The 107,119-nt window shown below is 43.8% G+C and overlaps 2 protein-coding genes and 1 long non-coding RNA gene across 7 annotated transcripts; 2 read left to right on the top strand and 1 right to left on the bottom strand.

The window, feature by feature from the left end:
* The first annotated feature begins 1,074 nt into the window (after positions 1-1,074).
* On the top strand, positions 1,075-52,793 carry LOC123996350. Its single transcript, XR_006831963.1, has 5 exons — positions 1,075-2,154; positions 3,540-3,582; positions 15,543-15,657; positions 34,128-35,486; positions 52,258-52,793. It is a non-coding gene; the product is annotated as an uncharacterized LOC123996350 (long non-coding RNA).
* A 19,742-nt stretch (positions 52,794-72,535) lies between these two features.
* Positions 72,536-89,403, bottom strand: LOC123997111 (mitochondrial coenzyme A transporter SLC25A42-like). Of its 2 annotated transcripts, none has more exons than XM_046301169.1 (8): positions 88,896-89,403; positions 88,368-88,502; positions 85,915-86,014; positions 85,762-85,787; positions 81,734-81,900; positions 78,197-78,313; positions 73,292-73,443; positions 72,536-73,179 (listed from the first exon to the last, which is right to left on the bottom strand). In XM_046301169.1, exons 2-8 carry the CDS (start codon positions 88,446-88,448, stop codon positions 72,854-72,856), a joined length of 969 nt encoding a protein of 322 aa, XP_046157125.1. In that variant the 5' UTR covers positions 88,449-88,502; positions 88,896-89,403; the 3' UTR covers positions 72,536-72,853. The 2 variants fall into 2 exon arrangements, with proteins under 2 accessions (XP_046157125.1, XP_046157124.1); XM_046301168.1 differs by having other exon boundaries at positions 88,907-89,395.
* Positions 88,958-100,121, top strand: LOC123997110 (MAU2 chromatid cohesion factor homolog). 4 transcript variants are annotated; one of them, XM_046301165.1, is made up of 19 exons: positions 88,958-89,632; positions 89,933-89,950; positions 90,132-90,197; positions 90,324-90,419; positions 90,543-90,637; positions 90,796-90,823; positions 90,991-91,146; positions 91,324-91,470; positions 91,606-91,696; positions 91,802-91,905; positions 92,090-92,167; positions 92,298-92,372; positions 92,483-92,566; positions 92,647-92,696; positions 92,881-92,958; positions 93,073-93,184; positions 98,471-98,561; positions 98,680-98,807; positions 98,962-100,121. In XM_046301165.1, the coding sequence occupies exons 1-19, from the start codon at positions 89,399-89,401 to the stop codon at positions 99,034-99,036; spliced, it is 1,806 nt and encodes a 601-aa protein (XP_046157121.1). In that variant the 5' UTR covers positions 88,958-89,398; the 3' UTR covers positions 99,037-100,121. The 4 variants fall into 4 exon arrangements, with proteins under 4 accessions (XP_046157121.1, XP_046157120.1, XP_046157123.1 ...); XM_046301164.1 differs by having other exon boundaries at positions 90,132-90,203; XM_046301167.1 differs by having other exon boundaries at positions 88,960-89,632; positions 92,298-92,363.
* The last annotated feature ends 6,998 nt before the right edge of the window (positions 100,122-107,119 follow it).

The following is a 107,119-nucleotide window of genomic DNA, read 5'->3' as shown; positions in this document are numbered from 1 at the left end:
GTAAAAAGACAGTCAATCAAACGAAACGCTTTGATATGAATTTTTATATGATCTAAATAAATTCATGCTAAACATTATTACCATGGCCTAATTGATCAATGTGATGCCTATTATATTCAGATATTCAACAGACGTAAACTAAGAGGAATTTCAGAACCACAATAGGATGTAGTCTTCGTACATCAATTGAAATCATGATCAATGCCATGATCAAATATGAGGAGGAAAGCTGATCAACTTGTTGCACACACACACACACACACACACACACACACACACACACACACACACACACACACACACACACACACACACACACACACACACACACACACACACACACACACACACACACACACACACACACAACTGAAAAAATAACATGTGTATAAGCCTATCATAGTTTGTATTGTAAATACATGTAGTAGCACATTAAGTGAAACAGATATCTCGCTCTCAAAATGTATTACATTTACAGTTTAGCAGACGCTCTGATCCAGAGCGACTTACAGTAGTGAGTTACATACATCTTCGCGTGTTTTCGTACTGGCCCCCCGTGGGAATCGAACTCACAACCTTGGCGTTGCAAGTGCTATGCTCTTCCAACTAAGACACGTTATTTGCCAAAATATCAACCATAGCTATACACTAAAATGCACAAAACGTCGTTTTTGCTAATAACCTACTGAAACCTCTCACGATCCCATTGAATCGTCTAAGGAGGGTAAAGATCCCGGTTCCTGACGTAAGCACGTATTCACTCACGTAGTGAAATACGAGGCGCTTGGAATTGCACGTATCTTTCAACTCAACGCGGAATCCACCTGCAATCAGGCTATCCGTCGTGTTTTCGAATGAAGTACCTGTTCATTTGTTACAAGCGTTAACTCTGTGGTCGCATGAGAAAACACTATTCAACAGCACACGGTTGTGCGCGGTCTGAGGATGGAGACGTAGCCACCGAGACCCACGTAAGGCAACGTGACCCAGAACCTATACAGAACCCAGAGGAAATCATCCTTTCTCATAGTGGTCCTCGACAAGAGGAGGCTGTAGTCAGTGCTTCGCTCATTTGCTCGGCTGAAACGGTGTCTTATCCACCTCTAATAATTGCGCTTGCATGTTCCTTGTTATTTCTGAACGGGACTAAAGGCTTGGCGCGTATTCACTCTCTCTCGTTTTGACTCAGTGACTAGGCAGGCAGTTGACGCAAGTGTTACTTCAAGCAACAAGGCGCAGCACGGGGACCCGAGGTTGCAGTGACGGGTCCCTCTCCGCTGATGCGATGGTGCCGAAGTGTAGGCCAGCAATTTTTAGAACTGTGCCATCCAAGCCTTTCTGCGAGGATTGCAAGAGAGTCGACTTAAAATAATGTGGAGTTGGATGATGGAGTTGTAATTGTAGCCAATGTTGAGTGGGAAAAAAGGAAACATTTGATGGGTAAAAGTTCAGATTCACTTGGAGGTGTAGCTGGCTGGCATTTGGGTGTATTGCGTCTTGGCGAGTGATGGGAAAAGGCTTTCAAGCATTCTATTTCTCTGCTCATGGATCTAACTCGTGTTGGATCCCTTCTATAGATCTCTCTACTTCTGCTTCCACACTAGCCTACATATATCTCTGTCTATCTCTGTCTCTTGTCTAGCGAGTGATTCAGAAAAAGATTATGGGCGTAACTAAAAAGGGTAAAGGAGAATTCACACAGATTTGGAACAATAGACATCAATTCACAATGGACAATGAATAGAGGAACAGAACTGTTTGGGTTTCTGGACACGTCCACGCCAGGCGGGCTCGTGACGAGGCCAACGACATGTGGTGCGGGACTGACTGGCAGTCTGGACACTTGCACAAATTAGAGAGTCGTTTGGCCAGTTTTCTTGTCTCAGGCCACTCAAGCAAAAGTAGACTAATGCCAGTGTTTGTAGTAAACTGCTCCGGATTGGATTGACTCAGTACATACCTTTGGTCTCTTTCAAAGTGTATCTATGCAAGATAGCCCCGGGTTTATTTCTCGCTGGCTCAGTTCAAACTCGTATAGCTGTAGCAAACTCTACACTGCTGCTGCAGAACTCGAGTTTTTATATCATCAAAAATTCTATAGCCTAACTGAAATTCAATGTGGACATCAGTAACGCCTATTTTATTGGATTTACGGTATGTAAGTATGCATGACAATTATTATTATAGCAACGGGTGTCAAGCCTACTTGAGTTGGTTATAAGATCTTAAAAAACTTCAATTTTGGTGGTAGTTTGGAATTGCTTAGGTAGGCCTACTGCTTTTTATTTTTTATTGTTTTATTGTTCTACTTATTACAAACGTAGTCTATAATAATAATATTTGTCCTAATAGCGGAATAACATCATTATAATCCACTTGCATTTATTGTTAGTTTAAAAAAATAATTTATTGAAGTGGTTTGAAATGATAAAGCCTATATATTTTTATTTCCATTGAAAAGTAAGAAAACATTAGCAGTATGTCGGCGTTAATATGTCATGTCTTAACGGAATCGTCCATTGTGCAGTCCGCGGAGTAATGATGGGGTGAACCGAGTGGCCCCAGCGCTGGCGTTTAAAGCAAACAGTTGTGCGATTGTTAGGAGAGCCTGGGAAAATGTTCTGGGGTCTGGGAGGTGGAGTGTCTTGACGCCAGACCCTCTTGTTAAGAAGACTTCTGTGCTCCCAGACACCATTGTCATGCTAATGAGCGCCAGCACGTTGTTGAACTTGATGTTGACTTTCTTTGGGGCTCCATTTTTCTCGGTCACTTGTTTGTGGGAAAATCTTCTCTGGAGCTACAGTGTGAAATGAATTAATCAGCCTTTGCAGCGGACAACAATAGAGCCAAGAGAATCTTGGCAACACACAAAATAATTGTATTATTTTAGATAAACTTTATTTTTCCAAGCCTCAAGAGAACCGAGAAAATACTATCTATAGATATTCTCGGTTTATATTTTTTTTATGACATTGTGACCAGTTGAAATAGGATTCAGCTTACATTTTTTGTTATGTGATGGTAGGCCTATATTATTTCTCTTAGTCGAGCTGCCTGGATTTGTTTTTTTTTCTGATCTTTATTGGTGGATCAAAAAGCTTAATTGCGTTATAAATGGGCAAAGGTTTTGCAATTGAGTGGTAGCACGTTTGCGCGTGTGTGTACTCTCTCCTCTCCCCTCTCTCTCCCTTCACCCACTGGGTAAAGGGATGCATGTTACTGTCATTTTCATATCCAAAGCCCGAAAATATTTATTAGTAGACTAAGCATGTACAATGCTGTCAATTTTCCATCACAAAATAGTTGTGCTCTTTTCGTTTAAAATCAGCTGCTGAAATAGGCCTACCTATATGTCATCTTCGGTGCATTTTGGACTGTGCACCATCTGAATAGATTTTGTTCTGATATTAACAATGTTTTCTTGCATAAGTACACCTGTTTATGTGTTATATATATATATATAGGAAAGTTAGGAAGGTATATATATATATACATATATATATATAGTTGACATTGTATTTTATGCATATATTCAACAGGCAACAGGTGCTGAAATCTGAGAGAGACGTTCATACAAGCAAGGTAAATTATTTCTATGCAATTTCTTTGCGGTAAATGTGTCCGTTTTAAACTAGTAGGCTACCATGGCTTTAGCTGTGATCTGTAGCGTGCATTGATTTCAGAAGAATAGAAGAGACATAAGTCATGTTGGATTTTCTGCACCTATGGTAAATGGTAATATTGCCATTGGCCATAGCTATACCACTTATCTTATTTTATCGATGTGGGGTGAAAGTTAAAGGGTGTGAATAATGTTAAGTAAATTATTATTTTGTTCTCAATATAGGCTACCGTATGGCATAAAGACAGTTGTAGGCCATGCCTTTTGGTAGCCTAATCAGTTCATGTTAGGCTACAAATCCTTGTGAAGCAATGCGAGTATTGGTATATACAACTTTGCAAAGTCCCAATCTATCTCTAGACCTGTGTTAGCATTGTATACACGACAACGATGTATGGGGTGGATTTATACGATAGTGGACTATTCGTACATTCAAGTCAAAGCAGCTATCAGCAACAGCAGCCTACAAGTAACAGAGGCGGATTCGTTTGAGGGCCTATAGACGCTTTCATTCTAACGGCTGATTTGATAGTTTCTATAGCGAGCCCATCAAAGCCATATTATTATGTTATAACTACATTTGAATTATTGTTAGGAGGAGCCGGTTAATAAATGATAAAAAGACATCGGAAATGGGCTACTTTGCCCTGACCAATGAGCAATATGAATAGTACACAATATTATAGCTATTTACATTGTACATTTACAGATGTTATCATAACATTATTGATTTAACAATATGGTGTAGAATACTATTAATCATTGTAAAATGTATGCCGCCTTTATCAACTTAGCCTAGGCTACCTCTATTATTTAGGCCTACTATGTGGAGATGACATAGACATTAGTCAAATAATAGTTCAAAGGTAAGGCACTGACGAAAATATGTTCCTCTATAAATGTATAGGCTACCAGAAACCTGCGTCCAGCCATACAGTATAGGCTATGCCATGTGGACAGTGCACCTATCATGGAAGCCTATAAAATAGGACATGACGCAGGAAGGGGGCGTGCCTGGTCCTATGATGGTCCATAATGAATTCACCTAAGGCTGAATTATGAGGTGGTTTTGCACCAAGGAAAGAGGAGGGCCTGGAAGTATTCAAAAACACTACTTAAAAAATATACTGTTAACTGTGCCCAGATATAGGCCTTACAGACCGTCACCTGTACAAAGTTAGGAAGGTAAGACAAAAACTAAGAGGAAATATGAATCTATTGTCATAATGCTAATTTATACTATATCTGACATTTACAGGTGCAAATGTTGCTTTATACTGGTTTAGAATGCCTAAATCAGGCCCCATGCATAAATGACCGTCTCAAAACATTTCAAGAAAACAAATTTGTCAATTTCTCAGCTATGGGCTACCGAATCCCGGAGCCGACTAGGTGAAAAATCTTCCGGTGTGTCCTTGAGCAAGGCACTTAACCTTATTTGCTCTTCGTCTGCTAAATTATGTAAATGTAGTCTCCCATTGGCCATAAGTTCACCTATAATGTCAGGTATTGAGGTTTACATGTTACTCAAATGAAATATGATTGTTGTTGTAGAAAAGTAATTTATAGGCCCGTCATCACTGCTGAACATGCTTCGATCTACTTGCTTATCTCTTCAACAAAATCAAAGTCTTCAACGATCTCATCTATAGCTGGGTTGCCTTGTTTCTTTGGTTAATATTGTACATATATTGATTGCAGTCCCAGAACAGCAAAACATCTACCCCTACACAAATCCAATTTAACCAGACCGCTAAATAATCATAGGCCAAGAGCGCGAGCTCTCATTGGCTAGCTCAGCACCTGTCATTCATTTTCATCTGTGCCGTGGTAGATTAACAGAATAAATAGATGTCCTGAATATTCGCTTTGTATGAGGAGACGCGGCAAGGTCTAGGGCGGGCTGTGCCCAGCTCTTGTTAACGGGGAATTGGTCTTCTGATACATTAGTGATAAGGGTTTATATGCTACTGTAGCCCGTAATGACCATGCACAAAATACAATATTTTTTTGTTTGACAGAGATCTCAGTACCAATTTCTACTGTAAATTATTAACCTTGTGTGTGGTGTTTTTTATAGGTAATAATGCAGTAACTTCAGTTAATTTCACACCATGCATTACATGTAAAGGTCTTTTATATATTTATTGATGTTTTTGTGAATATTTAAATTATTAACTGTCATCTTGAAGTTCTCCATAGTAGCCTAGATTGCTAACTGTTTCCAATGGCTATCAAAAAACATTAGGGCTTATTATGACGACTGGAGAAATATGCTATATTTTGACCTATGAGAAAATATTTTGGCTAATAACACATCCTTGTGAAAAATCCAAGAATTGTACCCTAAATCATGTTAAAGGCTATTACTTGAAATGCCTATATGATACGTTGACTCTAATGATCTTTTAACCTTCCAATTATGAAACGAAGATAAATGATTAAGTATGGATTGATGACAGTGGTTATATCCCTTGGAAGAAAACATTGTTATAACTTTGTCATAGTTTCTGTAAAAATCAACTAGCCTAATAAGTTTATATTATAATAATCATAATATTGGCAAACCAAGTCATTTCTTCCATTGTTGGTGACCCTATAATATTGAAATGATAGATTTCTGAAAACAGTTCATTTGACGTTAGTACAAAGTAGCTTCAAAGCCTATATATTCGTAACAGCATATGAATCATTCTCACCCGTGTATAAAATATAATTCAAGTTTGGGTGTTATTGAAGGAGTAGCCAAGAAGGCTACATTATAGATCATATACCTTTTCGAATGGGTGAAAAAACGAATCGAATTTTGGTTTGTGTAAGAGTAATGCATAAGGCTTTGTAACGAACTGTACGTGATGAAATTTCACACAACAGTCACATTGTCATACTGTACTGTAGTTTTAGGCTATACATAACTAGGTACGGTCTGTGTTTTCATTACGGTCATGCATGAGACGGTTTCGAGGTTTGAAATTCAAGTTAATGTGTAGGCCTAATATCAATAGTGGGTATTTGGCCTATACGCTGAGGGGTAGCCTCAAAATATGAAAACCGATTGATACTTTTTAAATACGCGCTATTATTCACATGAATGAAACATGGTTGTAGGCCTACAGTAGAGTCAGACATGTGCCATGTATGAGAGACTCGTTATAATGCTTTGTAATTTTGATTCAGTGAAATGGTTCATTCCATTGTCTGGTCTCGGTTTTACATTTCGCATGTGGGAGATTCCATTTTCTCGTGAAGAATAGGGGATGTCTCAGCAGAATCAAACATCGTCCATTGGTTGCCTCTAGCCTACTGTTTTAGTATTGCACTTTCACGTCATTGATACACCAATATTTATTTCATAACTTTAAGGTGTGTGTGTGTGTGTGTGTGTGTGTGTGTGTGTGTGTGTGTGTGTGTGTGTGTGTGTGTGTGTGTGTGTGTGTGTGTGTGTGTGTGTGTGTGTGTGTGTGTGTGTGTGTGTGTGTGTGTGTGTGTGTGTGTGTGTGTGTGTGGAGACTGTCATTTGTGTGTTGTAGATATTAACATCTAGTTATGTACACGCTCAGTTAGGCCTACTATAAAATGATCCCTCACAAACGAAATTACAGACTTCTCAAAATGTATCAATGTCTAATTGGTTTAGTTTATTCTTCGCCATGTCCTTAAATTCATGAGTTGAGGAATTCAGATAAAAACACTATTTCATATAACTAGCCTACCATTTTGACTGCAATGATAGGAATGATAGTATGAATACAGCAATTTCTTTTCACTGATTTAAGAGCAAACTGTGTTTGAGGATTTATATAAAGCACATAATCATTAGGCTAAAAGAGCAGTAACTGGACTAGTGATTAGGTTATTATTCAAAAGAGAATTTATGTTAATTTGGCACCAAATACTCCAAAGTTGGTCAAATTATGTTTCACATGATCAAATAACGATGATGAATGATTAAGAAACGATTCATCTTTTCAATCTTTATTACACTTATTAAACCGTTGTTTTATCGGGTCTATGTCTTCAACTCTGTAACATGTTGCAATACAATGCACATTACATGCTTTCTGGTGAGCATAGCCTAACTCCAGCAACATATATATATATATATGCTACTGATTTCCTATTCATATTCAACAAGAATGGGTGTGTCAAAGAAGTATGGTGACCTCCACAGTGGGAAGTGTCATATAGGCCTAGAATGTTATTGAATGGCAACTCGTTGTCAATGGCTTTTCATGATAATCTGAGATTGGAGTGACTGGCCTGTTCCTACCTCGAATAATCAGATGAAAGTAAGATTGCGTGTTGACCTCGATCAGATAGGCCTAAGTATTCTCTCCCTGCATTGTACAATAATGGCATTGGCGTTTTATATGACAAAATGAGCTACATACTGGCCTAGTTTATAAGATTCATATTTGTTGTTGTTGTTGTTGTTGAGGGGAATTAAGTTTTGTGCATTATGATATCCAATGTTCTTTTGATAGTGGAATGGATTTTAAGCCGGCTTTATTCAGTGAGCTGCAATACATCAAAAGAGAGAGTAGTTCTTTTTTTCACTGATGTCTATGCACTGAGAACCAGAGAGGGAGGCTCTGGTGTTATGCTATTTTGGAATCTGAGGCTATTGCAGAGCGCTTGGTCACGGCCGTGTTCACCACAGTGTCCCAGGGTTTCTCAACCATGAGTGTCAATAAGCATACCTAATGCTGGTGACATCACATTTCTATTGGCCGTGTGACCCCCCGTGGCCTGTGAGAGTTTCTCCCAGCCCCAGCCAAGCTCCCGGTGCCTCTGACCATGACAGTTGCGTCTCTTTCTCCTCTCCTGGTTTTGTGGTGAATTTCTCAATAACGTGTTATGACCGGTGTACTTCCATAGTGCTCCCGGAGACGGTGTGCGTACAAGCTTTGTTTGATGAATGTACCGGAAATGTATGGAACATCTTTTGAGCATTTGTGGATCCGTGGCTCTCACTCTACTGACAGAATGGCTTCGTATCAGGAGTTGAATGGGAATTCAGAATTTGCTTGTTTGCCTATGTGAGCCATCATGGAATGTTTATGCAGGCCTCTATATAGCCTTTAGTGTGCCATTTGATTACTAAAGATGAATCCCTACAACAGAGGGTTGTAATCATTATTTGAATGTGAGTATTACATTTAAAAAAAAATAATGCATGTGCCTTGTTTATTAGCCTATATTGTTGTGGTGTCAGACGTGGCCTTGTGTTCTTAAACGAATCATCAGCAAGACAGTGTTGGAAATGAAGGACAGTCTGTACAGTATAAAGACTCGTGGATGCTATGTGTAGAAATCAATAGACATTTGCTCTTTCATCATATAGAACAAAGTACTTCTATTAGTCGGTGGATACTTTCAGATATTATCAAGACGTTTCCATTTATTTATTTGAATTTGATTGAATCCAGGGCCAATGCCTGAATATAGTCTACTATTCATGTCCTCTTTTCCATTTAATTCAATATCCATTCAAGATCAAATTGTCAAGAGCATGTGCTTTTAATGCAGTTCATTTAAAGGGGAACTGAAGCTGCTCTCTGTCAAGTATGTTGTTGACATTTACTTGTAGTCCTTACAGCAAGCTGCAGCTCATGCTTTCATAGTTTGCCATGTTAGATCCTTTTCTCTAGTCATTTACTCAACATGGAAGCTAGTCTATGGTATGAACTGGTCGATTGGAGCTGGCATTTAAAACGACTGTGGTTGTTTGGGTTGCATTGTGATATTTAAGGGATAATGTAGAAGCCTTTCTGGCCTTTACCTATCCATGACGTTTCTGTTGCAGACTTGGTACTGTTGATATGGTCCGTGTTGATATGGCTTGGCATTTGTGAGTTCAAAGTTAAGCCTTTGCTGTGTGAAGGACTTGTAGGCGGGGCTATACTGTACTAGGCCTAGATGATTAAGAACAACTAATTGAATTTGGGATGGTAGTTTCGGGAGCATGTGCATGTAGGGAAGCATGGCTTTTTCTCTGATGACGGCTAGTTTATGCATGATGATATTGTGTACAATGTCCACCACGCTCATTTCAGCCTATTCAAAACATTGTAATATTACAGTCATAAATAATAAATTCGGGTATACATAAGCAAGCTCTTGAAACCGGGCCTTATAGCGTAACCTATTACATTCGCACGCACGCATGCAAGTGTGTGTGTGCGCGTGTGCGTGTGCGTGCGTGCGACAGAGCGTGTTTGATAGCGAGAGCTCGCGTCTGCATACAAGCGAATGTAATGGCTCCATGTGACCACAACAGAAGCACTGAAGCAGCATCGGGCACGCGGCGGTCCCTTTAAGAGACGTGGGTTAGTTTCTCTCTTTGGTTATCTAGCTGTATGAGTTTATGTGATATCATAAAGCTAGAGAACCGAATGTATAAACTAATTCTGCAGACTTCAGGAACCACCAATGGAGCGAAGCGAATCTGGACCGGGGGATGTCGGAGAAAGGCACCGAGCCCTGGAACTAAAAGCAGGCTGTGCCCGCTGAAAGCACCGGAAAACGCCGCTGTTCCACGGGGGGTAAAGATGTAATAAATGTTGCCTCAAATCGGATTAATAGCCTGGAATGGCATTCCCAGGAAATGTATGGGGAGACATTGGACAGAATCGCATAATCGTTTCTATCGGAGATGAGGGGTGGTCGCGACAGTGGTACCCGGAATCTATATATGCGGATACTGTTGCCTAATGATGATTAATTGAAGTGATTTTGCATGATGTGTACTTAATTAATTATGTAATTGGGGTTCGGTGTATGACCCGGGGGTGAGAAGAAACGGTAAAAGAGAACAGTTTCAACCGATTGGTCCTGTCTAGTGAGTCACGTGCCCTGCTGAGCAGTAGACTATAACAATCGGAATATAACAATCGGACCTAATGCACATATGGCTGGCCTGTAGCTACAGTATGTTGGCAAGCAGCTGTGCCTCTCAGATCAGAGAGCAATCGGACTGCATGCCCTTTTTATTTTCTGTCTTAAAGTTGATGATAAGGGGCCACAGTGGAATGCCTAGACATATTAAAGAGTTGCTTTTAATTTCAACCCACAGGAATGAGGTCACTGAGGCAGTGTTGCTGCTGCATTGCTGTTGGATTAGGCTGGTTTGCATCTTGCCAAACATTGTCATCGCCAGCATTATTCTGTATAGTCTAATAACTGGTAGGCCTATGTTCATTTGGGCTGAAGGAACAATGTGAAGATGTTTGTACCATCATAACCGTGGCCTTGTGTATGATGCTCTCATTAGAAAAGGCTCTCAGACCCTCAGAGGAGAAAACAAAATGTCAGTTTTCTGTGTGCCCTGCTTCCAGAGATAACATCTAGCCCTCCATGTAGCCTACAGATGGGTACAGACAAGGAAACATGCATTCTTCTACACATTATGATGACGCTGACCCATAAGTAGGTCTACTAAAACCAAGATGCAGGGCGGTCCAATCCGAATGTTCTAGGAAGTGTGGTGAGGAAGGGCGGCACATAAACATGTGTTAATATGACCGTATAAAGGTAAAGCAACCTTTATCATTGGGTAACTCACTGTACTTTGAGTTGTGTGTCTTTTGCTTTGGCAATATACTGTTTACAGGCTGGTTACTGTCACTGACAGCTGTTGATCTGATTAAGGATGGCCATAACAGTGAGGCTTGCATGGCAGTAAATACACAGAGGAATGTGTATAATTGACAGGTAGTTTGTGAGTGCTCTCCGGACTCCCAACGTTGACCGCTGAGTGAATCGGAGGTGATTGTGAGTGCCAGATAATGCCGCCAAGGCCAGGGTTGGCTGGGTGGTGAGAGATGAGCCGATTGCAGGGCGTATTTATGTCAACCTCTTTTGGATGGACAAGTGTCCGTCATCGATCTCACTGATGCTCCAGTCCAGTCCCATGCACTCCCTGGTCGTGAGAAGGGATTTACATTGGCCTGTTGAATTTGTAACAAGCTAGCTACCTTGGCTGCCGTTCATTCACTCCTAGTCGCCGTGTACAGGGGTGGAGAGGAGAGGAGGGAGACTGCACCACAGTAGAGGGTTATAGCTAGGCCTACCTGCCTGGCCCATCCTGTTGCAGTAAACCCAGGGCTTGGCCCAGTGGTTATAGCTGGGGAGTAACCTAGGATACTCCAGGCTCTTTTACAGGCCTTTGTTTATTAGGCTGTGGGTTGTTCATTGAGCATGTAGGCCCAGATTTGAATGATATTTTCTACATGGAACACTTCAAGTTGAACTCTGACATGTGGCTGTGTGATACAGGTTACTCTTGTGTTCACTATGTTTAGCTCTAGGATACTGATTTATGGATTTTGCTGCTTTGGTATGTTCGTTGTGCACTGTTTCAGGTATGAGCAAAGTCACCCAAAATATAGGCAATGTAAGCTCTGGTCTATTTTTTGAAATTGCAGGCTGATGGGACATCATGCCAATTTGGGCGGTTTAAATTCAGTTATTCTTTGTCTGTAATATTACACATTTGAAAATAGCTCACTATTTACACATTACCAATGGTACTAAGATAAACCGTCTATTCCAGTGTCTATTCGTTTATGATAAATCATTCAGCGGCATACCTCTCTGGACGCAACCCAACTCATGTACGTTGAATCGCCTCTACATTTAATACCATATTTACATCTTATCAGTTTAATGCGGCTTCCTTCCTGGTTCCAGCCCAGACACCTTAGTAGTCTGTGATTTAAGGCCTAAACAACCCACACCGCACCACCCACAGACAAATCATAGTGGAATTCATGTAGTGCTGAGGCCTAATAAATGAGGGATCTAGGCAGGGCTCCTTTGAGATTGAAATGCAGTGTGTGGTGTGCCTGAGAGCATGGCTAGAGGTTTCCCCACATGAATATGTGTCTGTATGGTCTTGTATGTCTGAGTGGCTGCCACCAGGGCCCCCAGCAGATGGAGGCTTGTCTCTGTCTCGGCACCTGGCATAAAGCAGCCGAGATGAAATCTAGATGAAAATACATTTGTACTCCCCTAAATCCATGCTGCATTTGATTACACTGGAGAAACAAAGAGATATGAGAGTAGATGAGAGGGTTCCAGACACATAGCTGGAGACCAATCAGAAAGGAGGGGGAAGATGGTTGTGTATACATGAGGTGTATTTCTAACCTCTGTTGTAGATGAGGAATTTGTCTATTAGCCTACGTTTGATATGCAGCCTTACAGGACACTGATAACACAATGCATTTGGTGGGGCCACGTCCAGTATCTTGCTGTGTGTTTACCTTTTGCAGATATGATGACTCTCTGAATGTATGCTCCGCCGGCTTTTATTCTCTTATTGTTTGGCGTGTTTGAACATTGTTTTAGGTTTTACATTAGGATGTAAAGCCATGTCGCCATCTTGACAAAACAGACCTATACAGTAGATACTATCAGTAGGTCTATAGTGTCATCATACATGATACTATACTGGACTCTTTAGCTGGTGAGGGTGGGTGGATGGTGGATGTTCAAGGGTTTGTGGATGTACCCATAGTGCTTAATTGTTTGCATAACAATGTCCGGATCATAGTTCTGTGTAGCAAATAAATCCTATATTGTTCTGGTTTATTCTCTCCCCATGGTATACAAAAAGGATCCAATGTGCATATTCAATATACCAATGGTTGAATTGTTTTTAAACACTACCTATTGTCTGTAATCACCAACTCCCCGATGAGCTGTCAGAGGATGAATGTAAGCAAAAACTCAGTAAAATTGTCTAATAACTGAATTCCCTGAAATGAGTCCATTATATTTTGTTTATCCTCAAACCCTCGTACTGTAAGTTTACTCATAGGAAGTAATTTTTTGTTTTGTTTTAATTATTAATTATTATCATTATTATACCCCTTTTTAATTGTCTGCATTGCTGATTGACATCAGCCACAGGTTCACATTGGTGCCATCATGAATTTACAAAGTCGATGTTTGTTTTTATTTTCACCTCAAGAAGCAAGCAAATGACCTATTACTTTTCTCTATGAACTTATGAATTCAGAGTTTGGTAGCTTAGCAACAGCCTCTGACCCATGCAACAAAATGGAACAAATGAAAGGCTGATATGCTGTTCCACTGGCAATGCTAAGGACGGTGCCACATTTTTTGAAAGCTGGATGCATTGTTATCTTTCAGCATTTTATGTTGGATTAACAATAGGAACTAACAGTGTGTGTCTCTGTGCATAGCTTGTGTGTGCGGACCTTGTGTCGAATGGAAAGGTTGAAGATGACCATTTTTTTTAAATATCTATGACAGGGCCAACTTGAAAGCCTAGTGCCTCAACTCAAATGCAAATTGTCACGAGGCCCTTAAACCATGTTTCACACATTACATAGACCTGCTACTACATTTTATTTTACTGTATAAAATCGAAAAGGTTATTAGAATATTTTTACTAGTATGGAACAATTGATGTCACTTCGGCCAATTTTAGGCCTGGGTTATCACGAAAACGTGTAGAACACCTGACCTGCAGTAGCATGCAACAATATAAGACTATAACATGCATCTTTCTGAATAAACAAGAACCTGTAAATGTAAGCATCCATTTTAGTATGCCTATCGAAATTGAATGTGTTGTGTGTTGCACAGTGTGGGCGAGCGTGCTCTCGACATAATTAAACGTGTGACTGTGATGGGGGTGAAGTAGCCTAAAGTTTGAAACACGCGGGTCAGCTTGAATTCAATATTAAAGCTGCACAAACTCCTCGTTTTGTTGCATCAGTTCTCAGAGTTTAATTGATCATGGCTAGTTTGAAGGGAATACTTTTTCTATTGGCTATTGAGAAGTATCCTGGTATCCATTATCTGATAAAGAACACACTGAATATGCCTGTAATACCGTTTAAATTGGATGTTGCTTAGTGTTCAAATGTTGTGGATTACTTTTTAAATTTCCCCAAATATTCTGTTGTTCTGAGAAAATAGTTTATAATTCACTCAAGCAAATAGCCAATATTTCAGCATTATTCTCATTAAATCTTGTTTTGCTTGTTATACTTTCAACGCTATTTCCATCTCTGTCGAAGATGTGGCATTTCTTGTTTCCTCCATTACAATATTGCGGTAGCCTACATTATGGTTCGATTGTAATGTTTTAACTTGAAACGTCGATGTGCATATAGGACGGTATATATTTTTGCGACAGATAAACCAAGTTACCATTGTTTCCATGAAATGTAGGACTACATCGAACGGATACTTTCGTTGTTACCTAACCATAGCATATGCATTTGGTTACTTGATGTAGCCTACATTTGATTTTGTCTAATATTTCAGAGGCTGTAAGTGTAAAGGGTCCAACAAGTGAATAATTGTGTCTTGGTCTGTAGTGGAAGACAATCTTATAATTTCACATACATCTCAGTAGGCGACTTGTTCTCTAAACGTTCAATATGTTTTATTATTTTGTTCTGAGAATAATGTACACATTATTATTATTATTACATTAACAAATAGTATATTACATTTTATAATAACTAGGTTGCATTATACCAACGCAGTGGAGATAATTACTGGTCCTGTATGTACAATTGAGGCTATATTGACGTGGAAAAATCTGTAATTAAACATTATTTATTCAAGATGTCTTCTATAGCTACTCATGGAGTCCATGTTCAAGAGCTAGGTCATCTGATGACTGAAAGCTCAGTGTCATTAAGTCATTTATTGTTTTGTAGTGTGTGTGTGTGTGTGTGTGTGTGTGTGTGGCATCAGAGACATTATATTATACGTGTGTAATCCCTAAGGTCTCTCTCCAGTACTGCTAAACAATATACACCTTATTCAGACACCTCAAGACCTGAAAACATGCCTGCTGTGTCATACAAAAACAACTACTGCAGAAATTCGACTACATGCATCACCATCTCAATGGAATTTTCTGTGTTTGCAGGATGCAGGACCTTGGACAGATATACCATCTTCTGAAGCCAGAAAAACAAAAATACGCAGAGAAATAAATGAGTGAGAGAGATCAGTAGCTGTGTGGGCCTGGACAAGGAGAACAGGTGAGAGTCCTAATAGTAGCCACAATGCTATCTTAGCATGCATAATGAGTTTTATTTGTATTTTTTGAGGGGGAGGGGGGTGAAAAGTTTATATTCTGAAGAGGCCTTGTACTTCTCATTCATGTGGGAACATTTCACACTGTCAGAAAATGTCTCTTAGAAACAATAACAACAATTGTACTAGTCTTAACAAATACTGTATGGACACATGAAAAAAAATAGTATGTAGGATTTGGAAAATTACCAAATTGTAATGCTAGCAGAGTTAAAACACACCAGACCTTATGCTTCTTAGACCTAGTGAGGCAGAAGATGTTGAAGACTGTACAGCTAACTCCTGACATAAATTCAATTGTTTAAGTTAGGCCAGAGTCTGAGGTCGATCTCAGCTCAGAAACTTCACAATAAAAGAGACATCTTGATTTTTGTTGTCTGATTACAGATTAATTTAGTTTTGGATAACTTTTGTTTGGCCATCATCAATTTCCCATGATTTTAGTCATATTAACAATATTTACACTGCCTTCAGAAAATATTCACAACCCTTTAATTGTTAATTTTTTTTGTCAACGCTCTACACAAAATACTGTGTAATGGCCTCCCGGGTGGCGCAGTGGTTAAGGGCGCTGTACTGCAGTGCCAGCTGTGCCGTCAGAGTCCCTGGGTTCGCGCCCAGGCTCTGTCGGTCCGTGGGGCGACGCACAATTGGCCTAGCGTCACCCGGGTTAGGGAGGGCTTGGTCGGTAGGGGTGTCCTTGTCTCATCGCGCACCAGCGACTCCTGTGGTGGGCTGGGCGCAGTGTGCGCTAGCCAAGGTGGCCAGGTGCACAGTGTTTCCTCTGGCGCATTGGTGCGGCTAGCTTCCGGGTTGGATGCGCACTGTGTTAAGAAGCAGTGCGGCTTGGTTGGGTTGTGTATCGGAGGACGCATGACTTTCAACCTTCGTCTTTCCCGAGCCCGTACAGGAGTTGCAGTGATGAGACAAGATAGTAGCTAATACAAAAATTGGATACCACGAAATTGGGTATAAAGTATAATATTTGTAAAACATTAATGAATTATAAAACACTATATCTTGATTAGATGAGTATTCAAGTCCCTGAGTTGTTAGAATACATGTTAGAATCACCTTTGACGGTGTTTACAGCTGTCTTTCTGGGTAAGACTTTAAGAGCTTTCCACACCTGGATTGTGCAACATTTGCCCATTGTCCTTTTCAAAATTCTTGTTGATCATTGCTAAACAACCATTTTCAGGTCTTGCCATATATTTTCAAGCAGACTTAAGTCAAAACTGTAACTCGGCCACTCAGGAAAATTCACTGTCTTCTCGGTAAGCAACTCCAGTGTAGATTTGATCTTGTGTTTTAGTTTATTGACCTGCTGAAAGGTGAAATCATCTCCTAGTATTACTTTAGTGCCTTGTTACTAACAGGATGCATGTCTTGGAATATTTTTATTATGTACAGGCTTCTTTCTTTTCACTCTGTCAATTAGGTTAATATTGTGGAGTAACTACAATGTTGTTGATCCATCCTCAGTTTTCTCCTGTCACAGCCACTAAACTATAACTGTTTTAAAGTTACCATTGACCTCATGGTGAAATCCCAGAGTGGTTTCCTTCCTCTCCGGCAACTGAGTTAGGAAGGACGCCTGTATCTCTGTAATGACTGGATGTATTGATACACCATCCAAAGTGTCATTAATAACTTCACCACGCTCAAAGGGATAATGGATGTCTGTTTTTTTAAATTACCAATCTACCAGTAGGTGCCCTTCTTTGTGAGGCATTGGAAAATCTCCTTGGTCTTTGTGGTTGAATCTGTGTTTGAAATTCACTTCTTGACTGTGGGACCTTACAGAAAATTGTATAGGTGGGGTACAGAGATGAATGAGTCATTCAAAAATCATGTTAAACACTATTATTGCACAAATAGTTAGTCCATGCAACTTATTTTCTGACTTGTTAAGCACTTTTTTTAAACTCCTGAACATATTTAGACTTGCTAAGGTGTTGAATACTTATTGACTCAAGACATTTCATTTTTTCTTCATTTTTTCTTCATTTATTAACATTTCTAAAATATAATTCTACTTGGGGTAGTGTGTGAATTTTTGAATTCAGGCTGTAACATGACAAAATGTGGAAAAAGTCAAGTGGTGTGAATACTTTCTGAAAACACTGTATGCCAGGCCCTCATCCATTTAGCCCTGGCAACTTTGTGAGTGTGGTTTTTTACACTCTCATTCCTCCACCCTCTCTCACTTTTACCCCTTCTTTAAAATGTCTCATCCAATTTGTTTGATTCTTGAGTTTTGGCAGATGAGGCGTAGGGTGGCCTGGTTGTGTAATCTATATTTTAATTCCTTTGTCCATGCTCCTTATCCCTTTAAGATACTTGGGGGACCTTGGCAGAGTGTGTGTGCAAGGTGTGCTCATGTGGAAAAGGCTGCGAGTGTGGCTAAGTCCCTCACCCCTGTAATTCCCCCACTGCCCCCCCTCCCTCCTCCCCTCAGCCCAAGCCATGCCTCCTCCTAAAACCCTCTCCCTAACCCACTTCTGCCCCCCCTCTCCCAAACACACACACCCCCTCTCCCTCTCTCTGTCCCTAACAGCACAATCTCAAGTCAGAGTTCAATGGCACTTATTTTATTCCTTCTTTCTTTCTTTCTTTCTTTCTTTCTTTCTTTCTTTCTTTCTTTCTTTCTTTCTTTCTTTCTTTCTTTTCTTTCTTTCTCTCTCTCTCTCTCTCTCTCTCTCTCTCTCTCTCTCTCTCTCTCTCTCTCTCTCTCTCTCTCTCTCTCTCTCTCTCTCTCTCTCTCTCTCTCTCTCTCTCTCTCTCTCTCTCTCTCTCTCTCTCTGTTTTTACTCTGGTGAGTTTTTTTTTGCAAGACGGGGGTTCAGTCACCTCCCTCCCTATGTGAACTTTAGCAGCAATTCTCCAGGCACACATGCATTGTGAAACACAGATTGAAAAAGAAATGAGTACTTTTCCTCTCTCCCACGCTGGGCTCAGCCTCTGTGAGTAGCGTTGGAGTCGCTCCAGGATGGGATGGAGTAGTGTGTATGTTTTTCCACTGTGATTGTAAAAGTCATGAGATGTTTCATTGGTGAAAACGAAAGTAATCAATTCCCTCAGCAGACCTCTGTGAGGCTTTTTGTGTGGTGGTATTTAATATTCAGTATCATATTAGACAACACTTAATTATTTTACACTTTACGTAGAGACATGGCTGCTCAGCTGTCATATACACGTATAATTGCTAATATCTTGACTTGAAGTGATAGTCCTTGTGAGGCACAATTTGTTAGAGGAAAATATGTTGACCTTTGCCCTTGAAATGTACTACAAAGATTATATTTTATACTACGCTCCATGCACCAGTGGATGGATAGAAATAGGACCAGCTACTTATGTGAGTCACTCTATATACTTTCCCCCTGTTCACTTCCTAGTTTTGAGTGATAGCCCTGAGATTTGCCACAGCATGCTAACAGCTAACAGGTCAGTAAATGGCAGGGAGCCACTGAGCACAGCTAACCCTCCTGGAGAGAACAGAGTAGACAGAGGCAGGAGAGATGGAGCTCGTCCACAGAGAAGTAAAGTTCTTCATCAGAGGAAAGAGAAATGCGTTTTTCCTCCAGGCCCTAGTCCCATTCTATGACATGGGTCTGGGTTCTATATCAGCATTGCCCATAGAAAGACTTGCATTTTAGAATCAGACACAGAAGATCAGAGGAACGTTTTCAGAGCCTGTGGGCTACCATCCATACTATCCGACCACCTCTCAACCTCGCTCCGCTGCCGCAACTCAATGGAACTGCCCGTGTCATAGCATATGGAGTCAATATCATATTTGCAAAATAGATAGATCGATGAAGACCTGCTTTGGTTTAAAAGATGCTCGGGGGCTAAAAGCGCGGGCAAAACTTCAGTACATTTGAAGTAGAGACAATGTGCATTGATATAGCTACAATTAGCTAGCTAGCGTACAGCCATGTAAGTACACGTGCACATCACTCTACTTGCCTTATATAGCCTTTACGGCACATGTCTCCATATGTGTCTTTGTTACAATTGTACGTAGGAAGAGGAGTAGGCCAAGGATTTGTGATTTTACACATAGCAGCGTTTCCACACCCAACCACTCTCTCTTATGTTTATGGATAAGCTCCAGGAGGGAAGCGGTAATCCTCTCATTTACAGTGCCTCAGATCCAGCGAACCATATCTCCTCTTTCAGCCCCCCTCTCCTCCTCTCCATCCCTCCACCCCCAACCCAATTCAGCCATGCTCTACAACGTCATGGCATGTTGGACAGAGGAGATGGAGTCCTTTCTGGTTCTGTGGAACAAGCCCTTCTCACTCAGAGCACTTATTTTACTTCCTCAACACGGTTAGACCATCAGCAGGTATAGAGACAGTCTGATATGCCCACCAGCAATCTCTAACTGCAACCTGAAATAGTACTCACATGTTGTTAACCTGGAATGCCACAATTACACTATTTAAGATAAAGTAGTTTGTCCTATTTTGTTCCTGTTATTCAGACGTACATTCATGATGGTATCCAAAACAAATATTGCATGGTGTTATGGGTAGAAGGAGATTGAGCTGAGTTTTAGCACTAGCAGCTAATCTCAAATACCCATGGTTCTCAAAGTTAACATCCGCTTGAAAGCCCACTGTTTGCAGAAGATGTTCCCAAGCTTTACATATTTGTTGCATAAACTGCTCTGCTGGGCTGTTCTTAAAAGTTGATTTAAATTATACCCTCCACATTATACGGCTTGATAGGAAATAAATCTCTTCAAATGAATTCAGTGAATGGAGTGAAGTGAGGGCGGGGTAGCAGGCGACTATATGGGGAGTAGTGGCGTATGTTAACATAAATTAAAGTCTGTCTGCAGCAGGGTTGGCTGCTGCTGAGGGAGGGAGAGAGTGAGGGAGAATGGGAGAGAGAGAGAGAGTTCTGTTCTCTTCAAAGAAAATGATGGCTAATGACAGTAAGGAGAAGTATCAAAACTGAGTGGCTGGCGGTGGGTGTGGATGTGAAGAGCCGGGCAGGGTCAAGGAGCTCTAGCTTTCCCAGTGGCTGAGGGAGATGTAGAAGATTGTTTTTTCTCTCTCTCTCAGCTGGAAAACGGCATGCTCTACACGCCGAGTAGGCCTCTGGCAGCATTTCTATACAAACCGTGGGGCTGAATGGTGAGGTGCATTTATTAAGGGGGGTTTAGGAAGAGGGGGAGCCTGCTGCCTATTCTCTGAAAAGGCAGCAGGCTGCGGACTGAATAGGAAAGGGGTGGGGGTGGGGGGGGGGGGCGCAGGGTGTCCAGGCCTCCATTGGTTCAATGCAACGGCCAGAGCATCTGTGAAAAGAGGTCTCCCCTTTTTCCCACGCCCAGTGCATCGCAAAACATTGGCTCAGGCAGCCAGGGTCAAGTCACATTGCTAATATATACACTGGGCCTGTGTACTTATACAATGCATACACACAGCTCATTTAGTTTATGTGTGCACACAGAGCAGATACACACTCGTACGCACACACACAGACACCAGCAGACAGAGAAGGGGGGTACAGAGTGCACCCTGACACTAATTTCTATCACATTGGAGCCATTGTCTAGTTCTAGACCAACAGTCTTAGATTCTCCAAATTAACAAGCTGTCTGTGAGTAGACACACAGACGCATACAGCCCTGAAATAGGACACACCAAGACACCTGCTCTCCTCATCGTCCGATGACCATCAATTGGTCAATACGTTAGAAGTGAGAGATGCAATTCGTATCGGATATGAAACAAAAAAATGAAGACACTTTTGCTCAGTTTCTTCATAACTTTTGATAAGAATCATCTGTTGTTATTTTTCTGTTCAGCACTAAACCTCACCAAAACTGTTTTTTTATCCTCTGTAGTCTTGACAGACTGGCATCCTCTCCTACCACCACTGAATCATTCTCTGATTCCTAATCTGTTTTGCTCCTATTTCTTTAGCTCTCACATTTATGTCTCAACCTCTATATAAACTATAATCATATTCTGGGGGATGTAAATGCTTTGTGCCCCCCCCCCCCCCCTCCCCGCCAGATGCCCTGTATTGTGTTGTCCAGGGTGCTGAGGCGACCCCCTGCCTGCCTCTCGGTTGTGATGTCACCCTGTCTGTCAAGGCCTTGGCAGGAACTTGACTGTGGGAAGGAAAAGGGCTCAGATTGGGCTGGGGGCCTAGGGAGGCTGGGGGGTTGAGGGGTGCATGTGTCTAGCGGCTAGCCCTGGAGTGGAGTAGAGACTCAGACAGACAGTCCAGCCCTGGTCTAAGGGGTGAAAGACTGCTGCAGCCCTTTAGACAATGGAAAGAGAGGGGGCGATGGGGAAACACACATAGCAACTCTCCTAGAAAGTGGAATTTAAATTAGACTGCTGATCTATGTCCCCAATAACCTAGGCTAGTTGTGTTACTCACAGACTCACTGATCACCAAGCACGGATATTGAATGGTGTGAGCAACTGAAAAAAAGACCACCTCTTTCCTGTGTTATAATAAAGGCCTGTATTGTGTTAAGAGCACATTTAGTGAAGTCAGTTTCTTGACTAGACTAGTTAAACAAATAGCTGTAATTGAATGGTATGAAAATCAATGTTGCGCAGATCAGATTGTAAAGTGGTCTGATTTGACTGTTTTCAAGGTATATACTGACTCCTATCATTTTCTAAAATCTCCGTCCTCCAACATTAAACAATGACCACAGCTATGTTGTTTTGCCTTATTGTCCCTTTAGTAGCAGTGTGCCAGTAGACTCCCTAGTGTCAGTCAATCCGCTCCCCCCTCCACCCTGTTTACCCTCTTTTTTTATTCCACATGTCCCCTGATTGCTGAGACAACAGGCCGCTATTGTCCCTGTAAACAACCAGAGGGACACAGACACCAGTCCTGACGACCCTCTCCCAGCCCCTTTTCCTCTCACTCAAATGGTGCTGGAGAGGAACAGGACATAGGAGGGACTCACGTAATTAGCTGGACGAGAAAATGCATTGTGGCAATTACCCAGCACAAAGAGGCAGGAACGTATAGCCTGTTCATTTGGCGAGAGGCGGCAGGACTCAGCCAGGAGTGCAGTTTCCTGTTGCCTGGGCTCCCCCGGCCTTTTATGTGCAGAGAGAAGCAGCAACAATGGAGCCAGAGATGTACTCCACTGTAGAACCACTTCCAGTCCTTTCAGAGAAGGGACACTGCATTCTAGCCTCTTATTGGTTGAAACGCATGTCGAACTGAAGCCTAAAAGCATGGGGCTGCGAATAAGGTTTCCTGTGGTAACTCACGCATCTGATATCCTGGTCATTCATTTTCCCTACAGTGTTATTTCACTGCAGATTTGGACTGGCAGGAACAGGTACAGTAATACATGTTCTAGGATTCTTCTCCCCCCCGTCACTCCATCACTTCATGTGGTGCTCCTGGACCTGCTATTTCTATTTCTACTGCCTCTGAGTGGGTTGGTCAGCTGATTGGTGGGTTGGCTGTCTGGCTGTGATTGCATGGTGCTTGTATAGAGGGTATCTACTCTCTACCGATAAGAGCATCCTCCTCTTTTTCTGGAGTGCCCAGGGGTGATTTCTTTCGTGAAGTCAGATAAGATCCTGGCGACCACCTCTTCCTTTTTTTAGAAGAGTTCCTTAACTTTGATAAATGAAGTGAGGGGAGAGCAGGGAAAAGTTGTGGAGAGCGAGAGAGGAGCTCCCCGGTCCGCTCGCTCTCAGGATCAATAACGGTCGGAGAGCTGCTGAGCACTCCTGTCTGGCAGCCCTACCACTGGGGATGTAGGGAGGAGGGGGGGGGGGGCTCCCTCCACTGCGGCCGGCAGAGAAAAAGAGGGTAGGAGAGAGAGAAGGAACCCACACCCACCCATCCTCTCCTGCCTGCCTGTGTGCCTGCTAGCAGCACACACACCTGAGGTCTCTTTCTGTGGAGCCACAAGGTTACAGCGTGTCGATACAAACGCGTGCACCCCTCTGACAAATGGGATTTGGCATGTTCAATCAACTGGGCTGCCAAATCCCTGTTAAGTGTTGCAGAGCCATATCTGTCTGTGCCCTTGTTGTGCTATGTTACCTGGATTCCTTAACTGTCCCCTAAATATCCTCTATAAAAGTACCCCCTAATGGAATTATCTGGTGCATTTGTCATTGGATTTGAATGGGCGGGTGTGCGTTGGCATAATGAGAGGACTTTGATTTTGAAGTGCATGAAGAAAGGCCTTCGGCTCACACACTTTACCTCCAGTACCTTCAGGGTCATCCTCACCTAGCTCACCATTCCCCTCTTTTCTCTCTCTACTCCTTTATTTGTCCTCTTGTTCTTTGAGCCACTGGTCTCTCTCACCCTTCGCTCCTCTTTTCCCTCCTGCTGTCCCTCACACCTGATCCTTTCATCTACTCCTCCCTAATCTCCGACTAAAACCCCTCCATCCTCTCCTCCCCTTTCCCCTCTCTGTTACCCTCTACCCCTCGTTAAGTATCACCCCATGCTGCTCATCCCTCTCTCTCATTCTCTCTCCTCCGTTCTTATCCTCCTTCTCTCCCTTTCCTCCTCTCTCTCTCTCTCTCTCTCTCTCTCTCTCTCTCTCTCTCTCTCTCTCTCTCTCTCTCTCTCTCTCTCTCTCTCTCTCTCTCTCTCTCTCTCTCTCTCTCTCTCTCTCTCTCTCTGTGTTTAATTGAGTCAGTGAGCAGTTGACTGCCCCCGTCATTGGTGGGGAGCGGGTTGACCCAGCCCTCCCAGGAGGGGAGACATTGTCTGGGCTGTCCCGCCGGTGTAATCCCCTCCACCGGGACAAAGACCTGGTCCCCCTTCACCACTGAAGGGCATTGGCCCCCCTAACAAGAGCCCAACTCTGCAATGCCCGGCCTGGCCCAACACCTCCTCATCAAACCCCCTGGCCCCCAGACCAGGCCTGGGTTTAGACTCTGGTCAAAAGTAGTGCTCTATTTGAGATCCCCAGCCACAAATAACACCCTGAGAGTGGTCTCTGTCTCATCAAAGGCCTGTTTATCTACTCACTGACTGAGATACCCATGGAGGTGGCATTGTACATTGTGTGGCTGCGTTTGGATGTAAGTTCCAGGCACTAGTGATGGTGGAATAAGGAGCTTTCCAGGGATTATCCTTTAGGCTCAAGCATATATTAATGTTTGAAATATCAACATAAAAAAAAACATTATTTCAAGAATTTACTAATCATGTGAGCTTGTGTCACAAGTAGTATTAGTAATAGCAGTTCTGTAGTAATGAGGAAGAAACATTTATACATGTTCACCTTCATTTTGATGTAGGCTGTGCATAGGTATGTAAATACACACACATGTACATTTACACAGTTCATCTGAGATACTTAGCTCTTAAGCTCTTGCGGAACAGCCCCCACTCCCTGCTAGCCTTCCACGATCCCCTGTTCATCTCTCTCTCTCTCTCTCTCTCTCTCTCTCTCTCTCTCTCTCTCTCTCTCTCACACACACACACACACACACACACACACACACACACACACACACACACACACACACACACACACACACACACACACACACACACACACACACACACACACACACACACACACACACACACACACACACACACACACACACACACACACACACACACACACACACACACACACACACACACACACACACACTCAGGGAGAGAGGAGGCAAGGTTGCCATGGGAACCACTGGTCAGAGTTTACCAGAGGGGAAACAAACAAAGTACTGTTCATAAAAGCTGGATATATATAGTGTGCAGATATCTAATGTGTGTGTCCGCATGCGCGTTACGATCCATGTCCCTTTTTATAGTGACATCACTTCTACCACACATTCACACACTGCCATCCTTCGTGATTCCATCTCTTGGAATTCTGAGGTTTTGAATCAAAGGTTGATTTTTGATCTTTCCGATTGACCTCATATAAATGCATTGTCATTGCTATTTGAATCCTCAGTGATTTAGTTACTCAAACACAATGGTCTCTTCAAAAAACATGAGCATTGACAGAAAGATGTGTCATATGCACATGACATATCTCATCATTCACTCCTGAGCCTCTTCCGCTTTCACGCTCATATTCTGTGTGTGTGTGTGTGTGTTATCATAGCGAGGCTAGCAAAGTGTGTATCTGTTCCATGTTTCTTTAAACGGGATCTCCTAGTCACAGCGCTCTCTCTGCCATGCCCACTGTGCTGCTATCACACTCTCATACACACCTGTCACTGTCACTCCTGTCACTGTCGTCTCCTGTCACTATCACCTGTCACTATCACTCCTCTCCACTCTCTTGGTATTGTCTCAGTTCTGGGTTCATATAGTAGCCGTGGATTGGGGAGGAAACGTTGGGTATCTACTGAGCTGGAGGAAAGTATGTCTCGCGGTAGTTGGACATTTGGACATCGTCACCTCAGCCCTGTGTCAAAACACGCGGCAACCGCTGCAGCTACATTTCACCTCTCTCTCTCTATCTCTCTCTCACTCCCTCTCTCTCTATCCTCTTCTTTCTCTCTCTCACTCCCTCTCTCTCTATCCTCTTCTTTCTCTCACTCCCTCTCTCTCTATCCTCTTCTTTCTCTCTCTCACTCCCTCTCTCTCTATCCTCTTCTCTCTCTCACTCCCTCTCTCTCTATCCTCTTCTTTCTTTCTCTCACTCCCTCTCTCTCTATCCTCTTCTTTCTCTCTCTCACTCCCCCTCTCTCTATCCTCTTCTCTCTCTCACTCCCTCTCTCTCTATCCTCTTCTTTCTTTCTCTCACTCCCTCTCTCTCTATCCTCTTCTTTCTCTCTCTCACTCCCTCTCTCTCTATCCTCTTCTTTCTCTCACTCCCTCTCTCTCTATCCTCTTCTTTCTCTCTCTCACTCCCTCTCTCTCTATCCTCTTCTCTCTCTCACTCCCTCTCTCTCTATCCTCTTCTTTCTTTCTCTCACTCCCTCTCTCTCTATCCTCTTCTTTCTCTCTCTCACTCCCCCTCTCTCTATCCTCTTCTCTCTCTCACTCCCTCTCTCTCTATCCTCTTCTTTCTTTCTCTCACTCCCTCTCTCTCTATCCTCTTCTTTCTCTCTCTCACTCCCTCTCTCTCTATCCTCTTCTTTCTCTCACTCCCTCTCTCTCTATCCTCTTCTTTCTCTCTCTCACTCCCTCTCTCTCTATCCTCTTCTCTCTCTCACTCCCTCTCTCTCTATCCTCTTCTTTCTTTCTCTCACTCCCTCTCTCTCTATCCTCTTCTTTCTCTCTCTCACTCCCTCTCTCTCTATCCTCTTCTTTCTTTCTCTCACTCCCTCTCTCTCTATCCTCTTCTTTCTTTCTCTCACTCCCTCTCTCTCTATCCTCTTCTTTCTTTCTCTCACTCCCTCTCTCTCTATCCTCTTCTTTCTTTCTCTCACTCCCTCTCTCTCTATCCTCTTCTTTCTCTCTCTCACTCCCTCTCTCTCTATCCTCTTCTTTCTCTCACTCCCTCTCTCTCTATCCTCTTCTTTCTCTCTCTCACTCCCTCTCTCTCTATCCTCTTCTCTCTCTCACTCCCTCTCTCTCTATCCTCTTCTTTCTTTCTCTCACTCCCTCTCTCTCTATCCTCTTCTTTCTCTCTCTCACTCCCTCTCTCTCTATCCTCTTCTTTCTCTCACTCCCTCTCTCTCTATCCTCTTCTTTCTTTCTCTCACTCCCTCTCTCTCTATCCTCTTCTTTCTTTCTGTCACTCCCTCTCTCTCTATTCTCTTCTTTCTTTCTCTCACTCCCTCTCTCTCTATCCTCTTCTTTCTTTCTCTCACTCCCTCTCTCTCTATCCTCTTCTTTCTCTCACTCCCTCTCTCTCTATCCTCTTCTTTCTCTCACTCCCTCTCTCTCTATCCTCTTCTTTCTCTCTCTCTCTCACTCCCTCTCTCTCTATCCTCTTCTTTCTCTCACTCCCTCTCTCTCTATCCTCTTCTTTCTTTCTCTCACTCCCTCTCTCTCTATCCTCTTCTTTCTTTCTGTCACTCCCTCTCTCTCTATTCTCTTCTTTCTTTCTCTCACTCCCTCTCTCTCTATCCTCTTCTTTCTTTCTCTCACTCCCTCTCTCTCTATCCTCTTCTATCTTTCTCTCACTCCCTCTCTCTCTATCCTCTTCTTTCTTTCTCTCACTCCCTCTCTCTCTATCCTCTTCTTTCTTTCTCTCACTCCCTCTCTCTCTATCCTCTTCTTTCTCTCACTCCCTCTCTCTCTATCCTCTTCTATCTTTCTCTCACTCCCTCTCTCTCTATCCTCTTCTTTCTTTCTCTCACTCCCTCTCTCTCTATCCTCTTCTTTCTTTCTCTCACTCCCTCTCTCTCTATCCTCTTCTTTCTTTCTCTCACTCCCTCTCTCTCTATCCTCTTCTTTCTCTCACTCCCTCTCTCTCTATCCTCTTCTATCTTTCTCTCACTCCCTCTCTCTCTATCCTCTTCTTTCTCTCACTCACTCTCTCTCTATCCTCTTCTTTCTCTCACTCCCTCTCTCTCTATCCTCTTCTATCTTTCTCTCACTCCCTCTCTCTCTATCCTCTTCTTTCTCTCACTCCCTCTCTCTCTATCCTCTTCTTTCTCTCACTCCCTCTCTCTCTATCCTCTTCTTTCTTTCTCTCACTCCCTCTCTCTCTATCCTCTTCTTTCTCTCACTCCCTCTCTCTCTATCCTCTTCTTTCTCTCACTCCCTCTCTCTCTATCCTCTTCTTTCTTTCTCTCACTCCCTCTCTCTCTATCCTCTTCTTTCTTTCTCTCACTCCCTCTCTCTCTATCCTCTTCTTTCTTTCTCTCACTCTCTATCCTCTTCTTTCTTTCTCTCACTCCCTCTCTCTCTATCCTCTTCTTTCTCTCACTCCTTCTCTCTCTATCCTCTTCTTTCTTTCTCTCACTCACTCCCTCTCTCTCTATCCTCTTCTTTCTTTTTCTCACTCCCTCTCTCTCTATCCTCTTCTTTCTTTCTCTCACTCCCTCTCTCTCTATCCTCTTCTTTCTTTCTCTCACTCCCTCTCTCTCTATTCTCTTCTATCTTTCTCTCACTCCCTCTCTCTCTATCCTCTTCTTTCTTTCTCTCACTCCCTCTCTCTCTATCCCCTTCTTTCTTTCTCTCACTCCCTCTCTCTCTATCCCCTTCTTTCTCTCACTCCCTCTCTCTCTATCCTCTTCTTTCTTTCTCTCACTCCCGCTCTCTCTATCCCCTTCTTTCTCTCTCTCACTCCCTCTCTCTCTATCCCCTTCTTTCTTTCTCTCACTCCCTCTCTCTCTATCCTCTTCTTTCTTTCTCTCACTCCCTCTCTCTCTATCCCCTTCTTTCTCTCTCTCACTCCCTCTCTCTCTATCCCCTTCTTTCTTTCTCTCACTCCCTCTCTCTCTATCCTCTTCTTTCTTTCTCTCACTCCCTCTCTCTCTATCCTCTTCTTTCTTTCTCTCACTCCCTCTCTCTCTATCCCCTTCTTTCTCTCACTCCCTCTCTCTCTATCCCCTTCTTTCTCTCTCTCACTCCCTCTCTCTCTATCCCCTTCTTTCTTTCTCTCACTCCCTCTCTCTCTATCCTCTTCTTTCTTTCTCTCACTCCCTCTCTCTCTATCCTCTTCTTTCTTTCTCTCACTCCCTCTCTCTCTATCCCCTTCTTTCTTTCTCTCACTCCCTCTCTCTCTATCCTCTTCTTTCTTTCTCTCACTCCCTCTCTCTCTATCCTCTTCTTTCTTTCTCTCACTCCCTCTCTCTATCCCCTTCTTTCTCTCTCTCACTCCCTCTCTCTCTATCCCCTTCTTTCTCTCACTCCCTCTCTCTCTATTCCCTTCTTTCTCTCACTCCCTCTCTCTCTATTCCCTTCTTTCTCTCACTCCCTCTTTCTCTACCCCCTTCTTTCTCTCTCTCACTCCCTCTCTCTCTATCCCCTTCTTTCTCTCACTCCATCTCTCTCTACCCCCTTCTTAGTCTCACTCCTTCTCTCTCTATCCACTTCTTTCTCTCACTCCCTCTCTCTCTATCCCCTTCTTTCTTTCTCTCACTCCCTCTCTCTCTATCCTCTTCTTTCTTTCTCTCACTCCCTCTCTCTCTATCCTCTTCTTTCTTTCTCTCACTCCCTCTCTCTCTATCCCCTTCTTTCTCTCACTCCCTCTCTCTCTATCCCCTTCTTTCTCTCTCTCACTCCCTCTCTCTCTATCCCCTTCTTTCTTTCTCTCACTCCCTCTCTCTCTATCCTCTTATTTCTTTCTCTCACTCCCTCTCTCTCTATCCTCTTCTTTCTTTCTCTCACTCCCTCTCTCTCTATCCCCTTCTTTCTTTCTCTCACTCCCTCTCTCTCTATCCTCTTCTTTCTTTCTCTCACTCCCTCTCTCTCTATCCTCTTCTTTCTTTCTCTCACTCCCTCTCTCTATCCCCTTCTTTCTCTCTCTCACTCCCTCTCTCTCTATCCCCTTCTTTCTCTCACTCCCTCTCTCTCTATTCCCTTCTTTCTCTCACTCCCTCTCTCTCTATCCCCTTCTTTCTCTCACTCCCTCTTTCTCTACCCCCTTCTTTCTCTCTCTCACTCCCTCTCTCTCTATCCCCTTCTTTCTCTCACTCCATCTCTCTCTACCCCCTTCTTAGTCTCACTCCTTCTCTCTCTATCCACTTCTTTCTCTCACTCCCTCTCTCTCTACCCCCTTCTTAGTCTCACTCCCTCTCTCTCTATCCCCTTCTTTCTTTCTCTCACTCCCTCTCTCTCTATCCTCTTCTTTCTTTCTCTCACTCCCTCTCTCTCTATCCTCTTCTTTCTTTCTCTCACTCCCTCTCTCTCTATCCCCTTCTTTCTCTCACTCCCTCTCTCTCTATCCCCTTCTTTCTCTCTCTCACTCCCTCTCTCTCTATCCCCTTCTTTCTTTCTCTCACTCCCTCTCTCTCTATCCTCTTCTTTCTTTCTCTCACTCCCTCTCTCTCTATCCTCTTCTTTCTTTCTCTCACTCCCTCTCTCTCTATCCCCTTCTTTCTTTCTCTCACTCCCTCTCTCTCTATCCTCTTCTTTCTTTCTCTCACTACCTCTCTCTCTATCCTCTTCTTTCTTTCTCTCACTCCCTCTCTCTATCCCCTTCTTTCTCTCTCTCACTCCCTCTCTCTCTATCCCCTTCTTTCTCTCACTCCCTCTCTCTCTATTCCCTTCTTTCTCTCACTCCCTCTCTCTCTATCCCCTTCTTTCTCTCACTCCCTCTTTCTCTACCCCCTTCTTTCTCTCTCTCACTCCCTCTCTCTCTATCCCCTTCTTTCTCTCACTCCATCTCTCTCTACCCCCTTCTTAGTCTCACTCCTTCTCTCTCTATCCACTTCTTTCTCTCACTCCCTCTCTCTCTACCCCCTTCTTAGTCTCACTCCCTCTCTCTCTATCCCCTTCTTTCTCTCACTCCCTCTCTCTACCCCCTTCTTTCTCTCTCTCACTCCCTCTCTCTCTATCCCCTTCTTTCTCTCACTCCATCTCTCTCTACCCCCTTCTTAGTCTCACTCCTTCTCTCTCTATCCACTTCTTTCTCTCACTCCCTCTCTCTCTACCCCCTTCTTAGTCTCACTCCCTCTCTCTCTACCCCCTTCTTTCTCTCACTCCCTCTCTCTCTATCCCCTTATTTCTCTCACTCCCTCTCTCTCTACCCCCTTCTTTCTCACACTCCCTCTCTCTCATTCGGTCTCCCTCTACCAAGGCAAGGCGGTAACAAAATGTGTCTAAACACTATAGCGATATGCAAACCACATGTCAAAGCCCCCTTTCTTAGGAAAAAGCGTCATGCCTTCATCGCTATGTTCCTTCTGTTTCCCCACCCCCTTCTTTCCACGGGTCTTTAGTTCTGCACTTGGCTGCTTCAATAATATTTATAGCATGATTTCTAAACACAAGTCCAATGCCATGGGGCGAAAGCTCCCCCTGTACCCCCCCCATTCCCCATGTACCCCTCCCCTCTGCCTCTGCCCTCTCCTTCAGAGCTGACAGATAGACAAACGCCCTGTTCTTTCTTTCTTTGCCTCTCAAGCCTCCCTCCATCCATCCTGCCGGCCCGGCACAATGCGTCCGCTTCATCCCGCGGCCGGGGGAATGCAGCCCTGAACTAACAATATCACCAAGGCTGTCTGAATGTCGGGGAGCCCCATTGTGTCCTGGCAGAGGGGAGTTAACACCCATGTCTGAGCCCTATGAATAGTATTATTGTGTCTGAGACATGCACCTCTCCCCCGGTCTCCCCCTATTCGTACCCCTAACACACCCCCTCTTCTTGTCCCAACAGCTCAGTCCCCTCTATGTCCCCCTTTCTCTCCCCTCAACGGCCAACTCCCAACTTCCAAATGCCCAGCGAGTCTCCAAAAGTGCATTTCTTTATTTTCTCAGTGTGGAATTAAGCCTGTGGACTTTAAAAATAAATATTTTTTTTGTCACAGTAGAGGTGGGGTGAGGAGGAGAGAGGAGGCCTGTAGGTTGTGTCGTGGTAGTGGTGTGATGGAGGTATGGGGTGGAGGGGGTTCGGTTTGACCATGGTCTTTCACAGTTGCAGGACACAATGGAGCCGAGAGTCCATAAAGAAATGTTCCTTACTGCCATTAACATAATAAGAGGGCACTGAAACCATTTGAATAATTTTAGACAATACAAAAACCACATGTTTTTTTAACAAAGTTTAGAATGACACTGGCAAACACCCTCACATTCTTCCACATTCAATATGTGCCAAATAGCTAAGGCTGTGAAGCAAAGTTTTCCTGTCTCTATTGCACAGTTTTTGTTATTTGGGGGGGCAATATCAAAATACCCCAAACTTGGTGGACCTTTGTGGTTGGGGATATAGTGTAGGTTGTTATTGGTAAAGACTGTATTTTGTTGAGGATCATTTTCATGAATTCCACCAGCGCTATGGTGATTTTTATAATAGGCCCAAATGCTGTCACTGGCTACTGTGTGGAGGGGCATCATCAGCCAAATGCTGTCACTGACTAGTGTGTGGAGGGGCATCATCAGCCAAATGCTGTTACTGGCTACTGTGTGGAGAGGCATCATCAGCCAAATGCTGTCACTGGCTACTGTGTGGAGAGGCATCATCAGCCAAATGCTGTCACTGGCTACTGTGTGGAGAGGCATCATCAGCCAAATGCTGTCACTGGCTACTGTGTGGAGGGGCATCATCAGCCAAATGCTGTCACTGGCTACTGTGTGGAGAGGCATCATCAGCCAAATGCTGTCACTGGCTACTGTGTGGAGAGGCATCATCAGCCAAATGCTGTCACTGGCTACTGTGTGGAGAGGCATCATCAGCCAAATGCTGTCACTGGCTACTGTGTGGAGAGGCATCATCAGCCAAATGCTGTCACTGGCTACTGTGTGGAGAGGCATCATCAGCCAAATGCTGTCACTGGCTACTGTGTGGAGAGGCATCATCAGCCAAATGCTGTCACTGACTACTGTGTGGAGAGGCATCATCAGCCAAATGCTGTCACTGACTACTGTGTGGAGAGGCATCATCAGCCAAATGCTGTCACTGACTAGTGTGTGGAGGGGCATCATCAGCCAAATGCTGTCACTGACTACTGTGTGGAGAGGCATCATCAGCCAAATGCTGTCACTGACTAGTGTGTGGAGGGGCATCATCAGCCAAATGCTGTCACTGACTACTGTGTGGAGAGGCATCATCAGCCAAATGCTGTCACTGACTACTGTGTGGAGGGGCATCATCAGCCAAATGCTGTCACTGGCTGCTGTGTGGAGAGGCATCATCAGCCAAATGCTGTCACTGACTACTGTGTGGAGGGGCATCATCAGCCAAATGCTGTCACTGACTACTGTGTGGAGGGGCATCATCAGCCAAATGCTGTCACTGGCTAGTGTGTGGAGGGGCATCATCAGCCAAATGCTGTCACTGGCTGCTGTGTGGAGGGGCATCATCAGCTAAATGCTGTCACTGGCTACTGTGTGGAGAGGCATCATCAGCCAAATGCTGTCACTGGCTGCTGTGTGGAGGGGCATCATCAGCCAAATGCTGTCACTGGCTGCTGTGTGGAGGGGCATCATCAGCTAAATGCTGTCACTGGCTGCTGTGTGGAGGGGCATCATCAGCCAAATGCTGTCACTGGCTGCTGTGTGGAGGGGCATCATCAGCTAAATGCTGTCACTGGCTACTGTGTGGAGAGGCATCATCAGCCAAATGCTGTCACTGGCTACTGTGTGGAGGGAAAGGGGAAATCGTCAGAGTAATAGCTCAGAGTACACTTGGCAGGCAGTTTCTTCCTGCCTGACACACTTAACTCAACATTCTCCCATTTCAGCTTTTCTTTACTCAGGGGGTGATGAAGTTCACATCACAAACTGAGAGGATGCCAAACCTCCCCCCGACCTCCCTGATCAAAGCACAGGATTGACATCTGTATACTGTGGGCAAAATGCTGCAAGTTAAGCTCAACTCTTTCTCTTTCTCCCTGTCTCTTGTTGTTTGCAGGAGGAGGAGGAGAAACAGAGAGAAAAATAGGAAGAGAACGAGAGGATAGGATTGATGCCTGTTTGGAAGCAGTGAATGATGAACCAGGGAGCATGTGAACCCAGCTGTCGATGGCCATGGGCTCTCTGGCTCCTCTCTTCCCGTGGCCCTCTGCTCCGTGCCGGGTTCTCAGGGAGCCGGCTGGGGCCAGCCAGGCAGCGGCAGAGTGGGCAGGCGAGCCGAGGCAAGGGGAGGCGAGGCAGGCTCTCATCCCCGCTAGCAAGATGCTCATCAGAAAAGCGGAGCAGCAAATCAATATGGAGGAGAGAGGCTAGCAGAGTTCGCCCATCACTGCCCCCGGCCCTAGAGCCCAGGGACCCGGCGCTGCCAGCTCTCGCTCTCCTCCTCCTCTAGTAGCAGGACCAGAACCAGCCACTGTATGGAGCACATCAGTCAGATCCTAACCCTCAACCACCCGCTTTCTCTCTATCTGTGTGTGTGTAAGCATGTCTGTATGTGTGGTTCCGCCGTAGGGGCTTTCCTGGTCCAAGACCATTTGATAAAACTTTGCCAGCGAGAAAGAGAGAGAATAAAAAACGGACGTCAAAGGACTTTTTTTCCCCGCTGATTACTCATTCTTACTCATTCCACCTGACTGTTTGAGCGAGAGTTCTTATATTGAATTGAACAGGGCTCTCTCGTCAGTCCCCCTCCAAGCATGTACTGTACAGTCACCATGCTCTACACATCTGATGAACCAGGATAAAAGGACAATTTGAACTTTTTTCTCTCGTCTGCAGATTCAGAGAAAATATTTTTTCGCCTCCAGTTTTCTTCCTCACCCCTCAGGTTACTATCAGAGGAGGTGGCAGAGGTTATTGATCTGTATGGAGATGGAAGAGGTGCTGGTTTTGATACAGTACAGTTCACTGTCTGATGGTTATATAGTAGTGCCTGATAACCCATTCACTGTACAGCGGAACTATATTCAGGAGTGAACGAGTCCTGAGTGAGAGATGAAAAGGACGTTGAGCATATAGTGCCTGGACAGTGGCCTGAACAGTGGGCCTGATCACTGGCCTGAACAGTATCCACTATTTCATGTGACTTTTCTCCTCCATATTTGAACAATTCTCCTCTCCCCACAAGGAGCTTTGAAAAGACCTTCTATACAAGAAGCCCTATCTTTAGATACATAGAAATAGGAAACATTTGATTAAATAAGAATGACTTTAAGTGCTTTTTTTTTGTTGGATAAGAAAGGGATTGAAAACTTCTGGGCTGGAGAGGACAAAGGGGGCAGAGATAGTTTGGACCTGAAACAGGAACACCTTTACACAGAGAGATCTACAAACAACACAATGTTGCAGACTTCACTTGGTAAGCAGGCCTCCAGCTTCGCTGTTCAGTTGTTTCAGCCTTTTACACAGACGTGACAAAGTCATGTGACAATTGCTGGGTGTATCCTCAAATGGTGTGTGAAATGTGTGAGGACTATTCATCGTCTTAAACAAATAAAACCGTCAAAGACAGGCCACAGTTAAGCAATAATACATGAGAGGCCTACCCCGGACAATTGTGCGCCACCCTATGGTCCCAATCACAGCCGGTTGTGGTTCAGCCAGGAATCCAACCAGGGTGTCTGTAGTGACGCCTCTAGCACTGAGGTGCAGTGCCTTAGACCGCTGCGCCACTCGGGAGCCCTGTAAAGTATTGACTGCCCTGTACCCAAGCGTTGGTTGAACATTGTAGCATACAGAAATGGTTGCTATGGAGGTTCTGTCTTCCACCCTTGCTAGCTAGCCAACCACACAGCTAACACAATCACTTCAGACTGAAGCTGGAAAGACCGAAAACTAGCTGCATTTCATTTAGTTTGACCTGTTTTTGTATTGACATTTCTTTGTATATATCCATGAAATGATGCTGATTCGTGATTTCGACTTGCTGAGAAAAGATGCGGAAATACGTTCATTACTATGGGACAGAGTAGATATCTCATTTAAAATATTACAACAATGTTGCAAATCCTGAGATAATGTCTAGATGCTTTTTACAGTGGAGATCAAGTTTTATAAATTGCATGGCTGGGCAGATGAGACAGTGGATCTGTAAAAGTAGTAGTCGGAGTAGTAGTGTGTTGCTAGGTAACAACATAAATGTTGGAACTTTTTATGTTGTCAAGTATATCATGGGCAGGATAGGCTCTAGCAATGGGAATTCCAAACCACCCGTTGTATAATCGCTATTGAGTAATATACAGTATACACAGCAATGTAGCACAGACAATTCTCTTTTATTTTTGCTGCTTACCTTCAGCAAACATAATGCCCTAGGGTGTGATAATGCTGTAATTGAATTGTGGAGTAGTTGCATGGCTTACAGATTAGTATTAAGAGTCCCACGTCAATCTGCTGGCACAGAGAGACAGGCTCCACGCTGTGTCTCAGCCTGGCAACGCCGTGCCGCGCACCTACAAAATGGCTGCCGTTGTCTGCCAGCTGTCTGCTCAGCCAAGATGGCGACTGTGGACTGCTTTTAACGCCCGCCATCTGCTTAACGGGTATGAAATGGCCCTAATTGCATTTGCATACGCTTGAGTCTTAACCCCCTCGTACTTGTTCTCCTAAATAACTAACACAGAGTGTTCAGAGAAACAACGCAAGCCGCTGCTTTAATGAAGGCGCTCAGGAGAATTACAAAACAAATGTCGCTGGTTGGTTGAGCTTCCACTCTTTGTTTCTCTTTCACCCCATCTTTCTTTATGCAAGGCCTTGATAACGTTACTGTTGCTGGTTTTGGTATGAGTGAAATATGGTGTGGCAGTCGGCGTCTGTCTGTCTGTCTGTCTGTCTGTCTGTCTGTCTGTCTGTCTGTCTGTCTGTCTGTCTGTCTGTCTGTCTGTCTGTCTGTCTGTCTGTCTGTCTGTCTGTCTGTCTGTCTGTCTGTCTGTCTGTCTGTCTGTCTGTCTGTCTGTCTGTCTGTCTGTCTGTCTGTCTGTCTGTCTGTCTGCACATTGTGCCATATGTGACATTGGTGACTGGCTGCCGTTAGGTAGCCTCCTAACATACTGTTAAATCCCCACTGTAAAGGCAATAAGAGGAGGGGAGTACACGCCCGGCCGGCCCATCTCCACCACATAATGGCCTCATTAGCATGCACAGCACTCCCCGCTATAGGGCCTGGTGCGCTGCTGCACCGTGGGACCCAGCAGTGTACGCCCTTCACACCGCGCTCAGCATGCAGCACTGTGTTCCCCCGCACAATGCTGCCGCTTCATACTCCTTTTATTATGCCTTGTCAAAGCACTGGGGATCAGGGGTATCAGGAGGGAAACAGCGGGCGGCACGCTAAACGTGGATGAGGCAATATATTTGTGCTTTTTGGTCTTAAAGTGGTGTTAGTCGGGATGGATGTACTGTTGCCCTGGTGTTTTACACTGGACGGTTGCACTGTTACAATCTCAGCCTTTCACAGACATTTTCACCTGTCAAAGCTAATTACTGCACTGAGTCCTCTGTGAATGATCTGTGTCCTGGAAATATGCTATCATCTGCTCTAAAGCCCTTTGATGTGTTTCTCTGTGTGTGTGTGTGTGTGTGTGTGTGTGTGTGTGTGTGTGTGTGTGTGTGTGTGTGTGTGTGTGTGTGTGTGTGTGTGTGTGTGTGTGTGTGTGTGTGTGTGTGTGTGTGTGTGTGTGTGTGTGTGTGTGTGTGTGTGCGCTCAGCAGCAGCCCCACACACACACCACAGCCCACACACACACACACACACACACACACACACACACACACACACACACACACACACACACACACACACACACACACACACACACACACACACACACACACACACACACACACACACACAGGCTCGTCTCCATGGGGGAACCACGACACGGAACTGAAGCCAAAGTAATCAAATCATTTTTACTCTCGCTCTCATAACTCACAGCAATTGAATCACTCCAGAAAACACTGGTTAGCATTCGGCCATTTCACGACCATTTCACGATCAGACCACAATGCAGTGTATGAGAGTGAAATATGTTTGACAATCCAGAGTGAGGGCAGAGAGGATCCATTGTTGTACATAATCATATAGAATAACACTAGATACTGTACACTACTATACTGTACAACTAAGGCAAGCAAGATGGATGATGCAATTCATTATGTGAAATCCCAGAAAATTCATGTTCATTAACATTTCCCATGTCATTGTGGCAGCACCTTGAAAATGTATTGTGTTGTTTTCCTCTGACGTGTTTTGAGGGTTTGTCGCCTAGTTGTCATATTACAGTTAATAAAGGACGTAGTACCCATCAAGGGAGAGTGACTTGTGCACTGGCAGTGTATTAAATATGGATGACACCATAGGGATAAGAAGCTAGCCTCGCTAGGATATATGCACGTTTACTTATTCAAAGCAGTCTCATCCCTCTATCTCCCTCTTTATCAGGTCGGTTTAATCAAGCTGCCTGTCTAATCAGCTCAGACTCTGTGGGGAGGAGAGCGCTTAGTGGTTAACTTAGCTTTGCCCAGGCTAGTTAGAAAGCTCAAACGCTAGCCCGACACCCAGGCTACTGTATCCCATCTCCTTTGTGGGTAAAATGGCAGCCAGGTTAATGGTGTTCTGAGCAGCTGAGACGGCAGGCTATGGGGGTGGGGGTCTGACAGGAGGGGGTAGGATTTGTTTGGGGTGGGTGGTGTCAGGATTGGGGGACAGTAGGTCCTTAAAGAGGGGAGTAAAGAGAGAGAATAGTGTGTCTGGGTCAGTGGGTGTGTGCTGGTCCCTCATTTGCATATTGAGAACAGCTGGGGAGCCCATATGTTTTCAGCAGCGCCAGACAAAAATGACATTCAGACATACACGCAAGCCCACCAAACCCCAAGGCATAGACCCCCTCTCAACACACACACACACACAAATCAACTGCCATTTGGGATTGCATCTGGACATTCACGCTCTTACTTGAAAACACAAAAACACCCGTACCCCCTAGCTCTGCCCCCCCCCAAAAGAGAAAGCTTTTATGGTAATGATGCCCATAGCCATGTGTGTAAGTACACCACTGCAATTATGCATAATTCAGCACAAAGAGAGGAGGGGCGGAGGCTGGGTACAGTACATCTTGCTAGAGCTGGAGCTGGTGCAGGCAGTACAAGGAGAAGGGAGGCTGGGTACAGTACGTCCTGCAAGAGCTGGAGCTGGTACAGACAGGAGGGAGGGAGGATACAGTTTGTGTGGGTGAGGGGTGGGGGGTTCAAGTTTTATTAGTTATATGGGATACACATGGTATACACCGTCCAACGAAATGCTTACTTGCAGGTTCCTTCTCAACAATGCAGTGTGTGTGTGTGTGCAGACCGTTAGTTGGCAAAGTTGAAGGAGCACACACCTCTATCATTACACATACAGACATTAACCCCCTCCATTCCTTACCATCCTTACAGATAGGAGGGCAGACCACACACACACACACACACACACACACACACACACACACACACACACACACACACACACACACACACACACACACACACACACACACACACACACACACACACACACACACACACACACACACACACACACACACACACACACACACACACACACACACACACACACACTCTCTTTCACTTCTTATTTGGCATGGTAATTCTAACCCAAAAGGAGGTTGGCAGCTCAAGCTGTAGATGTTTTATTTAATCAAATTGAGTGAGGTGGTATAATACTAGTTTTGTATCTTGGTGCTGCTAATTCCCAGAATAAGCATACATTAAATACAGAAATGTCTACCCATACATTTGTAAAAAAAATATGTATTTTTTTAATAGCTAGAAATAGTGGTGATTGGATGTATTCATTTCAATCAGCATATCAGGCAGAAGAAGTATGAAGACATTTAGCTGATTGAAGCATACTGTCACTTCAAACATAAACCATATACAATATCTATAGGACAAACCGTTCTAGCCACAGAACCAGAGTCATTCTCTTTCTATGCTTCTAGAATGGTATTCCTAGTTGTAGTTATTGTGTAGGATTTGTACTGTAGACCATTTCACTGGTAGGGCTAGTGGTGGTGGTGTTAGTGGGCACATGCTTCATTTGTGTCCATGCAGCCTCGTCTCATGAAGCTTCCCTCACTGTGAATACCCGTTGCTTTTATTTGCTTAGATATTGATTGAATGTGTTCCACCCACAGAAGTAATAGTTGCTGAAAGCATTTATAGCCGTTGTTCAATTCTCCTAGACCTTCTTAGCATTTTTTTTGTACATTGCCCTACTTTCTAATTCAAATGAAAAATAATTCATTTGCATGGATTCTGTGTTTAGTTCTTTTCAAACATCAATGACGAAATGGGATAAATAGGATGTTTTCTTTTCATGCTTTCATCCCAGGCATTTGGAAAGACACATCTGTGCTGATTTGCAATAGGTTTTCATTTATATTTTTAAAAAAAGCAGAAATAAAAGCATACATTCAATGGGTTGTTACTTGTAAGTTATCAAGGTTATTTTCATTTATTTTATTACCATTATTATTATATTATTAAAAAGCTGCTATGAAATGTAGGATTTACTTGTGATTTATTTTCCCCTTTTGAGACCTACTGAATATCTTAATTTTTATTACTATATTATTGACAATTCTAGTTCTAGTGTATGTTTATTCTAAGCCTGTATCCTCATGATAATAATCTGATATTTTGGAGTGTTTTGTGATCATGTACCTGAGGGAGCTATTGTATCATTGAGCTGGCACATTTATTAACCTCAAACAAATTGGCCTGCATTTGTAATTGTGGAGACCAGTCCTCAGCCATTAGTGAAGGACTAGGAGCACTTCCGTGAGAACAGTCTCTTAATCAGTATCATTGTAGACATCACTCCTCAGGCATCAGAGAAACTAGTGAACAACTTCCAAGAGTTGCTTTAGTAACACAGCACTGCTTCAACGCTCCGGTACGGAGAGCTGGCTGGCTTCTGATTACAGGGAGCAGAGGGAAAACAGGCAGGCATTTATCCAAGTCACTGATTATGTCATTTCAAAGGGCCCAAACACTCAGCCACACAGACAGCTCTGAGGGCAGAATTATGAAGCAGTGAGGAGTGGAATGTGTGTGTGGGGGGGGGGGGGGGGGGGTTATGAGAGGGAAATTAAAATGGAGTGCTCTATGTGTGATTAAACTGGTGGCTTGGCTGGCAGAGGCCAAGCTCAAGTACAGGCCTGCGATTTGGACCATAATGAAAATGTGAGGGGCTGAGGCGGTGTTCTCAACCCCGCAACACAACACACACTGATCAGCACCAAACATACACACACCACAGCTTAACACACACCGATCAGCACCAAACATACACACACCACAGCTTAACACACACCGATCAGCACCAAACATACACACACCACAGCTTAACACACACCGATCAGCACCAAACATACACACACCACAGCTTAACACACACCGATCAGCACCAAACATACACACACCACAGCTTAACACACACCGATCAGCACCAAACATACACACACCACAGCTTAACACACACCGATCAGCACCAAACATACACACACCACAGCTTAACACACACCGATCAGCACCAAACATACACACACCACAGCTTAACACACACCGATCAGCACCAAACATACACACACCACAGCTTAACACACACCGATCAGCACCAAACATACACACACCACAGCTTAACACACACCGATCAGCACCAAACATACACACACCACAGCTTAACACACGCAGATCAGCACCAAACATGCACACACACCACAGCTTAACACATGCAGATCAGCACAAAACATACACACACCACAGCTTAACACACACCGATCAGCACCAAACATACACACACCACAGCTTAACACACACCGATCAGCACCAAACATACACACACCACAGCTTAACACACTCAGCACCAAACATACACACACCACAGCTTAACACACACCGATCAGCACCAAACATACACACACCACAGCTTAACACACGCAGATCAGCACCAAACATGCACACACACCACAGCTTAACACATGCAGATCAGCACAAAACATACACACACCACAGCTTAACACACGCAGATCAGCACCAAACACACCTTACAGCCCAACACGTTGCTTAACCTTTTACTGCAGTGGGTTAAATCAGGGTCATACAGAGTGTTTCTCTGTAGTCTTAAACCAATCTGCTTTGAAACAAAAGTATACACCTCACACACATGGTTACGTTCTTAAAAGAAAGAAGACACCTGTACCATGTCAGATATAGAGTTGAAATGTGTTCAATGTTGAGCTTTCATCCCAATATTACACTTTATATACATTACAGAAGACTGAAGTATAACAAAACCATTTGACATAGAAACAATGGATTTTTGGCAGGTTTTTTGAAACAATGTTTATTAATGATGAAATTATGAAAAATATGAATAACATTCCACCCATGAGGCCACTAGGTCATTTGACTGCAGGAAAGGGCCACCACGAAACACTAGCCAGCATCCGTAGAACACACAAAGCTCAACTCAACAAACAGTATCCACAGACTTCCCTCTCTATACTCTTTCGAAGAAAGGGGGACGTTGAGAGGAGTGCATTGTGGAGAAAGAGAATGAGCTGAAATAACTGGTACTTCTGGTACTTCTGGTGGTGTGATGGGAGGGTGAAACCTAAAGCCAAGGAGAAGAATAGTGTGAAAGAAAGGATATTTTATTTTTGCTGGTAAATAGAAAGAACCTGTTTGATGATTTTTCTGAAACGTATAGAGCCACTACACCTCCAAACTCTCGGAGGCAGCAGAGATGGTGGTCACCAAGAGACTCAGCCTACTGACGGCCAGTCACGATGCGCCACATCAATATTATATTTGACCATTTAGGCTCGGAGCAACCCAAAAAAGGGGGATGATAACCAAGCGTGGGAACGGGGTGAAAATGGGGATGGTAAATCCAGTCAGGCAAATGGCTAGACTGCCCAGCTGCACTGACTTCCATTCAGGAGCAGGTGAAGAAAGACCCTAAGGGTCAAGGTCAGAGGAGGGATGTCGTCTGCTGTGCAGACTGGCCTGTTTGGTGGCTGCATCAAATGTGTTTGCTTATTTTATAAGCTGCTACTTATTGCCTCCCGGGGACCACCTCCCCCAGACCTCCACCTCCCCCAGTCTGGTAGAGACAGAGACAGAGCATGTCCCTTTTGGCTTGCCGTCTCGGTGTACGTGGCTGGTCCACAATCAAACTGAGGTTGTCTACAGATTAGGATGCGGCTGTTTTAGTCGGTATCACTGCATTAGCAGACACACACTGATGTCGGTTAGCATATGATAATTGATTCTGAAAATAGGTGGTATTGTGAAAATAATTTTGATTCAGTTGTATGGATCTATTTTGGGGACCTTTTCTTCTTTTTGTAATGATCCTTAATGACCACATACTTACTGTATTGTGCCATGTTGGTAAGACAATCTGCGTTTAATGTCACTTTGAAATTTGAGAAATTACATTTGAAGCAGTATATCAATGAGAAAGGGTTAAATAATAAATAGCATTTAATGGAAATGTTCAGATACCCTTCATTGCATAATGGTGCACGAGGTGTGCAGCACCGTGCATACACACAGTATAGTATCACTACCCTGCAACAGTATAAACAATTATATCCCTTTAAGAGGAGGGACTTTATCTCATGAGATGTTTGTCAGAGAAAGTGGTTGACGGGGAACTGAAGACACGAGTGCCTAGCCACCCTGTGGTAGATACCATTATTCACATAGGCTTCTGCTTTATTAGCCGGACTGAAAGAGAGCCACTTCTCACCCATCACTTCATCAATAGACCTGTCCCCCTGTTCTTTCCTCTGGAGGAACCGTACCCCCTCCTCTCCTCCCCCATCCTCTCCCTCCCTCCTCTCCTCCCCATCCTCTCCCCCCCTCCTCTCCTCCCCTATCCTTTCCTCCTCTCCCCGGCCCTAATCGCCTCAACTCACGCTGAAATCAAGCTTAGTAACGGCACGTTTGTCAGCCCCTCTCTCGCCCCCCACCATGCAAAGCTCCCTTTCTCCCGTCATTCTCTCACCTTGGTCTGCCACCCACCCTCCCACTGCTTAAATCCCTATCAGCATGTCAACAAAATGTCTGCTCAGCTGGGGTTGACACACACACAGTCTCACACATTGAGCTTCGTCCCTGCTGAACCCTTTCTCTCCTCACTCTCTCCTCGTCCCCCCTCTCTCTCTCAAGTCCTTCTTATCCAGCATGGCAAGTTGTGCTGTATACCAAAACAGAAGATGCAACCCGTTTGTTGTTTGCATGTTTTCTTGTATGGTAAATGCTTAGCAGAACTATTAGTGAATAATATTGCTTTACGTTGATGTCCTGAGGTGAGTTGGGTAAAGTTCAGTGTCCAATTTGCTGATTCTAATAGAGACTTATTTTCCTTGCCAAGTATATTTAATCCATTCTACAAACATACTTACCCATTTAATTGCTGGGGAAAATATGTATACCTTGGAATGAAGTAGATTTGAACATAAGATTACTACATCACAATAAATGGTTGTTTGACATCATGATACGTTGGTAATATGCTACTAGTTTTTTCCGTTTACTCCAGTGGAGGCTGGTGGGAGGAGCTATTGGAGGACGGGCTCATTGTAATAGCTGGAATGGACTCTATGGAATGGCATGGAAACCACGTTGGACTCCGTTCCATTTATTCCATTCCAGCCATTGCAATGAGCCTGTCCTCCTATATCTACTCCCACCAACCTCCACTGATTTACTCCTATAGGCCCCTCTTGTATTGGCATTGGTTCAGGTCACAAGGATGTATATTCAGTCATATCAGCTAACATGAAGTTGCTGCTGCTTCTTGTTGTTATTCTTGAGGTAGCAGCCATTTTTGTCTGGCAAAGCTAGATGGCTGCCTATATTTATTTATCAACGATGCGAGAGATAAAGCAGTTGTGTCTCGTCAGATGTGTGTGCATGTATATATATACTGCTCAAAAAAATTAAGGGAACACTTAAACAACACAATGTAATTCCAAGTCAATCACACTTCTGTGAAATCAAACTGTCCACTTAGGAAGCAACACTGATTGACAATAAATTGCACATGCTGTTGTGCAAATGGGATAGACAACAGGTGGAAATTATAGGCAATTAGCAAGACACCCCCAATAAAGGAGTGGTTCTGCAGGTGGTGACCACAGACCACTTCTCAGTTCCTATGCTTCCTGGCTGATGTTTTGGTCACTTTTGAATGCTGGCGGTGCTTTCACTCTAGTGGTAGCATGAGACGGACATTACAACCCACACAAGTGGCTCAGGTAGTGCAGCTCATCCATGATGGCACATCAATGCGAGCTGTGGCAAGAAGGTTTGCCTTGTCTGTCAGCGTAGTGTCCAGAGCATGGAGGCGCTACCAGGAGACAGGCCAGTACATCAGGAGACATGGAGGAGGCCGTAGGAGGGCAACAACCCAGCAGCAGGACCGCTACCTCCGCCTTTGTGCAAGGAGGAGCAGGAGGAGCACTACCAGAGCCCTGCAAAATGACCTCCAGCAGGTCACAAATGTGCATGTGTCTGCTCAAACGGTCAGAAACAGACTCCATGAGGGTGGTATGAGGGCCTGACGTCCACAGGTGGGGGTTGTGCTTACAGCCCAACACCGTGCAGGACGTTTGGCATTTGCCAGAGAACACCAAGATTGGCAAATTCGCCACTGGCGCCCTGTGCTCTTCACAGATGAAAGCAGGTTCACACTGAGCACATGTGACAGACGTGATAGAGTCTAGAGACGCTGTGGAGAACGTTCTGCTGCCTGCAACATCCTCCAGCAACTATGTAAAGAAAAAAGTATTTAATAAGAATATTTAATTCATTCAGATCTAGGATGTGTTATTTTAGTGTTCCCTTTATTTTTTTTGAGCAGTGTATATATATATATATAACTTTTAGGTGATGGATAGTGTGTGAGTTCTTCAGGGCTTATGCTGTATGCTGACGAAGGTCTGATTGTGTCTGTGGGTACATGTGTGTTCATATTGACGCGTGTTCCTTGTCCAATGTTGTCCCTCAGTTTATCTATCCCAGCTGGTGTCATCCTCGCAGGCAGTAAAAGTGTCTTTGTTCAGTCTGTGTCTCTGTACTATCGTGTCTCTGAGCTGTGCTTGCCTGTGCCCCAGTCTCCCCCATCTGCCACTGATGTCATTAGCGAAGAGGGAACATGGGCACATTGGGAGCCCGGCTTATTTGACAATCCCCAGCAACTGCCTCCTCTTCCTCACTGCAATATAAAGCCTGCATCCTCGCCTCACCTTTTTTTTCTATTTCAATCATTGTGATTTTTTGCACGAGGACTTGGATGCTGCATTCTCAGCAGTGGCCAGCCTCTGCCAACGTAGCACAATCTCTATGTAAATGTATTCAGATTAATGTGTTGCCCAAAGACCATCAGCTCGGCTGGCTGCATGGACCAGGCTGAGGCTGGGAGGAAGGTGTTTCCACACTAGGCTAAAGCTGGCTGGGCTTGTGTTAGATTGCTGTTAATGCTAGCGGCTATGAGGTGGACCCCTGCCAAAAAGGCATAGAAACCCCTGTTAAACACTATGTTTATATTGGACTGTGATTTGCAAATGGGCCTTTGGCGTAGCAACCCTGTGTCACTCTGCTTTTTCATCAGGCACACAGCAGACAGCTACAGATAAAATCAGGGGGTCCTCACTCGGCGAGCATAGGGAGACGAGGAGAGGGAGAGGAGGGAGGCGTGAGCATTTACATGTTTGTGGGGGCTCCTCTCTAGAGTGCAGTTTGGTATTCATATTGAGATATTCCTGAGTGCATCAACACATCTCACATACAGTACACATACACTTTCCCTCTCTGCTATTCTTGCTGTTCTCCCCATCATCTCTACCGTTGTGAACTTCACTGTGAGCCAGTTCATTGTTATTCATTTCACTGTTATCCTGGCTGCCCTGTGAGACTGACTAAGACTCCGTTCAGCAGCCGTATTGTATAGGAGACAGGTCTGTTGTTTCCACTGAAGGATGACATACTGCAGGGTGATACTGGTGTTCCTATAGTGTCTGCTGTACTGTAGGAGTTCCACAGTCCTGAGAGGACATGAGCCAGTGCTGACTGTATCACAGACAGTCACTGTGACTGATGCTTGGCGAATGTCTTGGGTTTGATAACACAGATACTGTAAACCTCATCCCCACGGTAATCAGAGGATCATTGTTGTATATATTTTGGTTACCTTTATTTTCACAGGGAGTCCCATTGAGACCAAGGTCTCTATCACAAGGGAGCCCTGCATACGATATATTAAAAATTGAAAATTACAAATATATTCAAGAAAAACAACCACGTGACCTAAGAACCAGTACTATACGATGTGGCTGCTGGGGGATTTGAAATGATTTCTATTATGTTCAATAAGTAGATGTGGGAAAAATGGACATCCTAAAGTTGTACTATGAGGCAGTCCACTGAGAGTAGTTTGTTTTTAATCGTGGTTAAGAGAATAATCTTAACATATTTTATACTTTCTTTCTAACTTTCTCGCTTACAACTCTACTTTCTTTTTTCACGCTCCTCTTTTGCCTCTTCCCCCCCCACTCTCCCTCTGACACTTTCTCCCTATGGCTGCGGGGACATGGGCTGAAGTTTGCTTTGCTGAGTCCATAAAGAGGCATTTAAAAAGCTGTGTTAAGAGAGGAACAATGGTTAAATGAGCCCCCCTCGGTGAGGGGCTGGTTCCCATGGGGACTCAGCATGGTGCTCTATTGGCCCAGCTCTCCCTGGCCCCCATTCACCACTCAGTCATGGTCCCTTATGGCGGAGGGAAAATCACACGATTCATGCGAAGTGTGATCCAATGACATGTATTTTTAATGAGGGCTTACGTCTTTGTTGGGATGGACTGGACGGACACACTACTCCAGGTTTCTCCAGGTTTCACCAGGTTTCTGTCAGTCAGGCCTGCCCAAACTCTCTCTCTCTACCCGTCTTGCTTCACTCTCTTGTTCACTCTCTCTATATTTCCTCTCTCCTCCCAGGCTCTCTGTGGCCTACCCGGACCAGAGACAAAGCTCCCACAGCCCAGGAGCAGCCTCACTATAGCCTCAGTGAAAGGCTTTATGTTGCTCCTCTAAACCCACTGCTGGTAGTTACCATGATGATGTCATCAGACAACAGCCCTTTCTGCTGCTACAACAGTTTTAACAATGAAAATATTGATATGCATGATTTAAAAAAAGTAAGATTTGATCTAAATTGAATGTTGATACTTGAGGGATGGAATACATTTACCAATCAACATTTTGAAATGAGACAACTTAAACTACATGACTAAAAGTATGTGGACACCTGCTCGTCGAACATCTCATTCCAAAGTCATGGTCATTAATATGGAGTTTGTCCCCCCTTTGCTGCTATAACAGCCTCCACTCTTCTGGAAAGGCTTTTCACTAGATGTTGGAACATTTCTGCTGGGACTTTCTTCCATTCAGTTACAAGAGCATTAGTGAGGTGGGCACTGATGTTGGGGGATTAGGCCTGGCTCGCAGTCGGTGTTCCAATTCATCCCAAAGGTGTTCGATAGGGTTCAGGTCAGGGCTCTGTGCAGGCCAGTCAAGTTCTTCCACACCGATCTCAACAAACATTTCTGTATGGACCTCGCTTTGTGAACTGGGGCATTTTCATGCTGAAACAGGGAAGGGCCTTACCCAAACTGCTGCCACAAATTTGGAAGCATAGAATCGTCTAGAACATCATTGTTCGCTGTAGCGTTAAGATTTCCCTTCACTGGAACCAACCCGAACCATGACAAACAGCACCAGGCCATTATTTCTCCTCCACCAAACTTTACACTTGGCACTATGCATTCAGGCAGGTAGCCGTCGGACTGCCAGGTGCTGAAGCGTGATTCATCTCTCCAGAGAACACATTTCCACTGCTCCAGAGTCCAATGGCGGCGAACTTTACACCACTCCAGCCAATGCTTGGCATTGCGCATGGTGATCTAAGGCTTGTGTGTGACTGCTCTGCCATGGAAACCCATTTCATGATGCTTCCGATGAACAGTTCTTGTGCTGACGTTGCTTCCATAGGCAGTTTGGAACTTGGTAGTGAACGTTGCAACCGAGGACAGAGGATTTTTACACGTTACACGCTTCAGCACTCAGCGGTCCCGGTCTGTGAGCTTGTGTGACCTACCACTTCGCGGCTGAGCTGTTGTTGCTCCTAGACGTTTCCACTTCACAATAACAGCACTTACAGTTGGCTCGGGACAGCTATGGCAGGGCATAAATTTGACCAACTGACTTGTTGGAAATGTGGCATCCTATGACGGTGTCACGTTGAAAATCTTATACACTTGTCAGCAATTGGTATGTCTGAAATATCAGAATCCACTCATTTGAAGGGGTGTCCACATACTTTTGCATATATAGTGTGTATAATATTGGTGTACTGTAGAGTATATCAGAGTATATTCCAGTCTCATTTTCAGTTTTTTTTTTTTTTTTTTGTAAGACCCTACATTTTCCTTCAGAGGCATCCCACCATGTATCACACTTACGTGGACATTTCACATGTCATATGCTGTGTGTACATCTGGAGCAATATGTCAGCCCTATCTGTGTGGCATGTCCATGGCTGAGAACAGTCGTTAAACTGTCTGACCACATCACCACACTCAACCATCATCTAGCCCTCGTCCACACTGCAACAACCAGGCTCACACCACAGGCCCAAGGCCAACAGCCCAGCTGCACTCACACACATCCAGCATATGCCACTCTCTCCATCTGCAGAGCCTTTTTCACTGAGCCGGCTGTCTTTTTCTCAATGCACCCTTCTTCTCACGCGAGCCTCGCAACTAGCTTGTATTCATGGCTGTTGTGGGGATGCAGAATTAGTATGCAACAGAGCAGACAGGCCTTCTGTTCTAATGGGGCAGAGCAGAGCAGCAGTCTAACGGGGGGGTTGAACAATACGTTCCCCCCTCCAGCCACTCAAACCCCGGCCTGTCCCAAACCTTAATGGGACATCAGACAGACAGGCTGCACTGAGCATGGAGCCCAGCAAGCCCCCCCATCCAGCTCTTCAGCCCTGGCCTGTCCCAAACCTTAATGGGACATCAGATAGACAGGCTGCATTGAGCATAGAGCCGAGCAAGCACCCCCCCCCTTCTCCTTCTCCCTCTCCCATCTCCCCCAAAATACACCTCCACCCCAACCCCTTCTAGCTCCATAGATGCACCCTTAGCCTCAGCCACCACCCAGGGCTATTGAGGGGGTCCTAGACCCCCTCCACCCCTCAGCCAAACTATGCATAAATTAGGCTGGTGTCTCCGTGCAGTCAGCAGGTTGGGGTGCGCCACACCGGCTGTCTCCCAAGCTGGTCCCTCCAACACCCCCACACTGCCTCTCCTCCCTCCCCTGCCTCCCCTGCCTCCCTGTCTCTTCCTTCTCCCTCTCTCCCCTACCCCCACACCCCTCCCTCCCCTGTTTCTTCCTTCTCCCTCTCTCCCTACCCCCACACCCCTGCCTCCCTCCTCCCTCCCCTGCCTGCCTCCCTGTCTCTTCCTTCTCCCTCTCTCCCCTACCCCCACACCCCTGCCCCTGTCTCTTCCTTCTCCCTCTCTCCCCTACCCCCACACCCCTGCCTCCCCTGTCTCTTCCTTCTCCCTCTCTCCCCTACCCCCACACCCCTGCCTCCCCTGTCTCTTCCTTCTCCCTCTCTCCCCTACCCCCACACCCCTGCCTCCCCTGTATCTTCCTTCTCCCTCTCTCCCCTACCCCCACACCCCTGCCTCCCCTGTCTCTTCCTTCTCCCTCTCTCCCCTACCCCCACACCCCTGCCTCCCCTGTCTCTTCCTTCTCCCTCTCTCCCCTACCCCCACACCCCTGCCCCCTGTCTCTTCCTTCTCCCTCTCTCCCCTACCCCCACACCCCTGCCTCCCCTGCCACATATTTCCTCCCATGTCACCCCTGCCCCTATCTCCCCTTCCTCCCCACCCCCAGTGTCTCCTCTATAGCCTCCACTGTATAATACCCTGATAAATCAGCCAGGCCTTCTGCTCCACCAGACCAGACCAGCTAGGTTATTGTTGACGTCTGTCTGGGATCTAGGATCTCCTGGTTGGGCTTTAATCACCGGCAGAGCCTCTTCTCCTCTCCAGACCCCCACAGATGTTCTGCTAATAAAATGACTTTTTGTGGTATTAACACCATAGGACTATTTTGGGTTGAGCTCAGCTCAGTTCCGTGTAAGTGCCTTGAGCGTTTACTCGTTACGGGGAACGTATTGGTTATTTTATAAAGATGCTCCGACAGGGTCTGGTGAGTTTGTGATATGATGTCCTGTATCTGTTTGGTCCTCTGGTCTCTTTTTGTAATTAGACTGAAAAACTCTTTTTATACTGAAACTAGATATCTGGCAGTATGTTTCAATGATGTTACATCAGCGTTACATCAGATAATTTATACCAAAGGTTAAGAGCCCAAATAGAACCCCCACATGCAGTCTCGTCACAGAGAAGAATGATAATTAGATGACTGTCCCAGACTCAGCATCCTCCCTCCATCCTCCTATGCAGCGTAAGCTATCGTGACATCAGTTTATGACCATGCAGGGACCAATGTCTAAGACGAGTGTGTGTGTGTGTGTTTGGGAGCAGGGATTTGGGTCATTGTGTTTGTGTTTGTGTCTGGATCCTATTCCCAGAGGTAATATTGGTCTGGGGGGGGGGGGGGGGCTCCCCCTATAGGCTGCAGGCGCTGGGGGTCAGCTGGTGTGCCCAGACAGGCCCTACTCTGACCCCCTGACTGTCTGCAAGCTCAGGGGTCACCCTCAACGCTGATACAGACGGCAAATAAACACACAGACACACATCCCCCCCAACCGGTAGTAGACAACAACACAGCGTGGCTGGGGAGGGAAGGAGACAGAGATACACCACACAAGACAGCGCCATCTAGGGCTAGGCTGACACTGCACGCGTGTACATGATCTAAGGTCAGATAGTGCTTCCTCATCTTTAACCTGTCAGACCTTGTAAATCCTTTCATTGTCCTAATCAGCCTTTTCTGTTGTCTTGTGTCTTCTCAGATGCTGAGGTTACAATGGAGATGCAGTGGAAGCATCAAGCATCATGTCCCGTGCAGACCAAACCAGACACACAGAGAATTAAAGCCGTTCACTGTAATAAAGGTCAATACAAATACCCCACCACAGTCAAGAGGATTCAGTTCTCCAATCTACTGATTATCACCAAGTGTTTGTGTGGTCAGGTAAGTAGGAGTCTTAACAAGGGAAAGGGACTTTTATAAGTGGTGGTTGAAAAGTAATACATTTTTTTGAATAGTTTCATTAGGTCTTAATGAAAGATTTTGAAACCAATTTTAAGGGGATATTGGTTGAGATCCCAAGGGATCCTTTGCCCGTTTCTATTTCAGAGTAAAGCTTTTAAATGTAAAATCCTTGATTTGCTCAAGTCTTTATATGTGTTTGCACTGCAGCTTCATTCTCTTACCTACAATTTTCATATCATTGATCGCAATAACTATTTTTTATGTAAAAAATTAAAGACTGCTGCATGTTTTCAGTGTCTTGTGGTAAAAAATACAAATAAAGTGAACGTAATTGAAAAAATAAAAGCTGCCTCAGTAGTTTTATTTTTGTTTTTCCATTTAAATTAATCAAATGAAATTGACCATACACTGCATACACTATTGTAGGTACCGATGTAGGATTTTAATTTGAGACAGTTTGCTACAGCAAGAAAATAATGCTGCAGCAACAGGAAATTATTATGTGGATTATAATTGAACACAACATTTTTGTAGGGGTTGATACGTGTGATGTTAGGTCAAATCAAAGTGGAAACTACAAACTTTAGAAGCAGTGCAGGAAAATTCTCATCAACAAAAGAGTGATCAAATTAAGATCTTACATCGGTATACAATATGAACATGGGTAATTTCACACAGGAGGTCCAACATTTGCAACAGCTATTCAGATCATCTCAGAGTTATCCTGAAGGACCAGAAATGAGAAAGTTAAACCAAGTGGCCAATGTCTTTGGTGCCAATTAGGTCCCTGTTTATGAGAGCAAAGGGGGTGTGGAAGGAAGCTGCTGGAGCGGAAGAAGGAGCTACACACAGGCCTTGTTTTTTGGTGATCACGCCTCCTATTGTTTTCCCACAACAGCCGGTTCATGCGATGCCCCAAAACCCCCAGTGCGCTTCAGTGCTCTGGCTGAAATGGGCTCTCTGTTCCCTGCACTGGGCTGCCCGCCTAGCCCCTGCCTTGCCCTGACTGGTAATGACCTGAAATTAGGGCCAAGCCAGGAGGGGAGGCCCTGGGCCCAGGCCTGAAAGAAAGGAGGAGATTATCCCATTCTGCCCGGCCAGTCAGCAGTGGTTGTATTGACCAGGGCCCACCCAGGGAGAGTCCAGTGAGCTGTGAGATGGCCTGATATACATGCTTATTGAGCTGGACAGATTCCCTCACTCTCACCAGGGATAAACCCAACCGTACAAGACACTTTCGTAAACACTGCTCTGGAGATTATAGGAGTGACCCCCCTCCCTGGGTGGAAACACACACAATCTGGGCAGACCTTACCCTATCCTCTGTCCAGACTACCATTGGGAGTTTGGCCAGGCTTCTCAATGTCGCTGTCCTGAGAGCCGAAAAGGGGTCATCAGGCCAAACGTGAAAAACACTCGGAAAGTATTTAGACCTCTTGCCTTTTTCCAAATGGTTTTACGTTACAGCCTTATTCTAAAATAGGTCAAATTAATGTTTTTCCTCGTCAATCTACTTGAGCTCAGGTCCATCCTGTTTCCATTGATCATCCTTGTTTCTACAACTTGGTAAATTCAACTGATTGGACATGATTTGGAAAGGCACACACTTGTCTATATAAGGTCCCACAGTTAGCCAGTGCATGTCAGAGCAAAAACCAATCCGTGAGGTCAAAGGAATTGTCCATAGAGCTCTGAGACAGGATTGTGTGGAGGCACAGATCTGGGGAAAGGTGCCAAAAAATGTCTGAAGGTCCCCAAGAACACAGGGACGTCCATCATTCTTAAATGGAAGACGTTTGGAACCATGAAGACTCTTCTTAGAGCTGGCTGCCCGGCAAAACTGAGCAATCGGGGGAGAAGGGCCTTGGTCAGGAAGGTGACCAAGAACTGATGACCACTCTGACAGAGCTCCAAAGTTCCTCTGTGGAGATGGTTGTCCTTCTGGAAGGTTCTCCCATCTCTGCAGCACTCCACCAATCAGGCTTTATAGTAGAGTGGCCAGACGGAAGTCACTCCTCAGTAAAAGGCACATGACAGCACGCTTGGAGTTTGCCAAAAGGCACCAAAAGGACTCTCAGACCATGAGAAACAAGATTCTCTGGATGCCAAGCGTCACGTCTGGCGGAAACCTTTTTTATTTTTTATTTCACCTTTATTTAACCAGGGAGACCAGCTGAGAACAAGTTCTCATTTACAACTGCGACCTGGCCAAGATAAAGCAAAGCAGTGCGACAAAAACAACACAGTTACACATGGGATAAACAAACGTACAGTCAATAACACAATAGAAAAATCTGTATACAGTGTGTGCAAATGAAATAAGGAGGTAAGGCAATAAATAGGCCAATAGTGGCGAGGTAATTACGATTTAGCAATTAACACTGGAGTGATATGTGTGCAGATGTGGATGTGCAAGTAGAAATACTGTTGTGCAAAAGAGCAGAAAAATAAAAACAAATATGGGGATGAGGTAGGTAGTTGGTTGGATGGGCTATTTACAGATGGGCTGTGTACAGCTGCAGCGATCTGACTGAGCTGCTCTGACAGCTGACGCTTAAAGTTAGTGAGGGAGATGTGTGTCCAACTTCAGTGATTTTTGCAATTGGTTCCAGTCATTGGCAGCAGAGAACTGGAAGGAAAGGGAGCCAAAGAGGTGTTGGCTATGGGGGTGACCAGTGAAATATACCTTCTGGAACACGTGCTACGGGTGGGTGTTGCTATGGTGACCAGTGAGCTGAGCTAAGGCAGAACTTTACCTAGCAAAGACTTATAGATGACCTGGAGCCAGTGGGTTTGGCGACGAATATGTAGCGAGGACCAGCCAACGAGAGCATACAGGTCGCAGTGGTGGGTAGTCTATAGGGCTTTGGTGACAAAATGGGATGGCACTGTGATAGACTGCATCCAATTTGGTGAGTAGAGTGTTGGAGGCTATTTTGTAAATGACATTGGCCAAGTCAAGGATCGGTAGGATAATCAGTTTTACGAGGGTATGTTTGGCAGCATGAGTGAAGGATGTTTTGTTGCGAAATAGGAAGCCGATTCTAGACTTAAATTTGGATTGGAGATGCTTAATGTGAGTCTGGAAGGAGAGTTTACAGTCTAGCTAGACACCTAGGTACTTATAGTTGTCTACATATTCTAAGTCAGAACCGTCCAGAGTAGTGATGCTAGTCGGGCGGGCGGGTGCGCCAGCGATCGGTTGAAGAGCATGCATTTCGTTTAACTAGCACTTAAGAGCAGTTGGAGGCCACGGAAGGAGTGTTGTATGGTGTTGAAGCTCGTTTGGAGGTTTGTTAAAACAGTGTCCAGAGAAGGGCCAGATGTATACAGAAAAGTGTCGTCTGCGTAGAGGTGGATCAAGGATTTCACCCGCAGCATGAGCGACATCATTGATATATACAGAAAAAAGAGTCGGCCCGAGATTTGAACCCTGTGGCACCCCCATAGAGACCGCCAGTGGTCCAGACAACAGGCCCTCTGAGTTGACACACTGAACTCTATCTTAGAAGTAGTTAGTGAACCAGAGAAACCAAGGCTGCTGAGTCTGCCGATAAGAATACGGTGATTGACAGAGTCGAAAGCCTTGGCCAGGTCAATGAAGATGGCTGCACAGTACTGTCTTTTATCTATGGTGGTTATGATATCGTTTAGGCACAACCTGGCACAATCCTTACGGTGAAGCATGGTGGTGGCAGCATCATGCTGTGGGGATGTTTTTCAGCGGCAAGGACTGGGAGACTAGTCATGATTGAGGGAAAGATGAATGGAGCAAAGTACAGAGAGATCCTTGATGAAAACTTGCTCCAGAGCGCTTAGGACCTCAGACTGGGCAACTGTTCACCTTCCAACAGGACAACGACCCTAAGCACACAGCCAAGACAACACAGGAGTGCCTTTAGGACACATCTCTGAATGTCCTTGAGTGGCTCAGCCAGAACCCAGACTTGAACCTGATCTAACATCTCTGGAGAGACCTGAACATTTCTGTGCATCGACGATCCTTATCCAACCTGACAGAGCTTGAGAGGATCTGCAGAGAAGAATGGGAGAAGCTCCCCAAATACAGGTGTGCCAATTTTGTAGTGCCATACCCAAGAGGACTCAAGGCTGTAATCGCTGCCAAAGATGCGTCAACAAAGTACTGAGGAAAGGGTCTGAATACCGTTTTATAAATGTGTATTCAATTTGCAAACTTTTCTAAAAGAATGTTTTTGCTTTGTCAGTATGGGGTATTGTGTGTTGGGGCTCTGCACCTAATACTATTTAATCAATTTTAGAATAAGGCCGTAACGTAACAAAATGTGGAAATAGTCAAAGGGTCTGAATACTTTCCGAATGCACTGTTTTGGCATTTGCTGTATCACGTCACATGGTGAGGGAATAAAACTCAACCCTAGTTCAACACTATCCACTACAGTTCTGAGGTCTCTTGGCAACAGGTTTTATTTCCCATCTAGTGATAAAGTTGATGTTGGCAAACTTTAAGGGGAATCGGCTATTTTATTGAAGTATATTGAAGTATATATTCTGACTATGGTTGTAGAAAACCTATAGGCCTGTTTGTTTATTGTAAGGGATGGCAGGTTGCCTAGCAGTTAAGAGCGTTGGACCAGTAAATGGCTTAAATGTATTTCATATGTTCAGTTATATTCAGATGAACGGTACATTTCAGTGACGCCACAGTTACAATAAACACTCCAGAGGTTTTTGCCATGCAAAGTCTGCAAATGACTTATACCACAAAGACCGAACGTTGATGTCTGTCCCTGGAATACAATTGCTGTATGTTTGAATTGTTTTAACATTTATTGTGAGTCACATCTCCCTAATGTGGAAAAATCTAAATTCCATAATTCTCTATTTTTTCTATGAATTTAACCTACCTGGACCGCAAAATGTGCGACCAGACAACCCCTGTGAACAAAATCTCCTCAACCAAATATTGTATTCTATTTGAATGAATATCCCCATTATTTCCCCATTTACTATGGTGTATCATATGCACTGATCCTATAGCTGCTACTGACACAAGAATGACATTCTATGACAGCAATCAGTTCCTCCCTGCAAGAAAGTAAAAGTACAGTCCTATAGACTCTAATCAAAGGGATAGAGGTCGGCCATTGTCCTTTAATTGAGGCACTGTCGGTCAGTTAGTAGTGGTAGTTTGTTTGTATGCAAAGTGTGGTGCCTAACAACCCCAAACATTACTGACACAAAGGACCTTTACAATGACAGAGCAGTATACAATGCATGCCTATGTCATTCATTACCAGTTACAGCAAATAAAAGAGTCAAAAGAATAACACAGGGAATTTTATTTAACAATTTCCTTTAACATAATACTTTTTTAGAAGATCCTATCAATGATTAGATTAAATATTATTCAACATGAACGGCAATTCCTCTTTTTTATTGGAATAATGTATGCTATATTCAGAGTATTAAAAGGAATAATGTATGCTATATTCAGAGTATTAAAAGGAATAATGTATGCTATATTCAGAGTATTAAAAGGAATAATGTATGCTATATTCAGAGTATTAAAAGGAATAATGTATGCTATATTCAGAGTATTAAAAGGAATAATGTATGCTATATTCAGAGTATTAAAAGGAATAATGTATGCTATATTCAGAGTATTAAAAGGAATAATGTATGCTATATTCAGAGTATTAAAAGGAATAATGTATGCTATATTCAGAGTATTAAAAGGAATAATGTATGCTATATTCAGAGTATTAAAAGGAATAATGTATGCTATATTCAGAGTATTAAAAGGAATAATGTATGCTATATTCAGAGTATTAAAAGGAATAATGTATGCTATATTCAGAGTATTAAAAGGAATAATGTATGCTATATTCAGAGTATTAAAAGGAATAATGTATGCTATATTCAGAGTATTAAAAGGAATAATGTATGCTATATTCAGAGTATTAAAAGGAATAATGTATGCTATATTCAGAGTATTAAAAGGAATAATGTATGCTATATTCAGAGTATTAAAAGGAATAATGTATGCTATATTCAGAGTATTAAAAAAAGGAATAATGTATGCTATATTCAGAGTATTAAAAGGAATAATGTATGCTATATTCAGAGTATTAAAAGGAATAATTATGCTATATTCAGAGTATTAAAAGGAATAATGTATGCTATATTCAGAGTATTAAAAGGAATAATGTATGCTATATTCAGAGTATTAAAAGGAATAATGTATGCTATATTCAGAGTATTAAAAGGAATAATGTATGCTATATTCAGAGTATTAAAAGGAATAATGTATGCTATATTCAGAGTATTAAAAGGAATAATGTATGCTATATTCAGAGTATTAAAAGGAATAATGTATGCTATATTCAGAGTATTAAAAGGAATAATGTATGCTATATTCAGAGTATTAAAAGGAATAATGTATGCTATATTCAGAGTATTAAAAGGAATAATGTATGCTATATTCAGAGTATTAAAAGGAATAATGTATGCTATATTCAGAGTATTAAAAGGAATAATGTATGCTATATTCAGAGTATTAAAAGGAATAATGTATGCTATATTCAGAATTAAAAGGAATAATGTATGCTATATTCAGAATTAAAAGGAATAATGTATGCTATATTCAGAGTATTAAAAGGAATAATGTATGCTATATTCAGAGTATTAAAAGGAATAATGTATGCTATATTCAGAGTATTAAAAGGAATAATGTATGCTATATTCAGAGTATTAAAAGGAATAATGTATGCTATATTCAGAGTATTAAAAGGAATAATGTATGCTATATTCAGAGTATTAAAAGGAATAATGTATGCTATATTCAGAGTATTAAAAGGAATAATGTATGCTATATTCAGAGTATTAAAAGGAATAATGTATGCTATATTCAGAGTATTAAAAGGAATAATGTATGCTATATTCAGAGTATTAAAAGGAATAATGTATGCTATATTCAGAGTATTAAAAGGAATAATGTATGCTATATTCAGAGTATTAAAAGGAATAATGTATGCTATATTCAGAGTATTAAAAGGAATAATGTATGCTATATTCAGAGTATTAAAAGGAATAATGTATGCTATATTCAGAATAATGTATTAAAAGGAATAATGTATGCTATATTCAGAGTATTAAAGAGTATTAAAAGGAATAATGTATGCTATATTCAGAGTATTAAAAGGAATAATGTATGCTATATTCAGAGTATTAAAAGGAATAATGTATGCTATATTCAGAGTATTAAAAGGAATAATGTATGCTATATTCAGAGTATTAAAAGGAATAATGTATGCTATATTCAGAGTATTAAAAGGAATAATGTATGCTATATTCAGAGTATTAAAAGGAATAATGTATGCTATATTCAGAGTATTAAAAGGAATAATGTATGCTATATTCAGAGTATTAAAAGGAATAATGTATGCTATATTCAGAGTATTAAAAGGAATAATGTATGCTATATTCAGAGTATTAAAAGGAATAATGTATGCTATATTCAGAGTATTAAAAGGAATAATGTATGCTATATTCAGAGTATTAAAAGGAATAATGTATGCTATATTCAGAGTATTAAAAGGAATAATGTATGCTATATTCAGAGTATTAAAAGGAATAATGTATGCTATATTCAGAGTATTAAAAGGAATAATGTATGCTATATTCAGACTATTGGAGGGAAAGGGAGGCTAAATGCTCAGGTACAGAAGATTCCTTTAATTTTGACTGATAAATATACTATTAAATATTTTCAAACTGTATATTCATGAAGTTTATGAGTAGGAAATGCATCACATCTAAATGTATGTCATAATGCTCCTCAAATACAAATGTGTATATCTCAGAAAAGCAAATGAACAGTTTCCAATTGCCACATGTTGTTGCCTTAGATATGGGTCATGCCATGTTTCCTGTGTATTTCTGTTTGGATAATAAGTGCTAATTTTGAGCCTCCATTTTCTTTGTACACCTGCCTCTGATTGGTTGAATTAGCTCACATGCCTGATCTCTGTACATGTATAATAAAGCAACATGTTTTTTGGCAGGATCCCTTTAAAACTGTATGAATATAAATATGGAATAATGAATTAACCAGAGGAATTAAAGAATAATCAAATTACAAAATGACATTGTAAGGAAACAGATCATTCTCTCTACTGTAACAATCAATGTCAGTTATCAATTACTAACACCACAACATGTACTTCATCTATTTCAAAGTAGTTTTTTTTTGTGTGTGTGTGTGGGGGGGGGTGATGTATAATTTTCAAGTTGAACTGACACATTATACAACCATGTAGCTGTTTAAGCCATGAGATGTTGGCATAATAGCCACAGTGTATTGTGGTTTCACAGATAAAATGACACTGTCATGTTTATAATTACAGAATAGAGGAGAGGCCCTGGTTCTTTAGGGGACGTTATCCCATTCTGCCCTGCCAGGGTATTTTTATTTATGTGTTTAGTTTTTAGTGCACTGAGAATCAAAATAGTTTTTTGGCCTTCCCAATAGGAGAACCGTTTTTGGTTCCAGGTAGAAGAACCCTTTGGGTTCCATGTAAAACCATATATAGAAAGGGTTCTACACAGAACCCAGAAGTGTTCTTCAAATGGTTCTGTGGACAGCCAAGGAACCCTTTTTGGTTCTAGATGGCAACTTTTGAGTGCAGGATATGTGCTCCTCATGTGAATACATGCTCACAGAAAAGTGATTTCCTTCCCTACAAAATGTCCCATGTTTACGACAAGCAGACTGGCATCTGTACAAACCTTTGTATTCTTATTAAAACTGCTATTTAAAAAAAAAACACCACACAATGGACTCGTTATGGATCAAAATGAAGTGCCTCACACAGTAATTGTGTATATATTTATTAACACCACGTATACTAAACATATTGAGTTGAATATACCTTCCTAATATTTAGTTGCACCCCCTAGTTTGACCTCAGAACAGGCTCAATTCGTCAGGGCATGGGCTCCACAGTTGTCAAAAGCCTTCCACAGGGATGCTGGCCCATTTTGACTCTAATTTCTCCCACAGTTGTGTCAAGTTGGCTGGTGGACCATTCTTGATACACACAGGAAACTGTTGAGCATGAAAATCCCAGCAGGGTTGTAGTTCTTGACACACACCGGTGTGCCTGGCATCTACTACCATACCTCGTTCAAAAGCACTTACATGTTTTGTCTTGTCTCTTGGCGGAGGGAACACAACACCCTGCTACAACTCAACTCCCCATGGAGTGAAAAAGGTACGTGGTCGGAGGAAAGGACGAGGGGCAGAGAAAAATACAGTTTACAGGGAATGTATTATTCCTTAACACGGTAAGGTGGGGAAAAGGGGCTGGATGGAACCAAAGCAAAAATAAAAAAAGATAGAGTCCTCTCTCCTACCTTCCCTGCATACCAACTCATTCCCTAATCTTTTATCACCTCCTGGTGTACTAACCAAAATACATGGGGTGGTCCACCCAAGTCTTACCTAGTGTACATAGACAGAGTAAATACTATGGGTTATGTATACCCGCAGGCCTCTTGCCTAAACACTCAAGGTGATTCCCCCCCCCCCCAGAACAATTAAAACAGTTTTTAAATTAAAGTGAACAATTTCAATAATCAAAACCACGAAGTCCTATTGGCATACACATACTTCAGAAACAGCAGCTACAAAACACTTTCAACAAAACTTTCACTGACCAATAACTAACACAGGATATCAAAGAAGCTCTCTCCTCCTGACCAAGAAAACACTGGCTTTTATCCAGCTGTAGAAGGAGTTCGTAATTGAAGACAGCTGTTTCCCCTGACGAGAGAGAGGGTTCAGAGCTCCAATCATCGATGGGGCCGACCAATCAGCTGCTTGAGGAATCCATAATTCCATTTCCTGAAATACGCACACACATACAAACCCACACCAACACAGAAACTGGGGAACGTAACACTTGCCCATTCACCCTCTGAATGGCACACATACACAATCCATGTCTCAATTGTCTCAAGGCGTAAAAATCCTTCTTTAACCTTCTTTATCTACACTGTTTGAAGTGGATTTAACAAGTGATATCAAAAAGGATAATAGCTTTCACCTGGATTCACCTAGTCAGTCTGTAATGGAACGTGCCAGGGTTCATAATGTTTTGTAGGGTCAGTAATGTTCAAGGTGCTACTGTACAGGGCCATAGAGGTAAGGTGTGCAACTCACTGCCAGCTTCAGGGTAAATTGCACTGATATCAATTTGTGGTTATATGCAAGAAAATCTGTCTATTTTGTTACCAGACCAGGACACAGCTTTTCATCGAAAACAATTCTGTTCCTTCCTTCATGTTTTTATAGTACAAGTTAATTTACTGAATACATTTTATCGCTCATGATTTTGAAAATGTTTAAATTCTTACAATCCCAAATCTTATATTGTGAAGTTGTACTGAATACATTTCATTTCCTGTGCTGTTATTTCTATTTTCATGGGGGGTAATTCTGTGTACTAGCTACTGTATCTATGGGACTGCTCTGAGTTCAGGGGTCACCTCCCTAACTCTATGGACTTGTTGGCCCAGACAACTAATGAAAAGAACAAGCTCAGCCCAGAGGCTGCAAGGAGGTGCAAGTGGGGTGCAGGAGACGGACAAGAGGGGCTCGAGGAGTGTGAAGTTGGGGATGGGGGTGTGTTCAGGAAAGTCTGAGAACTTGGAGGCGCAGTTTGTCATGCTAACCATGAAGCTATTGAATGTGGACGCAGGGAGCAGAAGGTTCACAGGACCCTGGCTTTTCTCATGCAAAGTCTGTCCGACGAACCGACCATCCCCCTTGGAAAATACATGGCTGTTTAAAATGAGCCCTGTCTTAATGCAGTAGGCAGTTCAGAGCCCCACACATTGCTGAAGAGTCCGCCTCTGTCTATACTCTGTGTCCACGGCATGTCAACAGAGACACAGGGGTATGTGGGGAAACAATGGTGCAACAGCATTTCATAGTAGAGTAGAGTCTGGAGGGGAGAGTGACTGAAAGGAGAGAGGGAGAGAGACTGGGAGGGGAGGGAGAGAGACTGGAAGGGGAGGGAGAGAGACTGGGAGGGGAGGGAGAGAGACTGGGAGGGAAGGGAGAGAGACTGGCAGGGAAGGGAGAGAGACTGGGATGGGGGGGGGAGAGAGACTGGAAGGGGAGGGAGAGAGACTGGCAGGGAAAGGAGAGACTGGGAGGGAAGGGAGAGAGACTGGCAGGGAAGGGAGAGAGACTGGCAGGGAAAGGAGAGACTGGGGGAAGGGAGAGAGACTGGCAGGGAAGGGAGGAGGGAAGTGAGATCAGATGCAAAGCTACGCCATCAACAGCAAATGTACGAGTGGGAATGAATGCATTTCAACTCACTCTGTTTCCTTTACGCCACCGCCACACAGCTAAAGCATGTGTTGAACTTTTCATTCCCTAGCCATGCATCCCAACATCTTTTCTTATCGTTTCCTTTACGCCACCGCCACACAGCTAAAGCATGTGTTGAACTTTTCATTCCCTAGCCATGCATCCCAACATCTTTTCTTATCGTTTCCTTTTCCCCTCCTTTTTGAAAAGGCAGTGACATGAAGTTAACCTCAACTCCTGCAGTAGCCTCAATGATCTGAACGTCATGAAATTGTTGCATTTTATTGTGATACAATAAAAGCTTTATTTTCTTTCCCACCATGTATTTATTTATCTCATGCACAATACTGAATTAAAAACGGGACTTTACATTTTTTTACGCAATCAGAAATATGGAGGGAAAAAACACAGGTGTTTTCCTCATTACTCTGAGTGTTCAAAACCTTCAAAACCTCAAACCTAATATTGGTTTGCTTTTCCCATCAGAACAGCCTCAATTCATCGGCCCTAGACTCTACAAGATGTGGAAAGCGTTCCATAGAGATGCCTGCCCATTTTGACTCCAATGCTTCCCACAGTTGTGTCAAGTTGACCGGATGTTCTTTGGGTGGTGGACCATTCTTGATACACAACCAGCAGCGTTACAGTTCTTGACACACTCAAACCAGTGCGCCTGGCACCTACTATCGTAGCCCGTTCAAAGGCACTTAAATCTTTTGTCTTGCCCATTCACCCTCTGAACGGCACACATACACAATCCATGTCTCAATTGTCTCAAGGCTTAAAAATAGTTCCTTAACCTGTCTCCTCCCTTTCATCTACCCGGACTGAAGTGGATTTAACAAGTGACATCAATAAGGGATCATAGCTTTCATCTGGATTCACCTGGTCAGTCTGTGTCATGGAAAGAGCAGGTGTTCCTAATGTTTTGTACACTCAGTGATGGTTTTCCATTGGTGGAGTGTCATTGAAGTGCATGGAGCAGCTGCAGTCTCCTCTCTGCTTTCTGTTTTCTCTTCTCATTCTTAAGGCTCTGTGGAGCTGCAACTCATTTGCTCTTAGTCCAGTGGATGTCAGGATTAAACAGATGTATTTACATGTTAAATGTTTTCTATGGAGAAAATGTCATTTATATTAAACATTCAAATTCAAGAACTACATGTATTTTCATTAGTATTCACACTCTTACTTCCACTAAGGGCTTCAAGTTTAAGTTGGAATTTGGAATAGGAGCCCTATTGAAGTGTGTGTGTGTGTGTGTGTTTGCGTTTGCGTGTGTTTGCGTGTGTGTGCATGTGCGCGTGACAGAGGGAGATGAGAGAAAAAGGGAGAGAAAGAGAGAGAGAGAAATAAAAATGTAGAGTGAGTGGGGGTATATAACTAGATTTATGTGTGCTTAGTTCTAGACCAGTGAGGGAGTTTCCATTTGTGAGCGTGACCCCTCCCCTGCACTTGGAACAGCAGTATGGAGGCTGTATTTGATTGAGTGAAGCTCAGTGCAGCCTGAACACTCCCTCTAATGGAAGTATTGAGCCCAGCAGCTCCGTAATGCAGTGACCTCAGTGCTTTTACAACGCTGCCAGCCGATAAGTGGCAATATGCTGTATCTTATAGAATTAACAAGACTGAGGTAGGGAGAGTGGACTGGGGCTGAGGTGGGGGAGGCGACATCTTATAGCACTTGAGAATATCGCCTGTATGAATGAAGGGATTTATCCCACATTCTTGACTGAGACTTTATTGTCTTGTGCATTTTGATTTGATATTTTTTCTCACTGTTCTTCTTGATGTTTTAGAGTTTTTTTCTGGCTTCCTTTACAAGGCTATTTATGTTCCCCATAATGTTTTTCAAGGCGTTTTTAATGCGGTGGAATGTATGAAAGCTACTGTAGGAGTGGCCGTTGCTTTTGAACCTGACAGTGGCTGGCTATCAAAGTGACTGCACAGGGTTTTACCCAGCATGCCTTTGCAGTGCCACAGGGTTGACTGTCTCCACTGATGGGCAGCCATATTCGACCCATCTACTGAGCCTCTACGCTCTGGTTATAGGCTCAAAGTTAACAATACGCCGTTTCACATTGCTCCATTTTGCATTGTATCCCTTACATGTCTATACCTGGTAATGTAGCATGTGTCAAAATCCGACTGCATTTTCAAGGGAGCGCAGTGGACCCAATGCACCCTCATCCGGAAAGGCACCTACAGCCGTTGTATTATTCTGTGGGAAACGATATTAACCAGACATGTTTCCTCTGTCTTGACACATTCAAATCAGATGCATTTCCAAGCAGCTTTTATTCCTGCATACCTCCCAGTATAACCTCCTCACCTCTCCCACACAGCCATGGGATATGAGGGGAGAGGGAACCGGGGTGCGGATGTGTGAACCGTCATTGTTTGCTGCCTGCGTTCCAGGGCTGGATAGCAAATTATTCATGCATGATTTGAATAAATGCAAATTTGTCTGTCTCCTTTCTGGCACAGTTACAGGTACCTATGGCAACCGCGCCTCCACCAAGCACCCCTGTCCCCGCCCCACTCTCACAATCCCAGGCCCCCTCCGCCCATTTTATTGCCTGGTTCTATTGTTTAGATTGTGGCGATACCAGGGTGGCTGCTCACTGTAGGGTGGCAAGGTATCCCAGAATTCACAGCCAAGGTCAAGGGCAGAAGGAGGGAGGCAGGGAGGCAGAGAGGTAGGGAGGCAGAGAGGTAGGAATGCAGAGAGGCAGGGAGGGATAGAGACAGGGTCCTCTCACCAGCCAAGCGGTCTGTCAGTCAGTCTGTCAGGCTGCAGCAGACACCCAGGTTTACACCCACTGGTGTATATCATTAACTGGAGGGGGGTGAGGTGGCGCCATCGCTCCACATTGGCCACAGTATCATCTCAACCATACTTTGAGGATTACAGCACATGCGCAGTCCATTTAGTGGACCGACTGAGGCAATACCACTCCTCTCATCTTTTGAAACCCGTGGCCAAAGCACACTGAAGCAAATGCATTTGCTGAATAAAAGATTCCGAGATAACGCAGAAGGTGAAGGTATACATTTTCTGGCTGGAATTTGCCTGGTAATTTAAGGGACTACTACAATTGTTGTTTTAAATGTAGTTTAAAAAAATATATTTCTAAAATGAATTGAGATATCTGCAATGGTTATCTGTGCTTGTGAGGCAGGTATGCCCTTAAGTGCAGCGTCAGTTCAGTTCAGCTCTGACATCGTGACACCTCACAGGTTGACTTATAATTGCTAAGCTTTGGTAAAAAGCTTTAGGGAATAAAAACATTTATATCAAAGAAAGAACTCAAGGTTGAAAGTCTCTATGAAATGATGCATGAGTCGGCTGAACTGCAGTTTTTCTGTGTAACTACAAAGACTGGAATGGGTTTGAGCCCAATTACGATGTTCTAAAATAATTAAAATAGAATGTATCTTTTGAAGACGTGTAAGATATTTTCATGATATTTATTCAGCCACTGTGGTCCATTGCCATAGTGATATCAAGAGCTTGGGACTATAAGGTTCTATCTGCAAAAAGACGATTCTCAGACAATTGGCTTGAAAGTACAGAACACTCAACAGTTTAAAAGGGGTCAGCAATTTTCTTTATCTTGTGTTCTTTTGAACTTATCAACATGAATTGGGGGTATTTAGAGTACTATAAAGGTAAAGAACATTGAACAGAAAAAGTCTGTGTCAATAACTTAAATGTTGCCAAAAATGCTTTATAGAACCTCATAGTCCCAATCTCTCTTTTTTTACTCCGCTGCAGTTTTGCATTGTAAATGTACTTTTAATCCATATATTTGCATATTTCAAGACGTGGCATATGAGGGTGGGACTGGACCATACCCAATGGACTGGGCCATACTTTTCCCATCAATCATTTTGAAAAACACTTTGAGGTAAAAACTGTAACTCAATTGATTCTTCATCGTTAAGACAGTGGATGAATCAAATGCACTATTATTTAAATATTGAACAAATTTGGGCTACAGAGAGAAACATAATAGTGTCATTTGAGGCCATATGGCATTGTGCTACAAGCACTGGAAAGGTCCAGGGGATGAAGGATGAGTGGGAGTGTGGTTGCGAGACATATGTGATGTGTATTGTTGGGGTAGGAACAGGTGGGTCTGAGCAGGTGTGATGTCATTGATGTTCGAGTCTGTTTATTGTCTTTTGTTTATGTATGTTATGTTGTTAGAAAATACAATTTTACAACAAAAAATTTAAAAAGATTTGCACTGCACACTGGTGGGTGTAGAAACGTGTATAAAGGTCTAATGTTAGTAATGACAATGATCCTACTAAAACCCCACAGTGACCAGTGTGAAGGTCAAATTCAGGGCAGGCAGGCAGGTTGTGATCGGAGACTGAACTAACTATCGACTGCCATCTAGTGATACTTTACTTCAACCTACTGCCTATGGCTCCAATGCCACAATCAGAGGTCAAGTCAACATATAACGAACAATGGTACTTTCTAATGATTTTCTAATGAAAAACTACAATTACTTTAATATTATTTTCCATTTGGGCAGTTATTTCAGGTCAACAAATTATGACTTGACTTCCAGTCTACCAGATAATAAAATGTCTCGGGGTTCTGCACATACCGTGTACCGTTTCAGCCACAGCTTTCAGTTTGCTGAACACTTGGCTCCACCTTGTGGACAAATTGAGATATTGTTTTGTGTTACGAAAATACGTATATTTCATGCACGGTAGTGATTAAATCAAATCAAGTTTTATTAGTCAAACGTGCCGAATACAACAGGTGTAGTAGTACTACCTTACAGTGCTCACTTACAAGCACAGTCGATCGCGCGCCGGACCTCGGGCTAGAAGGACGAAGGTTCGAGACCTGCTCCTTGCCTGTTTCATTACAATATTAATAAGAATAAGAAATAAAAGGAACAAGTAATTAAAGAGCAGCAGTAAAATAACAATAGCGAGACTATAAACAGGGGGTACAGGTACAGAGTCAATGTGCGGGGGCACCGATTAGTTGTACTTGAGGTAAAATGTATATGTAGGTAGATGCATAGATAATAACAGAGAGTAGCAGCGGCGTAAAAGAGGGGATGTGGGGGCAATGCAAATAGTCTGGGTAATCCATTTGATTGGATGTTCAGGAGTCTTATTGGCTTGGGGGTAGAAGTTAAGCCTCTTGGACCTAGACTTGGCACTCCGGTGCGGCACTAAGGTGGCTGGTGTCTTTGACCATTTTCAGGGCCTTCCTCTGAGACATCCTGGTATAGAGGTCCTGGATGGCAGGAAGCTTGGCCCCAGGGATGTACTGGGCTGTACGTGCTTAGTGCCTTGCGGTCGGAGGCCGAGCAGTTGCCGTACCAGGCAGTGATGCAACCAGTCGGGATGCTCTCGAAGGTGCAGTTATAGAACCTTTTGAGGATCTGAGGACCCATGCCAAATCTTTTTAGTTTCCTGAAGGGGAATAGGTTTTGTCGTGCCCTCTTCACAACTGTCATGGTGTGCTTGGACCATGTTAGTTTGTTGGTGATGTGGACACCAAGGAACTTGAAGCTCTCAACCTGCTCCACTACAGCCCCGTCGATGAGAATGGGTGTGTGCTCTGTCTTCCTTTTCCTGTAGTCCACAATCATCTCATTTGTCTTGAGCATGTTGAGGGAGAGGTTGTTGTCCTGGCACCACTCCTCCAGATCTCTGACCTCCTCCCTATAGGCTGTCTCGTTGTTGTCGGTGATCAGGCCTACCACTGTTGTATCATCGGCAAACTTAATGATGGTGTTGGAATCGTGCCTGGCAGTACAGTTATAAGTGAACAGGGAGTACAGGAGGGGACTGAGCACTCACCCATGAGTGGCCCCTGTGTTGAGGATCAGTGTGCCGGATGTGTTGTTACCTACCCTTACAACCTGGGGGCGGCCCACCAGGAAGTCCAAGATCCAGTTGCAGAGGGATATGTTTAGTCGGTTCGGTAGTCATTTAGGCAGGTTTGCTTAGTGTTCTTGGGCACAGGGACCATGGCGGTCTGCTTAAAACATGTTGGTATTACAGAATCGGACAGGGAGAGGTTGAACATGTCAGTGAAGCCACTTTCCAGTTGGTCAGCGCATGCCCTGAGTACAAGTCCTGGTAATCCTTCCCTTTGTAGTCTGTAATGGTTTGCAAGCCCTGCCACATCCAACGAGTTTCGGAGCCAGTGTTGTCAAGGGCTACAAACGAAACTGTGTACTGTTGGGGGTACTCGTGGACCAGGGTTGGAAATCATTGCTATGAATAAGTCTCTCTGGATAAGAGCGTCTGCTAAATGACTTAAATGTAAATGTAAATGTAATGAATCATTCATAAAAAAATATTGCAATTAGATGTCAAGTTTAGTAATTAATACAGGATGTGTTTGTAGCATCATTTGTGTTGATCAATGGTTATTTCACATATACACTGATCTCGAGAAGTACGTTTCTTAGTATATTAATATATTCAAGACATCAATATCAAGTCAAACAAATCCTATTTTATTGGTCACATACACATATTTATCAGATGTTATTGCAGGTGTAGTGAAATTCTTGTGTAAAGTATCAATAAACATAGAAACAGATTTATAACAAACTGGATTTCCTTCACAATAATACTACAGACTACAGACGATAGAAAGACTACCTTAATATTAGAAATATACTGATTATATATTTATGCCTTAGGCTACATGTAGTGGGAAAATATGGATGATATCCATTAGATTCCAGTTAGACACTACAAATCTATATTTATAGACACCAGATAGTGAAACTGTGCAGTCAGGCTGATATGATTACTGACTGTGAAGGAGTAGCTTTCACTGTAAAATGAATGAATGTATTTATTGTGTGTTTATATATCTAGGATCCTAGGTAAATTGTCAATCCATTATCACATGCAAATCCAATAAACTCATCTTTATTCATCAGCACAACCTTTAACTGTTGGTTTGAACGTTGGAATGAGTGACATGTCCCTTTATTGTCAGCTGACTGCTTGCGAGCCTTGCTAATATGCTGATTGCACACACCTGTGGCCTCCTGCCTGAAACGCTTCAGTTTGTTTAAATGGAAGATGGCACTCAGTGTGTGTGAGGGACTGCAGGCATGTTGTTAATAAAAATAAACTATTTATGATATCACCCTCTCTGTCTCATCAACGTGAGGGCATTATTGCACACCGACGGTCAGGTCCAATGGATAATATATATATATTTTTTTACAGATGTTATACTAATGCAATTGCTCAGATAAACAAAATATAACAATACAAAAAAACTTTTCTTAATAAACAACGGGTAAAAATGATCACTAGTTTTAAAAACTCACCTTGCAGAGGAGAATGTCACAGGGCCTTTCTCTAAAATGTTTTATGAGATTGACACATTGGGAGGGATCTCAGACTATTCCTCCATACAGAATCCCTCCTTGCTCGATATCCTTCGTCTGCCCTCTTCAATTTAAACCAGTCCGGAGACTGAGATGTTGATTTTTGTGGTCAATTAACCATTACTTTGTGTATGTTGATGTGTGCTTGGGGTTATCATCTTGCTGGAAGATCCACTTGTGGCCAAGTTTCAGCATCCTAGAAGAGGCAATCAGGTTTTGGGCTAAAATGTCCTTGAACTGGGTAAAGTTCATGCTGCCGTTGACCTTAACAAGAGCCCCAGAACCAGTGGAAGCAAATTAGCCCAATAACATCAAAGATCCACCACCATGTGGAACAGTAGGTGTTTTTTTCTCTTCATATGCATCATTGTGTGGAAGCCTAGGGCTTTATTGTAGTGTCATCTGACCATAGCAAAGGTTCCAAACCAACTGCCAATGCCGTTCAGCAATCTCCATTTGTTAGATGACATGACAATTGAGCTCTTAGTCCACGCACACCAGTTAATTGACCACACAAATCAACATTTTGCAATGGCCATCAGTTTCTAGACTTGAACCACATGGAAAAACCTGTGGTTTTAATTGAAAATGGTAGCCCATAAGCGCAGATGAAGGAAATCAAGGATCTGGAAACATTCTGTATGGAGGAATGGTCCAATTTCCCTCCCAATGTGTTCTCCAATCTCATCAAACATTGTAGAAAAAGGCTCAGTGTCGTTATCCTCGCGAGGAGATGTACTGAAAACAAGAAGTGTGGCACTAATTTTCACCTCTTTTTTTGGAGAAAAAAATATTACTTGATAAACAAAATCTCTGTCACTGAGCAACTGTATTAGTATACAATAGAATTCTCATTTTTGAGCATACATTATAGCTCAGTATTTGCTCAACTTTATCAAGGGTGCCAATCATTTTCCTGACAGTACATTCCATCTTGGCACATCATAAAATTGACATTTTTAACCGTAACAAAACAGAAACAAGCTCCTTGGAATAAGACTACATTCCCAACTACCAGCAACCAAGAAACTATTTTCTGGCAGCAAGGCCCACTAGGTGACTCTTCCATGAAACGTTGATGCTAAATGCAGAAGTGAGCAGAGCAGCAGATTACAGCTGCAACAAGCCTTGAAATACTCAAGAAGAAAAAGCAGCAATGCATGGTTGAAAATATAAGTGAATCTTCAACAGAAAACATTGAGTATAGTTGATCAAATTCCATACTAAAATGAACCGATTGTAAAGTTCTTCGCCTCTGATAATCTCCAGCACCATTAAGTGCCCTTACCAGAGATAATACCACAATCTGACACAATCTCAAACAAATATGGAAATGTAAAATCATTCACATTCTCATACCTCTCATATTGCAAACTCATCAAACATCTACCCTGTTTGCTCTACAGACATCCCATCCATCAACAGCAAGAGTGGGGGGTCTGTGCGTGCTTAATGTGTGTCAGAGGATGTGCGCTTAAATAAACTGACAGCTTCTGTCTCCTCCTGTCTGTCCAGTATCCACTCTCCCCTTTCAATCTCTATCCGACTTGCAGAGGATCCATATTGTGTCTGTGACCGACGGACGACAACTCTAGTCTCGACAGTGAACCTTTCCTCTGGCTCCCTCTGCTGGCTCAGTGTGTGAAGTAGCCCAACTGGTGCATCTTGTGCAGGAGGTTGTGCATGAGGTCAAAGGTGGTGAAGCTGACCCCCACAGCGATAGGCCCTTTGATCCAGTTCATACTGAGGCCCTTGTAGAGTCCACGCACCACACCCTCCTGCACCACGATCGCTTTCATGGTGTTCAGGACGCTGCCGTACTGTTGGCCCGTCACCCCGGCCGTCTGCATGCGCCGGCGAACCACGTCCAGTGGGTAAGAGGCCGACTGGCCGAGTAGGCCAGCACACGCGCCAAATGCCAAACGCTCGTAGGAGTACGGCTGGGACCGCCTAGTCCTCTCTGAAGGAATGGGATAAGGAGAGAGAGAGAGATCCAATTAAGCCCTTAATCAAAAAGCTAATCATTAAATTAAGACAGTTGTAAAATAAAAATAAAAAAAAAGAGTCTGTACCTGCATGCAGTTTCTTGAGGGTCTCATATGTGAAGAAGGTGATTCCTGAGTATGGGATCACTCCCAGGATGGTCGGGCAGAAGCCTCTGTACAGGGTCTTAATGCCCTCCTCCTGCGTAATGCGCACAAACACGTGCATAATGTTGCTGTACCTGTAGGGAAGAAAGAGAAGAGTAGGATATTAACCAAGGATAAAAGCATTACCTATATTACCCTATATACCTGTTAAACTTTCAATAAGTGGGGAAAGGGGGAACCACGTGCAGGCAGGGCTCGAAATTAACATTTTTCATTGGTAGCACTTGTGCACCCAACTTAAAGTTAGAAGAACCAGAAAATAAGATGTAAATTTTTTTTTGATTGAGATACAGCCTTTATTGGGACTATATGAAGTCTAGTTACTTTTGAAGCACTTGTTTTGTTTTTACTTTTACACAGGGGAGCCCAATTGAGACCAAACATTTTCACAATCAAGAAAATGAACATTACAAATAAAACAAAAATGTAAAAAAAACTACAAAAAAAAGGTACAATACTACACTTTCAACAAATAAACCATTACAAAAAGTGCAATCCTCAATGAATTCCTTTAACACCAGAGTCCTAAACTGCCCTAGCAGCAAAAGGGACTCAAGATACAAGGAATTTTGCAGGTTATTCGAACAATGAAGGGCACTGAAACTAAAGGAGGATTGACTTAAATTGGTCAAGCGGGTTTGGTAGCTCATTCTTTAGCAATGAAGTTAGGTAAGTTGGAAGCTTGTGTAGTAAGGCTTTGGAAACAGAAAGGGAGTAATGAATTGATCTGCGGTACTTTAATGGGGACGAGCTAACCTTTTGTTACAGGACGCAGTGGTGAGTATCCAAACGGTCACCAGTGATGAAACTAATGGTGCTATGGTAGGCAGCATCCAAAGGTTTAAGAGTAGGGGCTGTTGCAATCTGGTAACCGGCGTCACCAAAATCAAGAACTGACTGTACAATCTGCTTCCTGCTATTTAGGGAGAGGCAAGATCAAAACATTTTTTTAAAAGCCCCCTATAAATCTTAGCTTTTTAACTAGCTCATCTGTATGTTTTTAAACATTGTGACCACAATCACCCGACCTCCACCCAATTGAGATGGTTTGGGATGAGTTGGACCACAGAGTGAAGAAAAAGAAGCCAACAAGTGCTCAGCATTTGTGGGAACTCCTTCAAGACTGTTGGGAAAGCATTCCAGGTGAAGTTGGTTGAGAGAATGCCAAGAGTGTGCAAAACTGTCAAAGCCAAAAGGTTGGCTACTTCGAAGAATCTAAAATATATTTAGATTTGTTTAACACTTTTTTGGTTACTACATGTTATATCATAGTTTATGTCTTCACTATTATTCTACAATGTAGAAATTTGTAAAAATAAATAAAACCCCTTGAATGAGTAGCTGTGTCCAAACTTTTGACTAGTACTGTATGTACACACACAGTATTTATACTCCAGACTCTGACATTACTCGTCCTAATATTGCTATATTTCTTATTATTTTACATTTTAGATGTGTGTATGGTTGTGTATTGTTAGATATTACTGCACTGCTGGAGCTAGAAACACAAGCATTTCACTACAGACAATAACATCTGCTAAATATGTGTATGTGAACAATAAAATTAGATTTGAAGTGAATCAGGCCCTGTTTTATTTTTATTAGTACATCATAGATGTACAGTTGAAGTAAGAAGATTACATACACTCAGGATGGAGTCATTAAAACTCCACAAATTTCATGTTAACAAACTATAGTTTTAGCAAGTCAGTTAGGACTTATCTACTTTGTGCAAGACACATAATTTTTCCAACAATTGTTTACAGACAGATTATTTCACTGTATCACAATTCCAGTGGGTCAGAAGTTTACATACACTAGGTTGACTGCCTTTAAACAGCTTAGAAAATTCCAGAAAATGATGTCATGGATTTAGAAGCTTCTGATAGGCTAATTGACATCATGTGAGTCAATTGGAGGTGGACCTGTGGATGTATTTCAAGGCCTACCTTCAAACTCAGTGCCTCTTTGCTTGACATCACGGGAAAATCAAATGAAATCAGTCAAGACCTCAGAAAAAAATTGTAGACCTCCACAAGTCTGGTTCATCCAAGCCCCTGAAGGTACCACGTTCATCCGTACAAACATTAGCATGCAAGTATAAACACCATGGGACCACGCAGCCATCATACCGCTCAGGAAGGAGACGCGTTCTGTCTCCTAGAGATGAACGTACTTTAGTGCAAAAAAATGCAAATCAATCCAAGACAAACAGCAAAGGACCTTGTGAAGATGCTGGAGGAAACAGGTACAAAAATATCTATATACACAGTAAAACGAGTCCTATATCGACATAACCTGAAAGGCTGCTCAGCAAGGAAGAAGCCACTGCTCCAAAACCGCCATAAAAAAAGCCAGACTACAGTTTGCAACTGCACATAGGGACAAAGATCGTACTTTTTGGAGAAATGTCCTCTGGTCTGATGAAACAAAAATAGAACTGTTTGGCCATTATGACCATCGCTATGTTTAGAGGAAAAAGGGGGAAGCTTGCAAGCCGAAGGACACCATCCCAACCGTGAAGCACGGAGGTGGCAGCATTATGTTGTGGGTGTGCTTTGCTGCAGGAGGGACTAGTGCACTTCACAAAATAGATGGCTTCATGAGGATGGAAAATGATGTGGATATATTGAAGTAGCATCTCAAAACATCAGTCAGGAAGTTAAAGCTTTTTCGCAAATGGGTCTTCCAAATGGACAATGACCCCAAGCATACTTCCAAAGTTGTGACAAAATAGCTTAAGGACAACAAAGTCAAGGTATTGGAGTGGCCATCACAAAGCCCTGACCTCAAACCTATAGAACATTTGTGGGCAGAACTAAAAAAACATGTGCGATCAAGGAGGTCTACAAACCTAACTCAGTTACAGCAGCTCTGTCAGGAGGTCTACAAACCTGACTCAGTTACAGCAGCTCTGTCAGGAGGAATGGGCCAAAATTCACCCAACTTGTTGTGGGAAGCTTGTGGAAGGCTACCTGAAACGTTTGACCCAAGTTAAACAATTTAAAGGCAATGTTACCAAATACTAATTGAGTGTATGTAAACGTATGACCCACTGGGAATGTGATGAAATAAATAAAAGCTGAACTAAATCATTCTCTCTACTATTATTCTGACATTTCACATTATTAAAATAAAGTGGTGATCTAACTGACCTAGAACAGGGCATTTTTACTAGGATTAAAATGTCAGAAATTGTGAAACTGAGTTTAAATGTATTTGGCTAAGGTGTATGTAAACTTCTGACTTCAACTGTACATCATTAGTACATCAGACATCAAAGGGTTGAAATACAAAATAAAGTATATTAGTCTGTTAATATGCATCATTCTCTACAATCTGTTCTGAGGTCATTAGATTTTCAGAGATGATCCTTTCAAACAGGTGGCCAAGCTGAGGCAAAATGCTTATTAAAAGCATCACACATTTCTATTTAGTCTAGATTGGGTGCAGAGGCTGTCAAAACCTGCTGGGGAAAATGAGGGAGTGGAGTTTTGTTTCAAAGATTTTACCATTTTCCAGAAATTGGCTAGATTACCACCACTCTCAGATACACAATTCAAGAAGCATGTTGATTTTGTTATTTTAAACAGGGATAGACATCCATTTCTCAAATGTCTGAAGGACTGCCAATCAGAAGTAGAATCAGTCATTTGTCCTTAACCCAAGCTACATTTCTTTCCTGTCATTTTTCAGACAATTCATGAGTAAACCATGGATTGCATCGGTCTTTTAACCTTTGTTTTGTGTAAGGCACATGTTTATCTGCAAGAGAGTTACACAGGGAAATAAAACAATTGTTTTTAACTAATGTGTAACACCTTTAAACATTAGTTTATTATAAAAGCTAAAATAAATAATATGAATACCTGTCATTGAAATGACAAAAGTCATTTGTGGAATAGTAGGTTTCTACATTGGGTATAAATCACTATTTTCCTATTGAGATTCATTACATCTTAAAAAACGTACGGTTTTTTATTGACGATCATTGATCTCCTGAAGAATCTATCCGTTGTCCTTTCTATGACCCCAAATGTTTGGACAAAGAAAGTACAGTACGAAGATGGGCAGAAACGGCCAATTCCATATAAATCCCAGATCACACTTGTAGGCGATGTCATGGCGAAGTTGGCTAACGAAGGGTCTAACTTTTGTATCGCGCCAAACTGTTCAGCCCGTCAAATCAAAGGCACTCCTCAATAGAAAGTCCTTTCTTGACGAAAATCACTTTCACACGGTTGGAGGAGTAACATGTTTAACTACTTAAGACATTCACTAGAGTCTAGATTGTGTCTTTAGATTGAGAAAATGAACAACTACGGATGAATTTGTCACTTTTCTCATTGACTTCTCAAACCCCAAACCCTGGCCTAGTCTGCTAGGTCTGTTTCGCAAGTGTCCCCGGAGTTTCATGATTTTGCGCCTTTGGGCTTAGAAACGGTGTGGTTTTGAGTAGTTTTAGAATGGCCCACGAAATGGTTTATGAATGTAAAATGTGGTCAATGCAATCCGCTATAGAAATATAAAAATGTTGAGGCGGTAATATAGGTCAGATCTTAGTTGGGTTAGAAGGAAGCTAGCTGTTTTAATGTAGTAATGGTGCAACCATTAGAGCCCCATCTGCACTCGCTTGTTTCTTTAAGGCACTTGGAAACAACAATTATGGGAGATTTTGTTCATAGTCACACAGCGCTCCCAAAATAAAATTCCTGATCGCACAGCAAAATATTTGGCCACATTTTTTGTCGCACTTTAGAGCCCTGTGTGCAGGTATATTTATACATTCAAAGACTGACATTTCTGAGTGTTATTGGAGAGCCCTACATTTGTCTGGGTGTCACTGCCATCCTGGCCCGCACCATGTCCAGGGGGTAGGTGAGCATGGCAGCTGTGGTGCCAGCCAACGACCCTGCCAGGAAACGTGGAAAAGGAGTAAGGGCTCTGAAACAGACAGATCAAATTACATTAGAGTGCAGCTATGGTTTCGACAATGGATATCATTGTATTATGATTATTATTTTTTTCACACTAGAGAAAATGTTTTGTTCTGTTCAATAAAGATCCCTGAAGGGTTGCCTTGGAGGCTGATGATGACCACCAGAGTTCAGAATGGTGCTACATTAACAAATCAAATTGTATTAGTCACATGCGCCGAATTTAAGAGGTGTAGGCCTTACAGTGAAATGCTTACTTACAAGCCCCTAACCAACAATGTAGTTTAAAAATTAAGAAATAAAAGGAACAAGTAATTAAAGAGCAGCAGTAAAATAACAATAGGGAGACTATATACAGGGGGTACCGGTACAGAGTCAATGTGCGGGGGCTAAGGTTAGTCGAGGTAATTGAGGTAATATGAACATGTAGGAAGAGTTATTATAGTGACTATGCATAGACAATAACAGAGTAGCAGCGGCTTAAAGAGGGGTTGGGGGGGCAATACAAATAGTCTGGGTAGCCATTTTGATTAGATGTTCAAGAGTCTTATGGCTTGGGTGTAGAGGCTGTTTAGAAGCCTATTGGACCTAGACTTGGTGCTCCGGTACCGCTTGCCGTGCGGTAGCAGAAAGAACAGTCTATGACTAGGGTAGCTGGAGTCACTGGCGTTCCTCTGAAACCGCCTGGTATAGAGATCCTGGATGGCAGGAAGGTTGGTGCCAGTGATGTACTGGGCCGTTCGCACTACCCTCTGTAGTGCTTTGCGGTCTGAGGCCGAGCAGTTGCCATACCAGGCAGTGATGCAGCAATCCTCTCGATGGTGCAGCTGTAGAACCTTTTGAGGATCTGAGGACCCATGCCAAATCTTTTCAGTCTCCTAAGGGGGAATAGGTTTTGTTGTGCCTTCTTCACAACTGTCTTGGTGTGCATGGACCATGTTAGTTTCTTGGTGATGTGGACACCAAGGAACTTGAAGCTCTCAACCTGCTCCACTAAAGCCCCGACAATGAGAATGAGTGCATGCTCCTTTTCCTGTAGTCTACAATAATCTCCTTTGTCTTGATCACGTTGAGGGAGATGTTGTCCTGGCACCACACAACCAGGTCTCTGACCTCCTCCCTATAGGCTGTCTCGTTGTTGTCAGTGAACAGGCCTACCACTGTTGTGTCATCGGCAAACTTAATGATGGTGTTAGAATCGTGTCTAGCAGTGCAGTCATGAGTGAACAGGGAGTACAGGAGGGGACTGAGCACGCACCCCCGAGGGGTCCTTGGTTGAGGATAAGCGTGGCGGATGTGTTGTTACCTTTCCTTACCACCTAGGGGCGGCCCATCAGGAAGTCCAGGTTCCAGTTGCAGAGGGAGATGTTTAGTCTCAGGGTCCTTAGCATATTGATGAGCATTGAGGGCACTATGGTGTTGAACGATGAGCTGTAGTCAATGAATAGCATTCTCACATAGGTGTTCCTTTTGTCCTGGTGGGAAAAGGCAGTGTGGAGTGCAATAGAGATTGCATCATCTCATCTGTGGATCTGTTAGGGCGGTGTGCAAATTGGAGTGGGTCTAGGGTTTTTGGGACAATGGTGTTGATGTGAGCCATGACCAGCCTTTCAAAGCACATCATGTTTACAGACGTGAGTGCTACGGGTTGGTAGTCATTTAGGCAGGTTACCTTAGTGTTCATGGGCACAGGGACCATGGTGGTCTGCTTGAAACATGTTGGTATTACAGACTCAGACAGGGAGAAGTTGAAAATGTCAGTGAAGACACTTGCCAGTTGGTCAACGCATGCCCGCAGTACACATCCTGGTAATTGATCTGGCCCTGCAGCCTTGTAAATGTTGACCTGTTTAAAGGTCTTACTCACATCGGCTGCGGAGTGTTATCACACAGTCGTCCAGAACAGCTGGTGCCCTCATGCATGTTTTAGTGTTATTTGCCTCGAAGCAAGCATAGAAGTAGTTTAACTCGTCTGGTAGACTCATGTCACTGGGCAGCTCTCGGCTGTGCTTCCCTTTGTAGTCTGTAATAGTTTGCAAGCCCTGCCACATCCAAGGACCGCCAGAGCCGATGTAATACAATTCAATCTCAGTCATGTATTGACGCTTTGCCTGTTTGATGGTTCGTCAGAGGGCATAGCGGGATTTCTTACAAGTTTCCGGGTTAGAGTCCCAGCTCTAGCCTTTAGCTCAGTGCGGATGTTGCCTACAATCCATGGCTTCTGGTTGGGGTATATACGTACAGTCACTGTGGGGGCGACGTCATCGATGCACTTATTGATGAAGCCAGTGACTGATGTGGTGTACTCCTCAATGCCATCAGAAGAATCCCAGAACATATTCCAGTCTGTGCTAGCAAAACAGTCCTGTAGTTTAGCATCGGCTTAATCTGACCACTTTTTTTTGACCGAGTCACTGATGCTTACTGGTTAAATTTTTGCTTGTAAGCAGGAATCAGGAGGACAGAATTATGGTCAGATTTGCCAAATGGTGTGTGAGGGAGAGCTTTGTACACATCTCTGTGTGTGGAATAAAGGTGGTCTAGAGTTTTTCCCCCGCACATTTAACATGCTGATAGAAATTTGATAAGAGGGATTTCAAATTCCCTGCATTTAAGTCCCCGGCCAATAGCAGCGCCGCTTCTGGATGAGCATTTTCCTGTTTGCTTATGGCGGAATAGAGCTCATTGAGTGTGGTCTTAGTGCCAGCATCGGTCTGTGGTGGTATGTAAACAGCTACAAAAAATACAGATAAACTCTAGGTAGATAGTGTGGTCTACAGCTTATCATGAGATACTCTACCTCAGGTGAGCAAAACCTCAAGACCTCCTTAGATATCATGCACCAGCTGTTGTTTACAAATACACATAGTCCGCCCCCTTGTACCAGACGCCGCTGTTCTATCCTGCCATACAGTGTATAACCAGACAGCTGTATGTTGAGAATGTTGTCGTTCAGCCACGACGCCGTGAAGCATAAGATATTAAAGTTTAATGTCCCGTTGGTAGTTTAATCTTCCTCCTAGGTCATCGATTTTCTTTTTCAATGATTGCATGTTAGCTAGAAGAATGAAAGGCAGTGGGGGTTTACTCAATTGCCTACGAATTCTCAGAAGCAAGCCCGACCTCAGTCCGCTTTTGCTCTGACTTCTCGCAAATAATGGGGATTTGGGCTTGTTCCCGGGAAAGCAGCATGTCCTTCACATCGGGCTCATTAAAGGGAAAAAAAGCTTCTGCCAGTTCGTGGTGAGTAATCACTGTTCTGATGTCCAGAAGTTATTTGCAGTCATTAGAGATGGTAGAAGCAACATTATGTACAGAATAAGTTCAAAAATAAGTTACAAACAACTTTAAAAAAAGGAATAAAAAAACACATTCGGTTAGGGGGCACGTAAAATGTGAGCCTTCTTCTCTGGGGTATTTTACTCACTTTCCCTGGAAGCCATAGTATCCCCCCAGAATTCTCTTGTACTGGTCGTGGGAGCAGAACTGGATGGCAGCGTAGGGGATGACCCGCACCATGGTGGCAGAGTTGCCCCTCCACAGACTGAGGAAGCCATCTTTCACGTATGTACAGTAGAGGAGTCTAAAGGCTTCCTGGAGGGGGGAGGCACACAGCAACACAACACCCTTAACACTAACTCAACAAGACATTCGTGGTCCTGAACTAGAGGTCGACCGATTAATCGGAATGGCCGATTAATTAGGGCCGATTTCAAGTTTTCATAACAATCGGAAATCGGAATTTTTGGACACCGATTTGGCCGATTAAAAATTAAAAATTTAATTACACCTTTATTTAACTAGGCAAGTCAGTTAAGAACGGCCTAGGAACGGTGGGTTAACTGCCTCGTTCAGGGGCAGAACGACAGACTTTCACCTTGTCAGCTCGGGGAACCAATCTTGCAAACTTACAGTTAACTAGTCCAACGATATAACCACCTGCCTCTCGTTGCACTCCACGGGGAGACTGACTGCCTGTTACGCGAATGCAGTAAGCCAAGTTAAGTTGCTAGCTAGCATTAAAAACTTATCTTATAAAAAACAATCAATCAATCATAATCACTAGTTAACTACACATGGTTGATGATATTACTAGTTTATCTAGCGTGTCCTGCGTTGCATATAATCTGACTGAGCATACAAGCATCTGACTGAGCGGTGGTAGGCAGCAGCAGGCTCGTAAGCATTCATTCAAACAGCACTTTTGTGCGTTTTGCCAGCAGCTCTTCATTGTGCGTCAAGCATTGCGCTGTTTATGACTTCAAGCCTATCAACTCCCGAGATAAGGCTGGTGTAACCGATGTGAAATGGCTAGCTAGTTAGCGGGGTGCCGCTAATAGCGTTTCAAACGTCACTCGCTCTGAGACTTGGAGTGGTTGTTCCCCTTGCTCTGCATGGATAACGCTGTTTCGAGGGTGGCTGTTGTCGTTGTGTTCCTGGTTCGAGCCCATATTTATTATTTATTTATTTGAAGCTAAATTGATTTTATTGATCTATTAAGTTAAAATAAGTGTTCATTCAGTATTGTTGTAATTGTCATTATTACAAATAAAAAATATAAAAAATTGATTAATCGGTATCTGCTTTTTTTTGGCGTTGAAAAATCATAATCGGTCGACCTCTATCCTGAACCCACTCTCTGAGGGTGTCTCATTGTGTGGAATATGCTAAAAACACACATTTCCAAATCACAAATGTACGTGTATGAAATAGGAGAAATATAAGCACCTACCAAATTATTTTTACTATTATTAGTGGAGAGCTATATCTCTTAAATGGTAAGACCTACAAACTTGGTGGGAGGTGTAAATTGGTGGCCGAATACATCTGGTTACACAAATGGTGGCGCTACAAACAACATTTGACTTCAAAAGGTTTTACATTTTTAACAGCATCTCCTCAGAGACTACTAAACCGATTTCTCCAAAACTTGGTGTAAAACATCCATAGACCAAGATTTGTAAATGTATTATAAATTAAGTTGATATCTTAAACGTCATGGCCGCTGTGAGCCAATGAAGTTGAGTGAGGTTGGGCCTGACAATTTAAGTCGCTCTTGGAGGGAATGGACTAAGGACGTTAATGGTTAACCGTTAAATTCGTTAGCCGCCGAAAAAATATATTTGACCATGCTTATCGGTCTATAGGTTAATTTGTATAATTGTGTGGAATTAAATTGGCGACTTTGTATTTTCGTTAGTCGTCATGCGTCTTATCACACGCGCACAGCATACACAGCCTAGTTTGAGGAGAGGAATGGCCCATCACCTGTCAGAGCAGCTCCTCAAAAAGATAGTACTGGAGTGAAACATGCTTTTTATAACCCAGTCATTGTGCAAAATATTATCATTCTAAATGCAATTGCTTGTTAAGAACTTTGATGGCCACGATTAAAAAAGCTACTATTTCTATTTCTCAATCTCAACTTGGAATTAAAGCGCAACTCCCATTCGCCATTCCAGTGCATAAGCTATAGTCAATGGTAAGCAGAGTCACCCACCACTTTACAATGTGACCTTGAGGCAGTATAATTGTTTGAAACCTGAACGTTTTACTTTACCTCAAATAATGAGGAATGTTTTACCTTGCTTCAAAGTAGCCTTGCCAAAATTCAACCATAGAAATGTGAAGGAAATTATTTTATAAAAGACTTCCTCATGCCATTAACCAGAATTTATCTCCTGTCCTATTGATTTTCATATCAACTTTATTTCATTGTCCAGATGCCAGTGGCACGATCCTAGTCATATTAGCAACCCATCCTAGTTGCGGCTATCAGATTCACCCTCTTTCTACTGCTAACTGAGATTTTACCTCTGTCACATATGGAACCACTGGCATTAGGTGAGCTGTTTAGAACAGTGTTTTCAGCTCCGCAGTAATTAGGTGAGCTGTTTAGAACAGTGTTTTCAGCTCCGCAGGCATTAGGTGAGCTGTTTAGAACAGTGTTTTCAGCTCCGCAGGCATTAGGTGAGCTGTTTAGAACAATGTTTTCAGCCCCGCAGGCATTAGGTGAGCTGTTTAGAACAGTGTTTTCAGCTCCGCAGGCATTAGGTTTAAAACTGTTTTAGCAAATTATGTTTTATTAGCTGCTTCATTACAGCAGCTGCATGTTCCATAATAGGCTATAGCCTTTTGACTAAGACGATAGGCTTATTGTTGCATGTTTTCATTAATGAAAAATGTATGTTCCTTGTATCCATGCATAGTATTTTTTGTTGGTCACACAATTTTACTATTTGGAATTGTTTTTACCGTTTGTTGACTGATTAATGAGGGTCGGTTAGTCAGCCGGAAATTTGCCAGAAATGTACATCCCTAATCAAGACGCAGAACAAGACTAGACTTTCTGAGACACAGACCAAGGATCAGTGTATCGAGACCATGAACAGACCAGTTTAAATGGGGGAAAACAAGATCAGTAGAGTAAACTTGAGTTCAGTACAGTACAATACATTAGACTGGTAATGTTTGGGCCAAAGATGCGTCTATGTTTGGGCTCTTGGAGGGTTGGACCTCCCTGCTGGCTAAGCATCTCAATAATCTATACTATTTCCTGAAGCGTGCACTGGTCCACTATTCACATGGTGGTCCTCTGTAGCGGAGTTGGTCGAGCATGGCTCTTGCAACGCCAGGATAGTGGGTTCAATTCTCACGACCACCCAAATGTTAAGAAAGTATACACGCATGACTAAGTTGCTTTGGATAAAAGCAACCTGCTAAATGGCATATATTACATGTTATAAGATTTGTGTAAGTGCAAGAAATGGAGTCAGGACTGGAACCTAAAAGAAATGCATGCTCTTCCATAGTGTTCAACCTTGACTTTTGCCATGAGGTGAGCATGGCTCAGAGGGTTGTAATACATGCCATCCCATGGCGGGCCGGGTTCAAATCTCACCAATGCAGCTTTCAGATAGACATACCTAGACAGTGAGGAATTGTTGGTGTTGTGCCTGAACCGAATTTGATTATGTAAAATAAGGCTGTAATATTTCAGAAAGAGAAGAGGGCTAAACGGGGAAAAAGGCTTGGACCCCAGGTAATTGCTATATTTATTATTTTTAACTAAACAAGACAGTCTACACCTTGGGGAGAATCCTAACTTCAAATTGTCACTTATTCTCCCAATTGACGTCAATGCATGACTATGTGAAAATGTGATTTAAGTGGAAGTTAGGATTCACCCTTATGGCAGCATGGAGAGAATTTGTGACTGTTCAGCATTCTAATATTTAATATACAGGACATTACCTTTGAAATAGCAATGTTTTGAGTCCTCCAGCTTCAGACAGACAGATTCAAAAGTAACACACACCCAAGTGACCAAATAACATTCCAATCTAAGAGAAAACACCATTAAATCCTGCTCTGCCAGCCTCTGCCAATTGGGAAGACATACAGGACATCAAGTACATCTTTATTATTTCAATGTGAGTTATATAATAAACTCACCTTAGCAGAGAATCTTTGTGAAGACACTAAAGTAGGAGAAGGAGGAAAATAAGTATTAAGGCAAAGATACTAACAATTAAATTAGTATATATTTACGAAAGGAACCCCTACTTTATATTCTGAGTGCATGGTCTTCCAGGGAAATGGCCTTACCTTGGAAGATGATCTTGGTTCTGTCCAGAGGAGCTATGACTGTTTTGGCCACGGCTCCTGCCAATGCTCCACATAGCAGGGAGTCCAACACTGTCCATCTCTGCACACAGAAAGAAACACTCAGTGTTCCACTTCACACAGGACACAAAAGACAAACTCACTCTGAAATTATATCAGTCATAAACATACTCCATAACTCACGACTGGACGGTTCTGACTTAGAATATGTGGACACCAACAAATACCTAGGTGTCTTGCTAGAATGTAAACTCTCCTTCCAGACTCACATTAAGCATCTCCAATCCATAGTTAAATCTAGAATCGGCTTCCTATTTCACAACAAAGCATCCTTCACTCATGCTGCCAAACATACCCACGTAAAACTGACTATCCTACCGATCCTTGACTTCAGCGACGTTATTTACAAAATAGCCTCCAACACTCTACTCAGCAAATTGGATACGGTCTATCACAGTGCCATCCGTTTGTCACCAAAGCCCCATATACTACCCACCACTGCGACCTGTATGCTCTCGTTGACTGGCCCTCGCTTCATATTTGTCACCAAACCCACTGGCTCCAGGTAATCTATAATCTTTGCTAGGTAAAGCCCCGCCTTATCTCAGCTCACTGGTCACCACCCGTATCACACACTCCAGCAGGTATATGTCGCTGGTCATCTACAAAGCCAACACTTACTTTGGCTGCCTTTCCTTCCAGTTCTCTGCTGCCAATGACTGGAATGAATTGCAAAAATCACTGAAGCTGGAGACTTATATCTCCCTCCCTAACTTTAAGCATCAGCTGTCAGAACAGCTTACCGATCACTGTACCTGTACACAGCCAATCTGTAAATAGCACACCCAACTACCTCATCCCCATATTGTTATTTATCTTCTTGCACCCCAGTATCTCTACTTGCACATCATCATCTGCACATCTATCATTCCAGTGTTAATTGCTAAATTGTAATTATTTCACCTCTATGGCCTATTTATTGCCTTACCGCACCACTCTTCTACATTTGCACACACTATACATAGAATGTTTTGACTGTGTTATTGACTGTACATTTGTTTATGTTGTTGTTTTTGTCACAGGTCGCAGTTGTAAATGATAACTTGTTCTCAACTGGCCTACCTGGTTAAATAAAGGTGAAATAAAATAAATAAACACTACAGCAGTAATGGGGACTATAATATGTCATGATCACTGGCTGCAGATACAGGCTAAAGCAGGGCTCTTCAACCGTGTTCCTGGAGAGCTACCTTCCTGTAACCCTAATCTAGCACACCTGGTTCTACTAATTAAAATAGGTTGATAAACCAACCAAGTTAGTTACAACTGCGGTTGGAGTGAAAACCTACAGGAGGGTAGCTCTCCAGGAACAGGGTTGGAGAGCCCTGGGCTAAAAGGTATCACATATAGGTTTCTCATGCTCTTGGAGTACTGCCAGGGTGTAATTTGAACTATCTTTCAACAGATTCCTAACCCATTTTACAGTAGACTGTAGTAAACCTCTCCTCCATGAGTATACACTTCATATGATCTGCAGAGCAGTAATGCGCCATTATATCATGTAGGCTACTTTAGTGTACAGCACTCCAGACATAAACAGCTTTACTTGCCTCTAACTGGAGGTGGAGATAATCTCTTAGCTGGTTCAGAATGTGTTTGTGTGTGTGAGGGTGTGGGTTGTAAAAGTTAATTGGACGATGGACCCAGTAAAATCCCTGATAAGGTATGTTTAGGATGCAGAGGGAGGTAAGTACTTTGAGACCACAATGGGAATCTCCAAGCAGTCTGCAGCAATGCGTAGGTTGGAATGTTTTGACTTGAGCAGCCATAGAGGTAGGCAGATCGAGAGAGAGAGAGATACTGCTTTTTATGGTGACCAACTTCTGTACTGCTCTTTGTTGCGCTCTTGGCCACCCAAATAATTTGCATTACAGCAACTTTTTTTACCGAGTTAAGAACAAATTCTTATTTACAATGACGGTCTACCCTAACCCGGGCGACGCTGGGCCAATTATGCACCGCTCTACGGGACTCCCAATCACAGCCGGTTGTGATACAGCCTGGAATCGAACCAGGGTCTGTAGGGAAGCCTCTAGCACTGATATGCAGTGCCTTAGACCGCTGCGCCACTCAGGAGCCCCAAATTAGTGATGACTAATGTTGCCAGTGTCATTTGGTACTACTTAACAATAAATAAAGATAAAAGATGCAATCTAGTCTAGTCCACTCTAACCCCATACCCATGTCCCAGGGTCTCCCATACTAGCCAAAGGTTACTTGCTGTTCTGGTAAACATGTTTGGCAGCCTTCAGCTGGTTGGTCTTGGCCTGCATGTTCCTGCTATAAACAGCTCTGTGGTATGTAAGCCTGCCTGGCTGCTGTTAGGCTACTGCATCAGGGAAAACCCATGATGTAGGGGCTGAGGGGGGGCTCACTTTAGCCTGGCCGGAGGGAGGGAGAGACAACACTGCTGCCTGGGGCTGTGCCATCTGGTGGTCCTGCACTGTATGGGCCATGTGTGCCCTTGATGACGCCCAGTATCTGACAGTCAGTCAACACCCGACAATCCACTGCAGGAGATAGAAACATGATAAACAACATATCCTCCCACTGCATGCATAGATTAGCTCTGTGTCACCTTAAATAAATATGCTGTTAAATGTATTAACTTCCCTATTTGCAAAGTAACAGAACATAATTACCACCTAGCTACACACTGTTTAATTTCCTCTGTAATAAAACAGTACATCACAATTGGCTATCCAATTCATTCTAGAATATTCCCACTAAATGTAACATGTTTCCTTATTAGGAACACAATATATGATCTACTATTATTATGAGACATTCACCAATCCCTGCAAAATAATCCAAATAAATAATGAAACGTTAAGTGTGAAAAAGTAAGCATTGCCGCAGACCACTTGGGCTAAAAATAAAGAAGTGCAAATGAATGCGCATACGAATTCCTCGCCTTTAATCTTGATTACTGTGCCTGTGTTTGTTGCAAATCCGGCCAATCTTGAACAATCTTCAGCAATGTTTCACATTCAGTGTTCAACTCCTCTGTCGTCTTCCGAGATCCGTCGCCACATTTCTCTCTCTGTTTGGTGTCGTTGGGTCAATATCTGTGGTCAACACATCAGTCAACTTGTCCGTCTATCTCAGCGTTTACGATTTTTTCCAAGGTGATTGAAAACGACAGCTGCCAAACTGCGACAAGGAAGGTGATGGCCTATTTTTATCCCAAAATTATTGGAGTTTGCTCGCGCACGAGATTATTGTCTTTCAAGGGTTTATCAGTTTGAGGGCACGTACAATTGTTTTGGACTACAAGTCCCATATATATTTTCAAACCGAACATTGGACTCCACGCGAAATCACGCGAGGAAGACACAGCACTCAGTTTTTTTTGACACAGCGATCAGTACTTGTTGTTGTTGTTGTTGTTGTTGTTTTCGGGAAAATGGCGTCCAACGTAGAGGCCCCGGAGTCGTGGTACCTCGCTCTCCTTGGATTTGCAGAACATTTCCGCACCTCAAGTCCACCCAAAATTCGTCTGTGTGTGCATTGTCTTCAAGCGGTTTTTCAGTTTAAACCCCCGCAAAGGGTGGAGGCCAGAACTCACCTTCAACTCGGCTCGGTGCTCTATCATCATACGAAGAACAGCGAGCTGGCGCGGAGCCACTTGGAGAAAGCGGTGAGGGACAGTTTAGGAAAGCTCGATGATGGAACCAGAGATGCTTTAGTCGAGGCCTTGAATAGTGAAATGGGAACAGTAATAAGTTCGATAACTAGCGTTAGAGCCTGGCTTTCTGGTATCAGTCATAAGTATTTGGACTCAGAAGATAATTTGCTAGCATGATAGCCTAGCCGGTAGGCCTGCGCATCTTTCACACGTTCAATGTGTTAGAAGTTGCTACTACTGTTGCTTGCTTTGACTGCATGCAACATTGTACTGTATTTTGTCTCTAACATCTCCTCTTTTCTATTTTTTCAGTGGTTAATATCACAACAAGTATCCTTTTCAATGCTATGGTTTCAACGCCAACACTACATTAACTAGCATTACAATGTCGTGCAATTCTGCATAACATTTCTCAGTTCTGTGTTTGCTGTTCCATCTGGTACATTATTTCTCGATAGTAAAATTCTGTAATAAATGTCAATTAATGGGTTTCCTTAACAGAATATCTCAGATCCCACAATTTGAAGATGTTAAATTTGAAGCAGCAAGTCTTTTGTCCGAACTCTATTGTCAGCAGGTACCGGTAAATAAAGCTAAAATACATTTCCTGCTTTTGCAATGTCTGGAGACCCATTTTGACAAACATGTTTTCATTCAAGTGTAAGGTCGAGTATAGTTTTGATTCTGTATTTGTTGTTTTCAGAATCTGGTGGATTCTGCAAAGCCTTTACTGCGAAAGGCAATCCAGATCTCACAGCAAACTCCCTATTGGCACTGTCGCCTGCTGTTTCAACTAGCGGTATGTTGTACTGTCAGATGTACTGTAAATACTGACTGAATTTACTTGTCTCTTTTGGATGTTTGATTGTAAAGCCTTTACATTGCAGTGCATTGAATGTGTCTTATTTCTTCCTTTTATCAGCAACTGCACACTCTGGAGAAAGACCTTGTGTCTGCCTGTGACCTCCTTGGGGTCGGTGCTGAGTATGCCAGAGTGGTGGGCTCGGAATACACCAGGTACTGTAACCTTGCTGTGCTGAACTATTTACTTTTTCTGTCCACATTTAATCATCCATAAAACAAGATACAGTAGATGTTATGTTAAACATGCCCTCCAGTGAACTTAATGAAAACATTTTTATAACGGTTGGCTGAGTATGCAATGTGTTTCTCAGGGCGCTGTTCCTCCTGAGTAAAGGAATGGTAAGTCTCCAATTCTTTTATGAAAATGCAGAATTTTGTATCTTATGTGTTTTTTAGTAAGTATTAACAGATATCTTAAGTATGCAATGCACTCATAGCATGTGTATAAACTAATATTTTGCACTAGAGAATCCATACCATAATGTTCTGTTTATCCTTTGTATCAGCTCCTACTGATGGAGAGGAAGCTGGGGGAGGTGCACCCTCTGCTCACGCTGTGCGGGACGATCGTGGAGAACTGGCAGGGAAACCCCATCCAGAAAGAGTCTCTCAGGGTATTTTTCCTGGTGCTACAGGTCACACACTATCTGGATGCCGGACAGGTAAAGACGCCTGTCAGGCTGGATCAAAACCACCGATGCACTAACTGTGGTCCACAAGGGCAATTAACACCCAACATTGTAGTCATGCACCCCTGGACAAGATGGCCTATATGCTTTCCCACTCATTTGTAGTGTAGCAGCTTCACTGGTATTGACCACCTCCATGTTATGTTGCAGGTGAAGAGTGTGAAGCCCTGTCTTAAGCAACTGCAGCAGTGCATCCAAACCATCTCTACACTCCATGATGATGAGATCCTGCCCAGTAACCCTGCTGACCTCTTCCACTGGCTGCCCAAGGAACACATGTGTGTTCTCGTCTACCTGGTGAGCCCCATATTTTCCCTTCTCATCTGATACCTGAAGACTGATCCCCCACAGACACTGGTGCAGATCTGAAAGGATTGGATAGGTAAAAGCAACATGTTATATGGTAAAAACCTTGTTCTCTATATGTTCCAGGTGACTGTCATGCACTCCATGCAAGCAGGGTATTTGGAGAAGGCACAGAAATACACAGACAAAGCACTCATGCAGCTTGAGAAACTAAAAAGTAAGTGATTTGAAGCCCACATGCGTCGCCCCTTTTCTGTACCACTATCAAAATCATCTGTTTAACACCCACTGTTGTCTAAAATGTCCCACCCCCTTATTTCAGTGCTGGACAGCAGTCCCATCCTTTCAACGTTCCAGGTCATTCTGCTGGAGCACATCATCATGTGTCGGCTAGTCACTGGTCACAAGGCTACTGCATTACAAGAGGTAATGTAGAAGCATCCATGGACCAATCTTATTTCTGTTTTACTCATTCACTCTGAACATAAACACTGTGCCAAGTTACAGCGGAATGTTTAAAAGTTCAATCAAAGTAGCTACTGGAATATATGATGGGCAATTTCATGCCCATTGACAGTTGAGATGATGACTTTCTCTCTCCATATCCCAGATCTCCCAGGTCTGCCAACTGTGCCAACAGTCCCCCAGGTTATTCACCAATCACGCTGCCCAACTCCACACTCTACTAGTAAGTATTTGAAACCTTCACCCAGAATACATACCCTCAATTCACTATCTTGAATAACAGTTTACCACCCACTTCTCCAACTGGAACTCTAAAACTCCCTTTTAACTTTATGTGCTGTTCCATTTTTCAGGGCCTGTATTGCATATCTGTCAACTGTATGGACAACGCAGAGGCACAGTTCACCGCCGCTTTGCGGGTAAGTGACGTAAGTCGTAACGCTAAGCTTATTATACGGGTTCACTCTGCATGCGTTCAATATGTATTACATTGTCATGTTTTGGATAGTAAGTTCATCTGTAGGTGTTTCCTTTCCAGCTAACCACACACCAGGAACTATGGGCGTTCATTGTGACAAACTTGGCCAGCGTCTACATCAGGGAAGGAAACAGACACCAGGAGGTTAGTAGACACACACACACTATTCATTTTTACTCAAAATAAAGTATTGTTAACTGTATTAACCTTGTTTTCTTTTAAAGCTATACAGTCTCCTTGAGAGGATAAACCCTGATCACAACTTTCCTGTGAGGTGTGTTAATACGTATTGCATAACACAGAGATTTGAATGGTTGCTCAATTTTGCTTTGTAATCCAAACACATTCTCAGAGCCAAATATATATATATTTTTTTTTAAGGATAGGAATGCAGCCGTTGCTGAGCTTGGTGTATTTGACTACAAGCTGACGGGCTTGTTTGTTTGGTTGTGTTGCAGCTCTCACTGTCTCCGCGCTGCAGCTTTCTACATCCGAGGACTCCTGTCCTTCTTCCAAGGACGCTACAACGAGGCCAAGTGAGTCTCCCCCACCTCCTCTTTTACGGAGTTGCTAAGAAGTGTCCCATAAGTCCTCAAATTTTCAGTGGGAATTGGAAAATACAAAATTTCATAATGATACTCTTATTACAGACGGTTCCTTAGAGAAACTCTGAAGATGTCCAATGCGGAGGACCTGAATAGACTGACAGCCTGCTCACTGGTTCTGCTAGGCCATATATTCTATGTACTGGGAAACCACAGGGTAAGATCACTCCACGATGGTCACAAATTGATATTTTTCAAGGAACATCTACCCTGCCCCTTTACAAAAATGATGTATAGGTCCATAGCTTACTGTAAAGTATACGTGTGCGGAAAAAAAGTATTTGTGTATGTACAGTTGAAGGCGGAAGTTTACATACACTTAGGTTGGAGTCATTAACTTGTTTTTCAACCACTCCACAAATTTCTTGTTAACAAACTATAGTTTTGGCAAGTCATTTAGGACAGCTACTTTGTGCATGTAATTTTTCCAACAATTGTTTACAGACAGATTATTTCACTTATAATTCACTGTATCACAATTCCAGTGGGTCAGAAGTTTACATACACTAAGTTGACTGCCTTTAAACAGCTTGGAAAAGTCCAGAAAATTATGTAATGGCTTTAGAAGCATCTGATAGGCTAATTGACATTTTATTTTTATTTTTTATTTCACCTTTATTTAACCAGGTAGGCTAGTTGAGAACAGGTTCTCATTTGCAACTGCGACCTGGCCAAGATAAAGCATAGCAGTGTGAACAGACAACACAGAGTTACACATGGAGTAAACAATTAACAAGTCAATAACACAGAGAAGGAAAAAAAGAAAAAAAAGGGGGGAGTCTATATACAATGTGTGCAAAAGGCATGAGGAGGTAGGCGAATAATTACAATATTGCAGATTAACACTGGAGTGATAAATGATCATGTACAGGTAGAGATATTGGTGTGCAAAAGAGCATAAAAGTAAATAAATAAAAACTGTGGGGATGAGGTAGGTGAAAATGGGTGTGCTATTTACCAATAGATTATGTACAGCTGCAGCGATCGGTTAGCTGCTCAGCTAGCTGATGTTTGAAGTTGGTGAGGGAGATAAAAGTCTCCAACTTCAGCGATTTTTGCAATTCGTTCCAGTCACAGGCAGCAGAGTACTGGAACGAAAGGCGACCGAATGAGGTGTTGGCTTTAGGGATGATCAATGAGATACACCTGCTGGAGCGCGTGCTACGGATGGGTGTTGCCATCGTGACCAGTGAGCTGAGATAAGGCGGAGCTTTGCCTAGCATGGCCTTGTAGATGACCTGAAGCCAGTGGGTCTGGCGACGAATATGTAGCGAGGGCCAGCCGACTAGAGCATACAAGTCGCAGTGGTGGGTAGTATAAGGTGCTTTAGTGACAAAACGGATGGCACTGTGATAAACTGCATCCAGTTTGCTGAGTAGAGTGTTGGAAGCAATTTTGTAGATGACGTCGTCGAGGATCGGTAGGATAGTCAGTTTTACTAGGGTAAGCTTGGCAGCGTGAGTAATGGAGGCTTTGTTGCGGAATAGAAAGCCGATTCTTGATTTGATTTTCGATTGGAGATGTTTGATATGGGTCTGGAAGGAGAGTTTGCAGTCTAGCCAGACACCTAGGTACTTATAGGTGTCCACATATTCAAGGTCGGAGCCATCCAGTGTGGTGATGCTAGTCGGGCATGCGGGTGCAGGCAGTGATCGGTTGAAAAGCATGCATTTGGTTTTACTAGGGTTTAAGAGCAGTTGGAGGCCACGGAAGGAGTGTTGTATGGCATTGAAGCTCGATTGGAGGTTAGATAGCACAGTGTCCAATGACGGGCCGAAAGTGTATACAATGGTGTCGTCTGCGTAGAGGTGGATCAGGGAATCGCCCGCAGCAAGAGCAACATCATTGATATATACAGAGAAAAGAGTCGGCCCGAGAATTGAACCCTGTGGCACCCCCATAGAGACTGCCAGAGGACCGGACAACATGCCCTCCGATTTGACACACTGAACTCTGTGTGCAAAGTAATTGGTGAACCAGGCAAGGCAGTCATCCGAAAAACCGAGGCTACTGAGTCTGCCGATAAGAATATGGTGATTGACAGAGTCGAAAGCCTTGGCAAGGTCGATGAAGACGGCTGCACAGTACTGTCTTTTATCGATGGCGGTTATGATGTCGTTTAGTACCTTGAGTGTGGCTGAGGTGCACCCGTGACCGGCTCGGAAACCGGATTACATAGCGGAGAAGGTACGGTGGGATTCGAGATGGTCAGTCACCTGTTTGTTGACTTGGCTTTCGAAGACCTTAGATAGGCAGGGCAGGATGGATATAGGTCTGTAACAGTTTGGGTCCAGGGTGTCACCCCTTTGAAGAGGGGGATGACTGCGGCAGCTTTCCAGTCCTTGGGGATCTCAGACGATATGAAAGAGAGGTTGAACAGGCTGGTAATAGGGGTTGCGACAATGGCGGCGGATAGTTTCAGAAATAGAGGGTCCAGATTGTCAAGCCCAGCTGATTTATACGGGTCCAGGTTTTGCAGCTCTTTCAGAACATCTGCTATCTGGATTTGGGTAAAGGAGAACCTGGAGAGGCTTGGGCGAGGAGCTGCGGGGGGCCGGGGCTGTTGGCCGAGGTAGGAGTAGCCAGGCGGAAGGCATGGCCAGCCGTTGAGAAATGCTTGTTGAAGTTTTCGATAATCATGGATTTGTCGGTGGTGACCGTGTTCCCTAGCCTCAGTGCAGTGGGCAGCTGGGAGGAGGTGCTCTTGTTCTCCATGGACTTCACAGTGTCCCAGAACTTTTTGGAGTTGGAGCTACAGGATGCAAACTTCTGCCTGAAGAAGCTGGCCTTAGCTTTCCTGACTGACTGCGTGTATTGGTTCCTGACTTCCCTGAACAGTTGCATATCGCGGGGACTGTTCGATGCTATTGCAGTCCGCCACAGGATGTTTTTGTGCTGGTCGAGGGCAGTCAGGTCTGGAGTGAACCAAGGGCTGTATCTGTTCTTAGTTCTGCATTTTTTGAACGGAGCATGCTTATCTAAAATGGTGAGGAAGTTACTCTTAAAGAATGACCAGGCATCCTCAACTGACGGGATGCGGTCAATGTCCTTCCAGGATACCCGGGCCAGGTCGATTAGAAAGGCCTGCTCACAGAAGTGTTTTAGGGAGCGTTTGACAGTGATGAGGGGTGGTCGTTTGACTGCGGCACCGTAGCGGATACAGGCAATGAGGCAGTGGTCGCTGAGATCCTGGTTGAAGACAGCGGAGGTGTATTTGGAGGGCCAGTTGGTCAGGATGACGTCTATGAGGGTGCCCTTGCTTACAGAGTTAGGGTTGTACCTGGTGGGTTCTTTGATGATTTGTGTGAGATTGAGGGCATCTAGCTTAGATTGTAGGACTGCCGGGGTGTTAAGCATATCCCAGTTTAGGTCACCTAGCAGAACAAACTCTGAAGCTAGATGGGGGCAATCAATTCACAAATGGTGTCCAGGGCACAGCTGGGAGCTGAGGGGGTCGGTAGCAGGCGGCAACAGTGAGAGACTTATTTCTGGAGAGAGTGATTTTCAGAATTAGTAGTTCGAACTGTTTGGGTATGGACCTGGAAAGTATGACATTACTTTGCAGGCTATCTCTGCAGTAGACTGCAACTCCTCCCCTTTAGCAGTTCTATCTTGACGGAAGATGTTATAGTTGGGTATGGAAATCTCTGAATTTTTGGTGGCCTTCCTGAGCCAGGATTCAGACACAGCAAGGACATCAGGGTTAGCAGAGTGTGCTAAAGCAGTGAGTAAAACAAACTTAGGGAGGAGGCTTCTGATGTTGACATGCATGAAACCAAGGCTTTTTCGATCACAGAAGTCAACAAATGAGGGTGCCTGGGGACATGCAGGGCCTGGGTTTACCTCCACATCACCCGCGGAACAGAGAAGGAGTAGTATGAGGGTGCGGCTAAGGGCTATCAAAACTGGTCGCCTAGAGCGTTGGGGACAGAGAATTAGAGGAGCAGGTTTCTGGGCATGGTAGAATATATTCAGGGCATAATGCGCAGACAGGGGTATGGTGGGGTGTGGGTATGGCGGAGGTAAGCCCAGGCACTGGGTGATGATGAGAGAGGTTTTATCTCTGGACATGCTGGTGGTAATGGGTGAGGTCACCACATCATTTGAGTCAATTCGAGGTGTATCTGTGTATGTATTTCAAGGTCTCCCTTTAAACGCAGTGCCTCTTTGCTTGACATCATGGGAAAATCAAAAGAAATCAGCCAAGACCTCAGAAAACAAATTGTAGACCTCCACAAGTCTGGTTCAGTCTTGGGAGCAATTTCTAAACGCCTGAAGGTACCACGTTCATCTGTACAAACAATAGTACGCAAGTATAAACACCATGGGACCACGCAGCCGTCATGCCGCTCAGGAAGGAGACGTGTTCTGTCTCCTAGAGATTAATGTACTTTGGTGCGAAAAGTGCAAATCAATCCCAGAACAACGGCAAAGGACCTTGTGAAGATGCTGGAGGAAACAGGTACAAAAGTATCTACAGTCAAATGAGTCCTATATCGACATAACCTGAAGGCTGCTCAGCAAGGAAGAAGCCACTGCTCCAAAACTGACATAAAAAAGCCAGATTACGGTTTGCAACTGCACATGGGGACAAAGATTGTACTTTTTGGAGAAGTGTCCTCTGGTCTGATGAAACAAAAATAGAACTGTTTGGCCATAATGACCATCGTTATGTTTGGAGGAAAAAGGGGAGCCTTGCAAGCCGAAGAACACCATCCCAACCGTGAAGCATGGGGGTGGCAGCATTATGTTGGTGGGGTGTTTTGCTGCAGGAGGGATTAGTACACTTCACAAAATAATGGCATTGTGAGGAAGGAAAATGATGTGAATATATTGAAGCAACATCTCAAAACATCAGCAAGGAAGTTAAAGCTTGGTCGCATGGACAATGGACAATGACCTCAAGCATACTTCCAAAGTTGTGGCAAAATGGCTTAAGGACAACAAAGTCGAGGTAGTGGAGTGGCCATCACAAAGCCCTGACCTCAATCCTATAGAAAATTGTAGGCAGAACTGAAAAAGCGTGTGCCATCGAGGAGGGCTACAACCCTGACTCCGTTACATCAGCTCTGTCAGGAGGAATGGGATAAAAGTCACCCAACTTGTTGTGGGACGCTTGTGGAAGGCTACCTGAAACATTTGACCCAAGTTAAGCAATTTAAAGGCAATGCTACCAAATACTAATTGAGTGTATGTAAACTTCTGACCCACTGGGAATGTGATGAAAGAAATATAAAAGCTGAACTAAATCATTCTCTCTGCTAATATTCTGACATTTCACATTCTGAAAATAAAGTGGTGATCCTAAAGACAGGGAATTTTTACTAGGATTAAATGTCAGGAATTGTGAAAAACGGAGTTTAAATGTATTTGACTAAGGTGTAGGTAAACTTCTGACTCAAACTGTAGCTTTACGTAACAATATGTTGTTGTTTTTCTCCAGGAGAGCAACAACATGGTGGTTCCAGCGATGCAGCTGGCCAGCAAGATCCCTGACATGTCTGTCCAGCTGTGGTCCTCTGCCCTTTTAAAGGGTACGTCCCTACCTGTGCATTTCTTTTGTCTTTGGATTGAGCTTCAATGCTCCCTACTAAGCTTAAAGTATTTGATGTAGGTTTCCTTGACCACACTGTTTTTGTCTTGTCCCTGTAGATCTGAACAAGGCCCTGGGAAACACCATTGATGCCCATGAAGCTGCTCAGATGCACCAGAACTTCTCCCAGCAGCTTCTCCAGGACCACATCGCTGCCTGCAGCCTCCCCGAACACAACCTCATCAGCGTACATATCAATTTATCTTTAACTTTTTTATCTTGAATTATTACTGCCGTAGAAGTTGTGTATTGTAAATAGATCATATAGGTTGTTTAGCTGTGTTTCTGTTGTCTGTCTGGCTCAGATGGGTAATTAACAATACTAATCTCCTCTGTGACAGTGGACGGACGGCCCACCACCTGGGCAGTTTCAAGCCCAGAACGGCCCGACAACCAGCCTGGCCAGCCTGCTATGAACACATGGCTCCGTCATACACATGCATACGAGAGAGCGAGAGCAAACTGACAACACACAAGGGCTACCATTCTTCTAGCCTCAAAGATGTCTATACTTCAACTATCGTTTCTTTACGTCTTTTGAAAATTAGAGGGGTACTGGGAAAACATAGTAGCAGTTATTCAATTAATTTATTCATGTTGATATTTTTGTAACTTTAGCAAAATATTTGACCGCTTTTCTTTGTATGAATGCCATTTTTCCTATGCATGGAAGTTACTGATGTTGATTAATTCTTCAACTGTTGCTAATCATTTGCTGAGGATTTTCACAGCCAGTCATTGTTTTCTAGCACCGCATCCACATGAATTAGTGTAGGTACACTTGGCATTACTTCTCATGGATTGAACCAGCAACATGTTTTGTTTTATGTTAAGTTTGGACTTGAATGTTAAATTGGTAGTGTTGAGATAAAGGGTTTGAATATCTTCCTGAAAGAGTGCATGAGAGAATAGTGAAGGAGTTGGAATGTTCATTGGTGCAGTTACTTAATGGACCAGCAGGTGTCCCTTTTGAGCTGTGATTTGATAAACCTGCTTTGAGAGGAATATTTGTAGTAAGTAACATTTGGCATGTCATAGATCACCGATTTGCCCATTTTAAAGATGCATCACAAACACAACTATTATTGGATATACATATGAATTCTAGTTCATTTATTGAGTTCCATAGATCACGAAGATGGACATTTTTTGAACATACAAGAAACTTTTGGATAAAGAGAAATCAGTGTATTACTTTTTGTTACGCTATAATTTGTCTAGTTAAAGGTTTTCTTTACAATACATTGTATACATATACCACATGGGAAACCTTTATTGTACAGTGACATTTTATAAAGTAAATGTAGTCAAGTGTGTAATGTATTTTAACTACCAGTATCACATGTAGAAATCAAACTCAATGCTTGCTATTTAAGTCGATCTATGGACACGTCAGAAGCTTGAGTATTTGCCATATTCTATCCAATGCCTATGTTTTTATTGATTATATTGTTTTTCAATATTTTTGGGGACAAAGTCTGAATAAATGTGGTATTTGCAACCGTTTTGTGTTGTTTCAAAAAATAAAAAAGTATTTGTCACATGCTGAATACAACAGGTGTAGTAGACCTTACAGTGAAATGCTTACTTACAAGCCCTTAACCAACAATGCAGTTTTAATAAAAATACCTAAAGAAAGAAAAGTTACAACTATTTAAAGAGCAGCAGTAAAATAACAATAGCGAAGCTATATACAGGATGTACATTACATTTTTTTTTTACATTTAAGTCATTTAGCAGACGCTCTTATCCAGAGCGACTTAAAAATTGGTGCATTCACCTTATGACATCCAGTGGAACAGTCACTTTACAATAGTGCATCTAAATCTTAAAGGGGGGGGGTGAGAGGGATTACTTATCCTATCCTAGGTATTCCTTAAAGAGGTGGGGTTTCAGGTGTCTCCGGAAGGTGGTGATTGACTCCGCTGTCCTGGCGTCGTGAGGGAGTTTGTTCCACCATTGGGGGGCCAGAGCAGCGAACAGTTTTGACTGGGCTGAGCGGGAGCTGTACTTCCTCAGTGGTAGGGAGGCGAGCAGGCCAGAGGTGGATGAACGCAGTGCCCTTGTTTGGGTGTAGGGCCTGATCAGAGCCTGGAGGTACTGAGGTGCCGTTCCCCTCACAGCTCCGTAGGCAAGCACCATGGTCTTGTAGCGGATGCGAGCTTCAACTGGAAGCCAGTGGAGAGAGCGGAGGAGCGGGGTGACGTGAGAGAACTTGGGAAGGTTGAACACCAGACGGGCTGCGGCGTTCTGGATGAGTTGTAGGGGTTTAATGGCACAGGCAGGGAGCCCAGCCAACAGCGAGTTGCAGTAATCCAGACGGGAGATGACAAGTGCCTGGATTAGGACCTGCGCCGCTTCCTGTGTGAGGCAGGGTCGTACTCTGCGGATGTTGTAGAGCATGAACCTACAGGAACGGGCCACCGCCTTGATGTTGGTTGAGAACGACAGGGTGTTGTCCAGGATCACGCCAAGGTTCTTAGCGCTCTGGGAGGAGGACACAATGGAGTTGTCAACCGTGATGGCGAGATCATGGAACGGGCAGTCCTTCCCCAGGAGGAAGAGCAGCTCCGTCTTGCCGAGGTTCAGCTTGAGGTGGTGATCCGTCATCCACACTGATATGTCTGCCAGACATGCAGAGATGCGATTCGCCACCTGGTCATCAGAAGGGGGAAAGGAGAAGATTAGTTGTGTGTCGTCTGCATAGCAATGATAGGAGAGACCATGTGAGGTTATGACAGAGCCAAGTGACTTGGTGTATAGCGAGAATAGGAGAGGGCCTAGAACAGAGCCCTGGGGGACACCAGTGGTGAGAGCGCGTGGTGAGGAGACAGATTCTCGCCATGGCCACCTGGTAGGAGCGACCTGTCAGGTAGGACGCAATCCAAGCGTGTACCGGTACAGAGCCAATGTGCGGAGGCACCGGTTAGTGGAGGTAATTGAGGTAATATGTACATGTAGGTAGAGTTATTAAAGTGGCTATGCATAGATAATAACAGAGTAGCAGCAGCATATGGGGGGGCAGTGCAAATAGTCTGGGTAGCCATTTGATTAGATGTCCAGGAGTCTTATGGCTTGGGGGTTAGATGCTGTTTAGAAGCCTCTTGGACCTAGACTTGGCGCTCCAGTACCGCTTGCTGTGTGGTAGCAATGGGAACACAGTCTATGACTAGGGTAGCTGGAGTCAGACAATTTTTAAGGCCTTTCTCTGACACCGCCTGGTACAGAGGTTCTGGATGGGAGGAAGCTTGGCCCCAGTGATGCACTACCCTCTGTTTGTCCGTGGCAGATTTGATCATCTTCAATTTATCATGACTTTTCCCACGAACATGTAGTGAAATGCATGCATATGATTTCATACCATGATACCTATTTATGAAAGACATGTCAACATAAGTCATAGGTGAGTGCAATTCACCCCCTGAATTAATTAATTGTAAATTATTGACCCCAATGCCCTGTAAAACAACACATTTCACTGCACCTACTGTATGCGACAATCTTTAACTTCATGCATAATGGTCAGTTGTGCTGTGTGTGCAGTGCACCAAGACTAAAGTCAAATGGGAGCAATGTAATAGAATGATTAAACAGGCCTAAGAAATGTACAGAAAAACTGATGCTTCTTTTGCACCATTTGAAATTTGCGCCATTTGTGGCAAAGACCTTTCAAGTTTCAAGTCTCAAGTTTTAATGTCACATGCAAAAGTACAGTGAAATGCTTTTCTTCTTGCAAGCTCTAATCAATAACAATATAAGATATAATATAATATAACAATATAATACTAACTAATAACATAAGAGAAAACAAAAACACACAAGAAATAGAAATAGAAATAATAAGAACAAAAGAAAGTAAGTAGGCTATATTCAGGGTCAGTCAGTTCCTTATTTACAATGTGCAGTCTACTGGAGTGCAGTTTACTGGAGTACAGACTACTGGAATGCAGGCTACTTGAATGCAGGCTACTGGAGTGCAGTCTACTGGAGTGCAGTCTACTGGATTGCAAGCTACCGGAGTGCAGTCTACTGGAGTGCAGACTACTGGAGTGCAGTCTACTGGAGTGCAGTTTACTGGAGTGCAGACTACTGGAGTGCAGGCTACTGGAGTGCAGGCTACTGGAGTGCAGGCTACTGGAGTGCAGGCTACTTGAGTGCAGTCTACTGGAGTGCAGGCTACTGGAGTGCAGTCTACTGGAGTGCAGGCTACTGGAGTGCAGGCTACTTGAGTGCAGTCTACTGGAGTGCAGGCTACTTGAGTGCAGTCTACTTGAGTGCAGGCTACTGGAGTGCAGTCTACTGGAGTGCAGACTATTGGAGTGCAGGCTACTGGAGTGCAGTCTACTGGAGTGCAGGCTACTGGAGTGCAGGCTACTGGAGTGCAGGCTACTGGAGTGCAGTCTACTGGAGTGCAGGCTACTGGAGTGCAGTCTACTTGAGTGCAGGCTACTGGAGTGCAGGCTACTGGAGTGCAGTCTACTGGAGTGCAGTCTACTGGAGTGCAAGCTACTGGAGTGCAGGCTACTGGAGTGCAAGCTACTGGAGTGCAGACTACTGGAGTGCAGTCTACTGGGGTGCAAGCTACTGGAGTGCAGGCTACTGGAGTGCAGGCTACTTGAGTGCAGTCTACTGGAGTGCAGGCTACTGGAGTGCAAGCTACTGGAGTGCAGGCTACTGGAGTGCAAGCTACTGGAGTGCAGACTACTGGAGTGCAGTCTACTGGAGTGCAAGCTACTGGAGTGCAGGCTACTTGAGTGCAGTCTACTGGAGTGCAGGCTACTTGAGTGCAGTCTACTTGAGTGCAGGCTACTGGAGTGCAGTCTATTGGAGTGCAGACTATTGGAGTGCAGGCTACTGGAGTGCAGTCTACTGGAGTGCAGGCTACTGGAGTGCAGGCTACTGGAGTGCAGGCTACTGGAGTGCAGTCTACTGGAGTGCAGGCTACTGGAGTGCAGTCTACTTGGTGCAGGCTACTGGAGTGCAGGCTACTGGAGTGCAGTCTACTGGAGTGCAGTCTACTGGAGTGCAAGCTACTGGAGTGCAGGCTACTGGAGTGCAAGCTACTGGAGTGCAGACTACTGGAGTGCAGTCTACTGGAGTGCAGACTACTGGAGTGCAGTCTACTGGAGTGCAGTCTACTGGAGTGCAGACTACTGGAGTGCAGTCTACTGGAGTGCAGTCTACTGGAGTGCAGACTACTGGAGTGCAGGCTACTGGAGTGCAGGCTACTGGAGTGCAGGCTACTTGAATGCAGTCTACTGGAGTGCAGTCTACTGGAGTGCAGGCTACTGGAGTGCAGGCTACTGGAGTGCAGACTACTGGAGTGCAGGCTACTGGAGTGCAGTCTACTGGAGTGCAGGCTACTGGAGTGCAGGCTACTGGAGTGCAGGCTACTTGAATGCAGGCTACTGGAGTGCAGGCTACTGGAGTGCAGGCTACTTGAGTGCAGTCTACTGGAGTGCAGGCTACTGGAGTGCAGTCTACTGGAGTGCAGGCTACTGGAGTGCAGGCTACTTGAGTGCAGTCTACTGGAGTGCAGGCTACTTGAGTGCAGTCTACTGGAGTGCAGGCTACTGGAGTGCAGGCTACTGGAGTGCAGACTACTGGAGTGCAGGCTACTGGAGTGCAGGCTACTGGAGTGCAGGCTACTGGAGTGCAGGCTACTGGAGTGCAGTCTACTGGAGTGCAGGCTACTGGAGTGCAGGCTACTGGAGTGCAGTCTACTGGAGTGCAGGCTACTGGAGTGCAGGCTACTTGAATGCAGGCTACTGGAGTGCAGGCTACTGGAGTGCAGGCTACTTGAGTGCAGTCTACTGGAGTGCAGGCTACTGGAGTGCAGTCTACTGGAGTGCAGGCTACTGGAGTGCAGGCTACTTGAGTGCAGTCTACTGGAGTGCAGGCTACTTGAGTGCAGTCTACTTGAGTGCAGGCTACTGGAGTGCAGTCTACTGGAGTGCAGACTATTGGAGTGCAGGCTACTGGAGTGCAGTCTACTGGAGTGCAGGCTACTGGAGTGCAGGCTACTGGAGTGCAGGCTACTGGAGTGCAGTCTACTGGAGTGCAGGCTACTGGAGTGCAGTCTACTTGAGTGCAGGCTACTGGAGTGCAGGCTACTGGAGTGCAGTCTACTGGAGTGCAGTCTACTGGAGTGCAAGCTACTGGAGTGCAGGCTACTGGAGTGCAAGCTACTGGAGTGCAGACTACTGGAGTGCAGTCTACTGGGGTGCAGGCTACTGGAGTGCAGGCTACTGGAGTGCAGGCTACTTGAGTGCAGTCTACTGGAGTGCAGGCTACTGGAGTGCAAGCTACTGGAGTGCAGGCTACTGGAGTGCAAGCTACTGGAGTGTAGACTACTGGAGTGCAGTCTACTGGAGTGCAAGCTACTGGAGTGCAGGCTACTGGAGTGCAGGCTACTTGAGTGCAGTCTACTGGAGTGCAGGCTACTTGAGTGCAGTCTACTTGAGTGCAGGCTACTGGAGTGCAGTCTATTGGAGTGCAGACTATTGGAGTGCAGGCTACTGGAGTGCAGTCTACTGGAGTGCAGGCTACTGGAGTGCAGGCTACTGGAGTGCAGGCTACTGGAGTGCAGTCTACTGGAGTGCAGGCTACTGGAGTGCAGTCTACTGAGTGCAGGCTACTGGAGTGCAGGCTACTGGAGTGCAGTCTACTGGAGTGCAGGCTACTGGAGTGCAAGCTACTGGAGTGCAGGCTACTGGAGTGCAAGCTACTGGAGTGCAGACTACTGGAGTGCAGTCTACTGGGGTGCAAGCTACTGGAGTGCAGGCTACTGGAGTGCAGGCTACTTGAGTGCAGTCTACTGGAGTGCAGGCTACTGGAGTGCAAGCTACTGGAGTGCAGGCTACTGGAGTGCAAGCTACTGGAGTGCAGACTACTGGAGTGCAGTCTACTGGAGTGCAAGCTACTGGAGTGCAGGCTACTGGAGTGCAGGCTACTTGAGTGCAGTCTACTTGAGTGCAGTCTACTGGAGTGTAGTCTACTGGAGTGCAGTCTACTGGAGTGCAGTCTACTGGAGTGCAGTCTACTGGAGTGCAAACTACTGGAGTGCAGGCTACTTGAGTGCAGTCTACTGGAGTGCAGGCTACTGGAGTGCAGTCTACTGGAGTGCAGTCTACTGGAGTGCAGGCTACTTGAGTGCAGTCTACTGGAGTGCAGGCTACTTGAGTGCAGTCTACTGGAGTGCAGACTACTGGAGTGCAGTCTACTGGAGTGCAAGCTACTGGAGTGTAGTCTACTGGAGTGCAGTCTACTGGAGTGCAGTCTACTGGAGTGCAGTCTACTGAGTGCAAGCTACTGGAGTGCAGGCTACTTGAGTGCAGTCTACTGGAGTGCAGGCTACTGGAGTGCAGTCTACTGGAGTGCAGGCTACTGGAGTGCAGTCTACTGGAGTGCAGGCTACTTGAGTGCAGTCTACTGGAGTGCAGGCTACTGGAGTGCAGTCTACTGGAGTGCAGGCTATTTGAGTGCAGTCTACTGGAGTGCAGGCTACTGGAGTGCAGTCTACTGGAGTGCAGGCTACTGGAGTGCAGTCTACTTGAGTGCAGGCTACTGGAGTGCAGGCTACTGGAGTGCAGTCTACTGGAGTGCAGTCTACTGGAGTGCAGCTACTGGAGTGCAGGCTACTGAGTGCAAGCTACTGGAGTGCAGACTACTGAGTGCAGTCTACTGGGGTGCAAGCTACTGGAGTGCAGCTACTGGAGTGCAGGCTACTGAGTGCAGTCTACTGGAGTGCAGGCTACTGGAGTGCAAGCTACTGGAGTGCAGGCTACTGGAGTGCAAGCTACTGGAGTGCAGACTACTGGAGTGCAGTCTACTGGAGTGCAAGCTACTGGAGTGCAGGCTACTGGAGTGCAGGCTACTTGAGTGCAGTCTACTGGAGTGCAGGCTACTTGAGTGCAGTCTACTTGAGTGCAGGCTACTGGAGTGCAGTCTATTGGAGTGCAGACTATTGGAGTGCAGGCTACTGGAGTGCAGTCTACTGGAGTGCAGGCTACTGGAGTGCAGGCTATTGGAGTGCAGGCTACTGGAGTGCAGTCTACTGGAGTGCAGGCTACTGGAGTGCAGGCTACTGGAGTGCAGGCTACTGGAGTGCAGGCTACTTGAATGCAGGCTACTGGAGTGCAGGCTACTGGAGTGCAGGCTACTTGAGTGCAGTCTACTGGAGTGCAGGCTACTGGAGTGCAGTCTACTGGAGTGCAGGCTACTGGAGTGCAGGCTACTTGAGTGCAGTCTACTGGAGTGCAGGCTACTTGAGTGCAGTCTACTGGAGTGCAGGCTACTGGAGTGCAGGCTACTGGAGTGCAGACTACTGGAGTGCAGGCTACTGGAGTGCAGTCTACTGGAGTGCAGGCTACTGGAGTGCAGGCTACTGGAGTGCAGTCTACTGGAGTGCAGGCTACTGGAGTGCAGGCTACTGGAGTGCAGTCTACTGGAGTGCAGGCTACTGGAGTGCAGGCTACTTGAATGCAGGCTACTGGAGTG

This window comes from Oncorhynchus gorbuscha, linkage group LG15, assembly GCF_021184085.1.
Source record: "Oncorhynchus gorbuscha isolate QuinsamMale2020 ecotype Even-year linkage group LG15, OgorEven_v1.0, whole genome shotgun sequence".
NCBI lineage: Eukaryota > Metazoa > Chordata > Actinopteri > Salmoniformes > Salmonidae > Oncorhynchus > Oncorhynchus gorbuscha.
Note: the sequence above shows the minus strand (reverse complement) of the source record. Positions and strands in the feature narration are given on the sequence as shown.

What these genes read in the sequence shown, in the direction of transcription:
- LOC123997110 (XM_046301164.1), top strand. Translation starts at nt 89,399, where the DNA reads ATGGCGTCCAACGTAGAGGCCCCGGAGTCGTGGTACCTCGCTCTCCTT. An exon ending in CCGCTTTGCGGGTAAGTGAC is followed by an intron (nt 92,373 to 92,482) that starts GTAAGTCGTAAC and finishes TTTCCTTTCCAG; the next exon opens with CTAACCACACACCAGGAACT. An exon ending in AAGGAAACAGACACCAGGAG is followed by an intron (nt 92,567 to 92,646) that starts GTTAGTAGACAC and finishes TTTCTTTTAAAG; the next exon opens with CTATACAGTCTCCTTGAGAG.
- LOC123997111 (XM_046301169.1), bottom strand. Translation starts at nt 88,448, where the DNA reads ATGGCCCATACAGTGCAGGACCACCAGATGGCACAGCCCCAGGCAGCA. An exon ending in CTCCCTCCGGCCAGGCTAAA is followed by an intron (nt 86,015 to 88,367) that starts GTGAGCCCCCCC and finishes TTCTGTGTGCAG; the next exon opens with AGATGGACAGTGTTGGACTC. An exon ending in GCAGTGACACCCAGACAAAT is followed by an intron (nt 73,444 to 78,196) that starts GTAGGGCTCTCC and finishes TCTTCCCTACAG; the next exon opens with GTACAGCAACATTATGCACG.